Source organism: Magnolia sinica, chromosome 2 (assembly GCF_029962835.1).
Source record: "Magnolia sinica isolate HGM2019 chromosome 2, MsV1, whole genome shotgun sequence".
NCBI classification, from domain to species: Eukaryota; Viridiplantae; Streptophyta; class Magnoliopsida; order Magnoliales; family Magnoliaceae; genus Magnolia; species Magnolia sinica.
The window spans coordinates 22,630,680-22,741,667 of record NC_080574.1 but is presented as its reverse complement, the minus strand read 5'-3'; the positions used below and the strand labels follow the sequence as shown (position 1 = coordinate 22,741,667).

The following is a 110,988-nucleotide window of genomic DNA, read 5'->3' as shown; positions in this document are numbered from 1 at the left end:
CCTTTTTGACAATGGGTGCTAAAATCCCTACTCGTAAAAAACCAATCTGATTGGTATTTGCTGAGTCGACCCAGAAAGCAGGCTCAAAATTCCCTTTTTAAGAAACCCCTTTTGAGGAAGTGCATCCAAGTGGGCGTTGGAATATTTGCTGGGTTTGCCTGAGGAAAATTCCAAAAAATAAAAAATAAAATAAAATTCCACGGGTTTAGATGAATTTATGCCTAACTCAGGCATGCATGTGGAGTTCGGAGGGGATGGAGAGGGAAAGGGTATGTTCCATAGTAAAATCCAACCTTTTTTCTTTTATTCTTATTAATTGTTCCGTTGCACTAGCTCCTCTCTTTCGGAAGTAAAATAAATAAGAAAATCAGGATATAAAAGAAGTCAAATATGATTTTTAATTCATAATTTTTCCGATTCTTTCCCAAATATTGTATTGAAAAAAAATTTCAAATCAAGAAGCTACAATTGTTCAAATGACAATTCACTGGTTAAAATTGACTATTTAGTTATTAAGCTAGATATTTATGAAGATAAATAAAGAAAATGAGATTTTCAATCATTCTCCTGTTACAGCAATTGATATATTGTTCAGAGGGAGAGGTAAAAAGGAGAGGCAGAGGGTGAAACACCCGTTCCATGTACTGCCTAAAACACCCATGTCTACGGGCCCAACATTTTGTGAGTGTAGAAGTCCTCTGCAACACCAGTTCCATGCACTGACGAACATGTTCTAAGTGTAAAATACAGAGTCTTGAGCTAAAGAAAATAGCTAGTTACGACTACTCAAATGGGTGACATCCCATGGAACAGTGGGAATGGGATGGTGACCATGTGGTGTATCTTTCATCAAACACGTTGATTGGGTCTGATGCACCAGAATGAGGAGAGACAAAAATCAGCCTAATAAAGAACTCGGGCGCATTACCTTGTGTGCTTGGTGGTTTGGGTAGTAATTTTATGTTATCATTGGTGTGGTTCATATGAGCTTTAATCAGGTTGATCTTTTGTACGTATGGTTCAAATAATGGTCCAAGCTTGATGGATGGAGTGGATTTTCCATGCACAACATAGTGGATCCCACAGAGCGTCGTGCAGTAAAGGAAGCAGGTTAGATCCAAACCGTCCTTGTGTGGTAAAATCCCATCCGTCCCTTGCCTACCGGCTAAATTTTCATGACGAATTTACACAGCTTAATGCCGTACGAGTAATTGGGAGGGCAAAAATTTCAAAGTTGGGGTTACACACAGCAGAGATTCCTTCCAAGTACATTGAATGAAACACCTTTGTTTATCAATCAAGAGGTTCCCTGACTTGAAGCGTGCTGGTTTTGATGGAAAAATAAACAGTTTGATGGTTGGATCAAGCATTGAATGGTGGACCTGATCATTGGAATGTCAAGCCCCTTATGCCATGGCCACATCTTGGATATGGGGTGGTCAGATCAACCACTTGGGCTTTTGATCTTTTCATCAAAGGAGCCAATATACTATCCAGTAGCCATTTCTTGAATAGGACAGTTATGTTAGTTGTTTGTGCTCGTGATCTTTTCATAGAATCAGTTAGTAGAATATCAATGATAACATTACTAATCTTTCCATAGAATTAAGTTTGTAAAATATCAATGATATCATTACCTCTCATTCAGGTCTAAGAAAAACATTGTTCATAGTACCTCATTCATATTTAAGAAAAACATTGTTTAAGTTTCAAAATCCTAGTTATGAAATCATGACCATGGATTTGATTTAGTAAAAAATAATAATAATGGATATTCAGATTGGGCATTTATTTGTGATCTTTCAATAAGTGGGGTCAGTAAGATGTGGGTTAGATTGGGCATTTATTTGTGCTTGAGATCTTTCTATCAATTGGGCCCACAAGTACATCGACGGGTTACATCTTGAATATGGATAGTCAAATTGAGGATTGATGCTTGTGCTTTCCATCAAAGGGGCCGGTAGGCCACGTATGGCTGCTAATTGTATTTGAATGGCAGATCTAGCTTGCATTCTAATGGATATGACCATCTATGAGGCTAATAGGTTTATTTCTGTAACTTGTTCGTGAACGGTTGGATCTAGCATGCATCTTTATGAATTGGATTATCAAGGAGGCTGATTGTGGATTTTTGGCTGTGACCCGTTTTTGCACCTTTAAATCATCCATTTGGACAGCGGGCTCTAGCTTGTATGCGTGTGGATTTGTCCATATGTACTTGAGGGCTGTAAATTCCGTTTAGACGGTTGTGATGATTTCTGACCATCTTGTAGATGAGAATTCGATGTAGGTTCCATATTGGGACCCGGATTGTGTGGTGATCCTGCCAACTCTGTGGGGCCCACCGTGATGTATATATTTTATCCATGTCGTCCATCTGTTTTGCCAGCTGATTTTAAGACATGAGCCCAAAATTGGAGCATATCCAGAGAACAAATGGACCACAGCACAGGAAACAGTGGGGATAATGACATCCACTGTTGAAACCTTCCTAGAGCCCACAATGATATGTTTATTCGTCATCCAACCTGTTTATGAGGTCACACAGATCTCGATGGATGAAGGGAAAAATATAAATATCAATTTATCCAAAACTTCCGTCGCCCCAAGAAGTTTTCAACGGTAGGTGTTCAATCACCACTGTTTCCTCTGGTGTGGTCCACTTGAGCTTTGGATATGTGTCAATTTTGGGTTCATGGCATAAAATGAGCTGGAAAAACGGATGGATGGCGTGGATAAAACACATACACTACAGTGGGCTGCACAGAGTCCTGCAACTACGTAGGTCAGTAATGGCAGGGTCATCACGCATCCTTCGTATTAGTCATTTTGGTGATCATGACCGTCAAACTTGTATTTCGGCAAGCTTAGAGGATCTGTTGGCGACCAACGCCATAGATGGTTGTTAATCCAGGGGAGTTAGCTTGTGATTGTCGGCAGTGGGATTATAACTGATCATTTCAAATGGAGGCAATCAATCAATCATGGCCTTTTGATTTTTGTGATACTTTATTGTTTAATTCTTTCCTGACCAGCATGCCACAAATTAGACGGTTAGGATCATCTAATGGTAAGACTTTGGGTAGCATAAACTCGTTGATCGAATATGACTAGTTTGATGGTATCATTGCCTTACATATGGAATGGAGTAGCTTTCTGAGCGGAAATGGAAATTTTCAGCTGTGGTCGTCCTCATCTCTTTCTACGTTCCTACGCACCTCCTTCTGTTGTTCTATTCAGTGAATCGTGGCCATTTATTTGGCGTGCATAGTGTGGATAGCCTATGTTATGATTCGACCTATCTGATTGATGGACTCTAATAGCCTGGATGGATTCGCCTGTAGGATCTGACGGGATTTACTGGATTTTTGAAACCTCCCGGTCGAAGATGAATGGTCTCGGTCCGTCTTACCACCAAAGAAGCATAAACTATCTAATTATCCTTCTAATTCTATGGTTAAAATTGCTTTCAAATTATAATCAATGGCTTAGATCATAAAAAATTAGGGCTAGCAAGACAAATAAATATAAACTCTCATATAATAGCTCCCTTTTTAAAATTGGATTTTAGTTATGAAATTTAATTTGTAAATTTATGATTCAATTTCAAACATCTCATCTCATCTCTTCCTTTTTTTAAAAATTGAATTTAGTTACGTCGTTGATGTCTTAAATCTGAAAACAAAAAGGTTCATCTATGCCATCCAAGTGCCCTCGAGTAGGTATGTCCTATCACAAAAATTAGGGAAATCCATATTTTGTGGCCATAACGTTTCGGTGTTTCTACTCGATGTCATCGAAAGATTGTTAATGCCATCGAAGTCCCATCGAAGGTTTCATCAAGCGCATGCGCAGAATTGCATAAGTATGAGATTTGTTTCCTATTCCGATTAGGATACTGTATGATACTATATATATCGGGTGTAATTGGGATTTTGAGAGTAGCGGAGGAGTTTTAGGTTTTTTAATTCGTTCCTAAGGGTTTTAAGGGCATAGCTTGGGCTCGTGAAGTGGATTCAAAGCTTGTTCTAATCGGTAACTCTATCTCTTGTATTTTTGATTTCATAATGTATTACTCGTTGCTCTGTGCCGTTGTTTTCCCCCGAAAGACTTTGTCCACGTAAAATTCGAATTGTTTGTGTTTCGACTTGATTGTGTGATTGACAATACTTTGCTTGATTCGTCTTTGTGTGCTTCCGCGGTTCCCTAACAAGTGGTATTATACTAACTTTGGGAAGCAAATCGAATTTGAAAGCAATGTATCAATGACATCTAACCAGAAGTTCAACGTAGAAAAATAGTTCGATAAAAATAATTTTGAACTATGGAAAATTAAGATGAACGGTATTCTAATTTAGTAAGGATTAGACGATGTTCTCCTTGAAAAATGACCAGAATATATGACCGAAGATGAATGAAACAAGGTTGATAAGAAAGCAAAAACCTCTATCTAATTGTGCTTAAAAGATGAGGTCTTCTATAATGTCATGAGAGAGAAAACTGCAGCATGTACATTTGCAAAATTAGAAAATATCTATGCAAAGAAATCTCTTGAGAATCGTTTGTACTTGAAGCTATAGTTGTTTGATTTGAAGATGGCGGAGGGGAGGCTGACGTTGCAAGCTCAAATTAGTAACTTTAACAGGTTGATTTGTAAATTGTTGGATGTGGAAGAAACGATGAAAGATGAAGATCAGGTATGTATACTGTTGGATTCTCTCCCAACATCGTAAAAGTTAGTCTCTTTGTGCACCGGTAGAACAACCATTAGCATTGAAACTGTTATCTCAGCCCTTCAATCAAAGGCAGTAAGAAAGAAAAACGGTGATGTGGGTACTTCTACAGATGCACTGTTAGGGGAGAATTATGAGTGAGACACTGGATCCTTACGATCGATGTCCAAATCCAAGGGCAAAGGCAATGACAAGTTAAGGTGTTAGAATTATGGGATGACCGGGCACATGAAAAAGGATTTTTATAATCCTAAGTCGAGAAAAGAGAATTCATATGATTCTTTCAGGGAGGCCAACACTGTTGAATCCAGTGAGGAGACGAACGGTAGTGACGTGCTAAGCTCATCCAAATTCGGGTACTTCGATGAAGAATGAACTTTGAATACAGGGGTTTCGTACCACATGACCCCTTATCGGAGTTGGTTCACCAGTTACAATGAGTGTGATGGTGGACAAGTTTTTATGGGTAATGATAATGCTCGCAAAGTGGTAGGTATTGGATCGATGTGCATCAAGATATTTGATAGCATAGAGTGTATATTGAATTATTGACGGATGTTAGACACGTTCCTGAGTTGAGGAAGAGTCTGATATGTCTGGAAGTACTCGAGGCACTAGGGTGCAAATTTATCAGTTTTGATCATGTCCTTAAGTTTCAAAGGGGAAACTCATAGTTATGAAGGCACAGGGGAACGAAAACCTTTACATGTTGATTAGGAGCACTTCATCAGGTGGAATTGCAACGTTTGTAGCGGATTACACTTCTGTACGTATGTGGCTGTACGTTTGGGCCACATGAGAGATAGGGGCATGAAGGTACTTTCTGACTGTTGTTTGATTACAATATTTAAAAGTATTGATTTTGGTATATGTGAGTATTGTATATATGATAAACAGTTAAGATTATCTATTAAGTTTGAAAAACATGTTTGTAAGAGTGTTCTTAATTATCTGCGTTCTTATGTATGGGGGCCGTTGCTTGTGGTTTCTGGTGGAGGGTCATCATGGTTCGTGACTATTCCAGGAAAGTGTAGGTTTATTTTATGAAAAATAAATCCGATATTTTTACCAACTTCAAGCAGTGGAAGGCGATGGTAAAAAAACAGTCAGAACGAAAGATGAAAGTATTGAGGATAGATAATGATGAGAAATTCACTTCTGGAGAATTCAATCGGTATTGCAAGGATGAAATGATCGTGATGCACAACATAGTGCACCATACGCCATAACATAATTGTGTGGCTGAGTGGATGAATCGGGCTCTCTTATAGATAGCTTAATGCATGATCAATAATGTTGGGTAGGGTAAGGAATTATGAACTAAGGTCGTTAATACGGTTTGTTACTTGGTGAATCAGTCTCATTTTACGGCTATTGATTGTTAGATTTCAGAGGAAGTGTGGAGTGATCAATAAGTGGACTACTCGAGATTGTGTGTATTTGGTTACGATGCTTGCTCTCACGTATTGTCAGTTGAGAGAAATAAGCTAGACCAAAGGGGTAAAAAATACATCTTTATCGACTATAGTGGTGGTGTGAAGGAGTATAGACTATATGACCAGATCATAAGAAAATCTTCCTTAGTCGTTATGTCAAATTTGACGAAGGATTCTTGTTCCTTAAGGATGAACACAAAGAAGTGGAAAAGTTGGTTGTGAACGTTCAGATAGACATAGATGAGACACAGGCTGATACGAAGATGCATAAAAAGGTACAAGAGCAGGTGGAGCAACCACTTGTGAGAAGGAATCCGCCAAATGATCGTAGGTTACCAGCGAGATACATGGATGACTTAAATGTCGCATTTGCCCTCATTACGGATGATGGTGATCTGTCTACTTTTCCAGAGGCTCTTGATGAGTCAGATGTCAAAAAGTGAAAAGTAGCGATGAATGATGATATGGACTCCTTATACAAGAATGAGGTATACGAGCTGTTAGAGCTTTCTGCCGGTTGTAAAATAATCGGGTGCAAGTGGATCTTTAAGAAGAAACATGATAGGTACAAGGTAAGATTGGTAGCGAAGGAATATGCTCAGAGAGAATGTGTGAACTTCACTGAGATATTCATAGCAGTTGTAAAGCAAGTATCTATCAGATTCATGTTGACGCTGTTTACCTAATACAGTCTCGAGCTAGAGCAGATGAATGTGAAGACTGCTTTCCTACACGAGGAATCGGAAGAGCATATCTACATGAAATAACCAGAAGGCTATGAAATACAAAGAGCATAGACACAATATTTGCAGATTAAAGAGGTTGTTGTATGGCCCGAAATAGTTACCTAAGCGACAATATAAAAAATTGATTCTTTCATGGTAAGTCAGAAGTTTACCAGGAGTGAGTATAATTATTATGTCTATTACAAGACACTGAGCGGTGAAAAGTTCATTATCTTGGTATTGTATGTTGATGACATGCTTATCGTTGGTCATAACATGTCTCAGATCAACATATTTAAGACTTAGTTATTAAGGCTATTTAAGATGAAAAATTTGGGGGCTACAAAGATAGTTCTTGGCATTGATATACACGGAGACAAGAAAAGGAGCAGCCTATAGTTATCTTAGGTAGAATACCTTTAGAAGGTATTGATGAAGTATGAGATGGATAAGATAAAGTTGGTCAATGTTCCCACGCAGCTCATTTTAAAATATCTTCTGAATAATGTCCTAAAACAGATGAAAAAAAGCAGGATATGTCTCATCTGCCTTATTCGAGTGCAGTTGATAGCTTCATGTATGCCATGGTTTGTATAAGACTGGATAGTTCACATGCAGTGGGTGTTGTTGGTAGATACATGTCTAACCCCGACAAACAACATTGGGAGGTAGTGAAATGATTACTTCGATACATTCAAGCTATGCAGGATTATGTCTTATCATTTGAAAAATTAGAGGACAAGTTAATAAGCTATGTGAATTATGATTACGCAGGCAATGTAGACAATATAAGGTTAACTTCTGGTTATTTGTTTATGTTAGTAGGTTGAGCGATTGGTAGGATGTTGAAACTTCATTCTGTGGTAGCTCTTTCCACAACCAAAGTCGATTATATGACGGTGACCGAAGTATTCAAGGAAGATATTTGGTTGAAAGGTATGATAAATCAGTTGGGGCTTTAGTATGAGGCCGTGACGGTTAATTGTGGCAGTGAAAGTGCGATTAATTTGGTGAAAAGTTCTGTTTATCACTCACGTATTAAATATATTAATGTGCGTAATTATTTTATCTGACATGTGCTAAAGGAAGAAGGCGTGACTCTAGAAAAGATTCATATGAGTGTGAATCCAATCGATGTGCTTATGAAGATGATTTTCAAAGAGAATTTCAAGTTCTGTGCAACTTCTCTGACCTTGACGGATGCGTAAATGAAAGACGAAGTGTGCACGAGAAGTGACAGTAGAATTATGATTTAAGACGGAATTAGATATGAGGATAATGAGCTATGAATAATGAAGATTAAAGACATGGTGTAGATTGTTGTTGTTATCTTAAATTTGAAAATATGGGGTTTGTCTATGCCATCGAAGGTCCCATTGAAATGCCATCGAGCAGATATCGATGTCATCAAAGTCTCATTGGAAAAATTTGAAAAATTCATGTTTTGTTGCTGAAACGTTTTGGTGTTTCTACTCGATGTCATCAAAGGTTTTCAATGCCATCGACAGATCGTCGATGCCATTTTAGTCCCATTAAATGTCTCATCAAGCGCGTGCACAAAATTGCGTAGGTGCGTGATTTGTTTTCTATTTCGATTGTGATACTATATGACACTATATATCGGGTGTAATCGGAATTTTAAGAGTAGTAGATGAGTTCTAGACTTTCTAATTCGTTCCTAGAGGTTTAAAGTGTATAACTCAGGCTTGTGAAATGAATTTAAGGCTTGTTTGAATTGGTAACAATCTATCTCTACTGGGCATTTTTCTGTTTTCTATTTTCTGTGATTTGATTTTCTTTTCCTGTATTTGTTATGTGTTTTCCTTCTTTTTTGGTTTCTTTTTGTTTCTTTGGTTGTTCTCAGTTCTTCATCTTAGCTGTCTGTTTTCTTCCTTTTTTAATGAATGAATTATCAGTATTTGGACTTGGTTATACAATTAGTACTGCCTTGCTTGATTCGTCACCGTGTGCTTCCACTCTTCCCCAACATGTTATAAATTTGAAAATTATAAATTTAAAATCCAATTTAAAATATGGAGGTAAGACCGTAAGAAAGAACCGGAGAGAATTTCAATTGAAACTCATCTATCATTGGTTGTTCATAGGTGGGCCATGGCTCATATACAACACTTTTGAATCTGAACCATGGGTGTGTTTATTCTCACCGTCAGTTTGAATAGGTGAATACGTGATCAACCACAGTATTCATCAGATATCCTCAACTTGCTGAAGATCTAACCATTGATTGGGCGGCCACATGGCAAAAACCACACTGATTCAACTATATAAGATCTGATCTCCACATTTAGGCCACAAATGGTGGGACCCACCTGATAAACCGTTTTGATCATCCCCACTCGGTGGGCCGGGCAAGCATAATTTATATTATAGCATTTGCCTGGGCTGGGGTACATATGTTTTTTTTATTTTTTTTATTTTTTTATATAAGTTTCTTGTTGTCAAGACAGTGGGGCGTGGGAAGATATCTCACTCTTTATATTTGAAAAAGATGCGCGTCTTCTTTCTCGTCGATAATCCTCATCCGTCCTTTTCAGTCTGTCTCTGTGTGGCCCACACAACCATCATTTCACGCACATCCGCTTCTTCTGCCCGATAAACGGGAGCGGATTAGGTGTTACCCGGGAAACACTTTAGTGGGCGCTGGCCTTACCGTGTGGGGCCTACGTTGATGAATGTGCTTTATATCGACGCCGCACATCTGTTTTTTCAAATAATTTTAGGACGCTATCCCAAAACTTAGGGAGATCAAATTCTCCAGTTGACCATACCACTAGAAAAAGTGGTGAATGACCATTGAAAACTTTCTGTAGACCACAAAAGTTTTGTATCAAGCTGATCTTTGTATTTTACATTAATCCAGGTCAGGTCTGGGGTAACCTTATCAACGGGTTGGATGTTGAATTAACATTACCGATCTTCTTACGGTGGGCCCTGGGAAGTTTTTAATGGTGGGCGTTCAATCACCACCGTTTCCTGTGGCGTGGTATACCTGACGTTTGGATCCGCTTAATATTTGGGACCGCATCCAAAAATGGGATGAAAAAAGGATGAACGGCGTGGATATACAACACTTCATCAAGGTGGCCCCACGGTAAGGGTAAACCTAGCTAATCCTCTCTCCCATAAACAACCCAAAAAATGCAAACGGCCTTTTACTCGAGAAATTTACCACTGTACGACCCATTTATGGCCCATTTACCCGACGAGGCCCACTTCATTTTACCTGACCAGAATAAGCCCCCATTTGTACGGACGCATTCCCAGAGGACGAAAATGCCCCTGTATAGCTGACGCACCCTATTTACGCTGCCAGCTGAGTCTCCACCAAAAAAACTTGGTTTTTTCTTCTTTTCTCTCCCTGATCCTTCATCATACCCGTAGATTATTACGTTCTGATTACTTCTCCCCTTCTGTGACTGTCCACCCTAACAGTAAAACTCTCCTTTTACCACTTTCTTCTTTCACCTTTATTTGGTCGAGAATACATACACCACACACGTCCTTTTCGACCTTTTTGAGCCCAAGATAGGACGAAAAATGATCCCCCAGCTAAGAAGCTTCGAATGACAGGTATATTGAAATCTCTGCTTTCATTTTATCGACCCCACTTTGTATTATACTATATATGCGCATGGTCCACAATCCATTTTCATTTTTTAAAAATATTAAGCTTTCTTTGTGTGGACCCCACTGTATATTATACTATATATGCGCACGGTCCCCAATCCATTTTCATTTTTTTAAAATGCTGAATGGTATGACATGTCCTGATAAATGAGCAAAATCAGGATTCAAATGGCCCACATTGAGGGTTTTGTAAACAAAGAATGAAATGAGATGTGAAATTAAACGAAGACCATGAAAGAGACTGAGCACCGACTGAGTTAACAGACCGAGGACCCACTGAGTTATTGATTCATGAGCTAAAATGACTGTGAACTGACGTAAAATGATCGTGAACTGAGGTAAAATGATCATGAACTGAGCTAAAATGATTATAAACTGAGCTAAAATGACCATGAATTGAGTTAAATTGACCGCGAACTGACTTAATTCCGGCCATTCCCTGTCATTTCATGGTTAATTCCCTTCACCTCACGGTCGTTTCCAATCATTTCATGTTCATTTCCGGTCATTCCCCTTCACTTCACGGTCAATTCCACGCATTTCACGGTCATTTCCATGCATTTTACGGTCAATTCGCTTCACCTCATGGTCATTTTCATGCATTTCACGGTCAATTCGCTTCACTTCACGGTCATTTCCATGCATTTCACGGTCAATTCGCTTCACCTCACGGTCATTTTCATGCATTTCATGGTTAATTCGCTTCACTTCATGGTCATTTTCATGCATTTCACAGTTAATCCCGACGATTCCGTTTCATTTCACAGTCATTTCCATGCATTTCACGGTCAATCCCCTTCACTTCACGGTCATTTCCATGCATTTCACGGTCAATCCTGGCGATTCCGTGTTGATTCACGGTCATTTTCATGCATTTCACAGTCAATTTCCTTCACTTCACGGTCATTTCCATGCATTTCACGGTCAATTCGCTTCACTTCGTGGTCATTTCCCTGCATTTCACGGTCAATCCTGGCGATTCCGTTTCATTTCACGGTCATTTCCATGCATATCACGGTCAATTCCCTTCATTTCACGATCATTTCCATGCATTTCACGGTCAATCCCCTTCACTTCACGGTCATTTCCCTGCATTTCACAGTCAATCATTCACGTTTCGATTTCACCTTTTCTCATGCATTTCTGGTCATTCTTCCTTTTAAACTGCAATTCTCCATGCATTTGTCAACTGGTGATACTAAATTACCCTTTAAGCTCTTTCACTTCATTTCATGCAATTCTTGCTTCATTGCTTCTTTAAACGTGCATTTCCATGCATTTTCAATTAACATTTGCTTATGAACTTTAAAATACTTGATTTCAGCATCTTTTCTATCTTCATTCAAAACTGCAATTCTCCTTTGAATGAATGTTGTTGAACATGCTATTGGAGTCTACATGACTAGATTGCAGTCTCTTTCCATGCATTCGGATCATCAAATTACGATGCTTTGGACATTGCTCTTTAGTGTCATCACAATGATTACAATTACATTTACATTTGAATTTATAATTGGCCTTCATCTTGATCTGCACTTAAATACATAATTATCCATTTGGATTTGTTATAGTATGTATGGAGTCGTCAGAATACATCCAAATCAATCAAATACTAATAAATGTTTGGATAGGAGGTATTGTTTGGCATAGTATACAATACGTTATACAGATCAATGTTTGGATAGGACGTATTATGTCTGTGTATTGTACAATCTTAATTGGGTCGGGTGGCCTGTTTGACGTATGAAACTTTCTGATTTCTAGCCCATATGATTTTCACGTTAAAATGTACCAAATGAACGGTCCCGATCTTACATTGCATAGGTACCAGATATCTTGTAATCGTACAAACTTCAAACTTTCATCCGCTGCCGAATACAGCGCAATGAATACGAAGTATTGATGGCAACAGAACCCACTGACAATACTCTACCGTCGGTTCGAAAATTTGGCTGGAGTTTGTATTCGCACGCATGGGATTCAACTCCTATTCACTCCAATCCAAACACGGTAAACGCTAAATCATAACTTCTAATATGATACAATACATCCCAAAATGCGTATCCAAACAAGCCTTAAGGAACTTATATATTAGTGGGTTCGTGTTGGGTCAGGCAACCCAAGCCCAACCTAAGTTTTATCAGGTTGGTGTTTGTATTGCCCAACCCCAAGACCAAACCCGATACATCCTGCCCAAGCCCAACCCAATGTCGGGTCGGTCACAGGTTGGTCGGGTTGAACCCGGCCAACTTTCAGCCCTAAAATCATACATGGTACGTCAACTAATTTTGGTTTAGAAGATATTCTTGTTATATGAATAAAGAAAGAAATGAAAAAAAATAGAGTATATAATTTTTATATGCTTATATATACATATTTATATAAATATGTGTTAGATAAAAATGTAGGTAGAATAAAATTCTCCATGCATAAAAAAAAAGGCACCGGGATACGGATATAGCTACGGTTATAATCCGTAGCCATAAAGCAAAATTCATTGAGCCGCACTTTGGAAGCCCGAGCGGTAGTGCCACTCGAGTGCGGTGGTGCCGCCCTAGTATTTTTTCCTTTATTTTGGTGGGTCCCACATAAGTAGTTTATATAACCTCCCCCACACGCCCAAAGCCTCATTCCTAACCCTTTCTTCATCTCCCTTCCCCCTTCTTCATCTTCCTTCATAAAACCCACTCTTTTTCTAATCCTTCTACCATCTTCTCAAGTTCCAAACCCTCTCTCTTCATCTTCCACAACCATCTTTTCATCTCTCTAACACCTTACTCACATAATCATCTTCCCATCTTCTAAACCCATCATCCTCATGGGTATTATTGCGTTCTTTTCCGCGATATTTTCCATCCCCATGATTATCTCGGTAATAGGGAAGAAGAGAGTGGTTCAAGCAGGTCCATCATCTCTGCGGATCTTAAGAAGCATGAGGCGAGCTGCTGCGGATGACGCGAGTCCATCATCACCACCCATTCGAAGAAATGTGAGGATGGTTAATGTTGGTGCAACAAGATCTTCACCATCACCTCGTGAGAGGAGGTTGAAGAGGGCCTACGATCAAAATGCATGGACATTGGATGCGGGCCGATATTGCGATTCGGAAGTGGTTTTTGAAGTCACGGTGGGGGACCGACTATTTGTCGAAGATGACGTGCTAGATCGACTCTTGCATTAAGGTTGGGGACCTATTTTTGAAGATAATTTTTGAGCCAATGAGCATGATGTACAGTTTTTCTACTCTCGAATTGTTAATGCAAGACTCAACCCACTCGGATTTGACATTTCATATGGAGACGCGGTGCGTCCCATCGGCGTACAACACATCGCGCACATACTTGGCGTGTCACTGGGAACGGTCCATATCCCTACAGACACAAAGAACTTGAACACATTGCAGCACATGAGTGAGTTGAGCAGGAGTTTGTGTGGCCACCTCGTGGAGTGGAGGAGAGATAGTAGTTTCAGAAACAAAGAAAAGATTTCAACTTACAGACTGTTGCACTATATCTTCACACATAATTTATATCCGAGAACGGGAAACAATACGGAGGTTTCTGTCTATCATGCAGAGATAATGTACCAAATAGGGCATGGGGAGAATGTGTGTCTGCCCTCCATTATCCTTTACCATATAGTGAAGGCCGTGAGGACAAGAAGAGGTAATCTCTCCCTCCCATTTGGCCGCCTAATTTGCAAGCTAGCCCGAGATAATGGGTTCAGGGCATCCAACGGCCCCTCACATCTAGAAAAAGTGATAACCGAAGAGACCTTAAATCGCATGCAATGTGGCCCTAGACAACAAGCAAGGCGGTTAGAAGAATTTGGAGATGAGATAGCTGAGGAAGAAGAAGATGAGGAAGAAGGCGACGAAGAGTATGAAGCTGAAGAAGAAGAAGAGGGTGAAGCCGAAGAAGAACAAGAGGGTGATGATGCAGGCGAGGTGCCCGATGCACGTCTGGCTGTAGATGAGCGTTTAGGGGTGATCGAGGCTAGTATAACTGAGCTTAAGAAGGACTAAGACTATCTGAAGCGTAAAATGAAGAGTATACATCGAACGATAAAGGCGGTGTTATGTTGTGTACAGAAGGAGGGAGTGCCATCACCCTCGCCGGACTCGGTATCACATTAGGGATTTGTGATGGATATAGACTCCCTCACTTCGTGTTAAGACATGTTCATGGTTATGTAGTTAGTAGCATGGTTATTTATGTTTTTCAGTTGGTTAGGTATGTATGGGAATAATGTACAAACTCAAATTATAAATGAAATTGTTTCCACTTTTGTGTATCATGTGCAGTAGTTTATGCATTTGGAGGTGACTTGTTGTCTCTTGCAAATGTGTTACTTTCAAGTAGAAGTAAAGAACGTAGCATCAATCTATTACATTCATGGTTGTCCTAAGAACTAAATCAAGATGGTGCACCATCTCCAGTCTCAACTCCAGGAATGTCCTAAGAACTTCATATATGTGGTTCCCGATTCCTTATTCCATGGTATTGTAGTTCCAAAACAGAAAAAGAGAAGTAAAAAACCATGGCATTGTCAACTAAGTTTAGCTTCGTACCCTGCATGACTACCATAGTTCATACAAATGATTCAACCATCTATGTGAGATGATTCTTACAAAATTATAGTAATTATGCAGTAATCCATGTCGTGGATGGGTCACATTATGTTTAATATCCCTCAGGGCATGGTTTTAAGACTGACAAAGGACCGCCGACTCATTCAGTGAAGCGTCAACTTGCAACTGGGCTGAGCCACCATATATCTTCAATTTTGACTCAATATGTCAAACCAGATCGGGTTTGATGGAATCCAAGACGAACCTTGCTCCACATATTCTGCCATGGCACAGAAACTACTTGTGCATGGCCATAGTGAAGTGCAGCTCATCCTGTAGGTGCTACCATGAACTGCCATGGCCCAAAAGTCTGGCTGATCAGAATTTCATAATTGGATTTGAGGAAACGAAATCATTACCACCCACTTTTGAGCCCTGATCAAACAGTTAGTATCGCCCACTCCACTTGCTTTTTGGACCACGGCCTGTCTAGGGTACGCCAGCTGGACGAGCAGTCCAGATCTTGCACACTTGCAACATGTTTGCATCAAAACTCACTGCATAGTAAATAACTGTTGGGAAGAACCCAGCTTATACATACAACATATGTTGTGTTAGAACATTACAAAAATACTTGTCATGGATAACAAAGATCTCACCCAACTATCTGTATTTCTGCAATGAAAGGGGGTGACAAAGAGCTCACCTAATCTGCAAGAACCAAGAAAACCTTAGTAATTCATCAGTGCAATGAAAAGGAAAACAAACACCATTTGAAACTGTTACAATACTGCTACAAAGTGAGATGGTCCAGCATGAAAGAAGAAAGTGGGGCCCAATTTAAATGGATCATAAATCAAGAATGGCAAAGTTGATTTCCTTAACTGCTTCTTAGTCGATATTTGATGGACAGGGGAAATGAAAAATAGTCAACTGTCCAGATTCAACGAACATGACTATTAATCATCGACTAGGATATATTGATCAATCTGATTTTGGAATGATGAACTATCAATAACCTGATTTTGAGTTAACATATGGTGCCTGGGTATCAATAACCACCATTTGATCACCATTAATTGGATGGTTAGAATTGCTTGATTGCTGGAATTTTAAGGATCTGGACCATCCATGAAGCAACCCATGTCGAAGGCTAAATCCGAGTCCCAAATGTGATCATAATGTCCCTTCATAAGGCAGAGATTTAGCAAGTAAAAAACAAGCTGATTCTGTCATTCTTCATCCCAACGACCTTTTTCCATGAATGCAACATGAAGCATGTTATGCATTTGAAATGTAAGCTGTGACAGATTGTTGAGATTTTTCTTTCCATTTGAACATAGTTATATTGTTTATGTGTTTGGAGGTGACTTGTTGTCTCTTGCAAATGTGTTATTTTCAAGTTGAAGTAAAGAAGGTAGCATCAATCTGTTACTTTCATGGTTGCTGGTGGTTGATGACCCTAATTTGCTCCCTCACGCTTTGGGACATGCATGCAATAGTCAGACTGGGGGTTGATACTGGGCCAGATGTGCTGCATGCAAGTGGTGTCAATGTGAGTTCGCGCAAAGATTCAAATTGCAATTTCAGACTCCCTGTGGTTTGAGGACAACTTTCATATTGTGAATGCCAATAAACATCATTAGAACTGGGACTTTCTACTGTATGAAATTGAATGTCTACAGTTCAATATACTTGTGCATCCAAACATAGTCTCAGCCATTGGAAGCAGTGGGATTGCCGAAAATGAGCTTATCTATGACAGAGCTATCCTTCGGGAGTTCTGGTATCACTTCACGGTCATTTCCATGCATTTCACAGTCACTTCCCTTCACTTCTCATTAAGGGAGTGAATGGAATTGTCATGGAAGTGCATGGAATTGCATATGGTCCACATTCAAATGGCCTTAAAAAACAGTTATGTAACAGTCATCCATTTATCATGTGATTAGTTATGGAAGGAAATAAGGGAGTTTGCAGAATCCTAGCACAGTACCATGATGAAAAATCCATTATTTTGGTCTTTGAGATGCAGTTTTATATGAGTGTTGAGGGTAGTAACCACAATTGAGTCATTTTGTCTGTATTGAGCTAATAGCCGAGATTTCAATTCAATAGGGAGTCCTTATCCATCAAAATTCCCTACTGTGATTCCGAGTCCAGCGAGGGAGGGGGCACTTCCTCCTTCTGTACACAACACAACACCGCCTTTATCATTCGATGCATACTCTGCATCTTACGCTTCAAGTAGTGTTGGTTCGTCTTAAGCTCGGATATACTGGCCTCGATCGCCCCTAAACACTCATCTAACCTCGGATGTGCAAAGGGCACCTCACCTACATCATCACCCTCTTCTTCAGCTTCATCATCTTCATCAGCTTCTTCCTCAGCTACCTCGTCTCCAAATTCTTCCAACCGCCTTGCTTGTTGTCTAGGGCCACATTGCATACAATTTAAGGTGTCTTCGGTTATCACTCTTTCTGGATGTAAGCAATATTACTATTAAAATTTTGTAATAAATAACATAATAATTAACTGAAAATGTTAAACTTCAAATTAAGATCACCTACCTTAAAAAATCTGATGATCCATATATATATATATATATATATATATATATATATAAAATTTGAATATTAAATTAAAATTTAACTGTGAATCAAACCAATTTAATTCAACAATTATTTTAAGGTATATTTCAAAATTTCAGTAATTAAATTAAATAATTAAATAAATTTTAAATAAAAAGATCAATCACATAATAATTAATTAAAGTAATATTATTATTAAAATTTTGTAATAAACAACATAATAATTAACTGAAAATGTTAAACTTCAAGTTAAGATCACCTACCTTAAAAAATTTGATGATATATATATATATATATATATATATATATATATATATATATATATATATATATATATATATATATATAAAATTTGAATATTAAATTAACATTTAACTGTGAATCAAACCGATTTAATTAAACAATTATTTCAAGGTATATTTCAAAATTTCAGTAATTAAACTAAATTATTAAATAAATTTTAAATAAAAAGATCAATCACATAATAATTAATTTAAGCAATATTACTATTAAAATTTTGTAATAAATAACATAATAATTAACTGAAAATATTAAACTTCAAGTTAAAATCACCTACCTTAAAAAATCTGATGATCCAGCCTTGCTCCAATCTCTCTCTCTCTCTTGATCACTTACCTTAAAAAATTCGATTGTTTTTTTTTTAATTTTTTTTTTTTAAAATTTTAAAGGAGGTGAGTAACCGAATGAAAGAGTGGGGATTATGTGACAGTTTCGATTTGGTGGGAGGGTTTGGTGCCCATTAACATATGAAAAAGAAGGAAGGAGAGAGAGTGAGTTAGTTGGCGGTGACGTGCAGAAGATAATTTATTCTTAATTTTTTTTAGATATAGTGGGTCCCACTAATGATGGTATAAATTTACTCCGTCCATCATTTTGGCCCAGCAATGAGAAGATATAAGGCAAAAATAAGGCTGATTCAAAATTCAGATGAGCCACACGCAAGCGGATGGTGAGATTGATTTCGGAAAAAAAAAAAAAAGTTGTTATAACTATGGTTCATAGAAATGGTAACATTGTAAAAATGCTACTGAAGCCTGTTAAGTTCATGCAATGTGGTCCGCCTGAGTTTGAATTAGGTGGCCCTGCATACAAACCTATGGTTGGCATCTTATCCCATTATTCCCTGTGGTGTGGCCCACATGAGTTGTTAATTACTTTCCTAATATAAAATTCCTAGAATCGAGAATAGATCAGATGGACGGAGTGGATTTTACGTGCACAGCAAGTTGGGCCCGACGGAGCTTGGGTTTTTTTAAGGTAGAACAGGGATTGCGGATGATTTGGGTCCCCGCAGCAACCTCTCACATCTGCACCCGGCATGATTGTCGTGTCTTAAATGGCTGTCTCGTGCTAAGAGAGTGACATCTGTCACAGTATACTGTTGAAGATCTATCACTGACGTAAGCCGGTCCATTGCATCCGGCCGTAGATCGACTATGTGTGGAAACCACGGGACAATTAATGGCTGAGATGCCCCCTCGCATCACATGTGCACCAATCAGGAGTGTCCAATTGTACAGCACGTCTTGCATGCAAATGGACGGCTAAAAATGAAATTAAAAAGCCACCCGCGTTCAACGATAAAGTGTCCTCCCAATGGATGGTTGGGATCATTCTGCCAGTGCAAAATGTTGGCTGCCACCCATCTAGAGTAGAGCGGCCCACACAATGACTGGTCCAGATCACAGTACACTTTTTCCACGTGGATGGTTGCAGTAGTATAAAACATTGTTACTCCATGAGATTTGATTGAGAGGGACTTTGTCTCATGCAACGAGGCATTATTGAGCATTGATTGAGGAAATATACCATACTTTGACAGAGTATGCCACTCTATACACACGCAACACCTTGCTATATAACTGGCATGTATACATTTCAATCTAAACCGTCCAAATCGTTCCAGAGAATAAAAAAAAGCAAAATTTAATGGTTGGAGGACTATAGTGGTTAAATTGATGGTCATTCGCTTACGGAATTTGAACAGTTGCCTATACTTCTTTATAACCATCCTTTTGATGGCCTCCAAATAAAATGGTTAGGATTGTTCTATTAGTATGCTCATCACGTCAGCTATTTTTCTGTTCAGCCCTCCTTCCTAAGCCACCCAACCGTTCATTGGGTACTGTAATTTGGACGGTTTGGATTGAGGTGCATGCATACAATGTTCTCCGATGGATGTGCATGTGTAAAATCTGCCACATTCTGCCGGAAGAGAGCGTGGTATAATTTCTCATTAATTTAGGGAAGTTAGATCCATGGGTAGATGGATGGACGGCTGTTATGTTCGTATTTAATAATGGGGGTGGAATTTTATGATACTCGACCAGGGGATATGCACGATATACTGTCTTCCCAGTGATCCAGAGTCCTGACCACTGTTGTGTAGAAATTTTCTGGATTGCCGTTAATCTTGACCAATTAAAGAAGGATCCCGATATATTCCATCGGGGAGACTTGGGGGATCCATCATTCATGGCGAGTCCCATCATTCCAACGGTAAGGATTTTAATCAATGGGCCTCATTTACATAAAAAAAGCCTAATCAATAGTTTGCAAATCCTTAGCTGTAGGACCATCATACAGAGTAACTGATCAGCTAGTGGCAGGAAATCCGTAACGTTAGAAACGATATTCCCAGCGTGAAAATCGCCTTACACAGAAATCTGGCTGGCCCTCTAATAAGATGGGTCATATTAATGGAATCATTGAACAATCAACGGTCTGACTAATAGCTTGATTTTTGTGCAATGTGATCTTTTTATGGTAGGGCCTACCGGTTGAGCTTTGGATCTGCCTTATTTTAGATTATAAACTAAAATGATATGGAAAACTGGATGGCCGGCATGGATAAACCCATGCATCACGGTAGGCCCCTCGAGCTCTGGACAAGCGGGGATAGTAGCATGCAATCCGCGGGAAACGGATTGGCTATTCCCCCTGCCATCAGCCCGGTGGCTGCTGGTCGGTGATCTGTGGGTCCCACCATTATGTATTTGTTTCATCCATTCCGTTCATACATATTTAAAGATCATTTTAATGCTTCAACCCAAAAATGAGAGGGATAAAAACCTCAGTGGATCACACCACAGGAAAACAATAGCGATTGGATATCCACCATTAAAATCCTTCTAAAGCTCACTGTATTGTTTATTTGACATCCAATATGTTGATTAGGTCATAAAAACCTAGATGAAGGGAAAAAACAAATATCAAATTGATCCAAAACTTTTATGCCGCCTAAAAACATTTTAATGGTCGATGTTCATTCAACACTATTTCCTGTAATGTGGTCCACTTGAGATTGGGATATAGATAATTTTTTGTCTCAAAATATAAAATGATCTAGAAAAATAGATGGACGGAATGGATGAAACACACACATCATGGTGGGGGCCACAAAGCATCGACCACTAGCCATTGGCGGGTGGCAGGGGGATGAGAAGCAAAAAGAGCATATGAGAGAGAGGGAGAGAGAGGGAGCCGAGAAGCAGAGGTGAAAAAGGTTAAGGAAAAGAGGGGTGTGTGTGATCAGGTAATCAGAGGGTGGGGGTGTAAATAAGGGAGCGGGCCCCACCCGTTTCGAAAATATGAAAGTGGGCCCCACATGGCAAAGATCCCAAGAAAACGGATTTAGGCCAGCCTCATTCACATTCCCTCCTCCCCTCATTTTACACTCCTACCGAAGCTGACGCCCCTTCCTTTTCTCCAAACAAAGCAAAAAAGAAAACAAAAGAAAACAGAAAGACTATCTCTCTCTCTCTGGCATTGGCATTGGCAAAAGCACGCAGAAAGGCCACCATCGATTGCTCTTTCTGCCTTTCTCTTCCTTTACTTGATTCAAAGAGGTATCGTTTCGTTATTTTTTCTTTCTCAGAACAGAATCTTCTGATCTGTTTCCATGCTCTCTATACTTCTTGTTTTCAGATATCTCTCTCTCCATCTTTCCAATTGATATTGAATTTCCCGCAAAACCCATCTGGGAATTCACCGATACCCATTTGGTAGTTCTCCATTTGGGTGAAAAGAGTTTGATTTTTCTCTCCATTTTTGATGATTTTGATAATACATACGGTTGTTGTTTCAGTTGGTATTTGATCTCTTTCCGGTTCTTACTCTACCGGCTCTCTCCCTCACCATCATTACCATTGGGAAGATTCCTCAAGGCAGGACGACGTCGAGAATTAATGCGTCCTGCTTCTTGTGTGGACGATGATATGGTATTAATTCAAGGAAGAGTTCTTCTCCGGCATTTGCATTAAAAATTCTCAGGTTTTTCACCCCTTTTTTTTTCCTTTTTGGATTCTCCACTTGTTGATGGTTCCTGCCTATGATTTTTGTTTTGCTGTTAATCTCATGCTTATGATGTGTTCGATGGTGAAACCGATCTTTTATTTTCGGCAATTAATTTTGTAATTCTTAGTGAATTATTTGTGAAACAACCATTCTTGGCGTCTGCCTTTTTGTTGAAGTTGGGTAGGAGGGCTTTGTAGCTGGCTTTCGGTCATACCGTCATTCTCCTGACTTGCTTATGATTTTGATGAACAGGTGGGTACCAAGAAAGACAGCGTGGGTAATAATTAGTTCAAATGTCAAAGCCTCCCTCCCCACGGCCTCGCAACCGCTTATTCTCGTCGATCTCTCTGCCCAGGTAACTCTTTTCTCTTGGGAGGATTTTGTTTTGTTTTTTTTTTTTTTTTTTTTTTTTTTAAATAAATAAATTTCAATATCCTCCTTCCAGTCTTGAGGGCTTGCAACGAACAATTTCATTTTGGTGTCCATTTTAATTCATAATGACAACCAAACCCCTAACTGAAATTCTGAAAAAAGGAAATGAGCAGGCCATATTTGCTCATTTTTTCTTTCATTAGTTGAATTGGTGCAATCCAATCCGAAGAACATACAAACACAGCCAAAATCTTAGATCCTGACAAAGGAATTCTTTTGCCATTTCCTAGGGATCCAAATGCAGCAGCAGCACTCGATGATCCTGAATGTACCATGGCTACTGTTGCCCATTTCATTGAGCAGCTACATGCCAACATGTCCTCACCTCATGAAAAGGAGCTGATCACAATGCGTTTGCTTGGTATCACCAAATCGAGAAAAGAAGCGAGAATTCTAATAGGTTCCCACTCTCAGGCAATGCCATTGTTCATCTCCATCCTTAGGAGTGGGACACGAGGGGCGAAAGTCAATGTTGCCGCGACTCTGACCGTTCTCTGCAAGGAAGAAGACTTACGGGTGAGGGTTCTTCTAGGTGGATGCATACCTCCGTTGCTTTCTCTTCTGAAGTCTAAAGCTGCAGATGCGAGGAGGGCAGCAGCAGAAGCCATCTTTGAACTTTCCTCAGGCGGGCTGTCTGATGATCATGTGGGGATGCAAATATTTGTTACAGAAGGGGTGGTGCCTGTCCTGTGGGACCAGCTTAATCCGAATATCAACCAGGACAAAGTGGTTGAGGGATTTGTGACTGGGGCTTTGAGGAATCTTTGTGGTGACAAGGAAGGCTATTGGAGGGCGACGCTTGAGGCCGGTGGAGTTGATATCATCGTGTCTCTTCTATCTTCTGACAATGCCACCGCTCAGTCCAATGCAGCATCTCTTTTGGCACGTCTTATGTCGGCTTTCGATGATAGCATTAATAAAGTTATGGATGCCGGAGCTGTCGAAGCGTTGATTCATCTTGTGGGCGAGAAAAACGACATTTCTGTTCGTGCCAGTGCTGCCGATGCTCTGGAGTCTCTCTCGTCCAAGTCAACTAGGGCTAAGAAAGCCATGGTTGATGCAGATGGCATACCTGTCCTCATTGGGGCAGTGGTGGCTCCCTCCAAAGAGTGTATGCAGGGGGAGTTGGGGCAGGCTTTACAGGGACATGCGGTGCATGCTTTAGCCAATATCTATGGTGGGATGTCCGCTCTAATAGTTTATCTTGGAGAGTTGTCCCAGTCTCCTCGTTTGCTTGCTCCGGTGGCTGATATTATTGGAGCACTTGCTTACTCACTGATGATCTTCGAACAGCCCTCTGGCAATGAAGAACCCTTTGATGAGAAACAGATAGAGGGTATTTTATTATTGTTATTAAAGCCTCGAGACAATAAGCTGGTTCAGGAGCGCATCCTTGAGGCTCTAGCTAGTATCTATGGCAATACCTCTCTCTCGAGATGGCTTGATCATGCAAAAACAAAAAGGGTGCTCGTCGGATTGATAACCATGGCCTCAGGCGATGTGCAGGAATACCTGATACAGTCGTTGACAAGCTTATGCTGTGATGGTTTGGATATATGGGAGGCTCTTGGGAAGCGAGAGGGTATTCAGTTGCTGATATCATTTCTTGGGCTATCAGGGGAGCTGCATCAGGAGTATGCTGTTGCTTTGCTAGCAATCTTGACGGATGAAGTCGACGACAGCAAGTGGGCCATCACTGCTGCGGGTGGGATCCCTCCGTTGGTTCAGTTACTGGACATGGGGTCCCTGAGGGCAAGAGAGGATGCCGCTCATGTCTTGTGGAATCTATGCTGTCACAGTGAAGACATTCGTGCCTGTGTTGAAAGTGCTGGGGCAGTACCGGCGCTCCTTTGGCTTCTCACAAGCAGTGGTCCCAGAGGCCAAGAAGCTTCATCAAAGGCACTGAGGAGGCTTATACGCAGTGCTGACTCTGCTACAGTTAATCAGTTGTTAGCATTGCTTCTTGGAGACTCGCCGACCTCAAAAGCCCATGTCATTACTGTTTTAGGCCATGTACTTACAAAGGCATCTCACAAAGACTTGGTGCAGAAAGGAGCTCCTGCCAATAAAGGCCTCAGGTCTCTTGTTCAGGTTCTCAACTCCTCAAACGAAGAAACCCAAGAACATGCAGCTTCTGTCCTTGCTGATATATTCAGTACCAGACAAGATATTTGTGATAGTCTTGAAACGGATGAGATTGTCCATCCATGCATGAAGCTTTTGACCAGCAAAACACAGGTTGTCGCGACCCAGTCAGCTCGAGCCTTGGGCGCGCTGTCCCGACCAACCAAGCCCAAGGATTCGAATAAATCGCCTTTCATTGCTGATGGTGATGCCAAGCCTCTGATCAAGCTGGGCGATGTCAAGCCTCTCATCCAGCTAGCCAAAACTTCTTCAATGGATGCTGCTGAAACGGCAGTGGCTGCATTGGCCAATCTTCTCTCGGACCCACAGATTGCAAGAGAAGCTCTAGAAGAAGATGTTGTACCAGCTTTGACAAGAGTTCTGGGAGAAGGTAGTTTGGAAGGTAAGAAGAATGCAGCACGTGCACTTCATCACTTATTCAACCATTTTCCAGTCGGTGACGTGCTTACTGAAAGTGCTAAGTGTCGCTTCATGGTCCGGACACTTGTTGATTCCTTAGCCGCAATGAATGATTCTTCCGATGCACTTGAAGTACTTGCATTGCTGGCTAGAACAAAACATAGTGGGGTTTCCACATACCCTCCATTGTCTGCCCTTGCCAAAGTTCCATCGAGCTTGGAGCCGTTGGTGCAGTGCCTGGTTGACGGACTTCCTCCATCTCAAGACAAGGCTATTGAAATTCTGTCTAGGCTCTGTGGTGATCAGCCTGTAATGCTTGCTGACCTGTTAGTTGGAAAACCAAGATCTATCAATGCTCTTGCTGATAGAATTGTAAACTCATCCAGTTTAGAAGTAAGAGTTGGAGGTGCTGCACTTCTCATTTGTGCTGCCAAGGAACATAAACAGAAGTCGATGAATGCGCTTGATGCATCAGGGTTTTTGAAGCATCTCATTTATTCTCTTGTTGATATGATAAAGCATCCTTCTAATTCAAGACCATTTGAAAACCAAGTCATCCATACCTCTAGGGGTTATATGGAAAGAAATGCAAATGTCCATGAAAGCGATGAATTTGGGTTTCTGGATCCTGCGACTCTTTTGGGAGGAACTGTTGCCTTGTGGTTGCTCGCAATAATTTCTTCGTTTCAAGATAAGAACAAACAAACTTTCATGGAGGCTGGTGGTGTTGAGGTTCTCTCTGATAAGCTTTCGAGTTTCACTGTTGGCATGCAGGTACCTGTATGCTAGTTTCATCTTTTACCTCTTAAGTACCGATGCCCCTTGTCAAGTTATATCTGTCCTATTTTGTTGTTTTTGGTGATTGTTATAAAGGGACCTTTTCAAAGTAAGATTTTTTGTTTAGAAGGATATATGTCAATTAGATACAGTTGCAAAGATGATGTACCATGTTCGTTCTGGTATGGTAATACTTCCCTTTTGTTGTCATATGAATTTTCTTTGAAAAATTGGAAGCATTGCATGCAAAGGGTGGCTATAATTTCTAGGCAGCGATGGCGATGGAATTTTCCAAAGAGTAAGTTATGATCTTGAGTGCTCTAGTACATCTATTTCAATTATATCCATACCAAAAATTGGTACAATAAATTGGAAAGGTCTCTTCGTGGTGGTTGTATACCAATAGTCTTGTGTACCATAGAGAATGTCAAAACTAAAAGCATGGTATTAGGGAAAGTATTTGGAGGGTTCTTTCTAAATGCTAAAACAGTTTATATCAAATGTTTTTTTCAATGACAACCCTACAAGAAACATCAAGGGGTGTGGGGTCTACTCATGTAGATGCAAGACGTACCTGAGCCGTGGTAGGCCGCAATCATATTCATATCCGTAGTTTGATTGTGATTAGATGGTGATGAATTGCTCGGAAAAATCTTCAAAAAAAGAGAGAGGCTCATAAACCATATATTTGTATGTTCGGCAAGCATATTATGCACTTTGTAGTCATTCATTTATCATTCTTTCTCTTCAAATGGGGAAGGGTATAAACTTGGCTATTACATCTCATACCATGTGAGTGATGTTTGGTAAACATATATTGGCAGGCTTCCTGCTGTTGTTTGCAGCCAACTACTTAAGCATGTTTTTTCCACTTCTATTCCCGTGGTGGTACATGTGTGTGCCTTGATGTGCCAACTTTGATACCCATGTTTATTATCTAGCACTAGGGAATTCCATGAATGGTGTCAACATTGACTTGTTCTCAACAATGTCTGGCAACTCCCCTCCGTTGACCTCTGGTTGCTTGCCCTTTGGAGGTGTGTGTATTTATTCAGCTGGGGGTTAGTTCACAGTGGGACTGCATTGGCATGCAAGTGTTGTCAATCTGAGCCTCTGCAAGTCTGCCATGGCGGGGTCCACAGTGTGGTAAAAGAGGATGGTTGATATCTCTGGTGGCAGCTGATCTAGAACTTTCCAATCTACTGTTTAAAAGCTGACCCCAAACTGTTGGAAGGCTAAGGTCATGACAGCTACGACTCACTGAGCTTTTGCCCATTGCTGGTTTAAGAGCCTGGGTAAAAAAGGAAGGTGGATGTCTGGTGTGAAGCCGAGCATATAACTTTGGCTCATTTAAAATATTTGGAGGGTCCTGGTGGGAAGGTACTTGTCTCTGTGGGGTAGGGGCATGTATTTTTCTGGTCAGTACATTCTATTGCTCGTCTTAGCCATTGATTTTGGCTTCTCCACAGGGAAGTACCACAGCAGCTCTATTAGCATGCTTTTGAGGTATTGATCACAAAAGGAGAGGGGGAGCTTGCAGTTGCGGGCAGAGGAGAGAAGTTCAGACTGGCTAGAAGGTTGGAGATGCTCTCATTGGTTATAATTTGATTTTGTTACACTACTGAGGTTTAAGAATGATGGAGGGCATGCATGGATGGATGTGGGGAGTGTGGACAATTTAGTTTTAGGGTTTTATTTCTATTGGTACTTATTTTCGTGTTGGTTGGATAAGGCCAAAACTAAAGTAGGAGGTTTTAGCGGAACTCTTTGAACCTTGTCATTAAATTTTACTTGTAGATTTTAATGATTTTGTTGTAATGATACTAACTACTGAAATCTCACTTTGGAAGATCAATTTTTCTTACTCATGGTCCTAGCCACAACATTTGATTTGAATTCTAACCATCTGGAATCTCATTGATTTTCCCTCTACCCATACAATTATGAAAGTTTAGGGTCTGGAAGATGCGCTGTCCTACTCTTAAAATACGGACCTTGAATGTCTTCTTCGTTTTTTGGTTTGGATTGTTTATATTATTTGATTCTCCTCCCCACGCTTTCTGGTTAAGCCGGAATGGGATCTGTGATCTCAGTGCCATATATTCAAAGTTTTTAGTTCTGGTGAGTAAAATGCAATATTATATTGTTTGGATTTTTTATTTTTTAAATTGTTCCTGTCATTGTTATGCTTTCGATATATTTAACTTCATATAACCACATGCTTATTGAAAATTTTGCATGGATGTTGAAAACTGACTTGAGAGCTTTCCAGAATCACATTTGCTTGTACTTCCTGTGCCCCTCTTGTTTTTTGCTTCATTAATGGTGACCTTAAGGATGCCTTGAGTTATCATAATCACTTGTTCCCTGCACACGCTGTGCACTAGTTTTATGGAATCACTTGTGTTCTAATGATTTGTTGCTTAGTGATTAGTACTCTTGCAAAATATGGTAATTTTCATTTATACTTTCTCAAGAATGTATGGAACAAATGGACGGTCCGGGTCAATAATTGACTGTCTCACATGCCATTTAGAAGCTATGTGGACATTGCTTGTGTCCCTGTGGAGGTTGGGATGTTAGCAGTCGCCATACACCTCATCATTCTCATCATCATCTAAACCTTATCCTAACTAATTGGGGTCGGCTACATGAATCCTATTTCACTGCTCCACTCTATCCAGGGCCATAAATTCAGTTAGACCACAGGTCATCAAGTCTTTTCTCACTACCTCCACCCACATCCTTTTGGGCCTTCCCTTTGCCATTCTAAAGCCTTCAACTTGCACCAACTCAGTCCTAACTGGCGCATTCTTGGTCCCCATGCACATAAATATATATGTAAGCAATGCATCAGCTGATTGCAAGCCCCATTAAAGGAGTAGTGTTGATGCCATGTGAGTTGTTGGTTGAAGAACTTTTGCAAAGCAGTCGTGATAATTCCCATTTTAAAAATTATTGGCTGAATAAGATCCATAATGCCAGACCCAAATAGTTCATCATAGCCTTTTTTCAGCTATTTGGGTCACTTTTTCGAATTGATGAATTGTGAAATGAGAATTCCTAGGGCAAAAGGGTACCTGCAACGAGTCTTTTAAAACACCTAAACCATGCAATATGAAAGACATGGGAAAGGTTTTTAAGCAATTGAAAGGGCATTTATCTAATTTAGTTTTAGTGTGAAGCTATGTTGTAAGCAATTCACAGTAGTCTCTCCCATGACTTGCAAACGCTTTCCTCTCTCACCTGTGCATTGCACATGCCAGTTTTACTAGTATATATAAGTCCACATGGTAGCAATGGGCCAGTCAGTGCCAAGCCTGGATTCTGGAGGGTTGAGTGTTAGCTTCGTAGTCAATCATTGAACTTTGTTAATCAACCACGAGAATTTCTGTTTCTAGTCTTGCAATTGGTGAAACAGGACTTGTAAAGCTGACCCCAAATAGCTGGGATTAGGCCATGATGACAATGATTTATATTCTTGTCAAGATTAACTGTTGCACTTTCTTTGAACTAACCTTTTATTTTCATTTACAGGCAGAAGTTGAGGCTACTGAGGGCATATGGATTAGTGCTCTGCTCTTGGCTATTTTGTTCCAAGATGCAATTGTCGTTCAATCTTCTGCCACGATGCGGATAATACCTTCGCTTACTTTATTGCTCAGGTCTGATGAACTCATCGACAGATACTTTGCTGCCCAGGTAATGGCTAGCCTTGTTTGCAGTGGGAGCAAAGGAATACATATGGCGATCGCAAATTCAAGTGCTGTTGGAGGCCTGATAACTCTACTTGGCAACACAGAATCGTATATGCCAAACCTGGTAGCTTTGTCAGAAGAATTTTCTTTGGTACGCAACCCCGATCAAGTTGTTCTGGAGCGCCTTTTTGAAATTGAAGATGTAAGAGTCAGCGCAACGGCCTGCAAGTCCATACCTTTATTAGTGGACCTTCTGAGACCAATGCCAGATAAACCAGGTGCCCCACCAATTGCAGTTCGCCTTTTAACTCGGATTGCAGAAGGAAGTGATACCAACAAACTCGCTATGGCTGAAGCTGGGGCTCTGGATGCTTTGACCAAGTACCTATCTTTGAGTCCTCAAGATTCAACTGAAACCACCATATCTGATTTACTAAGAATCTTGTTTAGCAATTCTGATCTGCTCCGCCATGAATCATCACTTAATTCTTTGAATCAACTCATAGCTGTTTTACGCTTGGGCTCAAGAAGTTCCAGGTTCAGCGCTGCTAGGGCTCTGCAAGAACTCTTTGATGCTGAGACCATCAGAGAAACTGAATTGGCCAGGCAAGCCATTCAGCCACTAATCGACATGCTTAATGCTGGATCAGAGAGAGAGCAGCAAGCTGCTCTTGTTGCCCTGATCAAGTTGACATCAGGAAGTACTTCAAAGGCATTGGCTTTGACTAATGTAGAGGGTAATCCACTCGAGAGCCTCCTCAAGATTTTGTCATCGACTTCATCGTTGGAACTGAAAAGAAATGCTGCACAACTCTGTTATGTTCTGTTTGGGAGCTCAAACGTGCGCTCTATGCCGATTGCAGCAGAGTGTATACATCCTCTCATATTACTAATGGAATCGGATGCAAGTGCAGCAGTTGAATCTGGTGTGCTTGCTTTTGAGAGGCTGTTGGATGATGAACAACATGCGGATCTTGCAGCATCACATGAAATTGTCGGTCTCCTGGTTGGATTGGTTTGTGGGTCAGACTATAAACTCATCGAGGCTAGCATCAGTGCCCTTATAAAGTTGGGAAAAGACCGTCCCAATTGTAAGCTTGATATGGTCAAAGCTGGGATAGTAGATCATGCTCTTGAGATGCTCCCTGTTGTGCCTAGTTCTCTTTGCTCCTCCATAGCAGAGTTGCTTCGAATCTTAACAAATAACAGTGGCATTGCAAAAAGCTCAGCTGCTGCAAGGATGGTTGAACCACTTTTCTTGGTTTTACAACGCCCAGATTTGAGCATGTGGGGACAACACAGCACCCTGCAAGCACTTGTAAATATTCTGGAGAAGCCTCAAAGCCTCACAACCTTGAGACTTACTCCTGGCAAAGTCATCGAGCCCTTGATATCGTTTCTCAAGTCCCCATCCCTAGCTATTCAGCAGCTTGGCACTGAACTGTTGTCACATATTCTAGCGCATGAGCAATTCCAACAAGATATTACAACGAAAAATGCAGTTGGGCCCCTTGTGCAGCTTGCGGGGATTGGAATATTGAATTTGCAGCAAACTGCGATAAAGGCACTTGAAAGCATTTCCACAAACTGGCCTAAGGCTGTCGCCGATGCTGGGGGTATTTTTGAGCTCTCCAAGGTCATTTTACAAGATGACCAACAACTATCTCATGCATTATGGGAGTCAGCCATGCTGGTTCTCTCGAACATTTTGCAGTTTAATTCTGAGTACTATTTCAAAGTTCCCCTGGTGGTCCTTGTGAAAATGTTGCACTCGACAATGGAGACAACGATTACAGTAGCTCTCAGTGCGCTTCTTGTTCAAGAAAGAAATGATGCTTCGAGTTCTGTGCTGATGGCTGAGGCTGGTGCTATAGACGCATTGCTGGAGCTCCTAAGATCTCATCAGTGCGAAGAAGCATCAGGAAGATTACTTGAAGCTTTATTTAACAATGCGAGAGTGCGAGAAATGAAAGTTTCCAAGTATGCAATAGCTCCTCTATCTCAATACCTGTTGGACCCACAAACCAGGTCGCAACCTGCCAGGCTTCTTGCAGCTCTTGCACTAGGTGACCTTTTCCAGCAGGAGGGGCTTGCGCGAGCCACCGATTCTGTCTCCGCATGTCGTGCACTAGTGAGCTTGCTTGAAGATGAGCCAACGGAAGAGATGAAAATTGTAGCAATTTGTGCATTGCAGAACTTGGTTATGAACAGTAGGACAAATAGACGCGCTGTTGCGGAAGCAGGGGGCATTTTGATAATTCAGGAATTACTGCTGTCTCTGGATTCTGAAGTTGCTGGGCAGGCAGCACTGCTGATCAAATTTCTGTTTTCTAATCACACACTTCAGGAATATGTGTCGAATGAGCTCATCAGATCTCTTACTGGTAAGCTACTGCTTAAAATGGCACCCCTATCTTGCCATGCATTTCCTGTTTCTGAATTCATAAATTGCAGATATTCAGTCCAATTGAATGATATGAAAAAAAAGGAGCTCTCTTTAAACTGATGCTTGTTGATAGATCCACCCTTTCTTTTGACTTTTGGCAATACAATAGTAAACTTGTACTATGTTTTTTTTTTTTTTTTGAAAGGTAAAGAATATTATTAAGAAAGGGAAAAGACAACTACAAGGATAAACAACAAAAATAAAGAAGCAAAACAAAAGAAGGCCCCTAGCTAGGGTCCCAGTCCCTTAACAAGGAGAAAACCCTGCTAATTGCTGACTGAATGGATCCATGCTTGTTCCTAAAGCAGCGCCCGTTTCTCTCCCTCCAGATTGTCCAAAGGCCTGCTAACAAAGCTTTCCTCCATTTTTTTTCTTGCTGAAGAATACGACAAAGCTTCGTGCCAGGATTCGAAAATGACTTCCACAAAGCTAGGCATAACCCTGGCTATGTTGTAGAAGTTCATGATGCTGTCGCAAATTCTGGAGGCAAACAAACATAGGAGAAAAAGACGATTCACTGATTCTGCATCATTCATGCAAAGTATGCATATATTTGAAATCATCATTCCCCTTTTTTGCAAATTATCAATTGTAATAACTCTTTTTCTCCCAACCAGCCAAGCGAAAGCTACAATCTTGGAAGGGGCTCTGTATCTCCAAATGAAACCTGTGTGGCTGAAAGAGGGGGGACGATGAAGTCCAACTAGTAGAGATGTACATCGACTTCATGAAGAAAGAGCCTGAACTTTCTTTGAGCCAAATTAAGGAGTCTTGACCGTCTAGAGAAGCAGAGATGCCCTCCATCCTCTGTAACAGCTGTAGAAATTCCGCTTCCTCCTTCTCGTTAAAGTTACGCCTACAAGGTAGGGCCCCAACAATGTACGCACCATCTGATATGAAACAGTTTGCTACCGATATATTTTTGGAGGGACAAAAGGCTGCTAGATTTGAGAAATCTAGTTGCAAAGGTTGATTACCTAGCCAATTATCGTCCTAAAAATGGATTTTGTCCCCTTTTCCTTGGGAGAATCCAATCACCACCCACACCTTATCCTTTAGAGGAGCTATAGACTTCTAAATGTGAGAAACTCTGTATAAAGAGGAGCTTTGGGTCCACCGACCATTTGGTTCAATTCCATATTTTCATTCGATCACTGTCCTCCACGAACTGTCGACCTCAACACCAAACATCCATCTCCACTTACACCAAACCTCAACCCTGCTTGATCCTCTAGGGGTGGGCACATGGTGGGAGGGGATTTCTCCTCAGCTGGGCCAGGCCTCTCTTCCGCCCACAACTAATTTGAATGGGCTCATTTTCCCACCAGAAAACCTGCCTCCAGCACCAATTGTCTTTGCCCCCTCTATCCCAGATGGACGGGTGTTGTCTAGGAAGGAGACACCTTGGTGGGGTCTTAGCTTCAATGAATGGCAGTGATAATTCCTCGTGTAGGGATGTTGAGCGACTTCCTCTGAATTTTAGCTTACTCAATTTTCCAAGCTTTGCTCGTGTCGACATAACCAATCCTTTAGCCATGTGTCCATCCATCCCAGTGTCAGAAACGTCCAGATCAATAGGTGCTATGGTCTCTCCTGTTTTTGAAGGAGAGAAGGGGTTTCGAGAGGATCCAGGCCTTTATGATGCCTCTGACTTCGCTCCGCGTGCCCTTCCTTGTTGCACCGAGATTGACCCTTCATTATTGTGGGTGACACGTGTCCCTCTCTTGCGGAGGAGGGCAGAGCTGGGATGTCAGAACATCGTTTTCCCTCTCCGCGTGTGTCTCAAGGGTGGTTGGCATTAACTCGAATTTTGAAATTTCAGAAGAAACCGCTCCTTCCAATGACGAAGATGAGTTGGATAGTGACACATGTTCTCTCCTTTCTACTAACGATAGTCTCGAAGGAAAAACAGATGAAGATCCATTGCATCCTTTTCAGGCCCCTCGTCTGTGCAGTACTCCTGAACTGTCGCTCCCTCCTCTCGTCCTGGATCCCGCATTCCTCCCCAATTCTCCTCTAGAGTGTTTCCAAGCCCTGTTGCCAGTTATGGGAGTCGAGGCTCCCATTGTCGTTAACGTCTCTGTAGAGTCTCCCTTGGCTTCGAACAGACTTGAATGAGGTAATGGATTTAGTCCCTTTCTCCCTATCTTCCTCTCCATTTGTCCCTCCTGACGTTAGGTTGGTGGATGATTAGTTAGGAAGTACTAACCGGGCTCTCCTGGAGGAGGCTGCCTTGGATGTTTCACCTCTCGGAGCTTCTTTTAGCATCTCTAACCTAATGGATCCCTCTATGCTGAGTGCTTCTCATGGTATTTCAGTCGAATGTGTGGAAGGTTTGGTGGAGGGAATTAGAGAAAAAGGTTGGTCAAAGATGTTGTGTGTCATGTGGGGAAGCTGTTTGGTGTCGTCTTTGGCAACCGTGATGAAGACTACATTGCTTTGTTTAAGTTCGCGGCGGAGAGTGGTATTCAGATTCTAGTATCTATCTCCCCGGACAATCCTTCTATATTATCTAAAAGGAAAAGGAAATTGCTTAATTTAGGCTTATCTTCTGAAGCCCAGTTGGATGTTATCCCTCGTGAAGAGAGGAAGGGGAGAGGGTTGAGACAGTTACCCCAATGAAGATTCTTTCTTGGAATGTGAGGGACCTGAGATGCCCCCTTAAACGATCCCAAGTGAAAGATTTGTAACCGCTCCAAAGTCAATGTAATAGTTATTTAAGAAACCAAACTCCAACAGTTTAACAAGAGTCTTCTCAAGTCTTTATGGAGTCGGAGAGATGCGGATGGGGTTTCATTAGATGCCTAGGGTTCTGTAGGGGCTGTTGTGATTTTGTAGCACCCCTCGATTTTGCAAAAAGAAGATTATTGGGTGGGTTTGTTTTCAGTTAGTGTGGTTCTTCAAGAAATTTCTTCAAGTTTTAAATGGTGCTTTTCTGGATTTTACGGTCCGAATAGGCCATTGTTCTAGAATGATTTTTGAGAAGAGTTATCCTCTGTTTGGGACAGATGGAACCTCCCCTGGTGTATAGGGGAGATTTCCATGTCGTTAGGTTTTCTTTTGAGAAATCCTTACGGGGTCGTGTTTCTGCTAGCATGCAATCCTTTTCGGATTGGGTAAAAAAGCATGACCTTGTGGACCTCCCTATGGGTGCTGTGAAGTATACTTGGTCGAATGGACGTTCCCCCCAACCATGTGCTTTTTGGATAGAGTTTCAGTTTCCCCAGGTTGGATCCAACAGTTCCCCCTAGCCCATCAAAGTGGTCTCCTGAAACTAGTTTCTAACCACTGTCATGTTTTATTGAAGGTCTACGAAGTCAACTGGGGCTTGAAACCTTTTAGGTTCGAACTGGCTTGGTTAGAAGTCAATGGATTTCATGCCCTGGTTACTAACTAGTGGAATTCTTTTGTGATTATTGGTACTCAGGGTTTTAAGTTGTTTATAAAGATGCAAATGTTGAAGGTAAAGTTGAGGCTATGGCACAGGGAGACTTCTGATAACGCCTAAATATTGCATATTTATCCTCTCAATTGTACTGGTTTCGACTGCATTTAAGTACTTAATTGTTCTAATAGGATATGTTTTCTATGTACGAGGTGATTTTGGATATAAAGATGAATATACACTTAAAAGAAGGATTTAAAGCTCAAAAAAAGATCAAGCTCAAAGGCGATGGAGAATTGGAGATTTGGAGGACAATATTAAAGATTTCAAGTGCCAAAGACCCAAGAAACCAAGTACCATGGATGAAGAAAAAACTGAAAAATTACACAATTCAATAACAGACTATTCAGTCCCACCTGAGGTTGGTTCGGTCCAACCAAAATAGTCCAGCAAGAAACAATGATTTTTAGACTTAATTTAGTTTAACTGTCAAGTGTGACCGAAGTGATGTTCGATGCCACCAAAGGAGAGTTCAGTGCGACTTGAGGGAGACAAAGACTTCAGATGTATTTTAATGAAATTCAGTTGCAGTCGAAGGAATATTCAGCTGGACGTGGCTCGACTTCGGTGCGACCGAAGGTGATCGTCGATGCGACCTAAGCACAACAAAAGCGCAGAAAATTGAAGTCGGTCCAAAGTCGGTGCGAAATTTTCCTATTTAAAGGGGTGTTTTAGGCAGTTTTAGATACGAATAGGGCTTGAGAGAGAGATCAAGGGGTAACGGAGCTTCCACAAGGTCGTCCTTCTTCTTCAATCCTTCAGTTTTAGTTTGTCTTTTAGGCTTTTCTTTTGTTTTTGTTCTAGGATGTTAGCCATGTTGGGCTAATCTCTTAGCTTAAGGTTAAGGGATGAAGCTTGTAGTTAATTACATTATTTAGTCTATTCGATTCAACAACAATGGTTTGAATGATGATATTAAATTGACTTGTTTTGAATTTACCTTATGAAAGTTTTTGAGTTATTTATTTCCTTGATTCGTTGTAAACTATGGTTACAACAGTCATCGGATGCTTTGAATGAGTAATTGCTTAACTTGATTAGAGAAGGAATCAATCTGTATAATTGATTGATCTATTGTAGATCTTGGTTACAGTAGATGCTCTTGATTCCCCACGATTGAGATCTGAATGCTTCATGAGAGAATCGTTCAATCGAATTTATGTTTTAATTAGTGTTGATGATTGGTTTAATAGAATTATTTTCTGATTGGATGGGATAGGACTTCGATTTCAATTGAGTTATAAGAGTTGAATCAGTAAATTAGATATTGTAATTGCTATGAGCAGATTCCTGGATCCTTAGTCGTCTTTTATTAATTGTTTAAAAACCCTTTTCTACTTTGTTGGATTAAAACCCAGACAACCGTTTACCTTTAGATTATTTCTAGTTGTGTTTCCCATTCCCTGGTTTCCCATTCCCTGAGGATTCGACCTCGGTCTTACCGAGTTATTACTGCATTGCACTCCTGCAGTTGGGTTTGATCAACTTCCAGGTTAAGAGAGAAGGAGATGGCAACTTTACTCAACGAACTTCAATTTGTGGACACTAAGGAAGATGATGGCCCCCTTTCTGATGCAGAGAAGTCCCAGAGAAATAATTTATCTTTAGATTATTGTTCTTACCTGAGAGGAGGAAATAAAATGGAGACAACGCTCTTGGACAATTTGGCTGAATGCTGGGGATAGAAATTCTAAATACTTTCATAGTATAGCCAGTGCAAGATTGCAGTCCAATTCTATTTCCTTCCTCTTAGTGGATGGAATCAAGGTTTTTTATAAGAATTAGATTTGCTCATCCATTGTGGAATTTTATTCCACCCTCCCTAAGGATGACGGAGTGGAGCACTCTAAGTTAGACGAGCTTCATTTTGATCGCATCTCACCTGTAGAAGCAAGCTTTCTCGAGAGCCCATTTCTCCTAGATGAGATCAAGGATGCAGTCTTTTCCTTGGGGAGAGATAAGCCCTCAGGTCCAGATAGTTTCCCTATGGCTTTTTTTATTTCCAAGTCTTTTGGGACCTAGTGAAGGCGGATCTAATTGGTTATATTAATGAATTCTTCATCTCTGAACGGCTGCTATCTAAGTTGGGGAGCTCCTTTAGTGCCCTTATTCTTAAGTTGGAAGGCGCAGTAAGCCTGAAAGACTTTCGGCCTATTAGCCTGGTTGGCAACCCATATAGATTCTTGCGAAAGTTCTTAGAGGTTAAGACCAGTCTTACCCAGGATTCTCCCCCTTTCAGAGTGCCTTTATCTCTGGGAGACAAATCTTGGACAGTGTTTTGATAGCCAATGAATGCCTTGACTCATGTCACAGGGCAGGTAGGTCAGGAGTCATGTGTAAACTAGACCTTGAAAAGGCTTACATTCATGTTGACTGGGCTTTCCTCGATAATATGATGCTTCGCATGGGTTTTGGCATTAAGTGGATATCCTAGATCCACTCTTGCATCTCTTCAGCTAGATTTTCTGTGTTAACCCCTTTGGGTTTCTTTAAGTCTTCTCAAGGGCTTTGTCAAGGGTACCCCTTGTTGCCACTCCTTTATATCCTAGTCTTGAAAGCCTTGAGTAGAATGCTCTCCCATGGTCGGGGAGCTGGTTTATTATGGGGATTTGAAGTTGATAGATATCCCAACCGTATTAACAATTTACAGTTCCCTGATGATACATTGTTGTTTGGCGAGGCTAATGGTGATATGATAGATTTTCTTCGTATGTCTATTTACTGGTTTAAGGTAGTCTATAGACTTAAGGTAAACATATCTAAATTCAAATTCTTTGTGATCAATTTGTCATCGACTGAATCCTTTAAGCTGGTTGATGCTTTTGGTTGTAAGGTTGGTATTCTGCCTACTTCTTATCTCGGATTGCCGTTGTGGGTGGGTAAGCCTAGTCCGAGAATTTGGGACATTGTCGTTGAGCATATCGAAAGGAAGTTTTCTCCCTAGAAGAGCAAGCTTCTCTCTCTGGGTGATCGTATAACCCTCCAAGAAAGCCTCCCTGTCTAACCCGCTGGTTTATTTCATGTCTCTTTTTTGGTGTCTCAAATCAGTTATCCTTCGCATCGATTAATTGAGGAAGGGTTTTCTGTGGGAAGGTGGATCCTCGTCTAGAAAGTTTTCCCTCCTTAAATGGAATGAGGTTTGTTCTCCCTTTGATGAAGGGTTGGCGAGGATTAAACGATTAGATCTGGTTAACAAGGCCCTCTTGGGGAAATGGACTTGGAGGATTGGTGTGGAGTCTGGTCTGTGGACGCCGATTGTTGTCGCTAAATACGGAGTTTCTCTGATGGGGTGGAGGACTAAGCCTTCCTCCATATACTAATCCTCTCAAATGTGGAGGGCCATTGTTGGGGTGGCTGACAAGGTCTTTTCTTGCGTGGGATTCTCAATTAGCGATGGTGTTAGGAACAGATTTTGGGAGGATTCTAGGTGTGGGATTCCCCTCTAAGATCTTCTTTCCTGGACTTGGCCTCCCTCTGTTATGAGGCCGATATCTCCATGGCTAGATGCCTTTTTGGCTCGGGTGAGGAGGGGATCTGTTTGCACCCTTTCAGAGGAACCTGACGGATAGTGAGATTGCTGATTTTGTTAATCTTCTCTCTTAGTTGCAGGGATTTGCTCCCTCCTGGGAGGAAGAGGATTCCCCGGTTTGGAGGATTAGAAGCTCGAAAATCTTCTTGGCTAAGTCGTTTTACTATTACCTGTCCTAGCCTGCCGCTCCAGGTGTCAAATGTCACACAGGTTCGATTTGGGGTTATGGAGCTCTTCCCAAGGTTGTGGCTTTTGCTTGGTTGGCAGGAAGGAATAGGATTCTCACAGTTGACAATTTGTCCAAAACGGGGAATGATTTTGCCTAATGTTTGCCTCTTGTGCATGGGCGGGTGGCACAGAATCTATGGATCATCTGCTTCTCCACTGCCCGTTTTCTTCCTATCTTTGGGATGGAATTCTCTCCCGAGCTGGGGTTTTCTGAGTCATGCCGAGATCTTTTGAAGGCCTCTTCCAATCCTTGCATGTGGCGAGGGGAGGGAAGCTGGGTAACAGAAGATGGAGACTGGCTCTTCTTGCTGCCCTTTGGTCTATATGGGGGGAGAGAAATAATCAGCTGCTTCGACAACAAAAAGCAGCTATCATCCAGCATCCTGGCAAGGGCTATCTCTTTGATTGGGGACTGGGTGTAGCTGTTTTTTTCAGGTTCCCCAGCCAGGTGGCAGGGTTGTTGTATTTAGTAGTTTTGTTTAGGTTTTTCATCTTTCTTTTTTCAGTTGTTCTTGTTGTTTTTCTCTGCTTTCTCTTTGGTTCTACCTAATAAAGTTTCACCTTTAGAAAAAAGGTGCATCGTTCATCGCCTTGAGACTTTTTATGCCAGCCCCCCCTTCTGATAAAGGCTTACACACTTCCCTCCATTTTAATAAGTGAAACTTATGGTTCAAGGCCGCACCTTGCCAAAGAAAATTTCTTCTCAATGTATCTATCTTTAGAAGGATCGCCTTAGGACAGTTGAATAGGGCGAGGAAATATGTAGGCAGGTTAGATAGAGTAGCCTTGACGAGAGTGAGTCTTCCTCTTAAAGATAGGTGCCTCACTTTCCATGGTGATTTTCTTTCCATTCTCTCAATGACTTTTTCCTACAAATGCTTTGGGGGCTTGTGAATACGAGGGAGGCCCAAATAAGAGTTTGTAAAGGATCCAGCCCTACACCCGAAAGAAAAAGACATACAAGAGACCTCTAACTCTGAGAGGTGAATTCCCAGAATTTCACGTTTAGAGATGTAACTTTATGGCCTGACGCTACCTTGAAGCACACTACAATCTTCCTGAGATTGTCAACCATGGAAGAATTCACCTCGCTGAAAAGCATGTCATTTGCAAAGTGAAGGTGGGAAACATGGGCTGCCTGGCCATCCACCTTAAAACCTTGGAAAAACCCCTCTTCATGCCCCTGTAAGCATACGACCAAGCACTTCAGAAATAGCTAAGAATGAGAGAAGGGAAAGGGGGTCTCCCCGTTTTAATCCTTTGGAAGTTTGGAAATATTGATCGAGAATCTAGTGGACTGAACACATGCATGGATCCAGCTTCTCCACCGCGAGCCACACCCCAACCTGTTGAGCATGTAGTCAAGGAAGTTCCAATCCACATGATTGTAAGCTTTCTCTAGATCGAGCTTGCACACAACACCCTTAGATCCTGATTGGTGGCATGAATCGATACATTCATGAGCAACCAGTGCACAATCAAGAATCTGACGACCTGCAATGAACTGTGGCACTTGTACTATGTTGTTGGTACAAGAGTAGAAAGAAAATGATCCACCTAACAATGAGGGTCTAGATATCAGTTTCCCCAAATAAATGTAGGTGTCTGTTCCAGGAGAGTGTTGAAATATGAATCATGTACAAAGTGGCCAAAGATTATTATCCTAACAAATTCATCACATAATTGCACAACTACAAGTACTCTGCCAAATACAAGCTGTTTGAATGATTGTATCAACCTTCTGTTTGAAACTTTTTCTTTCTCTGATTGCTTATGATGCTTTCGCATATCTTTCCAACTGTTACCTTTATTCTAGACAAGCCTTCAAGCAAGTTTTGACAAAGCTGACCCTAGAATACGAAAAGGGCTTGGTGAGGGCGGTATCATGTATAGAGACAGGCACTCACAATGTTCAGTAGTTTTAAATCGAAACATTTGGGATTCAATCCGTCTTATTACCAGAACTAGTCTCATATAGTAGTGCCAATAGGAATTCTCTGCAGGAAGAAGGTATTGTCAAATTTGATTTTCTTTTTTTTTTTTTCTTTTTTTTTTTCTTGGGAAAATGACATTGTGGAGAGGTCATGCATGCATTCTGGTACTTGGGGCTTCTAGCACAAACACTGTTTCATATCTTTCTATGAATTAGGGAAAGCCATATTTTCACGCAATGTTTATGCATATCCCACTAAGTTTCTATCATTGACATCTCACTGCAGCTGCCTTGGAAAAAGAGTTGTGGGCAACAGCAACTATCAATGAAGAAGTGCTGCGAACCATAAACGTGATATTCACGAACTTCCCAAAGCTTCGTATTTCTGAAGCGGCTACCCTGTGCATCCCGCACTTGGTTGGGGCACTGAAGGCTGGAAACGAGGCTGCTCAGGAATCTGTATTGGACACTCTCTGTTTGTTAAAGCAGTCATGGTCGACAATGCCTATAGATGTCGCCAAAGCACAAGCCATGACTGCTGCTGAAGCCATTCCCATCTTGCAGTTGTTAATGAGAACCTGCCCACCCAGATTCCATGAAAGAGCAGGGAGCTTGTTGCACTGCTTACCGGGGTGTTTAACGGTCACAGTTAAACGTGGAAATAACTTGAAGCAGGCTATGGGAAGTACAAATGCCTTTTGTAGGTTGACGATAGGGAATGGCCCTCCACGCCAGACCAAGGTAAAGCCATAAAACAATTAGCCTTCGCCAGACTGATGGTTCATTTCAAAGCTAATGAAGCCAGCAGCTACAATGAATAGGATGCTGGCAATGGCTGGGCCTGGCCTGTCATGGGCTATGGGCTTGGGCCTTATGTTTGGGCCTGATGCATAAGGGCTCAGAGCAGGTTGGAAAAACATTTTTCCATTAATGTCCGACTAAACCACGGGTCCTTTCCATTTAAGGTTGCCATCGGTTGGGCTGTAATCTATGGCATTATTAATAAATGGGCAGGCTCCAGCAAACCTCATCTGGGCCAGAACCTTGGCCATTGCCAAACTGCTATCGACAAATGGATATTTATATTAGCATGCTTTGATTGTAACATTGGATGGTCTAATATTTGTCAGGTAGTGAATCACAGTACTTGTCCTGAATGGAAGGAAGGGTTTACTTGGGCATTTGATGTACCACCAAAAGGACAGAAGCTTCACATCCTTTGCAAGAGCAAAAATACATTTGGGAAGGTATGGAGATATCTCTTACTATGTTTAATTATGGTTCTGGGAAATGGGTTCCTTCCATTCTTATGTGTTGGATGGGGGATGGTGTCGCAGGCGACTCTTGGAAGAGTAACGATTCAAATAGACAAAGTCGTGACAGAAGGACAATACAGTGGGTCCTTCAGCCTCAGCCATGACAACAATAAAGATGGATCATCCCGCTCTCTTGAAATTGAGATCCTATGGTCCAATAGGATGTCCAACGAGAACATGTGATTGGGTCACGGGCACATAACACATACAATTCGGTACTCCCTTTCTCAAGCTTCTTCTTTTTTTCTTTTTTTTTGGAAATTAAGCTGAGCGGCAAGGGGCTGTAATAATGACACTCCATCAAATGGTAGGCAGGTTTGTTTGTACGTGCTATCATTGTGAGTTCCAGTTTGGTAGGCATGGAAGATGGTGGGATGTGGAGGTAAATAAAAAACAAAAAGAAATTCACTTAACTGCGGGAAGGTAAGATCTGTTGGATCGAAGCTGGGGTTGGTTTGGGGAGGCAGGCTGTAATTTTGTACAGGGTGGGTCTGTAGTTGATGCAATTGTTGCAAGACCTGGAATCGACCTTCTGCGCTGATGCTCTCTGGAAATATGATGTTGACGTGTAATATTTGGCAATTCCACTGATATAAAGAAGAGGAAGTGATTCTTGGTGTCTTTCCCTTTCGTAATCTTTTCTTCATATTAGATTGAAATGGCTTGTGCATTTATTCTTTTCAATTGGAAGTAGTTTTCTGATGAAAATCTATTGATTGAGCAGAAAAAATGGCAGCTGCTTTGGAGTTCATCAGGGCTCAACGATCCTCAATCTTCCACTGCCAACTGTGTCAACTATTTCCCATTGAGAGTGGTGCCAACAGGTTTGTTACAAGGGTTTGTAGGTGTCCCTCAACCCACCATATTATTGACTCTTCCAAGCTTCCTATTGGTTGAAATGATGCGACCCACCTGTCAATGGTTCGAAACACATGTAATGCAGGCTGGGTTCACCACATCCGAGACAATGGGAGCTCACCGGGGACCAACTACTTGATCTGGCAACAAGAGTAAACTGGACTGGTGCAAGCCTTTCTATTTTATCGCTGCATTTGGTTGCACCCAACTATACAGATTAATAGTGAAATTTCATGATAGTTGGTGCAACCAAACACAGTGCAAGTCACATTTCTAGTTGAACCACCTGTGGGCAATCCTACGCTAAAATTGAGTAAAAGAAGTCCTATCATTGGAAAATATGGTTGCGCACAAATAGGTACATGATATCCTGTACTGAACATCTCCTGCCATTACATTGCTTGTGGGCAGGAATCAGTATGCAGAAGCTCGCCTAGACTATATTCATACTGGATTTGCTGACCTGACTTTCAAAACCCCCTGATCCACCAACAATGGGTTTTATGGTGCACATCCCATTTTCCAAAATGCATGTAGATAAAAGAGTCGCACCATAAATAAGGTAGCTGTAGGTGATCAGTTCTCTTGCTCCTAAAGAGATGCTTATTGCTGCAGACGTGCTACTTGGCACCAGTGGTGATATCCATGCTTTTATATCGACTGGTGGCCCTTTAGAGCACCTGTACCAAAATCAATAGTGGTCTACCAAAATACCTGGCCGTTTTACATCAAATATATGCCATTGGTGATTTTCTAACCATCCATTTTCCTCATATGAATGTGGCCAGTAATGTTGTAATTGGCCTGATGTAGGAACCAACTCATGTTTATGGTAGGAAGCCCCTAATGATTGGCCTGGATCATTCACACCTTTGGATTGGCTCAGATTCAGGTCAAACCAAACCCTATGTTTGGATTTTTCACTTGACTGTGGAGGGTCTAAAGTCCATAAGTATTTCCAGGGTCTAGACGATGAGTTCATCGGGTAGGCCCACCAAGGATGGACCATGCACAAATATCCATATTTCTCACAATCGTGTCCATTCTCAAACCCGCTATCCAAAGTGGGGAATTTACAGGAAATATAATAAATACGCTTCCAAGCGGATGTTTAAGAAATGACGACCACTTATATATAGTGTTAGTGCAGCTCACGTGATGATGTTTCTTGTTACTCAATAGCACATGGGGGTGCAGTTGGCAAATCAAGACCATCCATAAAGTGGGCCTTACCATAAACACCCAGTCCTAATAGTTAATTTATGGTATTCAAATGGACAGGCTACGACCAAAAAAGTCTCAACAGCTAAAAAATTGAGTTGTTACACTGGAACTATTCAATCAGGTAGATGTGTCATAAATTGCAGGGTCCACTTCCTAGGTCTGGAGACTGAATTTACTGTGTCAGTTGCACGCCAGTGATGATCAATCATGAGTTCCTTCCTCGTAAGAGACTTTCATTTGTGACAGACTGACCTCCAAAAATTGGGGCCACCACCCCAATAATATCTATTGACGAAATTACAATGCCTGATATAGCTTCCATCAAAAAGTATGTGGGACCCTTCAAGTGTATCTTTCCCAACAGACCAATGGCATAGCAGAGAGAGAGAGAGAGAGAGAGAGAGAGAGAGAGAGAGAGAGAGAGAGAGAGAGAGAGGATCCGCGCTATTTTATACTGCAAATACATACACATTCAAAAATCATAATCATAAATTAAGGGGAAAAGGAGTTGTTTCTTGTTACAACAGGTGCATGTGCAGCACAGATTTTGTTGTTATACAAAGACATACATGTGATGTTGCTAGCTTAGCCCTGTGTACTGATGATGATATGAAGATCTTCCACCTATCCCCAAAAACCAATTGCCGTGGAGACGAATCCGGTTACTGTACAGAGGCATCCCATCTGTTTTAAGCAAAAGAGCAACATTTAGTCACTGTCCAAGTGCAAAAATGCATGATACAATGCTGACTTAACCAAAAATACAGTATCCAGTAACCATTTCCAATTTAATCTTTAACAAGTGAAAAACAGGCATGGAAGGAAGAAAAAAAAAAAAAAAAAAGACATGGATCATTGATATCATAAACTGACAAGTAAAATTATCATTTCTGTTGCTCAAAAAAGAACTGCAGTGGTAAATTCATCACTAGAGTTTGCATGTTATAGGGAGGAGCAATATTATGGTAATATCTTCCACCGTCCTTTTTTTTTTTTTTTTTAATGATTAACAAAAATCATTTCAAAAAAGAAACAAAAAAGAAAAAAAAAAGACTTTCAGAGTTTTGACGCACAGGAACATATCACCCACAACTAGCTGTACATGAAGAGAACATGCAACCAGGGCCCACTGGGAAATGTATGGCATCTAGGTCTCCTCCCCACTATAAAATTAGGATGCCTGAAAAATCAGGCTGACCCAAACATCAGGTGGGCCCCAAAATAGAAAACAATTAATAACCACCCAAAAACCTCCAAATTCACATGGTCGCCCACCTGTAGTTGGATTGGCTTGATTTTGGTCATCCCATTTTCATGGTGGGTGATCAAGCTATAGATGGGTTGGATTCTATACCACAGTAGGCTCCACAAAACTAGCTGCACAATTTTCTCCCAAATTCGCATGGTGGTGCACCTGATGGGTGGATTGGTTTGATTTTGAAATATTTTGGGGCATCCCATTTTCATGGTGGGTGATGCTGCTAGACAAGTTGGATTCCATACACACCCAAGGAGAATGAGGTGTGTAAATAAATGCACGTATGAGTGAGAAGGGGGGTTTGAAGAAAGTAGAAAGTAGAAAGTACGAAAGAACTAACCTCACAGAGCAGTAACTAAATTCTGCTGAGTACCCAAATGTTGAAGAAACTCGATTGGCTATAAGACGTGATTTGAACACTACATAGTTAAATCACAACCCATCTGTTAGTACAAGTATACCAGTGCAAAAGTTCTGGAGTTAAACTGGCAATGACGTAAAAAAAAAGTTACTTTAAAGAAAAGCATCCTGCAGAATCTGATTTGCCTAATTAATCCACATGAATGATGCAAACGACAACAATGCATTCCTCATAAGAAACTATGGATTTTTTAATATTATTATTTTACAAACGCACTCACACCCCCCACACACCCACATACTCACACCAAAGTGGTTTTTCACCACAATGGGCACTTGAAACTCTTGTGAGTCTACCACTGAGGCATGAGTAAGGACCCCATAAGAAACTATGGATGATTCTATTGATTGGCCTAATATGTACCATCATCCTTTGTGCCAAGTGGGGCTGTCGACCTGGAAAATTGTTAATGCATTATTAGTTTTTAGGGCCGTTATTTGCAATGGCCTTCATATTTCCAGGTGTTTGCAGGCATGCCTTGTTTCTGTCTATAGTGCATGTGGGGTTGGACCACTGCATTCCTTCACAATTCTTGATGTATGACCAATGCATGAACCAAATAACATATGATATTAAGTGGCAGAATTAAGACAATTAACAAAAAAACACAAGCATTGCCACAACCATCATGAATACGTGAAAACCAAAAGAACATCATGCATAATCCTAGCAACATCGTCACACAAGATCATTAAACAAAAGGAAACTAGGATCTAATGGATGTATGGACATCCAATTAGTATAGGATATAGTCTATTTCAAAGTAGAAGACCTAATACAACCTAAGGTAAAATTATGGTTCTAAGAAATTCGAAATTTTTAAGAAAGTTAGGGATTTCTAGATTTAGGGTTAGGGCTTTGGTAAAGAGGAAAGAGGGTTTTGATTTACAGGTGAAATGAAGCCAAAAAGGGCAAGGTGTGGCCGTAAGGCCAACCCGGAAGGTTCACACGTGTAGCCGTACGGTCACATGTGTGGCGTGGGATGGATGTGTTAAGTCTCTTAGGGTTTGGGATAATAGATAAGTAAAGGAAAGATGAATTTAGGAGAAGCTAAAGGCTTAGGATGAGATAATCTACCTTGGTGGAGGAAAAAAGAGATGATTATGTGGGGATAGATGGAGACATCACACCTCCATTGATGAAGATTAGCCTCACACCAAACTCCCTTCCAAATCACATGAAAGTATCTTCAAATCTTATGAGCTCTCTCTCTCTCTCTCTCTCTCTCTCTTTTTCTTTATAAAAAAAAAATTCACAAAATCCAATGAGGGAGAGGGTCACACGCCTACCCTCTTTTATAGCTCCAAGAAAATTCAAAAATTACAATAAACACTATGTTTTGTGAATTTTGACAAAAATAGCCACGATTATCAAAGTAAGAAGTGGTGGCACTTGTGGGTTTGTTTGGGTGTAAAGTAGGATCTTTTCCGTCCACCTATCTTGGGCTTCCTTTGTGTATAGGTAAGCCCCCGATATGTGTGTGGTATAAGGTGATTGAGAGCTTTGTTAATAAGCTCGTGTTGGCGGACTAGAACTCTATCTTTAAGGGGGAGGATTACTCTCATAAAGGCTACAATGTCAAATTTATCAGTCTATTTTATGTCTTTGTTTAAGTGCCCGAAGTTGGTGCTAGAGAGATTGGAGAGAATAAGAAGAGATTTCCTTTGGAAGGGAGTGGAGGACAAGCATAAGTTTCATCTCACAAAATGGGGAGAAGTGTGCAACCTCAGGAGCAAGGAGGTGCCGTTTGAGAAATCTGGAGAGAATGAATGATGCGTTGTTACACAAATGGGTGTGGAGGTTTGGGGTGGAAGAGGGATCCTTTTGGAGGGAGGTAGTGGGTAGAAAGTATGGGGTGGGTGAAGGGGGATGGTGGACTCGATCATTATCATTGTATAGATCTTCCTCACTTTGGAAAGCGGTAGCCCGTATTAGAAATGAGTTGTGGGAAGGAGTTGGTTTCTCCCTAGGTAACGGTTTGAAGATTAAGTTTTGGGAAGACATTTGGGTGGGGGAATAAAAAATTGAGAGAGTTGTTTCCTAGGAAAGCTAGATTAGCTATAGGGGGGGGAGGGGGAGGGGGTGAAGCAATTTTTCAATCTGATGCGAAATTTGTATGATGTTGAGCTCATTGGGTTGCTGGCCCTTCTTGAAAAGGTGAGTCCGGTTCTATCTAAATCAGACTCCTGGGTGTGGTTGAAAGATAAATCCGGAAGATTTTCGATTAGATCCTTCTATTCACATTTGGAGGGAGGCACTATAAACGGAAAAAGTCCGACCGTGGAAGTTTGGCGATATGGGGCTTCTTCTAAGGTGGCGGCCTTTGCTTGGCTAATAGGGTGTGACAAGGTTCTGACAATTGATAATCTCAGAAAAAGGACGATAATTCCGAATGTGTACATCATGTGCCATCAGGATAAGGAAACGGTGGATCGTCTCTTTATTCATTGCAGCTTTGCAAGAGAGATGTGGCAAAAGTTTTTCAATCTCTTTAGAGTTTTGTGGGTCTCACCGTCTCTTTATTCATTGCGGCTTTGCGAGAGAGATGTGGCAAAAGTTTTTCAATCTCTTCAGAGTTTTGTGGGTCTAGCCAAACTGCATTGGGCAATTTCTCCACATGTAGCATGAAGGTATGCATGGGCTTGTGGGGTGGAGAGTATGGCACCTTGCTCTATTGGTGGGACTATGGTTCTTATGGTTGGAAAGAAATAATAGAACTTTCAGGAATCGGCCGGGTCAAGTTGAGAAAGTGTTTTCCAAAGCTAAATTTCATGTAATAGAATGGGCAATAGCCGCAAAGATCGTAAATCAGTTTCTGGCCAATTGGGTAGAGCTTTAAAGGCCCTTTGGGTGGATGTACAGTTTTTGCTTTTTGTAAATTCTGGCTTTGGCCTCTTTTGCAATAAATTTTGTTCTAATTGCTAAAAAAAAGCATAAGAGCAATCAGCAAACAAAGAACAACCAATTAAATAGCATCAGAAAGTAAACATGAACTTCGAGAAAACCTTGAAAGTCAAGAATGGCACTGAGGTTCAACACAGCCAATTAAATTATAACAATGTAAGGAGCAAAGAACCAACAAAAAAAAAAGAGAGAGAGAGAAGGCCAATGCCAATTAGTAAGCACTGACGAAAGAAAATGTGTAAAATGAATCACCTTCGCATGGCAGATCCTTGTTATCGCCTCAACATGAAGACTTTGCAGTTCTTCAAGAGCAGTGATATCCAGACCATCAAGATCTTCGCTCTAGCATGGAAATGGGTGAATATTTCAGTGCAAGTGGTTTTCCTTTTTATATGCGATTATGAAATTATTGTGTTGGTCATGCCACAACATCTATAATTGATGTACATGCAGTGCAGATTTGGAGCTGCACTCACTAAACAAGCAAGCATCAAATGCAGGTGGCATAAAATTTGGACTTCATACTACCAAGACTACATGCTTTGAAAACTTCATGAAAAGGGATAAACATCTCCACTCGATGCTCATGCTTCTTTGCACAGCACATTCTGCAAGACTCAATTTTCCTCATATGCCTCCTCCTGGATCTTAGATTTTCCAGCAATTATTGGGTTCTCTTCAATTGGTGAGTCTTCTCTTCTATTCCAATCAATTATCTGCTTTCACAGCCAACCTAAGCCAAGCAGTAACAAGATCTGATCTTGGTTGGATTTTCATCTCTTCTTTTGTTCCTTTTTTTTTTTTTTTCCCTTTTGGGTTTTGTTCTTTGGTTCTAAGGATTCTCGGGTTGATCTGTGAAGGATCCAACAGCTTCAGATTGGTGAAAAACCATTTTGTATCTGTTTCAATTTCATATGGTTTCAGGGGTGACGTATGTGGATTTCTTTCTACAAGTGGGGGACTACATTGTAGAAAACCAATTCCCCATTGATTTCTTTACTGTTGGGGCTTTCTTACCACGACTGGGGCCTACAGTCAGCAATCTGAAAGTTAATATTATGGGACTCACCATGGATGGCCCATGAACCAAAAATCCTCCTTGATGAAGAAGTCCCCAGTCCTAACCATGCAATAAACGACCCCCCAAATAGATGGCTGATAAGGAAAATATGGAAATGATTCATATTAAGCCAAAATAAGGGCCAAAACAAGGTTCTTTCAATCTGGGATATTTTGGCGCTTGGGCCATCATGAAGAAGCCCATCATACCAATGGTATGGAACACTTGGCAATGGGCTCCAATTGTACAAAACACAACTGATCTGAGTCAAGTTTATACGTCATTGAACCTGCTAATAGGTTGGCCCCATCATGAGTGACACCTTTTAGAGTACTCCGCAACAACCACTTATTGAGTGGACCACACTTGTGTTTCGCTATTTACCAATGTTTGGACATTCTTTCATATGGTGTATCCCACTTGATGTATGGATAGGAATGACCATTGCACTAGAAGATCTTCATGGTGGGGTCAACCTGTTTGAAGGGTGGATATCACATATACTTAATACTTTGGAAGTTATTATATGGGTGGACTATAGATTGTGGTCCAACCAAATGGATTTAAGAATTCCTCTTTTTCGGAATATATCATTGTTTTCTAGGAAAAGGTGAGAGACCAATGTACCCTTTATTTTTTACGGGGCCCACCGTGGTGTATGTGAGATACACTCCGACCATTAGATGTGTAATCCTATGTTACACCCAAGGCCAAAAAAAAAAAAGGCTGACTTGTGAATCAAGCAGGCACACCAAGGGAAATGGTTGGGAGAGAGACATCCACCCTTGATTCTTACAAGATCCACCATGGTGATTATATGAAATCCATTCCAACCATTAGATGCCACACTAAAACTCGGGCCTAGGGTTCAAAACTAAGGCCCATCTGTGATTTAGGTGGGCCACACCAAGGGAAACAGTTTGGAGGGTCAGCTTTGCCTTGTACACTTTCCAATCACATGATCCACATGAGTCACAAATGGGGATTTTTTTTGCCCTAGCCTAATGCAGGACAGTTAACGAATTGCTCTAAAAGCTCGAACTAATAGAGCACGGTGAATTAATCCCTCTATCTCATAGCCCAGGCCCTACATCACATGGGTTAGGACCTCGGCCGAACCCCCCTCGTGGGCCCCACTTCACACAGATGGGGTCCACCTCACACGGGCCGCCCACCCCGAGTGTGCCCCTACATCCCACAAGCAACCTCACTCGAGCCCGGTGTGAAAATGCCCTTGCATTATAGCCCCAATATGGGGTGACACCTAATGGTCGGGGTGGATTTCACATTAACACCGGTGGGGCCCACCCAAGCCGAAGACCCCTTTTTGAAAGCGATGTGAAATAACTCATATTTGCATATTTATCAGTGTTTTAAATAGCAGTAGCGTGATGCGTAGCGCTCAAACCTCTATAGCGTGTAGCGTAAATATGTAGCGTGTAGCGTAAGCTACACGATACTTCTATTTTTTTAATTTAAAAATAGGACAAATATAATAAATAGTGAAAAAAAAGAAGAAAAAAATATAAAAATGCCTAAAAGATGATTCATTTTATAAATTATAAGCATGTTCAAAAAAGTTATTAGTTATCATTTATCAAAAGCCAATCCACATATATAAGCCAAATTAAATAATTATCACATCAACAATTTTCTAAGCTAACCACTTTAATTAATAATGTCTAATTGAAACCACAAGTCACAATTATGAAAAGAAATAAAAATCCCATAGGTTAAAAGTATCAAGTACAATGCAAGTGTTACATTCCTCAACATTAGAAACAAAGAAAACGTGAAAAAAAGAATAAAAAAATAAAACAGTAAAAAAATACATTGTAGCTTACGCTACAGACGCTACGCGCTACAGGGGATTTACGCTATTTGGGACGCTACGTAGCGCTACGGCCACGCTACGCTACGTAGCGTACGCTACCGCTACGCTACGGGCGCTATTTGAAACACTGATATTTATTAACACTAATCAATCCCCAATTACTAAGCTGATTCGACTTGAGAGTCTCTCTCTCTCTCTCTATTTCTTTTTGTATTTAGGATAGGTATCTGTTTCTTTTTTCCTTTCCTTTTTATTTTATTATTTTTTTCTAATTATTGAAGTACAGTGTTACTTGTATAATTCTAATTTGGTTTTTGCCACATCAGACACCTATGGACACTTGGACGCGATTTCTTGAGATGATTAGGTGATTTTTCATGCAGATTAATCTATTATTTGTTAGCATATACGACTATAAATTGGTTTCGTTTAGAATGATGTGAATTTTCGTTTTAATTTCCTCTGAATATTCCTTCTAATTTCCTTTGATTTTATGTTTTGATCATTTTCTTCTACAGTTCTTTCACTTTATTGATTTTTTGGTACGTGTCTCATGCCTAGATTTTTGGAGTTTTCTGTGCCAGACAATTCAGGACACCTCAAAGATGAGCATGAATGCCACGTATCCGAGTAGCACTAGCGTGGAAACTCTGCCTACAAGCTATACGCAAACTGGTCCTAGGCCAAGGTAAAGGAGATGGGTTGATGTAACATGGGCAGTCAGTCGTAGCATTTGTGCCAGTCTGCCAAGAAATCATGAGAATTCATGGGAAAACATGACTTGTACGGCCAACACCAAATAGTAGTGATGATGATGATATGCATGGATGCTTCAATGGAGAGGCATTTTTTGCAAGTGGATCCATGCAAGGAACCATATATTCTATAAGAATTGCATACCTTTAATTTAGAAATGACGCCTTCTAGTTCTTTGCACCTTCTTCTTTCATTTTCATAGGTAGCCCTTACTTCTTCCAATGTGCTCAAGTTATCTGTGTTCGCACTAAATTCTCCTTCCTTGAACTTTCTACTTGTGTTACCATTGGATGAAGGAAAGCCATTTCGTACTCTTGGTTGGAATGTATCGGAACCATTAGCCCCATCAAATGAGGATTCCTCAGAACTAATTCCAGTCTTCCTCATTTTTGCAATTAACACCCACATGTTTGCAAGCTCGTTTTCTAAATCCTGCTCATGTAACTTTGCTTCTTCAATTCTCTTTTGTAGCTCGCCTTCTCTTTGATCCTTCTCAGATAACTCGGCCTCCAAAGAAGCTTCTCTCTCACGTCTTGCAATAAGTTCTTTTCGCAAATGTTCAATCAAAGGTCCGTCCTCCTGTTTTCTCATGCAAGCATCAGGTCGTGAACTGCTGGCTTGGTCGTGCTTCCCATCAGAAGGGGAGTGCCTATTATGAGAAGAATTAGTTCTGCATAGGCCCAATTCTTTTTTTGCAGCCAAATCACCAGTCAACTTTGCATTTTGGTAAGAAAGTTTTGTCACTTCTTCAGCCAAATTCCTAAGCTCAACTGCTGCTGCTGCAGCCAACTCTTTGGCGTATGATGCTTCCTCTGCCAGCTTTTGGCTGTGAATTTCAAGCCCATCCTTTTCTTCAATAAGCCTCACCTTCTCTTGTTTCAGATTTTCTATCTCAGCAGCCTGAATCCAAATGAATGCAACCAAAAAAGTGTCTTATCAATATTCAATACTAAATTGATCCTGACAACAGTATCTTCAGATCAGATCAGATATTCAAAGCAACACAATATATATAAGGCCAATAAAGATAAGGGAGTAGAAAACCTGCATGAGAACTTGAGAATTCACAGGTACTTCAGTGTTGGACCCTTTAAAGTTTTCCTGTGAGAAACTACCTGGCAAGCTCACAACGCTTTTCGGTGTATTCCCATCCATATAAGTTCCTTCAGATGAACCAAGGCCCTCCATCCACCCACCATTTTCTCTACATCCCTCTGCAAAACTATCCCTGAGCATAGAAACTTCATTCTCTGTGATATGTTCTGGATAGCTGGAGTCTTTCTCTGATAAAGAACTGAGCTGCTGCCTTAGCAAAAGAATTGTTTCCTGCATCTCAGCATTTTCAGATATCTGATACAAATACATAAACAACCATGAGCACATTCTATCTTAATGCCTTGCACAATAGAAACCAGGCACCATGCCATTGAAATTTTTTTACCTTCATCTGAAGCTGCTCTTGAAGGATTCTATTATCAGCTGATTTTATCTTCAAATCATGAACCCGTGTCAGAGTGAATAAGAATAAGTCAGCACAGTGTGACGAGATAAATTTTAGTCATATCCCAAGAAGCAAAATATGATCAACAAACCTCAAGTTCAAAAGTTTTTTCGTTTAATTGTGTAGTGAGCTTTGAAAGAGTCTACAAGAAAACAGAACTTACTCGTTAGAAAGCCATTTAAAACAGCAGCACAACTTGATAGCCATATCAAAAAGGAAACAGTGTTAATGTTATTAAGAAAATATAAAGAGGTAATTCCATTCTTCTTTGGGAACTGCATGCAACATGTAAGTTCTTTTTCAAAGAATTCTTGAATTTAAATAAAAGTAAATAAAAGAACCACGTAAGCCCCAAGAAGTAGATGCAGACATGAGAGTATGGTTACATGGATAGGGATATGAGTTTCTATTTAAACAATACAAAGAGTTTTTTAATTGCAAAGACAACAGAACTGCACCACTTTTTTTGAGTTGTTAGTTCGATCTCTCTCCTTTCCAGAGTATTTCTTACAATGAGCTGTTTTTTTTTTTTTTTTTGAGAGAGAGAGAGAGAACCAAAATTCTTACAATGAGCTGTTGAGACTTTTTTTTTGTAATTGGGAAGATGGGCTCGAACTGGAGACCCCAATCTTGAAATGCACTTTATCTACTATAGAGCTACAGCTCAAACCCTTGAGACATATTTATTTAACCCAGAATACCAGTTACCTGAGACATTTCGATGCTGTTTGATGTATTTGGAGTGACTTCAATTGACCCAATCATCCGCTGCTCAAGAAGACGCATTTGAAGCTTCTTTTCATTGATTTCATCTTTCAGCTTCTGCATATGCTCCTATTTGCACCAACATAATCATCATCAAGCACCCAATCATACAAACTATAAGGAATCATATACAGTGAAAAAAGGTTTTGCTTAGCACATCATTCACATGCCTGAAGATGTGAATCTCCGGGATTGCTGGCTGCTTGCTCTGATAATCGCTTCAAAGAACTTGTACATAAGGCCACCTCCCCAGCTAACATTTTTACTTGCTCACGGAGTAGATCCATTTGATCTGTAATAGTGGTCCCAGTCTGCACATACAATCAAGCCAAGATTTAAGGGATCATACATTACTTTGAAAGCTGAATGCAGTCAAAGTCCCATATTGTTAAATGTGTACAAGGTATTTTGTTCAGAAGAGTATTCAAATTTAAGGAAAATAATCTACAAAATCATCCATAATTTTTTTTAAAAAAAATCACAAAATCATCAGTTAGTTCTGCAGTTTCTTCTGGCACTACCAAAACTCAACAACTTTACAAACACTAAAAAATTTCAAAAAGAAATCAGAGGCATCATGAAGTCCTCTAGTTTTCCTTTAAATCCAGCAAGTAGAAGTATAATATGAAGATAGTGAACAAATTGAAGTGAAGCCACCATTTACATGACAGCAGTGAGTCACAAAATTTTCACTTAACATGCAAATGCACGAGCAAATTCAGCTTTTTTATGATATCACTTTGGAAGTGTTAGGAGCTCAAGTTCTTAAAAATTACGACCCACAGAATCTAGCACATGATTCTTTTCATTTTTTGGGAACAGCAACAGAATTCTTATTAGAAAAGGAGGCAAAATTACAGGGGATCAATCAAGGAAATAAATTGGAAGAGCAGCAAGAAACTCCCCCTTTAGCAGGTGAATCCACCAATTCATTAGACTATCTGCAATAAGATTGAAGGTATGCTAGCAAGGATGCTAACACTCTTATCCCATTAACGATGAAGGAATGTTTCTATGGCCCCAGCATCAAATTAATACATGATTTTTTCTTCTTTAAGATAATAATAAAATGCCTGCAGTCCACCAAAACTCTCAGTAAACGCCTACTATTAAAATAGGTGTGCACTCCCACCTTCTATTAAAAATAAATAAATAAAAGAATACTAGTAAAATGTGTTTCCATTGCATGTGGGACAAAATCTTGAAAATCATATTTAACAAGAAGGGACAGTCTTCGCAGCAGGGAGGCCACACATGTACATGAATACAGATGCTGTTCAGGCATATTTTTGGGACAGGGAATGTTTATGGTAGGATGCAGGTCATGAATGTCCCAGATCTCATACGCGTGTTCCAATATGGCATGTGTAGTGCAAAGTTCTTAATCTCTATCAATAGACTGAGTCACCAAGATACATATGATGAGTTGGCACGTGTATGAATCTGGATGCTGCTCAGGCATATTTTTGGGACAGGGAATGTTTATGGTAGGATACAGGTGATGAATGTCCCAGATCTCATACATGTGTTCCAATATGGCACATGTAGTTCAAAGTTCTTAATCTCTATCAATAGACCGAGTCACCAAGATACATATGTTGAGTTGGCACATGTATGAATCTGTGTAGAGGTGCATGTGGAAAAGCAATTCTCTGCACATGATATGACCCCAGATCCAACAGCTACATCTTCAAGTATCTCAATGATACATTTGGGACAAATTACAGGGGCTCCAAAATAATTCCAGCAAGAACACTTTTCTCGTACTCCCCCTCTCATGTGATAACCTAGCAGATGTGTGGGAGATTCAAGAAGATAATAAGAGAGATGGATTCAACTGTCTAGATTACTTGGCCCAAAAAATATGGCTGGTCTTCCTAGTATGAAGGGATAGTAAAAGAATTAAGTGGTGGTCCATATTCAATGCACATATGTAGCATAAACGATGAGAGGATGGGCATGATATTGAAGCCAAAGAATGTTTATGGGAGGATGTACATGATGGATGTCCTGGATCTCACTCACATGTGCTGCATCATCACATGCTACAGAGTTCGTTATCCATATCCAGCAACCAAGTCACCTAGATATGTGTGTGTTGAGGTGTCTAGATTGGAAATTCTGTGTCCATTATTTGACCACTAACAGTGGATACAATGTGCTTCTATCATGTGGATTGGGCAATGAAGCCGTGCTTGAGATGCTGCCATCTGCAAGAAGGCTAACTGCGTGATTCAGATTACTGTCTTAACTGGCATGAACACTTACACAATGGTACCCATAGTCTGCTCATTAGGTTGGCCACACTTGCACGTTGAATATGAATGTTTATGGTAGGATGCATGTGATGAATGTCACATGTACCAAAAAAGCTTTTTATCGACATCAGTCTTTTAAATAGCTTCACTATGTAGCATGTAGCTTACACCATGCAGCGTAGCCTAACCATAAAATGACATAACTTGTGAAAATAGCTAAAGGCTAGGGGTAGTTTTGTTGATGCCATTAAAAAATCATGTAAAATGTCCATCCATGCATATACCGATAGGCAAGGGGTAGTTTTGTCATATAAAACTAATGAGAAAGGTATTTTGGTCTTCCAAAAGTCCTGAAATTGGAATGAGTTATTTTGACTTCTACTAGTCATATAGAATCTATAGATACAGGTTTACATCAGCTTATACATTACAGAAAACAATAATCAAGAAAATTTTCTCACCGGTGGCACTCGGCGTCCTTTGACAGTTGCACTAAACAAGTCACCTGCTTGTGTTCTTTCAGGGAAGGAGTCAACTGAACAAGTATCATCACCCCTTCTACTCACTGATTTTCTTCGTCCATCCTTCATGTCCAGAATTTTAGATTGAGATAACTGTGAAGAGGATGCTGGTGACCCACTCGTGGAGCTCTCAGTGTCAGCAATACTTGATTGTCCAAGAAGATGCTCAGGCTTCTGCAAGACAGGAGACAGGGCATTAGAATTGAAGTACGAAGGTATGTTTATCAGTGCAAGAAAAAATGCCAATCATGGAAATAGTGTGACGCAAGACCAGCTTGGGTCTTGGAGAACATTCTGGAAACAAATTGAGCACACTACATAAAGAATATGGAACACCCTATGCAGTAATGATGATCAGGAGAAATGCATGGCAACTGTAGCATTTCTTTAGAAACGTCTACCTGTGTATTATTTTATATTGTATGTACATCAAGAAACATGGGGTATGATGTCAAAAGAAATCAACAAGAAACTCAAAAACATCACCCACTGAGCCAGGAAACAAAACAAGGTGACAGAATACGATAGGAAATACCAGAACATGGACCAGTATCTTTTGGTACTGATTGGTTTCTTTACCAATAAAAAAAGTTACTTCAGAATGGAACAATTTTGAAACCTACGCAAAAGTATTGAATGGCATCAAATGTAAACTATGCCCTTCAGCATCGATATTCCACCCTGATTACAACTCTTACATGATTCAAGGAACAATAGGATTTTTCTGAGATAAAGATGCAATGGGAACAAATAGACCAGCGGGGGGGGGGGGGCGGGGGGAAGAAGAAAAAACTCATCACAGCAATGTGAAGTGAGAATGATACCAACATCCTTCGAATCCCATGATCCACACTGGAGGTGGCTTGGTCATGCTTTAATATTTTATATTAGAAAAAACTATATGTTATAACATTTTCAAATAGTTAATAAACATATAAAGAATTGTTACTGACACAAGCCCACCTAGTACTCCTTTTTTTTCTTTTGAAAGGTAACCTTTTTTTTTGAAGGCATAGATGAGAAATCTACACCAAAAGAAAGAAAAATTAAAAAGGCAAACCCAAGTTTTGGGATCAAGTGACCCGATACCCAGATCTTTAAAAAAAAAAATCATAATATGTGCAGAATGATGCACAATGATCTCATATAAACAACAAATGATAAGCTGGAGAAGCATGTTAGATGCCTAAAAGGAGAAGGAGATCAAACTCACCCGCAATTTAAACCAGCCAAGCATTCCACGCCTCCTATTCTTTTTGAATTCTTTAATCGAGTCATCTAGGTTCACAGCATCATATCTTCCTTCTGAAAACTCTGAATCAAGGCTACCGGTATCATCATCGATCATGTACTCACGTTTCCTATCAGGCAAATATGCCAGCTGCATCAACAACGACAATTTAATAACATATGAAAATTTGATGAGCAAAGATGAATCGGACAATTGACTCAGGTCATACAGATCAAACATAGACCCATCTCAAGAAGCTAATGTCTACCAAAATTCCTGACGATAACATTCATCAGAATGATGAAATTACGTCTGACCAGAATATCAACCAGCATTTCATAATGCAAACTCAAGCTAATAAAAGATTAAAAGCAGGCACCTCATCTTCGCCAAAAGAGTGACGTCGTCTATGGCCAGCCACTTCGGGAATAGTTGGGGCTATTGTATTCTTAGAGGATACCAAGATTAATTTTGTCAACCGTTGAATTCTACCCATCAAGGCTGCTTTTTCTTGTTCCTCTTCTTCCAATCTTGACTGCAATTTGACTTGGCCAGCTTCAAGCTTCATCAACTCAAAAAACAAACACATTAGCAGGAGAAAGCTAAAAAACCAATACAGTACAAGAAACCATTAGTAGAGATCATAGCATTGATAACAGCGGTGAAACTCAGTGTAAGATACATGTCAAAGTTAAGTATTACAAGGGCAAGCAGAAATCTATGCAAACTAAAATAATGGGAAATTTTTCACATGCACAAAATTGTCCCAGCCACTTGGGGCCAGGTGGGAACAAAATTTATAGCACATGAAATAATTCATAAAATTTAGATCACCAGCAGGGAAAAGAAGTGCCGCTAGTCAAAGATACCGTACAACACACTCCAACTAACCAATTTTAAATGGCATTCTAGGTAATGAAATAGTTCATCACTTAAAATGAATTATTATTCGAAACAATTAACCCATACACTATTCAAGTATCAGTTCTGCAGATCAAGCATCTCATTTACCAAATCTAAGCCTTCGACATTATTACTCAATCCATCTTCATAAGCAGATCTAAGTACGCATAACAAGATATGGCAAACTAACTCATAGATATAACACCAAAAAAGAAATATCAAGGACCTTGGTTAATTGATTGTTCATGCAGTGCAACTAGTTGCAGAAAAAATATATATATCTGACGTCTGAGACTAGGGATAGTTAAATTAAACAAAAATAACAAAAAAGGGGACTTTCCCGTATAACCGCCTACCTTTTAGGCTATTTCTAAATAAACGCAAGCTTTCAAAATATTTAGAGCAAAAGGCCTGGGGTTTGCACCATTAGAGATCTAGCCGCTGCCGTCATATACCATTATGGTTTATATGGTTTGCCAACCATATTTTTCAAAATGACAAAACTGCCTTAATTCTCTCTCGTTTGAAGTCCTCTCCTCTGGTAAAACCCTAACAGATAATCTTTCCTCTCCCGTTGTGCATCTCTTCCCTCTCTTGTTCTTTGGCCGCACCATGATTTGTCTTAGATCTACACCATCCATCAATTTTTCCAGATCATTCCAGAGCATGAGCCCAAAAATGAGGCATATATAAAGCACAGGACGACCACACCTCAAAAAGAATTAGAAATTGAACGACTACCGTGGAAACCTTCCTAGGGTCCATTGTGTGATTTATTTTCCATCTAACCTCTTCATAAGGTCACACAAACCTAGATGAAGGGAAATCACAAATATCAGCTTGATCAGAGCCTTTTGTGGCTCTAAGAAGTTTTCAATTGTATGCGTCCAATTCCCATTGTTTCCTCTAGTGTGGCCCACTTGAGCCTTGGACATGCCTAGTTTTTAGTCTCATGCCCTAAAATAATTTCAAAAAATGGATGGACGGTGTTGCATCTAACACATACATCATGACGGGGCCCACGAAAGTTCCACACGTCAACGCTTCCAGTTTTCTTCTCTCCCTGGAATGTGTAGCACCACACAAGAAGCAACATAATTTCTTGATGTGTGAAATTTGCACGGGGCCCATAATGATGCATTTCTTATATCCACACCATCCATCCATTTTTCAGATCATTCTAGGATATGAGCCTAAAAATAAGGCAGATCTAAAGCTCAAGTGGACCACATCACAAGAAACAACAGGAATTGACACCTACCATTGAAAACTTTTTGGTGCCACAGAAGGCTTTGATCAAGCTGATATTTGTGTTTTCCCTTCATTCAGGTTTGTGTAACCTTATGAACAAGTTAGATGGCAAATAAACCTTACGGTTGGCCCTAGGAAGGTTTCAACATTAGTTTGCTCAATCCCATCTGTTTTTTGTGGTGTGGTCCAATTGACGTTTGGTGTGCCTCATTTTTGGGCTTATGCTCTATAACGACCTGGAAACTTTATGGATGGTATGGATCTAAGACATAAATCATGGTGGGCCTGGGAAGATCCACACGTTAAAAGTTGTGTTTTGAAGCACACAATCTATTTTGGAAGAGAGAAAATAGGCATGTGTTTGTGAGCTGGTGTCATCGGCAATGATGGGACCAATGAGAAGCGACGGCACAGGAAATCCTGCAAAAGCCTTTTCCTGCGTTGGGAACCTAGGTGGGACCCACCGTGATGTTCGTGAGAAATCCACCCGATTCACCTGAAATTTGCACCTGCTTAATTTTTACACTACGCCTTAAAATAACCTAGAAAAACATATGAACAGCGTGGACATAAATTTCATACATCTTCATACATCATGGTGGGCCCTGCCGTTAGGGTCGCACCCACATCGTTGGTTATGGGGTCGCAACCAAGTTGTGCTCCAATATCAGCTAGACCCGAACTTCAACAGCATGTTTTACACCTGTTGGAAACTTCCTAGGACCCACCCTGATGTTTACCAGGGCCATCTAACCTGTTGATAAGGCCACACAGACATGGATGAAGGGAAGACACAAAATCAGCTTGATCCGAACTTCTATGGCCCCAACCTATTTTTAATGGTAGGCATTCCATCACTAGTGTTTCCTGTGGTGGGGTCCACCTGCTTTAGATCTGGGTCATTTTTGGGCTCACAAGTAAAATAAGATCGCAAAATGGATGGACGGCGTCGATCACACACATACAGAAAGGTGGGCAAAATAGTATCTTCTACACGCTTGCCCCTTGCAATGGAGTATAACTGAAAAAAGAAATAGAGTAGGGACAAATCCATCACTTAGACACATTAATCGGACAAATCCATCTTGCATCATTAGTCAAGGGTGTAAGAGGCAGTTTTTTCTCCATATGTGCAAACCTCAGGCGTTTTGTTTTAAATATTTTGAAAGCATGTGTTTATTTGGGAATAGCCTAAAAGGTAGGCAGATATACGGGAAAATCCAAAAAAAAACAAACAAACAAATAGAAACCCACAAGCCTATAATTCACACAACAGACAGAATATCAATAATCCATTGTCTAACCATCCTTGTCGATTATCATGATGACAAAAAATGTTGTGGACTAAAGCTTTGTCACATGCATGCTAAGTTGATATTTGGAGATTGCCTTTGTGAACATATTTGCGATCTATTTTGGATGATAAACATACATCCCCCCTCACCATTCAGAGGCTAGGGGATAGAAAACCATACAGAACCGCATAGGCCTATAACTCACATAACAAATAGACACAACATCCATTCACCAACCATTCCATCATGATGAGAAAAGGATTTGTGGAGTAAAGCTTCTCCACATGCATGCCAAGCTGCTATCTGGGGGCCACCTTAGTGAACACATCAGCCATCTATTCTGGATGACAAACAGACATCCCACATCACCATTATAAATAAAATAAAATGGTTCCCCAACATGTTCGATGTTAACATTACAATTGCAGTCTCTTTGAGTTTCTTAAGCATAGATTATCAAAAATATGATACCATCGAATCAAGACAAATCACCATTCACGCAAATGAAAAAACATCCGTGAGAATTCAGCTACATAAGTAAATAGTTCCAAAAGTTGCAAAGTATCAGCTCCTAAGAGACAACATAAACAGAGTAGGAAATGAAAAGCATGACCAAATTCAATTCTAGGATGACCAGGCATGATCTGCTGATTGAAGCGATTCATTAATTTCTAGCTAGTTCTCACTCACTACTATCTATTTGTTAAGATTTTTTTGCTATTTTCTTCAGGGTTTTCTGCCTAGGTGTTGAATCCTTTTTCCTTTTTCTTTTGTTAATACGTTTTCTATGGCTCTTGTTTAAAGGATTTTGATCCAAATGATGGGTCAATCCTAGCTGGATTGTAAGCTATGTAAATATGAGCCTTGGGCTCCTCTTTCAATAATGAAATTGTCGATTCCCAAAAATAAATAAATTCTATTACTCATGAAAAAAATCATTTCTAATAAATAAAAATGAAACACAAACTAAAAGCGCTAACCAACGAAGTTTTTGAAGCTTTAAATAACTAGAGCTAACAAATAATAGTATGCCAATCTTGAAAGGACACACCTGAAGTTTCAAATTAAAAAGGTCTTCTTGGCCAGATGCAATCAGATATGGTTTCTCCATTATCCCACGCTTTAATTGCTGCAGCTCTTGTTTTAAGCTGGAAATTTCTCGTTGATACTTCTTGATAAGAGACTTCTCATCGATAATCTGAATTTGAGAAAAATGATAACTAGTTGTAAGCAGTCGTCGTCAACGAAAATCTGCATATAAAAATAGATTCCAACACTTACCTTATTTTGAGAAGCTTTAATTTCCACATGCTTGCTCCGATGTGCAAACTTTAATGTATTGTGCGTCTCTTCACTGTTGCTGGATGCAGGGGTCACAGTGCAAATAAGCTACAAAAATAATGGTGGAATAGAAGATAAGGCTTAGCTTAACTGTAAATGAAAATAATAAAGCCTTTATAAACAAGTCACAGCTACTGATAATAATAATAATAAATTGTAAACAGACAAGGAAATAGTAAATAATTTTCAAAATAGAAACTTACAGAAACTCGTCCATGACCACTAAGAGAGGATTGCAGCAAACGAGTGAGTTTTGAATCTCTATAGGGAATATGTGTAGACTTACCATCTGTTAGTTTAGCAATCACCTGCGAGGAACAGCTAGTAATGAAATACTCATTATGCAGAAAAAGAACCCAATAGTCAACCAAAGTTACCGAATTAAATCAATTGTACATAGAACATCAAAAGGATTAAAGGCAGAACTGGAAAGTAGGAAATCGAACTCCATAAACTTCACAAGTATTCAGATTAAATGAACACAAAGTGGAAGAACCGAATTTGGATATGCATAGATAATTCTGTAAGGTTTGCATGAAAGAAATAGGGTAAACAGTTTCATTATTTGTTGTATAATGATGTGATGCAGAGGAAATTTGGATTTATAAGGGCTTACAGGAAGAAGAGAAACAGAAGCCCATCTGCCAAAAAATTGTGCAGAAACAAAAAAGGAATGAGTGTGCACTAAAACCATATATGTGTGCATGTAGTGCAAAAATCAGCCATATCTACTCATCGCTTGGGCCACACCATAAAACTACTCTGCATCCATTGGTAAATAGACAAATACAAGTGGTCCACTCACATGGCTGGAGGTCGAAGGATTCAAGGAAATGGTTAGCGAATGGTGGAAGTCTTTTGAAGTCGAAAGGCGCCCTCTGTCTTTGTTCTATTCAACAAATTTCAAATGCTCAACACTAAACTTAGAATTTGACACCGTGAAATCTTTGGCCTAAGAGAAGCAGAAATGGTCTCCCTTCTTCAATCGATCCAAGAGCTGGATATCAAAGAAGCAGCGGCCCTTCTAACGAAAGATGAGTATAACACTAGAATTAATTTATCCATCGAGTATTGTGCACGGCTTAAGGAGGAAGAGATAAAATGGCGCCAGTGATCCAGGGCATTATGGCTAAAGGAGGGAGACCGTAATACCAGGTTTTTTCACAATTATGTGAATGCCCGATCGCAGACAAATTCTATCTCTTCCCTTCTTGTCAATGATACTCTGGTATCTGATAAAAAGACTATATCTAATTCTATCGTGGAGTACTATTCTAAGTTATTCTCAGCTGAGGATGTGGATCGGCCCAAAGTTGATAATTTGTATTTCAAGATAATTTCAGAGGAAGAAGCCATGTAGATCGAGAAACCTATCGAAATTGAAGAGAAAAAAAAATGTGGTTTTGGGCCTTGGTGGAGACAAAGCCCCTTGACCTTATGGTTTCCCTTTGGCCTTTTTTTCCAATGCTTTTGGGACTTGATTAAATTCAATGTCCAAGCTTTTGTGATGGAATTTTCTACCCAAAACCGTTTATCGACGAAAATGGGTAGTACTTGCTCTCATTCCTAAAATTGAAGGAGCTCAAAATGTTAAAGACTTCCACCCTATTAGTCTAATTAGTGCTCCCTATAAAATCATATCTAAAATCCCTGCTGAAAGACTCAAAACTGTAATTTTTAAAATTGTTTCCTCCTTCCAGTTTTCTTTTCTAGAAAATAAACAAATTCTGGATTGCGTGATGATAGCTAACGAGTGCTTGGATTCTTGCAACATGGATAAGAAGTCGGGAATTATTTGTAAATTAGACCTCAAGAAAGCCTATGACAATGCTGATTGGTCTTTCCTTGACTACCTACTCGAGAGAATGAGATTCGGATCCAGTTGGAGAGCCTGGATTAGAGTTCGCACCCGTTCTCCCAAACTCTCTGCTTTGATTAATGGGCCCCCTTTCAGATACTTCAGAGCTACTAGAGGTCTCCGTCAGGGTGACCCTCTCTCCCCTTTCCTCTTTTTCATAGTTTCAGAAGCTCTTGGTAGCATGCTTTCTAGGGGTCAGGAGATGGGCCTATATAGGAGCTTCTCCATTAGGAACTTTCCCTATGCTATATCTCATCTTCAGTTTGCCGACAACACTTTACTGTTTTGCAAGGCAGATGAAACCATGATTACTTTCTTGAGCATGACAATTTGTTGGTTCCAGGTTGCGTCTGTCCTGAAGGTAAACCTCTCCAAATCTGAGCTTTTTGGAATTAACATTATTCTGAAGGTTTGTCAGGGTCTTTCTGACCTGTTTGGTTGTAAAGTAGGTTACCTCCCAGCCATTTACTTGGGCCTGCCTCTGTGTTGGAAAACCTCCCATAGCTTTATGGGAGAATATTATTGAAAGGATGGAAAGAAGACTCTTCCTTACCCTGGGGGGAAGACTCAACTTGATTTAAGGCCTCACTCCAATCTCCCCATATAATGTTGTCTTTATTCAATGCCATAAGTCCATTCTTGGGAGAGTTGATTACTTGCGCCAGAACTTTTTTTGGCAAGGAAACAATCGTTCTAGAAAATTTCATCTCCTCAACTGGAAGGAAGCTTGTACCCCTTAAGATGAAAGAGGAGTGGATATTAGAAATTTAGAGTTGGTTAGCAAGGCTCTCCTAGCGAAATGGATTTGGCAGTTCGGAACTGAAACAGAAAGTCTACGGCGTCAAATTGTGGCTGCCAAGTATGGTACTTCACCTCTTGGATGGAGAACCAAGGACTCCACCCTTTATAGAGCCCCGTTCATCTGGAAAAACATAGCTAAGTTGGGCCCCATAGTGTTTGACAGGATTTCTTTCATTTTGGGGAATAGCCAAAGAATCAGATTCTAGCTTGACGATTGGTGTGGCACTCCCACTCTTACAGAAGGATTTCCTTCTCTTTTTTCGATCGCCACTTACCCTTATACTTCTGTTGGGAATTTCTTTTTTCCTAATGATAATGGTGGCATGTGGCTTCCCCATCTTAGAAGAAATCTCTTAGTCAGAGAATTAGAAGAGTTCATTATTCTTTTATCCCGTTTGCAAGAGTTCTCTCCCAAGCCTCAGGTGGAAGACACCTTGCACCGGACTCTGTCTTCTTCAGGGATTTTCTCTGTGAAATCATTCTACCAATTCCTAGCTTCTCCTCAAGATCATACCCGCTGCAGCCATATGGGAGCTATTAGAAAGTATGTTGTCCAGTCTCGGCCTTCAGATGGCTTCTAGGGAGGAATCGTGTCTTAATAGTAGACAATCTGCAGAAAAAAGGAATGATCCTTCCTAATGTGTGCCTTTTATGCCTAAGGAGTGAGGAAAGCGTGGACCATCTTTTCATCCATTGCCCTTTTTCTACTGATGTTTGGTGGGGAGTCCTCAGGCAAGCTGGAAATTCCTGGGTTATGCCTGGCTCAGCCGATTTTCTCTTTCTCTATGTGGCAAGAAGACCAGGGAGGGGTTGTTGGAAAAAGGAAATGGAGATCCCTTCTTCTCGTTGTTTGCTAGTCTATTTGGGTGGAATGTAATAACTGTTGCTTCGGGAACAAAAGCGTTTCTTCGGCGGGAGTCTTCGCTAAAGTTCTTGTGCTCTTTAGGGATTGGGCTCCCTAAAGCTTTTTGGGGTCCTTTGCACGTCTCTGGTTCTCTGTATTTTATTTTTCAACCTTTTAGCTTCTGCTCAGGTTCCTCTGCTTTTTCTTTTTCTTTTTCTTCCTCTCTCTCTTTTTCTGTGTATGGCTTTTTGTTCTTGTGGGGGTCTTTCCCTCCCCTTTGTAGCTTTTTTACCCTTTTAATAAATTCTCATCTTTCAAAAAAATTTATGGGACCAGACCTATTTGATGGGTTGGATGTCCCTCTCACATGAAACACTGGAAGTTATCCACTGGGTGTACCGTAACTTATAGCCCAACCAGTTGGACTTGAGTCCTAATCATGTGTGTGCATGTGCGCGCGTGTGTATCCAGCCAACTGCAGATAAAACTGGCTTACCAAAAAAAATGTGCAGTCTGTGCAAATGATGCTCAGGCAAAAAACTATCAACCACAGGTAACTAAGCCCCACCATCACCATAAATTGGTATGTGGTCACTGCAGAAGGATCACAGTCATTGCATATCCTTCACAAAGTGGGTCATTTACCCCAAAAGGGGGTATCCCACATATTTAATTGGCTTCATTAACCGTCATAAAGGTGTCCACTTAAAAGGACACCCACAATTTCTTGGCACAGCAAGAACATGGAGAGAGGGAAAATGAGAGGTTTGCCACCCTTGTCTCAACAAGTGGCAAAAAAGGCGACTCTCTCATATATGTATATGCATATTTATATGTATATGTATATATTGGGTTTGTGTCCCAAAGGAATGTTTAGTCCTCACTCCTCACATGCACATGCCCAAACAATGAAAATTTCCAAACCATCTTCGAAGGCAATAGATGTTAGACAATAGTACTACTTCAAAATGGAAGACTTTCCAACAACATCAAAAGAGATTGACAATGAAAGGGTAACAACTTACAGTCCCAAGAGTAAGCAAACTTTTATTTATGTAAGAACCTTCTTTTCTGCGCAACCCAGTAGTTTCAGTTTTAGAACTCTCAGATCCTGCAAGATCGATCAGATTCTGCACCAGCAAGTTGAGTTAAGAAAAACCAACAAAAACATAATTGCCATAAAAAGTATACTCACAGAAACCATGAAACAAAAATACCCAAATCTACAAGGAATGCCAGCAGCAACATGAAACAATTAGATTAGGATGGAAAACTTCTAAGAAAGTATTTACCAATTGTGACAAGGTCACATCTTCCTCCCCTTGATTTTCGCCGCATGGACTGCTTTCAATGGTCTGATGCATACAAATTTCATCAAGTCTAGTCTATAAGCACCATGATAAAATTAAAATTTAAAATAATAAAATAAAATAAAAAACCAAGAAACCAGAAATTTGAAAATTCAGTAGAAGTCTGCATAACAAGTCCCAGCACAAATGAGGAAGGCATTGGAAACATTCGCACTAGCTATAAAGACATAATTCAGACTTTTACCGGTTGAAGACATGGAATGGATACTCTAATGAGCACATTAATAAATGCAAAGGTGGTTACACCATCGAAAAGTATTAACTAGTAAAATTTGGGAAGATAGTACCAAGTAATTAGTCCAATATAATAGCCGACATAAAGCACCATGAAAAGGATCAACACAAGTGGAAAAAAAGACACCGCATACTAAGAGGAAAACCACCTCAATACAACATAACATCGTTGTCCGTTTAATGACATCAAAGGACCACGCTGGAGTTTGTTTTCAAAGTTATGAAGCAAGTGGAAAGTAGAAGTTGTGAGAGAAGTGTCAGACTTACCCAATATTTTCAGCACACCTTGCGACATGAAACTTTTTGGGAATGCCCCTCCTACAATACAACTAAGTGATTTACTTGTTACATTCGATATAGTGTGACGCAACCAAATCGAATAAAGAGATTATCGATTTGGATACATACCTTTTTCTTGAAAATGAAACCATTAAATTTCTTCACGGACGCAATGAAAAGATAAAAATAAGAATTGTGAACTAATATCCAACAACCTACCAGCCACCATGCTAGTAATCTCAATCAAGCCCTCCTCTTCTTCTACTGTAGGCAACACATGCCATAAAGAAAGCACTATATGCTATAGCCCAAGAAATATTATTTTTTTATTCCATCATCACTCGGAAAATTGTCTTCGCATCTATATATAATCTTTCTCAAAGCAAGAGAAAACCCTAATATAAACCTAACCATTTCTTACTTCTAATACTAACAATTTATTTCACTAAAATAATGAAAATATCCTTGAATTCCTTCGCAACCCTATAGACTAAACATAAATTGGTTGTACCTCAATCGAACGATATCAAAACTGCAAGATCTTAGGCCCATTTAAAAGCAAACTCACTAGGCTTTCAAATGGGGCCAATTTCATGCCATTCGAACATCATTTGATACCCAAAAAGTGGCCCGCAAATATGTGACGAAAATAATAAAAGAAAACTGGTTCAACCGAACTATGACAACTTAACATATGACTATTAACGTGGTCCATAGCACACATTAGGACATTGATTTTCCATCAAATCATTCTAGAGCCACAAAGTTGTTCAAATCTCAATGTAAACTGTTGAATGGTCTAGATCCTCCTTGATCACAACCCTTATGGGTCAAATCTTTGATCGGCCAACTTCTATGGCTTAGATGCATCATTCCACCCAGCTTCAAAACAAACTCAACCTCGAGTTTTAGTGGTAGTTCATGGTCAAGGCCTCCACACCATATCAGGATCTCATTCATATGATGGCTTTGTATACCACCCAATTCCTTCTTTCACTTTTTCACGGTCCTCTGTCTTGGGTGTCAACTTCCACTTCTTTTGCAAGAGTGGATTTGCAAATTTGGATGACTAGAACACATTATGGTTTCATTCGTTGTTGTAGATAAGCTTCCAAAAGTTGCTTTGTCATCTTTGTCACTACTTGACTTTGACCTATGTCCTCCAATCGTCATTGAGAAAGGATCAAAGCATCCATCACAACTTTCATATTTACCCTAGAATTCGATGATACAATCATTGAGCGACTCATCCTTTTGGTCACCTTGGTGCTTGAGTTTCCACCCTTTCATCCTTTGATTCCAATTCGTCTACTCTTACTGATTAATCTGTTAGCTCTTCTATTTTAGTTAATCCTTTATGTGATCCCGCTATTGATCCGTCAATAAGGCGATCCATTGATTCATTTATCAATCCAATAGTTGATTCCTCATGAGCATCACCTTGGATTGGGACGTTGTCAATAGCAAACTCTTCCTTTGAAGTTTCAAGCATTGCTTCCTTAGGTTCCACCACTTGGTTCACTTCCCTGTGTTCTATCTTTGGTTCTTTCTTTTCCTCTTCTGAAGATTTGGAAGGTGAACAAAGCTTTTCAGACATTGGGTTCATTATGAATTTTCTTCCATCCTTCATGAATTTATGTGCGCTTCTTTTCTCATCATGGATGGCCTTACGATGTTTTATCCATGGTTTTCTAAGTGGTAGCTGACAATGGTCCATGAGAGTGACTTTGCACAATACATCTTCAAAATACTTTTCTCAAAGGAATAGCTTAAAAGATATCATCAAAAGGAATATTCTTCATACTTGGACAGAGATTCCAGTTGCAACAATTTCGTAATTGCTCTCTCCAAGACAAAGTTTTCATAACAATTCCTATCGATTATCATTTCAACAACATTTCCAACCACCACTACTTTCATTTTAAACACTTCACTTAGAAGGGTTTTACAAGCACCCCTCTCAAAACATCCAACTCTTCCATGATCTATTGGAGCATCTTCATCAAGTCATTTGAATTTCGAAGATTGGGTTTGGGTGATGATAAAGGGCTGATTTGATTTAGGGTTAAAATTGAGTTTCTAATTGGGGAAAATTTAGGGAAGATGCAATTTTGGGTTAGGGAACTTCGGGATTTTGACAAATAGGGTGTTTGGGTTTGAGATTAATTTGGGAATTTTGCAAATTTGTGTTTTTAGGGTTTCGGAAATTTTGGAGATTTTGGCACACTTGCGATGCCAAGGTAGGAAATTTGGCAAGACTAAGAAAATTGGGGTTTGGTAATGGGGAAATTTGGGGTTTTTGCTAAATGAGGGTTTTGTGTGAATGAAAGTGGGAAATTGGTAAGCCTACAATTAGAGAATTGGGAAATTTTCAAGGTTTGATGGGGAAGAACTGGAGCCTAAAATGGAAAAGAAAAGAGAACAAATCCTATGGAATGAAACTTGTTCTAATACGAAAACCAATGCAACCAAATGGATATTCCCTTTATTCGATTTGGCTGCATCATAGTGCCTAACTGAGCCTTCCTAGGCCTAGTTGTTAGCTAAATCCCAGAAAAGCATTGTTCTCCATGGCAAAATAGAGTTCCAAGGACGTTCTTTCTTTCCCATATCGCTAGTGACCTTGTCCAACATTGTATGCAGAAAATCACAACTCTCTGCAAAATTTATCTTTTTTAAAATAAATAAAAACACTCTGCAAAATTTCCTTTTCCAGGGGAACCGTGCATCCCGATAGAGATGAAAATGGAGAAGTGTTGATGTCATCCTCAATGCCTTGTGGGGAGGTGGGGATAATAGTTCCGAACATCAATGTACTAAGAAGGTTAAGAAAGAGTTTGTGTATTTTCCACTCATCTTTCTCTGGAATCATTAAATGATAAGATCGGATTGCCATTCAATAGGTTTCAACTGATAAGTTTGGACCATGGAGGCTCACTTCATTTACTCTAGAGATAAAATCTCGTGTAGCCATCCTAGGTCTTGTTTTCTCCATTGTTCCAAGGTGGCCAACAGGCTAACTGGAGAGGGAATAACAAGAGGGTTACTTGCTATCAGCACCACTGTGTATATGTCATGATGATTTTCTTGTTGTTTTTAATAGAATATTAATAGCTAGTTATAAAAATAAATAAAAAAGATAATGAGCAATAGATGGCTAAAGTGTAGTATTGGGATTTGGGGATGACTATGTTGGTATATGAGCGGTGGTTCATAAACTAAACAAGGAGGGCTCCCTAACTACACCCTGCCGCCAACTACTCAAGAATGTGCTTTCCACTTTTGGAACAAAGGTAGCACATTCAAGTAATTCGAGGGCTCGGCCTAGCAATGAATGCTCCAAAATTGAACTATCAACATATTCTCCTTTGTGAGGGGTGCAAAATAGTTGTGCCAAGGTGCAACATAGGTATGTATAGGTTGTCAAACATGACTCCTTCATAAGTCACGTGGGCCCAAGACACACCATAACAACCCACGTGTGCTAAATTTGGGGGCTAAATTTCAAAGTCTAGCATACTACTCTTTAGAAAATTAGAGCTAGAGGTGCTAATTTTGATGAATTTCTAAAAATTTTGGGGGTGATTTTATCAATTTTTAGACCATTACAAAATGGCCAAATCTTAGTAGATGGTGTTGTTGCTATCTTTGATAGATCATATTGATTTGAAAACTAGCAAGTGAAAAATATTATTTAAGGGTGTTTTTAGTACCTATAAAAGAGGTCGTTCTAGATGGCAGAAGGAATGCTTCTTCTTTTTTCTTTTTGAGTCATGTGTTGTTTATTTTTGTAATAAGTTGGGAAATTCTAATTTCAACACTATTAATCCCTCCCTATGCTTGTGGGTGTGTTCTAAGTGGCTTATCTTTTCTTTTTCTTTTTCTTTTTCTTTTTTTAAAGGTGGAGATTTTATTAAGGCTGAAGAAGAATTGCACACCATACCAAGAAGGGGGGAAAAGAAATATTGCCTAAAACCTTTAGGCTAAGGCCCACACAAGCTTGAGTTGAATCCCTTCTCCATTTATGCCTGCAACCCAGCCAACCTAACATGTAATCAAGAAATTCCCAATCAACATGGTCATATGCCTTTTCGATATCAAGCTTGAAAATAACATCCCTATTTAAAGGTGCAAATAACACCCTTCTTCGATTCCCTATATGGTGAATCAATGAACTCATGAACTATAAATGCATTATGTGCTAATAGCTTCCCGGCCGCAAATGCACCTTGAAATTTAGAGATCACACACTCACACTAGCCAAGACCAGCCAAAATCTAGATATCAGAATTTTTACCAAAATTTTATAAGCACCCCCGAGCAGACTTATCGGTCTAAACTCCCTCAAACATTCCATTGCTTCCTTTTCTTTGTATGATAGCAATAAAAGTTGCATCCAACTCTATTGCATGATGCCGGTCATCATGAAATTCATTAATTAAACCCACCAAGTCGCCTTTTATTACCTCATAAAATTCCTAAAAGAAAGCTAAGGGGGAATCCGTACACAGTAAGAACCTTATCCCAACTCAAATGCTCTACCATTGACTTCATTTCCTCTCTTTTTTTTAACACACACCCCACATGGGCACTCAAACCTATGACCTCAGTGTTGAAACACACAATATCTACCACTAACCCATGGGTTGGAACCAGCCTTCATTTCATCTTCAACAAATGGCTATTCCAATGAATAAGCCTACTTCAAAACTATATAAAAAAGAAGATTGTCTAGTAGCAGCCTTACTCTTCTCCAAAGAGGTCATTATAAAACTTAAAAATGGCATCGCACACTTTTGATCTGCCCTCTACCTCTCCCCATCCGCCACAACACTTATAATCTTGTCAAATCTAGCATTGGCACTAGCCATGGCATGAAAGAATTTTGTGTTCTTGTCCCCTTCTTTTAGCCAAGTCGCCCTCGACCGTTGCCACCATTTGATTTCCACTTCCTTCAAACAAGCACAATACTCCGTAGAATAAGTCTCTCCCAATGATTTTCTTCTTCCGATAGATCTTTACCTTCTTACTTTATGTCAAGGGCTTAAATATTCTGCAATAAAGAGTCTATCTAGGCTTCTCAATTCCAAAGAAACTCTTTCTTGCACATATCGATCTTGCCTTTAAGTAACTGAGTTTTTTAGAACAACAAAAAAACCACAAAAGATGACCACAAATCCTTCACCAACTTCGGAAATTCCTCAATTTCAAGCCAAGATAGTTCAAACCTAAACGGCCACGAACCTTAATCAGCCTCATCAACCCCTACAACAAGACAATGGTTAGAAATCGGCCACAGAAGACCTCTTTGACGCACAAGAGGGAAGTTCCCCCAATCTATGGAAATAAAAAAGTGGTCCAACTAATATTTAACCACTCTAAATTACTTGTTTGACCAAGTATATTTCACATCCCCCATAAGAACATCTACCATCTCATTTCTAAGAATCCAATTAGAAAATTCCTTCGTGCTTGCGGATATGCAACCCCCACTTGACTTCTTAAAAGAGAATCTAACAAGGTTAAAGTCTCCTCCAACAACACACCATGGCAACCACCATCTATTTCGCCATTCATCCAATAGTTCACATCCCCCAAATGGTGATCTAAACATCAACCCCTACCTAGAGGTCCCCAAACAAAGAAGAAGATGGAGCAAAATCACAATCCAAAAGAGACGTCAAAACTGTTACTACCGTGCAAACATCCCTTTGCACAACAGACAACTCCCCTAGGTCGAAAGAGGCAAGATTTGGTAAAGAAAAAGCAAGGCATCCCATTTAGTGATCTCCCACACATACTGCAAGGGAGAAGTTATCAGCACAAGCAACTTCAAGCACACGGGTGAAAAAAAAAATTAATTACCACCAAAAAACTAGTCACATGCGAAGTTGCCATCGATCGCCTTGGCATCTTCCAACAACCCATTACACTTGTCCATCACCTCGTCCCTTCCTCTCCTGCCAACAACAGTAGCTTCACCACATGTCGCTATCTCAAATGAGAGCCTGTCAAATACCCCCTATGATGGCAATGTGTCGCCTTTCTCCTTCTCTTCGCCTCTGTGAGTGACATTTGACAGGACACACACCTCCCTATCAAGCAACTCTTCCCCACCTACCCCCTCCGAACCAATCTGACGCTTCCATGTCACCGCCGCCTCTTTTGATGGTCTGCAGGAGAACTAGACACGAACTCCATCTTCCCGCTAAAACAACTTCCGGCACAAGCTCTCAACCTGCCTACTCCACTAAGACAGAGCTCCCTAGCCTCTGTTATTGAATCTCATTGCCATTGATCGATTCCCTTATCACCCAAATCGTGATCCTTCCACCCCCAACACCGATCAAATTCTTCTCCAGCAACGAGGTGAGCTTTTTTTCATTTTGACGTAAATTCTAGCAAAACGAAGCATTTGACAGCCTTCCCAGCTTAGATCAATAGCAACCACTTCATTGATGCAAGAACCCACCACAAAAATCTCATGAACCTGGATCTCCAACAGGTGCTCCCATATTTGGTACCATGATTACTCCCATCTGAAAGATAACCATTCCTCCCACTTGTAAATCGCACGAATCGTGTCATCCTCGAATAAATTGGAGGTGAGAATGAAGTTGTCGACATTCGCCTAAGTTCGAAGAGAATCAGAGCTGTTTACGTAAGCTGATGCCCTGCTTGATTCTGTGGGAGTTATGGAAGGCGAGGAACACTTCCAGGTTTGACAACTATAAAGTAAGTTCGGAAACCATCATCGCTCGTATTGCTGGGTGGGTGAAGTGGATTGAAAACGCTCCTGCTGTTCCCTCCCAAGCTGAAAGTGGTAACAGGATTTTCTTTCCTTTGGGGCTCCGCGGTGTTCCTAGCCTCCATGATCACACCCAGGTGGTGTATTGGAAAAAACCACCAACTGGTTGGGTGAAGCTCAACGTTGATGGCTCGTCTCGTGGCAATCTAGGGATGGTTAGGCGAGGTGGCGTGTGTAGAGGAGACAAGGGTAACTTCCGATTCGCTTTCACACCACTTACGGAATTGCCTCTAATACCAGGGCTGAGTTGCGAGCCGTCCATGATGGCTTAGCCCTCTGTCTCCACCAGGGGCTGAAGAACATCATGATCGAATCCGACTCCCTCCTAGTGGTGCACATCCTTTCGGGCTCTTCTCAAGCGGGGTGGAAGTGGAGGCATTGGATCGACAGAATCCGGACTCTCTTTGCCCACTGCCAGGTAAGGTTTTGTCAAGTCTTTAGAGAAGGCAACGGGCCGGCGAACAGCTTGGCTAACTTGGGCAGCAACAATCAAGGGTCGTCCCTGTTCCTCTCCCTTCCTGACCTCCCCCAGGAGGTTAGGGGCCGCCTGTTCCTCGATAGAGTGGGGCTTGGGGCGATCAGGAATCGGTTTTCTCAGTAGCTCGTCATTAGCAGGTTGTTTCGGTCTGTTGTTGCATATGGTTGGTGGGGCTCGCCCTTTTTGTTGGGCCCCACCCAAAGGTTTTGTATATTCAGTTTATTAATGAAAGATATGGTTCTTTTGGCTGGAAAAAAAAAAAAAAAAAAAAAAAGATAAAACATGTGGGTGCTAATTGATAAATTTTCAGGGATTCTATGCCCACTTCTTTAGTCTTAAGCACAACCTGTTAAGTGATACGAGCTTAGCTACAGGAACTTTCTGCTCAAGATGTCACTCCTGCTTCCTTTCTCATTTGAAGTTGTGATGCTGCTACAATTTTCTTTTTTCTATGAATTTCAACCAATGTGGTATTGGATGCTCCAGGCCTAGTCATATGGAGAACTTAAAAAAAAATAAAAAAAATAAAAATAAAATAAAAAAGAAGAAGAAGAAGAAGAAGAAGAAGAAGAAGTTCGAAGAGAATCCACATCAAAATCACTCAGATGTTTGAGGAATGTCTCCTTCCGCATTGCAATTTTGCGATAGCACTCTTCCACCTCCTCTAAACCATCTGATCTTATAGACGGGATCAGACTCCACCAGAAGGAACTCCATGCATTCTCCAGCACATTCGGATGGATAATCACTCCCCGACCCCTGCCTTCTGAGCTTCTCCATGCCCATCGATTCTACGAGGGAAGAGTGACACCATCTTTCTCGGAGGCTTCGGCAAGCTTCACCTCATTGCTTGAGTTCCTAGCGACCACATCTCGAAATGATTCGCCCCCCTCCTTCACTTTCTTTTCCGTCTCCTTCAAGGTAGGCTAGGCATCATAGTTTCCGGCTTCCCTTGCTCCTTTTTCTTTTTCAACTCCTTCTACAGATAAGGCCAAATCACTACCTATGGACTGTACTTCACCCAATGAACCAGTCCTTCCTCTGAAACGAGAGTCATTCAAAGCTTCTATTGCTCCCTTCAATTTGAACAATTCCTTCAGGAAATAGTATAGTGTTGGCAGCTCCTGCAACACTTGAGTTTCTTCTCCCCTAGTTCGCACTACCTTCAATTTCCCTTTCTGGCTTACCGGAATCCATTCTCAGCCTTCCACCTCAACAATTCTGATACCCTCCCTTGACGGCCTCGCACCATAGTCATTTTTTCCCTTCGCCAAGAACTCCTTTTCTCTCTTCTCAATCGATTTCTTTCCCTTTTCCTTTACCTCGTATGTCCCCATCTTCACATCTTTGTCCATTCTTGTGATTCAAGTAATCAAGATATCACCTATGTGATAACCAAATTGCAACAATCTATGTGGGCACTTTATGCCTAACGGTTTGTCTACCAACTACCCCTCCATGAGGACCATGACCTTACTTTGCTCAATCACCATATGGGTCCTATGTGTAATAATTGCATAGGGGTTTCAAAACTGGATTAAGATTGTGCTAACATGAGTGGTGTCAATGTGACCCTCTACCATGGAAAATTCCACAAGCAAAGGTAAAAGAGGATGATTGATGTCTAGTGGAAAGCCGATCATCAAAACTTTTGCTGGTCTACCATTTAACAGCCAACCCCAAATTAATGGGAGAAAGACACCATGGGCACCTACATGCCACTAAAGGTTTAAACAAGTCAATTTCCTCTACAATAAGGGAACATGATTTCAAATGAGGATTTGTCAACCATCTAAAACCCTGGAAGATCTTTCTTCACTCAGATAAGGGGAAAGTGATTATATGACTATACATGAGGATAAAGAAGTTATTTAAACAGTATTAAGGAGTAAAAAACCAATGTGCGCCAAGAATCACAATAGGCAGTACTATCATAGTCCTCATATCTTTGTTTTATATTGCTTGCTGATTTGCCAACATTTAGCATCTCTTTGCTTCATATTCTTCTTTGCATGATGAATAAGATGCTAGTAGGAAGGGTGTCCCCACCTCTATTGTCACATTAGCCCCAACAACCCAGCCTTTTGCTAACTAGTTGTAAAGGACAAGGTATCAATGGTAGACCATTTCAAAAACAGAGAGATGATCATCAAAGACGTCTATTTCATTTGCTCAAGGAAGAATCAGCAGACCACTTGTTCATTCAATGCCCATTCACGTCGATAGCATGGTAGGAATTCTACAGCGTTTGGCCTTGATTGGGTGATGATGGCTTCATCTACAATTCTTCTAGAAGCTTAGGAGCGGGTTTTCTTTGGGGTTAGAAGAAAATCGTTGTGGCACCTAGCCCTCCTTGTGCAATTGTGGTCAATCTGGAAGGAATGCAATAATTGAACAATCACAAATAAAGCCGAGCCACTAAAGTTGGTCTTTCTCCAAAGCCATAGGAGAGTGTATGATTGGAGTGCAAGAGTGGACGATTTCACTAGGTCTAATAGTCAAAGTTATTGAAAATAGATATCTTAGATGTATCTCTAAGGGGAATAATTTGAGATTTTGTTGTTAGGGGAGTGGATGATTTCTTATTATCATGTCCTAGGGCGTATAGGTAGTCTTAGGTGATCTTGCGTATTTTCCCCTTTGTTTATCATCATCATCATCTAAGCCTTATCCTAATAAATTGAGGTCCTCTACATGAGTCCCATTCCGCCATTCCACTCTATCAAGGGCCATAACATTAGCTAGACCATCGGTTACCAAGTCTTTTCTTACTAGCTTCACCCCTTTCCCTTTTAGATCCTTCCCTTGCACCAGCTCACACCTCCTAACTGGCACGATTCTTGGTCTCCGTTGCACATGACCAAGCCATCTTACTTCCCCTCATCTCATTACCTATCGGTGCTATTCCAAATTTCCTTCAAATGCATTCATTTCTAATTCCATCTTACTCGTCTTGCCACTCATCCTATGAAAATGTTGTCCCTTCTATAAATCTCTTTTTTCTCAATAAAACTGCATTATCTTTCAAAAAAAAAAAAAAACTATGTTGCAGTATTCATGTGAGGGTTTTTATTGACTCTACCGTTGGGTTATTTGAAACAACAGGTAGACATGACAATGATATATTTATAATGGAAATTCAAAAGGCAAGCAAGTTGCTTGAGAATATAATATGATAAACTCTCGTGCCCAAACAGTGGAGCACATTTGTTAGTAGCAGTACTAAGGTTTAAATTATCAGCTGAATCCTTGACACATCACCAGATACCAACCACTGGCGCCAAAAAATACTCCAGTATATCCACGTGTGCTATAAGCGGGGAGCAACTCGGGCTGAATCATCCCTGACTTGGACGAGTTGGACCAAGTCGCCCTGTGTGACTCGGCAAGAATTCATAGAGGATGGTTTTGGGGCACACCAGTGACGTGTGGAATTGTTAGATTCCTTTCTAGTTTCCCCCTAAGACTCTGTTCTGACAGTTTTTTCATCATTAAACTATAACTTGATTTTATTTCTAAACAAAATGAATAGAAAATGCAGCATGACATCAGGCAAATAGATGAACAAACTTTTCTTGCTATGAATATGGGAAGAAGTAGCTTAAAATTCCTACGAATACTGACACTTTGTACAAATGGCGACATCAAGGCCGTGAGAGAATATCAGAGCTCATGCAACCGGAAGCATCGCATGCATGTAACACTGTATTTGAAATTTAATAACATGAAAACGGTAGAAGATAGTTACCAAGGTGAAAATAGTGTGGCTCCTACTACTGAGTAAATTAAAATTGTTAGAACCCACATGCCTGTGCTCTGCAATCATGTCACCATCAAAAGTAGATCGATAAGCACTCAATTGGGTAAGCAAGAAATAACAATGACTAAAGAATTGATGGGGAGAAAAGGTCCAATAGCTCAGAACAGTAACGAAATATTGAAGGGAAACTACAATCTCTCAACGAATGTAATTTTTTGGGGCCAGCACATTAAATATTAAAACAGAGCAACTAGAGCTACGGAAACAACTAAACATCCAAGTGAACGACCAAACCAAAATATAATCATTTTTGTACAGAGAAATGAAAGAGTATTCCATAAAGTCATGCACCATTTCATATTTTAATTACAGGTTTCAACTTCACATACCTTCACCAGATGCGATCAGAGAAAGGGCATGAGCAGGGGATAAAACAACCTCTTCTTTGATACCCTCCACATAAGTCCCCTGCATAAGACAAACACTTTATCACATTCAAAACAAATTAATGAATAGGCGCACAAGCATCGAAACAACCATTGCAGGTTGCTACCTGGCCAATTGTTTCATACTCTTGGCCTAACTGATGGGCAAACAAGCCTGACTCTTTCAGGCTTGGCATAACTAATCAACCACTCATATCTTGTATGCGTGCCATATTAGCACATGAGGCAGCATGTACATGGGCATGCTATACATGAGTACGTGCTGAGCTAACCTCACTTAAATAGTGGCATTTCAGAAAATAGTAAAGCTGTCTGTTTGTTCATAAACTGTGGCCCACTTGCTGACTGAATTATCTTGATCCTTTGGCCCGGGGATCTACATAGAACAGCCCGCCTGATGGACTGCTTGGATCTTGCACATGATTGCCATATCGAAGTTTGCCAGCACGTAGATGAGCATGGCTGTACACACATGTGACTTAGCAGAGCTCTCTGAAATAGTGACATTCCAGAAAATTGCTAAGCAGATCCGCAAGAAGGTTACAAAGCTTCCCATCATTCATATTGGATGTATTAAGCATGTGTAAGGGGGCAACCTACCAACGATACTCACAAAATATTTGCATGCATACATGTATATTTCCACAGAGAAATGATTGCAACTAAAATGTACATTGTTTCTATGGTGTCACCCACCTAATGGTTGGATAAATTTGATTCAGGGTGCCCCTTTTTCACAGAGGGCAGTACCTTTTTTTTTTCTTTTTTCTTTCTTCTTTTTCTTTTTTACACACACCACATAGCCACTCGAACCCATGGAGACCAGTACCTGTTGGACAGGTTCAATGCCATATACACACCACAGTGGGCCCCACATGACTCGATTACATGGTGATATATCAACGGCATCTGATCACTCCTCTTTTTGTATAAGTACATGCAGAAGCATGCATGCACATGCCCATATGATTCAACAACAATGATCCATCAATCATACACAATTGTTAAGAGAATAAAGTTCATATAAGTCACTCTCCCTTAATTGATAATAGTACCTGAGAATCTTCCCTTATTCTTAGGTTCTGGCCCGTGGGATCAAGTAAATCATTTATAACCTGAAAAGGAAAAGGAAGAAAAAGAAAAAAAGAAACATTCAAAGTTGGAAATATAACCTGAGCGAAAGACTTAAACAATGCAGAGAAGCAGCAGTAAACTTTGATTTCTGGAGAACTTTCAGATCGAAGACTCAGTCCATGTTTGTATCTTTTTCCTGTCTCCATGTAGATGACAAGTAGCTTCAAAAGTTATCCAAGGAGGTTGGGAATCTTCAGGATTCTTTTCTACATATATTTAGTGAAGACAACTCAGGACTGGATTCTCTTACAAGGGGGGCAGCCAGGTGGTATCTGATGGTTGGGACTAGGGAATTGGAATCATAATATTTTCTTACAAAGGTGGAATGAGCTTTTTGTTTTTAAAAAAAAAAAAAAAAAAAAAAGAGGGATGGTGTAAGGACCCCCTCACAGACTAAGGTATCTGCCTCGGAATCCCCAGCCTTTTCGACATGCATATAGACAACCTGATTATCTCCGCAACAGCTCCCTAAACTCCTCTACTCATTCCACGGACCACAAATTTGGACCCAAGAAACCAGTTTAATCACATGATGCATGCTTTGCTGCTTCTTCAATCCTTGTCTACACTGCAAATGCAACTTAGCAAACATGCCTTTAGGAATAAGCATTTTCAAATGGAAAGCCACAAAGATGCCATGCAGTTCATTCGACAATCTGATTGTATTTTTAGGTTATTAGATTGAACACAAGTTTTATATTTCCTTAATCTCTTCAAAATTATGTGTTACTAGCTGCTTCATTGAACCTACGAAACTAGACTAACATCTGGTGGCAGCCAATCATAAAACTTTTGCCAATCTACCACATTAAAGCCAACCCCAAATTGTTGGGAGAAAGGGCCAAGATGATGGTAACGACGTTTACACCAACAATGATGATGTTGATGGGTTGCTCTACTGACCTCAAAATAGTAAAAACGCTGCAAGGAATAAACTCTACAGATAATGAACCGGCACACTGCTTGTATATTTCTGTAACTAGAAAGAGGATGTTACTTGAGTTCAATGTCAAATGCATTTTTTTATCAAAATTTTGATATTTACTGATGCACCCGTCCATCTGTTGGTCCCAGACAGATCCTATGAGCTCTCTGAAAGATCCAGCAGTCATTGCATACCTGGCTCATACCCTGCCCGTACAACAGTACTATTCAAAGATAGGACCAATCTGATCATCCACGTTAACGACCTGAACCATTCAACCATCCAATTTGCTGACTTGGAAGACGTTGCATCCAAATTGGTCTGATCAAACATCTGGATCAGATAAAGTGTAAGATGATCCATCCGGACCGATTGGACTGTGTGGCCCACATCCAATCAGGAGGCCCTGATTGATCAAACATGTGTTGGATCAGCCACGCATGAGATTGTCCACATGCATTTAAAAGGTCCAGATGGGTCCACCGTCCAGATGACCAGCATTGGATGAATAATTGATGCACATATAACAATTGTACAGCCCACTAAGACCATACAGTCGTGAAAGAAGCCCATTACCCATGATTTGGAAAGTGTTTATTTGCTTTAGAGGCCTTAGATATGATTTCCAGATTTTTCTTTAGCTTATTTTGTGGAAGGCCTTTTATTAGTTAAAAGTATTTAGTAGTTATGTTTCCTTTTTAGAATAAAAGTCTAGGTCTTATATTGATCAGAAAAATATTTAGCAGCTAAAAATAGCATAAATCAAGATCAATGGGAAGAGGTTTGCAAGCCAAACAATGAAGGGGGAGTAGGCCTAAGGAATTTGGAGGCAATGAACTCCTAGTGGCTAGATAAATGACTTTGAAGATTTGGTTCTGAGGATGGTAATTTTTGGAGAGAGGCTATAACAGGAAGTATGGGGTTCAGGAAGGCAGATGGTGAACAAGGGACATGCTTATACAGGGCTTCATTGTTATGGACGGCAGTGCCTGGGCTGAGGTATAAGTTTAAGGAGAGGGTTTCTCTCTGGCTGACGGAATGAGGATTCGCTTTGGGAAGGACGCTTGGTTGGGTGATAAAGCTCTTAGAGAAGAATTTCCAAGTTTAGCTAGGCTTTCTCTGGGGGTAAATATCCCGGTTGCTCGATGCTTCCCAGTTTCAAGAGATGGAATGTTTTGGGCTCCCTTGTGTTGTAGGAGTCTATCAATGTTAGTCCTTCCACAAGAGACAAAGATACAATGTTGTAGAATGAAGAGAAGTCTGGCCAGCTCGTGGTTAGTTCCCTCTACAAAGTAATCCTTGGGCATTTGATGGGAGAGCATGTTTGCCGCACCGCTTTCATTTGGCATTATAGTACTCCTCCCAAGGCGGCAGCTCTGTCATGGGTAGGAATAACATGCTCACTATCGATAATCTTCAAAAGAGGAGGATGGTGCTCCCAAACGTTTGCTTGATGTGTATGCAAAACGAGGAGTCAGTTGACCATCTATTCATCCATTGCCCTTTTGCTAAGGAAGTTCAGGATAGTTTCCTTGATTTGTTTAGTGTGTCATGGGTGTTGCCAGGCTCAATTGAGAGCTTCTCTTGGCATGGTAGAGGAGTCGGCAAGAAAGAGAGGACAAGCTGGAGACTTTCTACGTTGGCAGGCATTTGGTCAATACAGGGGGAAGAGTTATCAGTGTTTCAGAATCATAGTGGGTGGGCTTCGAAGTTTTTAGTAGGGCTAAATCACATGTATTATGCTGGGTTTTGGCCTTAAAAGACATTTGGTGTTTGTTCTTTTTTTCCCATATAATGGATCTGGGTTGTAATTTGTTTTTGGCTTCAGCCTCTCTTAATAAATCGTCACCTCTCAAAAAAAAAAAAAAAAAAGGCCTCTTACTACATGTAAAGTCTCTTACATTATGATAATTCTAATAAGAGAGTTTTTTTTTAGATGTGTTGCTGCTCAGTAGAAGAGAGATGGGGTTATTTACACATCAGTACTCGCAGTGCTGCTGGTATGCTATTGCTCCTTCCAGTCCTTTATATTTGTTTTCTGCAGCCCCTTCTGTGGTTCTCTGCTGAAATTTCAGCTCCAGCTTTGTTTAGACAGATCCAAATTCAAGCTTATAAGTTCTTCTGCATCTTTTACTCTCCTGGCATCCTTCTTGGTCAGGGGACTGTCCTCCTTACAATTGACTATAGGGTGAGATCACCTTCAAAAACATTTGCGAGATTATCTAAAACATCCATCCATCCACACCATTGTCCATTTCTTGTGTAAAGCATCATTAGGTAGGCATCCAGTCATTGAACTTCTGCCAAGCAATCATGACAAAACTAAAGACGAAATAGCTGGGATAAAGCCATGATGACAATGATGTTTTACCATTAAGGGCATTTCTGTAGTTCTCCTTGTGTGGCACACGCATGTGTATGACAAACACACATAACACATGGGTGAAAGGGGAAGGTTGATATTCATCAGGGAGCCGATCGTCAAACTTTTTTTTTTTAAAGCAGTAGAACAGATCATAGAACTTTTACCAATATGCCATCTAAAACCCGACCCCAAATTGCTGGGAGAAACACAAAAGGTGAAGATTATGATGACAACGACTCTTTACCATTAGCAATAAATGAATACAACTTTAATAAACAACCATATACATCAATAAGAGAGATCATGATTACCTCATTGTATATTTCCAGATATGAAACGCGAAGAAGAAATTCTCGCCCGGGAGTCTGAGACAGTGACTGAGTCAGTAACAGAACAAATGAAAGGATAACTGTCAAAAATAACATTAGAACAATTTTGACTACCTCTTGGATAATCCCAAATACATCCTTCACTGCAAGTGGAATAATTCCAGGAGACTTTTGCTCACCCTAAAATTCAACCAAGCAACATGAATTGCCACGTGAAGAGCCTTTATGCATTTGAAATATGAATAATCATCAAATCTATATGGAAATATTCCTCCCACCATAGGGGAAAGGAAGAACCATTGTTTCTGAAATAGGTGCGGCTCAGTGGAAGAGGTTATCAGTAGGGTCAGGTCAGATACCATGGATGGATTGTAATCTTCTACCCACCCACCCTAGTTTTCGCTTGGTGGGCTTTCCTAATAAATTAAAGTTACCTTTCAAAAAAACAAATCCTCCCACCCTAAATTACTGACAATAAAGACACGGTAGAAGTAAAGAGGAGTTATATGATACTCAGGCTGCATGTGACGCTCGATATGCAGGCAATTGGAAATTGCACATGTTTCATATATTAAATCAATAAAACTGACTAGACTGCAGCACACCATCACCAAGTCATGATCCCAATATCAGATTGGCTGAACAATCCTAACCTCTGATTCATAGACGCTTGTCTGTGGAAATAGGATTAGATGTTTTTTACTTTTAACCATCCAATACACCTATCCAATAGTCAGATAATCAAAAGCTTAATGTTTGATTGATGATACATCTACAGTAGGTCATGGTGTGCCATAAAGGCCGTTACGGGGCCGTAAAGGCCATTACGTAAAGGTAACGGTGGCAACCGTTACACGTTACGGGGTCATAACGGCTGTAACAGCCGTTATCGAAAAAAAATGACCCATATTTGCCGTTAACAGCATGTTATATCTCCTATAAAGGCCATAATAGCTCCATAATGGTCTATTACGGGACATATATAGGTTTTTCATACTTTTTAATCAACATTACGAGGCAGATAAAGATTTTTTGGGGGTTTTTTCAATAAATAAAAAAATAAAAAAGAGAGACCATAACGGCCGTTATGGGGCCGTAAGAGCCGTTATGCCCCATATTGTAAAGGTAACAATGGTGGCAATTACGGCCGCCATTACCGTTACAGAACACCTTGCAGTAGGTACCATAATTTGGACAATTTAATTAGGGTTGTACACGAACCGAGTTAGCTCGGTTAGCTCACTTGACTCGAAAAAACTCAATTCGACTCGGTTCGAAACTGAGTTTGAGCCGAGTCGAGCTGATTTTTTGAGCTCGAAAAAATTTCGAACAGAGTTCGAGCTTGGCCGAGCTCAGCTCGATTCAGAACGAACCCAACTCGAATCGAACTCAGATCAAACCAGTTCAGTGACTCGGTTACTTTAATATTGATGTTGCTCACCAAGTGTTTGATGAAATGACTCAACTAAGTGTCGGCTAGTGGCATGGAAGGTATGTGTATGAAACAAATACCCTTTTTTTCTTGATTTTGATGTTGCCTACAAAGTGTTTGATGAAATACCTATAAACAACTGCTGTTGTTTTACGTACGGTAAGAAATTGAAAGTGCACTCCATGTGTTTGTGAAAATGCCACATAGGCTCGATCTAGGCTCGATCTTGGCTCGAACTGGCCCGAGCTGCTAACCAAACCAAGCCGAGCCGGCCAATCAGGCTCGAAGACCAAGCTGAGCCGAGTTCGAGCTGCGGTTAGCTAGTGGCCGAGCAGAGTCGGGCTGTGCCAATTTCAACTCGGTTCGACTCGTGTACACCTCTAGGTTTAATTTGACTACCTGTATGCGATTCTAGGAAATTTCTAAGTGCTTGTGTATCACCCATCACACTCTGCCAGAGTATGAAAGTTTTTTCCTCAAAAGTAAAGGCCTTAAGGTTGATAGCAGAAATTACAGGGAAACAATCCGTACACATACAATAAGCCAAATTGGAATCCTCATGTCACTAAGGGACTTCTAGAGAGATGAAATGCCTCGAGTGAATACAAATAGTTGAGAATTTCTCTGTTCTAGCTTTCTTCTCTAGTCCATAGAACATGAAGAGAAAAGCAATGCAACACCAGTTAGAGGTGAATCTTTGTATAATTTTGAAGTCACTAGGAAGCATCACAAGTCATGGCAGGAGTACACAATTGGCATTTGTCATGCGAATGCAAGATGGATAGATTAATGGATCCTTAGCACCAGCATGTATGCAGCCAGTTTTGATATGGCACTTCAAGAGTCACATGGTACTTTGAGATTCTGTTCCTAAGGCCGATGAAGGAGGCAAAGACAACAAAAACCAAATCTTAGCTTCAAGGACTTGCTATCTCTTTTATCTATAGAAAGGAGCTACTTCAAAGTAGTAGGTGGTTAAATCAATTGGCAAATCCTCATCATCTGATGCTTCATGAAATTTGACTTCCTACATTGTCTTAATAAGGCTTTGGGCATATCATCAACTCTTAATTTATAGTATCTCTTTTTTGGCCTTTGGGCATCTTACATATTGATGTATCAAGCTTTCTTCTAAATTAAGTTCACCTTTTTCCCAAAAAGTTGGAAGTCCTATCAAATATCTAGGATAAGTATACATTAAAAAGAAATCAAATTTCTAGAGTTTCTGGACATCAAGAAAGAACACAAGTTGTAATAGTGAAGTGTAAAAGCAGCAAAATCTAGCATTGAGAATTTTTATTTTTATTTTTTTGAAAGATACATTGAGATCAATTTTATCAACCAAAACTATGCAATGGTTCCTTGAATGACTAATAAAGAGACTTACATGCATTGTATGAGTCTTTCCACTGCTAGTAACACCATAAGCAAAGACAGTGCCTAAAAACAGAATTCAAGACACCATTAGCACAAGAAAATTTTGGCTACATGAACAATAGAAGCAAAACATCAAATTGTGAAGCCATAAAATTACTATAAAACAATATGAGTCAATTTCATCAAGAAGTACAGCTACAAGATATAAGTTCTGTAACTCAGGGGTTGGCTGGAGGTAATGGAGGATGTTAGCCATCCTTCAATACCTTAGAGAGTCTAGACTTCCTAGTGGAATTTGGAAGCTTCACTATGGCAGCAGCTCCAAGGGAAGCCCGAGACCTGCAGGGATTGGGTTAATCATTAGGGAAAATCAAGGGAGTATCCCTTGCTTCTATGCAAGTTTAATCAGGACTATAGATTCAAGTGAGCGGAGTTGCGGGCTCTTTGATTGGGGATTGATAGAAGTCAATCCACCTGCAAGTTCCTCGGTCCACTATCGAAGACAACTAGCACCAATGCTATTAATTGGGCTTACTCCACCATCTGTGACAATTTTTCTATGGATAACTAAAATTTTATTAAGACAAAAGGAAACAGAAAGACGATCTATTAAGGCATTGGATGAGAGTCCCATATACCAAAAATAGCCCTATGGACTCCTTCCTTTGCAAAAGAATCAGCAATACAAGTGGCTTTTCTTGGGAAATGATTGAACTAATAGATGAAAGAAGCTGACCCCAGTTAGTTGGGATAAGATTTAGAAGACGATGAAATGAAGAAAGACAACAAATTCTAATGTCATTTGAGATAAACACTAGAGTCAAACTGTCCAAGGAGGTGAGGCCTTCCTCAAGGCTCATGCCACTCCAACAAGGGAGTCACCTTCAACAATAACTAACAATCAAAATTATCTGAAAAATTTTTGCTCCCTAATTTTATCACCAAAGCTTCAACTCGATTAGAATTGACACTTCCCAACAGCCCTAAAGAAAGAACAACAAGAAACCTCATCTCTCACCAGTCTTCTGATAGTTGACCATCTTATGTTGCCCAACGAACTACCATCGACAACAGTTACCAGCATCATGGATGAAGGGACCAACTCACAATGCTTAAAGGTTTCTTCCGATAGTTGTCAATTATCTACGCTGATTGTCGCGACGAAAATAAGGGAACTAGAGGGGATTATCAGAGCATCCTTCATTCACTCTCAGCATCCTTCTGTATTCTTGTCTGCATCTTTTGGTATGCATTGCCAAGACGGCAAAGCATCTTTGGGACGTATTGGTGAAGAGAACGGAAAAGAAGCTCTCAACTTGGAAGAGACCATCTATCCTTGGGTGCAGGATTACCTTAAGGACTTGTTTTTTTCGATAAGTACCCGGTAAAGGAAATGTGTCATCATTACAATTTTACCACCGCCAAACCAAACGTGAAAATCGTTGGTCAAATGCAAATGTATTCTTTTTTTGAAAGATAACAAAAACATGCAAATGTATTCGGGAGACGAGTAAAGAAATATGTAATCATTGCACTTTTTCATGGTGTGACCATAAAAATCTTGAATCCAAACAGTGACATCAGTGTATTTTGAAGATTTTTTTTTTTTACACACTCACGCTAGTGGAATTTCACCACTTGTGGATACTCGAACCCTTGACCGGGTGTTGAAACTCCTGAGAGTCTACCACCCAAGCAAGAGTAAGGATCCAGTGTATTTTGAAGATGATTTGACATTAAAGTAATGTAAAAATGCTATCATTATGATTTTTTCCACAAATAAACCAATGGCAAGAATTGGCGGCCAAATGCGGATATTGTCTGGAGACTGGTAATTTGTACTCATTGCATATTTCCTTTACATTATTATGGTAATTGGTTAAACAAACGGGCCCTAAGTCTTATAGAGAATACAAGTTGTGTATTTCCTTTATGTTCATTTGTGGTGTTACATGTGCATAGTGTTGTGTGCTCCTGTGAAGTATGATCTTGTTTCTCTAGCAATTTAATAAAAGGTGTGTTAGGGCTTCACACGAGAAAGCTTTTCTCTCAAACTCTCTCACCTCTCAGGCTCTCACACTTTTCCTTCTATTCCCTTTTCTCCTTTTCTTCCTTTCACTCCCTAACACACCTTTTATCTGGATGCAGTTTCCATGATCGAAGCTCTACATCCAGATATTGTACATTTGTAGGTGACAATCGTGTCACCTAGAAAAGTAAGAAACAATCCACCGTGGCATGATCTTCAATCAAGGTTGGGTATCAGGCGATGGCTCATGCGGCATGTTAACTTATTTAGCTCCAAACTCTCTTACAAGAACTCAGCTATAATCCTTTCAGTCCCATTTATTTGCATTGCAACAATCAAGTTGTCGTTCATATTGTTAGCAATCCAGCGTTTCATGAACGCATGAAGCACATTGAGATTGACTATCATTTCATTCGAGAAAAGGTTACCAACAAAGAAATTGAAACTCCTTTTGTTTGCTCTAAAGACCAGTTGGCCGATGTTCTTACCAAGTTTCTTAGTCAGCGTGCCTTCTTCGTATCACTGGCAAGTTGGGCATGATCGAAATCTATGCTTCAACTTGAAGGGGAGTATATAGAATGCAAATTGTGTATTTCATTTGTGTTCCTTTTTTATGTATGCATGTGCACAGCGTTGTGTGCTCCTGTGGAGTGCGTATTTGTTTCTCTAGCAATTAAAAAAAAAGTGTGTACGGGCTTCAAGCACTAACACACAAGAAAGCTTTTCTCCCAACTGTCTCACCTCTCACACTTTTCCCTCTATTCCCTTATCTCCTTTTCTTCCTTTCACTCCCTAAATCCACCCAAACCAACTAGTTTGCCTTTGCAAGTATGCTTTCTCTTTTGCGATGCTCTTTCGGTGCGCGATGAGTGTTATTCATAGGCTAGGAAAAAAATACGGAAAGACTTCCTTTCACAAGGCACAAGCAAGCGTTCCATCTAGTAAGGTAGGAATAGGATAATGTGTACAAGCCCAAGGACTAGGAGCACGAAGGCCTGGGAATCACAAATCTCAATTTCATGGATGTGGCTCTTTTGGGTAAATGGTTATGGAGATTCAGGGAGCAAAGGCCACCTTTGGAACCAGGTCATTCATGGCAAATATGGAGCAAATGTTGGTGGGGGTTTCCTCGCTTGTCATCTATAGATCTTCAGGCTTATGAAGAGCGGTCTTGAAAGTTGTGCCTTCCTTTATGAGGGAGATAGCCTTCAAACCAAGTAAGGGAAATAGGATTTGTTCTTGGCTAGATAGATGGTGCATGAGAGGCCTCTCATAAAGGTTTTCTCTAGGTTGTACAAGCTAGTGGTTAAAGAAGATGTATCCATCTCTCAAGTGATGTTGGTTGCAAGAATGTGGCATGGGCTCCTATTTGTCCGTCGGAATTTAGGACCTGTTTGTTTTTCAAGGGGAAAGGTGAAAGCACAGGGAAACCCGTCATCATGACCCCGTCTCTCATTTGGCGGGCGGTGTAAATGCACCCAATATCCTGTGGTCTGCAAATGGGATTTCCCAGTATGTAAGCTCGGCGATTTCCAAGGGAAATCCCGCGCGAAATCCGCGAAAGGCTCGAGGCGTCGACAAGATAAAACCCAAACTCGGTGGTCCGCTGGAGCACCTTCGAGGAGTCACCGTTTTGCTTCCTATATTATTCAAATCTCTCTGTTGGATGGCTTCAACCAGCGAAAAACTTCGGCACTGGTATATTTCTCTCCTTCGCTCCTGGGAAAAACCGCAATATCTAGTCTTGTGCTCTGAGAAGTCGTTTCTTATAACTGATTCAGTATCTTTGTCCTTACAGGTGAGTATCGTTGGTATTGTTGGTGAAAATTTTCGGCCATTGTTGCGGAGCTCAGACGGGTAAAGAAGGCAGAAGTCGTTCACAGGTATGTAGTCTCGGCCATATTTCCAAACTCCTTCGTCTTCCTCGTTTTGACTGTAATATATGATGATGTACAACCAATACGATACATGCATGCACCCTTCCTGTTGGAGGCCAACAGGAGGGTTCTGTATGTGTGTCTCTTTGGGGAATCTCCGTTTGTCTATAGCCACAAACGGATCGTGGCTCGCCTCTAAGTGGGTAATCTCCGTTCGTGACGTGTTCTTCATCCATGTCGTCTATCACATCTCTTGCATATGCCGCAAGAAGAAGGATTATTAGTTGGTGTGGTCCACTTGAATATCCAATCTGCCTCATCTTCCTGGACGCACCTTACCACTATGAAATTGACTAATGGACGGCGTGGATAACAGAAGCGTCATGAGATACATAGGTTATCCACTCCGTGGGGTCAACAGATAATCTGATGGCTTCAGTCAAAAAACGAAGATTATTCAAATCTCGGGTGCACCACAGCATTGATGCAGTGTGATTTGATATTGTGGAATGGAAAATTTCTTGGGGCCAAACAGGTTTTGGATCAATCTGTGGTTTGTGCTTTTTCTTCATCCATGTCTCTGTGAACTTAAACCGGTTGGATAACAAATATACAATACTGTGGGCCCTACCAAGGTTTAAATGTTGGAAGTCAATTTTCGCACAGTTTCTGCTTGTGTGGCCCACTTGAGCTTTTTGGCATTCTTTAGCTGTTGGAACAGCTGCTACAATTAGAGGGAAAAACGGATGGTCAGCGTGGATAGCCCATACACATTCACGATAGGAGCAACTAAGTATACTCAGTACGATATGGGTGTACTGTCATGCTGAGACTGCAACTGAGAATTCAGTTTTGGGCTCAACCACTATAATCATCGGCGAAACCGGATGGACGGCATGGATAAACCCCATGAAATCACAGTGGGCCCTGCGGAGTTTTACTCATGTGTATATGGCCAACCATTGAAACTCAGAACGATATGAGCGACGAGAGGAGAGACTCAATACACAATCCAATTTCTCACCACAAAACTGCCGCTCGTGGCTAGAATGATGGGGTCGCGGATTGCGTACTGGGTAAACTCGGTGGGGTCCACTGTGCTTTCCACATTTTATCTAGTCTGTCCATCCATTTATAAAATATTTTTAGGCCCTTAGCTCAAAACCGAAGCATATACAATGCTACAATGGACCACACCACACGAGACGGTGTGAATTGAATTTGTACCATTGAAAATTTCACAGGGGCCACAAAAGTCTTGAGTCGCGATTATATTTGTCTTTTTCCATTCATCTATGTTTTTTTAAATGTTATGAACAGTTTGGATGATAAATTAACATCACTGTGGGGCCTTAGAAAGGTTTCAACGGTGGAAATCATTATTTCAACTGTTTGTTACGGTATGGTGCACACTAGCTTTGGATAAGCTTCAATTTTGGGATGAACACAAGATGGAAAAATGGATGTATGGCGTGGTGTTGGATTCAGCATGCAATCCGCGAGACACCACAACCGTGTTTCAGAGCTTTGCTAATTCCACACGCGTCTAAGCGTCCTGCCAATCCAAACCAGGGACATGTGCCAACATAAAACATATTTTCCTGATCATATTTGTCCATCAAGTGTGCTACATTACCTAGATTTTCCGAAAAATAAAAAATAAAAAATTCATGCTATTTCACTCCTCATGTGGACCACGTGGCACAAATGAAATGGAGAGTCCGACGCATTCAAGGAATGCGTTCGGATTTTGTTAGATTTCCACTCGAGGATTTTCAAATGTTGTTTCCATCCAAATGGAAAAAATCTCAGGATTTTGTGGGGCCTTACATATGCGGCACATGTGTGGAATCAGCAAGAGGTTTACCTAATTCGACAAGTAGCATGTCAGTGGTACACATCCACAAGCGGGCCATGCTTCCAATGTGGCACGTGTGTGTAATATGAACTTTCCATCTGGATATACAACTTTTTAAGATCTTTTGACATAAAAAATGGACTACAGAGAGAAATTAACATATGAATGTCTAGAGAAATTATTTTCAACCAACAGTTTACTTTGTATGTTGGTGCCCGATTTGGAGAGTGAAATTCTCTGATTTTGAAAGATATACAATCTAAGCATTACTTGCAATCTAATAGAAAGCTCAGATCTTACACTCGTGTAGGATATTTGCACGTGGCGCAGGGAATTGGAAAAACTCAATAACATCCTGTTGAAAATGAAATGAAAGTTACCGTGCGCGGCCACCTCACTGAATTAGATGCATTCAGTTAGTCTGGTCGATGTATAGTTAGTCATCCATAAAATATAGTGTCCTAGTTCTAATCAAATTCACATGCATCCTATATAGAGAGAGAGGTGAATCAATATGGCTAGGAGCGACTGGACAGACGAAGAGTTGGAATTCTTTGCAGTAATATTGGTTGTGGGATCTGCTGCAATAGCAACAAGGGAGTATTGTCGTACTTACCTCTTTCGAAACCCTCCTAGGTCTGCTGATTATGACCATGCCCGTATTATCGACCGGATTATTAGGGCAATGGAGACTAATTGTGTTTCGTAAATACGGATGAAGAAGACTACGTCCTTCAATCTTTGCTCAATTTTACGAGACAAGGGTCTATTGGCGGGTGCGAAGCATGTAAGTATAGAAGAGTAGCTTGTCATGTTCCTCTATACATTAAGTCACAATGTCCGGAACCGAGTGATTGGACATCATTTTGTAAGGTCAGGCGAAACAATAAGCCGATACTTTAATCGAGTATTTGATGCAATCTTTTTTTATATGCAGATTTTGTTACACTACCTACACTTGAGACCGCAGTCGAGATTTCATCGAACCCACATTGGGCTCAATACTTTCAGGTATGATATAACATATATTTTATTACAGTTGATTAGGGTCCTTGGTCATCAAAATACAAATGCCAATATCACCTAAAGTTTGACAAGTTTGACTTAGGATTGTATCAGTGTGATAGATGGGACACACATTCCTGCTTTTGTAGCACCTGTGGATAGTGTTGTCTATCGAAATAGGAAAGGATTCATATCTCAAAATGTCATGGCAGCTTGCAAGTTTGACATGAAATTTGTTTACGTGTTAGCGGGATGGGAAGGTTCAGCATTAAATGCACGCATTTTGCAAAGTGCTTTAACTCACTCAAGCGATCCTTTCATAATCCCCTGTGGTAAACCCATGGACATCAAGCACTCTGATTTCTTCATAACATCAAACGAATAAGGATTGCTATTGATCAAAAATTATTTTCAAAATGTAGGTAAATACTACATAGTAGATGCAGGATATGCGCACTCTCCCGATTTCATGGCCCCATATCGCGGCGTACGTTACCATCTCAATGAGTATCGTACAGGTCGGAAACCATCCAATGCTTGGGAGTTATTCAATTATCGCTATGCACAACTACAAAATGTAATAGAAAGATGTTTTGGAGTTTTCAAAGCCAAGTTCCCAATTCTGAACATTGCTCCACAATATCCCGTACAAACTCAAGTGAAGATAATGCTAGTATGTTGTGTGTTACACAACTTCATAAAGATGTCAGGAGACGATGACATGGTTGAGTTTGAGGGGTCGTCCAACTGTGGTGCCGATGGTGTGACCCCATCACCTATAGAAGTATCCGTCCTCGATGAAGATCGTGTGCATTTGAATGTCACCCCCACACGAAAGAGATGAGTGGGCAAGAACACGCGATGAAATCGCATCCAAAATGTGGAACCAAGCTCATCCAGTGAGTCAAATAAATTAGATACATTGTAATAAGACGAACATGTTCAGTGGTTCTTGAAGTAGCATTCAGGAATCTCACCACTAGATCACCCATGTTGTTGTTCCATATTTTGTTTAATTAACATAACGACTTTTTTGAAATGGGGTAGGCTTCACTACTAATTTATTTAAAGGACAGAATATATCATCTTAATAATGAAAATTTTTCTACTTGCATTCCTAATTTATCTTCTTGTAGATTAAGGTAGACCGCTTCGGTCTACCTTACCGAATAGACGATCCGTACTGTCTACTCCAACGAAAAATCCCTTACGTTCACCTACTAATAAGTAATACCCCACGGAGATCTCCCAGAAAGCATACCATGAACAAATCACCTGAGGACCAGTCTTATGGAGGTGTTCTTCGTTGGACGGATGACATGGACGGTATCCTAATCAATGGACTAATGGAGTTGGTCCTTGCTAGAAGAAAAAGTGGTGTTGGCTTTAAAAAGGAATCGTATACAGGAGTCGTTAGGGGTGCACATTGAACCAGTAGAACCGTGGAACCGGACCGGAACCGACCAAACGGTCCGGTTTGGTCTGGTTCTAGAGTGCACCGATTCCGGTTCCGGTTCAAAAAATCAAAGAACCGGTTACATTGGTTCGGTTCTCGGTTTGGGGGTATGTAGAACCGAACCGAACCGTGAACCGATCCGTAGAACCAAACCGTGCATCCGATCTGTAGAACCGAACCGTAGAACCGAACTTAAAACCGAACCAAGAACCCTTTGATTGTTTCCATATTTGACTCATGATTTATGGTTTATAATGCACCATTTAATTATTTTCATAAATGTATTTTTGCACACCTTATACAATATCTAAACCATTCATCAAATGGACCACAACATGCATGGACATGGACTAGATAATAGAATTAAACATGCAATTGGGCTAGATTATAAAAAGCCGAGAACCGTGGAACCGATCCGGAACCGAACCGGTTTTAACGGTTCGGTTCCGGTTCGGTTCTAGGGTGCCAACGGTCCGGTTCCGGTTCCGAATATCTTAGAACCGTTAGGAACGGTTCGGTTCCGGTTTCACCCCAGAACCGGACCAAACCGACCCGTGTGCACCCCTAGGAGTCTTTAAGAACACGAGGGTGAAGTTAGGCCTCAAGATCAATAATGGAAACGTTAAAAATCGCATCCGCACCGTGAAAAAGTACTTCACCGTCAAGATTTGCGTAGTGTGTCTAGATTTGGATGGGACCCAGACTTAGAAATTTTCGTCGCTTTAAATGAAGTGTGGATGGACTACACTAAGGAATAACTAGAATTCAGTTTAAATTATATCTCATCATGCTTATGCAATATTAATGATCGGTTGTTTTTTGTATTGTGTCTAGTCCCATCCAGATGCTGCTCAGTTTTGTGGGAAACCGATGCCAAGGTACGATGATCTTGAGTACATATTCGGAAACGACGGGGCTACCGGTAAAGCATGTGCCACTGGCAACTTCCCACCCAGCGCTACCACTCCTCGATGGAAAGATATTGAGGTTTCGTCCAACCACACAGTCGATCTGAATGATGATATTAACATTATATCTTCCGAAGATCTTGGCGACACCGCACCGGAAATCCATTGGCCTTACGACAGCCGTAGAGGCAACAATATTCCTTATCCGAGTCCGACGCAGAATGGGAATGCCTCCTGCAACACGAATTCCACGGTTAATTCTAAAAAGAGACCGAGAGTGGAGCGACCGGTTGATATGATTGGCACTGGGATGGTTGATATTGGGGGAGCCATGAAGTCAATTGCCATTTCAATCGACAAGGGTAAGAACTTTGGTCGGATGTCACAGATTATACCGGTTTTGGAAGAGTTGGAGGGACTCACGGCTGATGAGGTTCTATGGGCGACAAAATTGCTATCTAAAGAAGAATCATATGGGGCGCCGCCTTCCTTAACTTTGTCAAAGAGAAGAGAATTTCATTTGTAAGGATGTTGTTAAATGGGGATGGACCCCACATATGAAGGAACATTGTGCCTAGCTTGACTGTCGAATCAGTCATTCGTAAGCTTTGCTTTTTGGACAATATTTAACTATAATATTTTTTGGACTTGTGTAAGTTTGGATAGCACACTTATTTTTTGGAGCACTTTTGGATAACAAATCACACGCTGGTATTTGAACACAACACATGCATTGATATATATAGTTGGTTGGATCCTCGTATAGTTTAATCATGGGGATGTATTGTTATTTATTTGAATTACATGCAAGTTTAACTTACGCGCAAGTCATGGCGACACTTGCGCCAGTGAAATTTTACCTAGTATGTAACTGCTTATAACTATGGATAATCTAACGATGATTAATGACTTCTTCTTTTGAACAGATGGCAAAATTTTACGTTGTCTTCGTAGGGAGACAGCTAGGAATATATTACACATGGGAGGAATGCAAGGTCCAAGTTGAGGGGTACAACCATGCTCGGTTCAGATCATACAAGTATACAGAGGAGGCCTTTATTGCATGGAGCACATTCATAGGTGATGCCGTTCCCAATCAGGCAGGCATTGGTGTTGACAATGCGTCCGGTTACTACTTCGCACCTGATATGCCTGCTCCCATGATACCAGCAACGACACGTACAGCCAACCCTGGGAACTCAATTGGCTGTAGTGACTTTGATCGTGACTCGACGCTGGTTTTGTTTATTGTTTTCGGTGTTGCTGTCATGGTTATGGTTTTTCAGCTAATGGTCCTCTATCATTGATGATGTATGGAGATCCATGGGTCGTTTGTGATTTTGGACAAGTTTGTTTTTTGGTTTTTTGGTTTTGTTTATGCGGATGCACATGACTATTGTTGTTTAACTGTCTACTGTTTGTAGGACGTGGTTTTGGACAACTTCCCTCCCATGTTGTGGGGCCATTTTTACAACTATTCCTTACATCCATGCTGTCTATCCAATTTGAATGCTAATTTTATGGCAGGATAGTAAAAATGAAGCTGATCATAATCTGATATTGACCACGCCATTAGAAACAACGGTGACCAATAGTTTCGGTGGTCTACAAGGGATTATATGAGAAGAGTCGTTGCACATGCAGTTTGGTTCAACAGCTTTGCCCTTGTCGGGCTTAGATGTTGGTCCACTTAAATGAGTGTTGTGGTTGTTAGAGAGCATCTCATATAAGCCGTTGATCAAACGTATCCACCAACTTCCGAAATCGCATGCCATTGGTCCATTACATTATTTGCCATCAAACATCTTCATAAGTGATAGACTGGATATAAAAATGAGCTTGATCAAACCCTTTCATGGCCCACAATAATCTGTTAATGGTGGGCATAATGTTGTTCACTTGAGGTTTGGATTTTTTATTCTTTTTGGGGCTCATGCTCTAAAATGAGCTAAAGAGATGGACAGTGAAAATAAAACACACAATCACGGTGGAACCCAAGGCTACAGATCAACCCAGCCAGGTGGTTCCCTAGATCCACCGAATCGGCATCTAAAAGAAGAATTGTGTGGGTCCCTGGTAAGTGCATGTCTCTGGCACTTTCGGTGGTCCTGCACGTGCGTCACTCAAGACCTATTTCCTAGCTACTGTTCAAACATGGAAAAGAGTAATGATGACGGGTTTCCACAAAAAGTAAGATTTTCCAAACAGGAAAATCTGTAATGATTGGAGGAGACATTTCACCCAAAACTACATAGTGTTGTAATAAATGCACTGAGAAGATGCATTCACAACATCCCCACGAAAACAAACAGGCCCTTAACGAACGCCGAGATAGTAGAATTCCCTAAGCTCATGTCATGTCCCTTATCCAACAATCGGAGCTAGTCCCCTCAAATCAGGATAGTAGAGTGTGGTTAGGAGACAAGTGGTGTAACATCCCATTTTTTTTAATGGTAGGTATTCCAAACCCCACTGATCCCTTTGGTGTGGCCCATAGTAACTTTAGATCGCCTTCATTTTTGGACACATGCCCTAGCATGACTAGGCAAAACAGATGAACGGAATGAATTCCTTGCAACGCCACAAAAAATAAATAAATAAAATATATTTCAAGTGATGTGCATTACCAATCTTCTCGAGCTTTTCTCTCATTTTCCGTTTTCTCCGCTCACAACAAAAGGCTCCCGAACCCATCTTTTACCTCCAAACCACTGGGAAAGTGGGCCCAGAGTCATGATCTGAATCGTTCATTCGGTGGATCTTGTCATTTTAACCTATCTTAGACAAAAAAGAGAGATGAAAAACACACACACACACACATAATGTAAAACATGCGTCACTACCAAACCAATATCCCGAACCTCTCTCCCACTTCTCCCATTTTTTCCGCTCGACAACGGAACGAATCCGCACCCAAAGCCATCCGAACCATTCATCTTACGAAAAGAAGAAAAAAGGAAGAAAATAATGTTGATAATAATGATATTAATCAGTGCCGCCTCAACCACGAAGCCACGAACCTCCAAAACCACTGACAAATCTCCATTAAATCCTTAATCGCTCACCTCCCAAGCTTCTGACATTAAACTCCATCATCCTAAAGAAGGAAAATCGTTGAAAAGCCATCGATCAACAAGTCACCATTAGAAAAGGTACCATCTTCCTCGACAAGATCATCAACCATTACTTTGTGTTATAGTCGTCTCTTGACACAGGTCACGCATCAGGTAGGTGATCTAACCCATACCCCACACCGAGATTTATACGTAAATATCATAGGCATGGAATCCTTTTGTGTTGATGTGTTGAATAATGTACACATTATATTGATGACTACTTGTGCATAAAAATCTTGAATATATTATGTTTATTCTTCCTTCCTAGTATATGCCTTCTTGAATTACCATTAAATAGTTATTAATTCATGAATTCTTTTTGTGTTATTAAATAAGGTACACATTAAATTGATGATTACTTATACGCAAATAAATTATGTCTGTTTTTCCCTTAAAGCGTATGCCTTCTTTAAGTTACCATCAATGGGTTATTATTTTATTCAAAATTTCATGCTATTGTTTTTGTATTTGTTTCTCCATAAAAATCTAAATTGTTATATACGTGATGTGTCAATTTTTGGGAGAATACATTATTGATATAATGTAGCTGTAATTAATTATATTTAGTATACAGAAATTCTGAAATTGTAGAGTGTATGGCTAAAATATCATTATACGGGTGCTCTGCCCGGGGTCATTCCCAAAAGATCGGCACAGGTGCTCTACCCTAAGCAATTGCCTAAAAGATACATGCATAGGTGCTCTGCACAGGTGCTCTACCCAAGATTTTTATTTGTGCTTAGTTGATATAAATGATGTTATGAGGAATCTTGGTATATTGGGAATGAAAATAGTTATATAGACTTAAATAAAAGTGAACCTTGTATTTCAAGGGCTTGGGATTCGGGTCCGGATCACTCTATTTGGATACCCGAATTTCAGGGCAAGACAAGTGGGGCAGGTTCTTGGTGAAGTCCCAGTTGACTTTTGCAAGGAACTATATTCTTAGAAGCCTAGACCCTATCTCTTTCATTTGGAAGTACAAAGGCCCTCCTAAGGTCCTTACTTTCACTCAGTTGGTGGAGAAGAACAAAGTGAATTCGATAGATAATCTCCAGAAAAGGAACATGCTTATTACGAATGCATGTAGCGTATGCCTCAAGGATGCAGAATTGGCCAACCATCTATTCATTCATTACCCTTTCTATTCTTACATCTGGCGAAATTTCCTTTCGCTTTAAAATGATTGGGCAATGCCGCAATTGTCAGGGACTTTAAGGCATGGCAGGGATGTATGAGAGAAGTTGAGCTTATTTAGTGCAACCCAGTTATCAAGTCAATGAGAACTCGACACCCAAATCGCAAAGAAATGGATAAAGGTACACCCACAAGAATAATGGAGATGTGGGGGAGAAATAATTTTATTGATATCAAACTTCTCACAATATTTATGGAAAATAAAACTCACACTTAGAATAAATTTGAATGCCCACCTCCTAAACCACCCCTCCCCCTCCTATAGACACTAAATGAATCTCTAATTAGAGTAACCCCCACTAAGAGATTGATTCCATATAAATCATTGTTGACTTCATAAAAGCAAGCAAATATGATGCAACCCCAATTAAGGTGATTCAAAAGCCAAAATGAACCTTGATGAGTCTAGTTTCAGTAATAAATAAATAAATAGAAAATAAAACCCAACCTCAAATGAGACTGATTTTAGGACATTTTGAAACTGTCCAAAAAATCATCAGTTTTAGGCAGTTGGTACTACTAGAATTTTAATAATTTTTTTGGAACTCAGAATGAAATTAGATTTTGCAAGATAGAAATATACTTGATGATGAGTTACCAGAAAAATTAAGAAATCATTCATTGATTAGAAGTGCCAAAAACGTTGCAAGCAACAAACCTGTCAAAACTGAAATTTTCTACAATCGCAAAGCGGCAGCGATGAACCAAGAATCACTCAACCAATATGGGTTAGACTCACTCACAACCAAAGGGGAATCACTTAGCTCTTTCTTCTACAGGAAATTTGCAAGAAGTAATTTTTTTTAGAACTCATAAGTGGATTTCTTTCTCATTGCAAATGGGTCTTTATATATTATAGACAATTACAACAACCTCTCATAAATACACAAATAATAATCATGGGTTCCCAATGTATATAACATCTTTCTACGACCCAAATACAAGTTTCTAAGCCATGCAAAATAATCCCAAGATGTTTGTCTAGATTATCTGGATTATCTGGAAAGACCAAAACAGTAGATGCTTTCAACATAAGGATCCTTCTATTAAATATATTATTTTCTTAGTGAAAAGCGCTGATTTGGATTGGGCCCCCTATGTTACAGTAGTTGCGTCTACTGAATTTTCATATTGGTTGTTGTAGCTTTGGGTTGTATTTTTTTCCGCCTTGTGGCGGTCTCTTCTTAATAAATTGCAGTTATCTCAAAAAATCCCAAGATATGTAGTTGAATTTCATTGTTTTTTTTAAATTTTCCATACATGCAACATGGTCCCGAAGTCATGCATGATGCATCGTAAGGACCCTTAAATACAATTGGGCCGGAAATCATGAGCTGAATTTTCAAGTTTTAACCTAATTCATGGGCTAGGCTTTCCCCTTGAATTGGGACAAAAATATGAGCATCAAAATCTACATTCACATCTTCAATCTTATTTTTAAATCAGCCCTCATATTTTCAATCACATCCTCCCATATTCCCATAAATAGCAAATTATAGTTCTTGATATTTAGGCCCCAAATTTATAAATAAGTAGTCCAAAATCACCACACGTTGGGCCCTATGATGGGCCATGGGCCTACTTCATTTCCCTCGGGTTGAAAAGAACTTGACTCCGACGAGTTTGACACTTCATACTAGTAGAGGTCCAAATCCAATCTTTTCAATTTGTCGCCCGTGATCCATATGCATTTAGAATAGAAACTATTCTTCATTTCACCAAGTATTGTTTGTATTAGCCTTGTTGAGTGCCAATGGTCTTCATCTGTTAGACAGTGATCTCACTCCTTCACCATTTCTTGTGAGACAGTGTTCTCACACCTTCAACCATCGCCCCTCATCAATCACTTAAAGCGGCGATAGCATAGCCCATTGGACAACCAATAACTCTCCCCTATCATCATACACATCTGCTACATTTTCCCCAACATTGTGCACCATCCTCATATGCACGATCTTCATATTTGTGTAATCTTCAGCTTTCATTTGCATGCGATCAGGAGTGTCTTCAATACATTCTAGTACCTTAGCCAAATTTACTTTAATTGTGGACTAATGTTCAGTGTAGTGAAAAAGAGCGATGTCCCAACTGCCAACACTTAAAGCATGCAGAAGGAGTGTCATATTGCCTTATCTTGGGTGTACTAGCCCCCCATCCATAACCACCTTCCCTTGAGTTGGGATTTGGCTTCATTAGTGGACATTGGCCCTTCATCCCTCCACCTATAGGAGGTCCTATGGTCTCGTGAGAAGTTGGCATGCGGCCCCATCATTGATGACAGTCCTCATGGGGCACCAAATCGTCTCCCAAGTTCCCAATTAACAATCTTTTTGACTTTTAATGCAAACATGCATCCATTAGACATCTTAAATACATCTCTGAAAGTCAATTCATTTCTGATGTCCATATTAAGACCATTAAGATATCTTGAAATCTTTTGGCCTTCAAGCTCATGAAACCCTACCCGTGATGTCAATGTATGGAACTCCTCGATTATTCATTTACCAATTTGTTCCCTAAAAGTGGATTGTGACACCTGATGGAGGTCACAGGCATAAGTTGCGGGTAGGAACTTCCTTTTTAACTTCTTTTTCATCTTTTCCCAAGAATTTACTTTTTCCTAATCTTGACAGAATCGTTCGGCTTGGAGATCATCCCATCATGCTAATGCGTGACCGAAAAAACCTCAAAGCTACTAACTTAACCTTCCGATTGTCCGCAATTTGCTTGTACTCGAACACACTTTCCACCTTGTATAGCTAATGTATGAAATCATCAACATGCAACCAACCATGGAACTTCGGAATTTCTACCTTAATTTTAGATTATATGTCATGTTCCAACAATCGAATATTTTGATCATTGGTGTCTTCACAAGCCGAGGCCGCCTATTGTTGGGTAGGACCTTTGATGAGAACATTCCCCTACATGTCCACATGCTCAAAGTTCAGTCTCTAGATCTCCTCCATGCCAAAGCTCTCCCACTTGATTAATGAGATTGCCTACCGTATTTGTAAGATGATCCACTTGCTCTATAAGCGCGCAAATCAATTAAGCCACTTGCACAAACTCTTGCTATGTCAACCCCTTCGATGCTGTTAGGAGATGATGTAGAGTCGAAAATCTCCAAAGATGACCCACTCAGATACCAAACTTGTGCAACCCAATTATCGAGTTAATGAGATCTCCACACCTAAATCGCAAAGAAGATATACCCACAAGAATAATGGAGTGAAGAGAGAAATAATTTTATCGATATCAAACTTCTTCTTACAATATTAAAGAAAAACTCACACTTCGAAAATTTTGGAGCTGCGGAGGGGATCTTGTCTCCAATCTCTTTTGATTGGAATTTACTTCCCCCTCTGTAAGTTTCTCTCTTTTAATTGAATCTTAGACCATCCTTCAAAAAAAACTACATGTACCTTTGGCATAAGGATTTATCAGCTAGCTTCCGATTGGCCATTCAAAAAAATGGAAAGAAAAAAAGAAGAAGAAGAAGAAGAAGAAAGGACAAAAATGACAAAAAAAAAAAAAAAAAAAAAAAAGCTTCTAATGGCAAAGCATGCTGAGAGGGCAACTATTTGCATGATTGCCAATACATGCATATGTGTGCATGTATGTCCATTTCCTTGTCTACCTGTATCTATGAATGGACATCCATGTTTGGCCTAAAGAATTATCAGCTAGCTTCTGATTGGCCATGCTTGGAAAAACTACCTGCATGATGTTTGTTCTGCAACTAGATACCTAGCGAATAAATAAGTTTGCATCTTTACTACTAAATAGAGATTGCAAAGGATAGAAAGATGTGTATAGCTAGAATACTGATGATACAATTTTGAGCTGCTAATGAGCAGTCATCAACTTTACATATAAGTCTACCTCAGATTTTAAGGATCCCATCAATATCATTATGGTAGCAGATAAGAGTTGGATTTTCTTGTAGGTCATCACTCATCAGTAAAATACTTTTTCTTCCTAAAAAGCCATTTTCTGTCTCAGTTTTCTATGCATTATTCCAACCCTTTCCATATTGGGACCAACTATGAACTAGAGAGCTATAAGAATTATAGAGAAGTTGTGTAGTGGCTCATGAAGTATAATCAATGTGTATACTATAGCATGAAAATATCAGAAAATTATGGTTTTGGGCCTTTTTCTGATACGTCTAGCCACAAACTATAAAATTGATCATGTCTTCTTAAAAGCATGCATTTTATCCAATTTTATTTGAAAACTCATCAACAGAGTAGTTTCACTCCAAAAATTAAAAAATTAAAAAGGAGTTACCATTAATTCCTTCCATGGCACCACTAACAACATGCTGAGCAGCAACATCATAAACATGGCGTGTAGTTGTTGCCGGCCCAAATACTCGATCTGCATAAAAAGAGAAATAATACATTCACTTTCTATTGAAACAGATATGACCCCACAAATCATCAGAAGAGAAGATATATGACAGCTATAGAAGTTCTAATGGAAGATGTCCTCACTCCTGAAATGGATTGATGGCTTGTTGCCCAGATAGCTTTGTGACACATCCAAGCCACACAAGCTGGCTGATTGAAGATCAATGCTAAGAAATCATCAGATTGGACCATATGGCACACAAATCCAATCGGATGGTCTACAATAAGGAACTGATTGGAGTGTGGGACTCACAAGTCCAATCAGGTGACGATTTCAGTCTTGTATGTCAACCAGCTATTCAATTTGAGATTCGCACAAGCAACCACCATAGCATGTACGGCAAGGTACAGCCATAAAGTCATGTACAAAGGTTGTACGGTTTATATAAAGAAATCAAGTCAAACTTGTATTCCCTAGTAGTATTAAATGATTATATATACCAAACAGACAGCATTAAATGATTGGATACATCATAAGGTTTATGTTGGAGACTAGAGAAACCGTATGGCATAACCAGTCCATATGGTGCTAGACAACACATAAACCAGTTGGTATGTACCATGTTCTAATAGATATTGGATTATTTTAGTTGGAGTTTTCTAGTTTCTTTAAGTTGAAAACACTTCTTTTATAGTAGTTTGAGTTGATATGGAGCACTGTATTTGGACCAATAGGATTTATTTTCGAGCCTTTCAGCATTACTTAGAGATATTGTAAAGGCTACATAAATTTACGCCGCCAAATGTATGGGTTAGGTAGATACTAATAATTTGAAAAAAAAAAAAAAAAGATTTCGAGTCAAGTTTATTTTGAGCATTAATTGCTTCTATTTTCTAGCATGTGTTGCATTCATCCGCTTTTAGCATGTGTTGCTTCTTCGTATTATGGGATGGATATGCATGTGGATACTAGTTTTTACTAGTAGGCTGTTTGGTTCCTACAAATACTCCACTATCTTGGATTTCTCATCAAACATGTAGCCATTAAATTGATTTATTTAATTGGTAGATATTCTCATCTCTTGATTATGTTCAGATTTATTTTCAATTTCGCTGCTTGCCTGCATCACATTGCCATTTCCATAGAGCTATTTCGAGTTGAGCATTCTTTGGGTATTCCACAGTGACTTTCCTTATCTGTGCTTGGAGCCTCCTATTAACCATACAGGGAGATCATCTAGAAACATGTCTGGAAGCTTTAGAGCTATAACAACCACAATCATGGCAGAAAGTACACACACTGTCATGAAATTCCATCGATGATTGGCATCATCATCACTGTCATCGCCGTCATCACCTTAGCCTTTCTTGCAACTATTTGGGATTGGCTTTTAAATGACAGATTGGCAAAGGTTGTATGATAGGCTGCCGATCAGACATCAACCTTCCTCTTTTATGCAGGATCTTGGAAGTTGGAATAGAACATGATAGAGGCTCATATTGACAACATTCACATGCCAACATTGCCACACCTAATACTAACCTCCAACCCTACTACTACATCCACATAGGGTCATGGAGGGACAGACTCCGTGCAAACTTACGAGGACAAAATATCCGCACAAGCACAAGCATGAAAGGTCATGCTCGAGGGAATAATTATGGAAAGATAGAAGTGAGGGAACATTAAACAACAGAGTTTCTATCCTACCAAAGGATGAACAGGAAAATTTAGACTATAGAGACAACAATTCTCGACAGATTAGGGCACGAGGGAAATTTTTTGATATTTCATAGGCAGCATAGACTATAGAGCCTTTCTTTAAAATCTCAATTGTGCAATCGTAACGAAGAATGTGGAATGCTATTCCAAGCCTACAACATGCAACCCAACAACAACAACAACAAAAAAAAAAATAGCCCATCATACCATCCTCATGTAACCTGTGTACAGCGATCAGTGCCATTCGCTTGGTGGGTCATCCTCAGAATAGGCTGTAGCCCAAATGACAGTGCAACCGGGCTATGTCATCCATCCGATCGATGGCCTATAAATAAGTGTTTAGCAAAGAATTGAGCACAAAAGGCATGACCCGTCCCCACATGCAGCGAGCAAAACTCGTAACAATCAGGCATCCAACTTGTCCAAACTATCCAATTTTTTGGCCATGTTCGATCTACTTGCCACCACATAAGATCAACGGCCCAGATCATATTGTGACAACATTCATCAGACTTCCATTAACATATTCAAATATGAAATATCCGCCTCGACCAACTAAAGACCAGTCCAATAACAAAGTAAATAAGCCATCATCAGCACAAAACAGCAACTTCAAAGACAGCGAAGGAAATGAAAAATTAGCAACCAAGCACAATGTACTAAAATCCGTGGCGGAAAACATTCAAGCATCGGGAACAATCACCAAACTACAATAGAAAGCAACCGAATACTGACCGAAACCGTATTGAATGGAGGCATTGTACTCGTTGCGGACGGTGAAGTCCCCGTCGGCATACCAAGCAATCTCGTCACCCTTGTTGATCTCCCGAGCGCTGAGGGGCCGGAATCGGACGGTGACTGTGACATTCTCCTTGGACTTGGAGAAATCGGGACGGTCCGAAGTGGGGGTGGACGGACTGGGGGTATTGGACGGAGAGATGTACGGATGTTTGGACGGCGGAGGAGGCCGAGAGGAGGATGGAGTGGTGGGCCTGCCGGTGGCAGGCCTGGGCCCGGGCCCGGGCGGAGAAGGAGATGCGATCTTCCTGGAGCGGAAAGGGGAGATGCTGGCCGATGATCGGTGCTGGGATTTGGAGCCGAAGGTGGACATCTTTCCGACGGACTATATGGTCCGATCGGTCGATCGGACGGATGACGAGCGTCGGAGGGTTTTTCCTTTTTTATTTTTCTTTTTTTCGGTTTTTTTCCTGGAGTGGGAGGGAAAAGAAAAGGTGGAGGGAAATGAAAAGGACGGACTCACATGTGTAGTGGCCTCTCTGCCGTATTTGGTCGCGCTCGATTCCTTGTAGATTCCAACGTCCGACCCATTTGTTATTTTGGCACGCTGCTGGGATTCGCGCTGAGGTATATTGAAGGCGTGGATCGCGTTACACGTACCAAATCGGCATTCTTGAGATAGATCCGTACCATTGATTAGATCTAGAAGACTATGGAATTTCCGTATCGATTACTAGTAAGGTGTAACAAGTCATTGTGATACGAATTGGCGGATGGGATGAAACTTTCCAACGGCTTATATTCGTTTGGTGAGTTTTCCAGCCTGAATCTTGTGATAGAGCATTTTCCCACAGAATCTCGCCTGCTTCACGGTCCGGATATTTCACACATGTTCCACGCTTCACGTGTTACGGCATTCTTATCTTCGACCTCCCTTTGCACGAATCGCTTGATGAGCGACTCGATGGCTGTCCGTTTTTGTGTTCGTATTCGTGGACGTGCTGATGGGATTCGCGCGAGACAATTTTCAAAAAGAATATTCGCGTCACACGTGCCAGCATGGTGGATGAGTGTGGGATCTGAGCCATTCTTCGAGTGGGGAGTATTTTTATCATAATTTTTTAATCTCTCAGACCGTTTTGCTGGTAAGAGGGACCATACGCTGATGAGAGAAATTAAGGGCCACAATAGAAAAAATGGGAGAAATGGTTTGTATTCAATGTATATATATGGCCCACCTGATTAGTGGACCTGCATAGGTTTTTTCTGCCGACCATATTCAGAGTTTCTCTCTGTGAATGAATGGCCTGGATCTCCCACCTATGAGCCATATACTGTTTAGTAAAATAGGGGATTGCTTGAAAGGCAATCAAGGTCCACCTGCTGTGGCCAATCCACGTGGGCTGTCTCTGTGGCTGCAACGATCTCTTGCGTTCACTGCGCCAGCTGGTTAATCCTACCTCCATGTTATTCAGCACCGTGTGTGGGCCCCAAGTGCCAGTTAGTTAGATAGGGCTTAGAAGATGATGGTGCTTGGCCCGTGAGACCCGACAGGATGGATGGTTCGTATTTCACATGATGAAGACCAATGATTATGGTCTGATTGGATTCAGTGAAACTGAAAACAGACACATGGTAGCATTCAAATGGGAAAAAACCACTTTCACACTATTTCCAGTGTTTTTTCTCATGAATTTTTTTCCAAGGAGATTATCTTAAGCTCCTATCTTTCGTTGTTTAGCAACCCAGATCACTTCCGAAAAGACAAAATATGGATTGATTTGCATATTAACATCTACATCAATGGTCCATCTCTTCTTGAGAAACACACAAGCTTAGTTATGATAGATCGAAAGTGGGCCCCAGAAAGTTAAGGCCATCTAATGATCTGGTTGTGAAAATGCACATGGTTGGCCTACGTGGAAATGAAAATGATTAAATTGACTAACAATGGTTATGGCATGGTTAAGATCATCCAGTGATGGCCCCACACGGAAATGCACAATGCACGTGTTTATAATTGATGAGTGATGGTCCACATGGTTAAGATCAAGTAACAATGGGCCCCACCTGAAACTACACACGGTCACGGAGAGGGCGGATTAAGTGAGACCACAGCCTCACCCAAGACCCTTACCGTGGGGCCTTCTGGATGTATGTATTATCTATTCATGTAGTCCATGCGTTTTTCCATATCATTTTGCTGCATTATTCAAAAAATGAAGAAGATCCAATTATCAAACGAACCACATCATAAGAAACAATGTTAGTTGACCATTAATGGGCCACGAAAGGTTTAGAACAGGCTGATATTTGTTTTTTCCCTTCATCTAGGCTTATATGACCTTATCAATAGATTGGATGATAAATAAACACACTTGAAAAATTAAGTTGAGCTCAATGAAGTTTTTAATGGTAGTATAGTCAACCACCAATGTGTCTTATGATATGGTTCGCCTTATAATTGGATTTACTTCATTTTCGAGGTAATGACCTAAAATGATATGAAAAAATGGATGGACGGCATAGATACATGA

The 110,988-nt window shown here is 40.4% G+C and overlaps 2 protein-coding genes across 3 annotated transcripts; one reads left to right on the top strand and one right to left on the bottom strand.

The window, feature by feature from the left end:
* The first annotated feature begins 21,237 nt into the window (after window positions 1-21,237).
* LOC131236634 (protein CELLULOSE SYNTHASE INTERACTIVE 3-like) lies at window positions 21,238-42,583 on the top strand. The gene is made up of 8 exons (XM_058233938.1): window positions 21,238-21,572; window positions 21,812-21,996; window positions 22,273-22,375; window positions 22,683-25,770; window positions 29,311-31,855; window positions 41,339-41,793; window positions 42,183-42,299; window positions 42,390-42,583. Exons 3-8 carry the CDS (start codon window positions 22,314-22,316, stop codon window positions 42,549-42,551), a joined length of 6,429 nt encoding a protein of 2,142 aa, XP_058089921.1. The 5' UTR covers window positions 21,238-21,572; window positions 21,812-21,996; window positions 22,273-22,313; the 3' UTR covers window positions 42,552-42,583.
* Window positions 42,584-44,698: 2,115 nt separating this feature from the next.
* On the bottom strand, window positions 44,699-108,992 carry LOC131236635 (kinesin-like protein KIN-7E, chloroplastic). Of its 2 annotated transcripts, XM_058233940.1 has the most exons (25): window positions 108,449-108,992; window positions 105,929-106,018; window positions 88,200-88,252; window positions 85,495-85,560; window positions 85,363-85,416; window positions 81,683-81,742; window positions 80,571-80,649; window positions 80,170-80,237; window positions 68,545-68,607; window positions 68,278-68,382; window positions 63,953-64,057; window positions 63,690-63,797; window positions 63,460-63,606; window positions 59,339-59,521; window positions 58,942-59,109; window positions 57,669-57,902; window positions 55,120-55,260; window positions 54,893-55,018; window positions 54,276-54,326; window positions 54,125-54,172; window positions 53,728-54,033; window positions 52,828-53,583; window positions 49,286-49,375; window positions 46,049-46,127; window positions 44,699-45,134 (listed from the first exon to the last, which is right to left on the bottom strand). In XM_058233940.1, exons 1-24 carry the CDS (start codon window positions 108,822-108,824, stop codon window positions 46,107-46,109), a joined length of 3,498 nt encoding a protein of 1,165 aa, XP_058089923.1. In that variant the 5' UTR covers window positions 108,825-108,992; the 3' UTR covers window positions 44,699-45,134; window positions 46,049-46,106. The 2 variants fall into 2 exon arrangements, with proteins under 2 accessions (XP_058089923.1, XP_058089924.1); XM_058233941.1 differs by lacking the exon at window positions 105,929-106,018.
* Window positions 108,993-110,988: the final 1,996 nt, after the last annotated feature.

What these genes read in the sequence shown, in the direction of transcription:
- LOC131236634 (XM_058233938.1), top strand. Translation starts at nt 22,314, where the DNA reads ATGTCAAAGCCTCCCTCCCCACGGCCTCGCAACCGCTTATTCTCGTCG. An exon ending in TCGTCGATCTCTCTGCCCAG is followed by an intron (nt 22,376 to 22,682) that starts GTAACTCTTTTC and finishes GCCATTTCCTAG; the next exon opens with GGATCCAAATGCAGCAGCAG. An exon ending in GTTTCACTGTTGGCATGCAG is followed by an intron (nt 25,771 to 29,310) that starts GTACCTGTATGC and finishes TTTCATTTACAG; the next exon opens with GCAGAAGTTGAGGCTACTGA.
- LOC131236635 (XM_058233940.1), bottom strand. Translation starts at nt 108,824, where the DNA reads ATGTCCACCTTCGGCTCCAAATCCCAGCACCGATCATCGGCCAGCATC. An exon ending in GTTTGCTTACTCTTGGGACT is followed by an intron (nt 64,058 to 68,277) that starts GTAAGTTGTTAC and finishes TGTTCCTCGCAG; the next exon opens with GTGATTGCTAAACTAACAGA. An exon ending in CAAGGATCTGCCATGCGAAG is followed by an intron (nt 46,128 to 49,285) that starts GTGATTCATTTT and finishes TTAACTATGTAG; the next exon opens with TGTTCAAATCACGTCTTATA.